We start from the raw sequence: 144,179 nt of genomic DNA on the forward strand, positions 1-144,179 counted from the left end.
ATGGTAAAACTGTGAATTGCCATATTGGGCATTATAAGCCTCATTCTGCGTTTTGCATTTTCCCTTGTTGAGTATGTGCGCAAGTCGCTGATGAACAGTATGGTGTTCATTTAGAATATTTTCCCGTCTACCTAGTATTTCATTCTTCTTGATCGATCTTAAATATTCCACAAACATATAAACCATCCATAGCGGACTTATATCGTCCAACCTACCGAAATTATACAGAACATTCATCATATTTATGATATTATCGCTTAGAAAAACAACTTTGGACTCTTTGCGTTTTATTAGTTTAACCAAATCGTCTTTACCGTTTTCTGAAAAAAGCTGCCCTAGTAAATCCATATAAGAAAGTATGTCTAACATGTAACAACAGAATAGTTGATGGTATAATTCGTCTATCGCGCGCCGAACTTTTCCCGGGTATTCGTAAGCCTCCTCTTTTGAGACAATTGGTTTTTCTTCGATAAAGTATCCCGTATCTAATTTCATCAACTTACCATAATGCACGAACGAAGTATTATGAGCATAAAGTTGACGCTTACATACAAACGAGAAACACACTTTTTGAATCATAAACATCACAATCGTTAAGATCAGCCATACTGGACGCAAATTCATTTCTACTATAAAAGCGGCTTGTTAGCTTTATGGTGCAATCTTATTAAACGTTTAGTATTTTCACTTGAACAGAAGACGACGCACTTCGCAATACGTTTTACATTCAATTTTCACTAACGTGTAGTTGGTATATAATATTTTGTTGGTATTAAAAAATCCAATAATATTGTTTTCTAGATATTATGCGTATTATTTGATACGTGCTATTTTGCAGTTGGCTAAACATAAGTTGCTCTTCTTTTATAATAAACAATACAACAAACAGAAAACATATGTAGTTTATACATACTTTTTACCTTGATTATTTACTATATTACATTTTTTTTAAAAAACATGTACCTACACCTGTAGGTTGACTGCTTTTTAATATTTGATATAATATTTCTATTTCAACCTATTTCGTTATATTTTGTTTTTTATTATAATAGTTATATTGTATGATATTTTATATTTATAAATTACGTATTTTATATAATTCCTATATTGTTTTAGCTTCGAGGCACATTATTTTTCTTTATGTATTAGCCCCCGATTACTTTATATCCCAATTTATATATTAAAATATGTTTTACAGAAAAATACATTTCGAATAGTTTAATCTTACATAAAACTTACACAGCTATTAGTATAAATATATGTCATTATATAATTTTTCCAATAACACATTTTGAATTGCTTTTAAATTTTTATTTAGTCAAAAAATTAAGGGTTTATAAATTAAACGTATATCATCAACTAATATCTTTATAACTGGTTTACATAGTTTTGCAGTTTATATATTTAGATATTAAAAATTCAAATAAAATCCATTGGTTTTAGTTAGTTTAGTTACTATGATGAGTCTAGTTACGTGGATGATCAATCAAAACTGTTACAAATAATTTAAACATAATTACGTATAAATTAATTGTTAACTATTTTTACTATTATTTATTATAACTCTTATGTGGTGGAATTCTTTATTTCTTGTTTTTCCATTATTTCGCTCTTTTATGAAAATAAATACAAATAGAACATCTGTTGTGACCCAAATACAATAACAAGTTTTTCAAAATTAATCGTAAAAACAAAATTTTGATCAGCCTATGTATCACAAAAAAAATATATAATAACGAACAAAAAAAACAACTGATTATTTTATTTTAAAATGTTTTTACGTTATAAACTAAGCGTTAAGCAAATAAAAAAAAAAAATTATCTGTGTTTTTATGATTCATAGGTATGTAGAATAATATAAAAAAAACCAGTATCAAAAATCTGTAAGCGTGTCGCACGACGTTTGTGTAAATACGAATTTTATCTAAATAACAACGGTATTTTTATAAAATATAAAGAGATACGTCGTAAATATATTTCAGGGTATATATTCTAATATTTATGTAGAATAAAAAAAAATTACTTCAAAAACACAAGACGGTCGTGGTTTGTTACAGAAAATATTAGGACCTTTCCTTGCTAGACATTTTAATATGTTTTTTTTATAAGAATCGTATATTTGTGAAAAATACATTTGCCATGTGTTTTTTGATCGTTCAAACGCAGAGATGAAAAATAATATCAATGTTTAAACTACTGTAGGGCGTTAAAAGAATCACACTGTATAAAAACACTAAGAAAAAAAAATTAAAATATTAATTAAACCCAGTGAAATATTGACTGGCCCATGATAAAAGACTCTGTGTATTATGACCCAAATAATTTTAATTCGTTTTTACGTGTATTCAATTAAAATTTTTAATCTTAGTGAACATTTCTGTATTGTACAAAAGCCAATATTAAATTTTGTTTTATTTTTTGTGTCATTTAACGTTTGAATTTGTTCGCGAGATACCTAGTACCATATTTTTACAAATATTATAGCGAATAAAAAATATGTTGTATAAAAAAAACAATAAAAATACACAAAAACAATTTTTTTTTCATCTACGTGTGTTTTTTATTATAGTTAACAAATTTGTTATTACTGTGTTCTTATTGAAGTCCTTGAATTATGCTAAGTCTTTGGTTGAACCAAAATAAGGTGTTTCCAAATATCAAAAAACAACCAATATTTTTTTTTAAAAATATATCCATTACATACGATGTACACTTATAATATAAATAATTTGGTGTAGATATAAGAGGTTTTGCTCTAAAGTACTCCCGACTATTTACATGATATGTGATATCATTTCTTAGGCACAGCAATGGAGACTTTTATGACTATTGACGAATTAAATATTTGATCGTAACTGGACTAAAAAACAAATCACGGTAACACGACACCGTGTTAAAAATTTAAATAAATGTTTAATAATTATATTTTTATTCAAGCACACGCCAAGAATATTTGCCAATAATGTCCGCATCGATCTCTTGGTTTCAAAGAAAAAAAGTCCAAAATAAGCACAGTATAAACCAGGATAGTATAAAAAATTAAAGTGAGGTGCAGTGTTTACAAATTAGCATCAAAGCGTTTATTTGAAAGTGATAAGTAGTAAAAGTGGACTAGTACAGTAGGGTCGTGGTATAATGGAATCAAAGCATAGAGGGGAGTGGGGACGGAGAGGTCACGACCTACAGGAATTATTATTAATAAAATCCAAAAAATTACTTTCAAATAAACGCTTTGATGCTAATTGGTAACAACGCACCTCACTTTAATTATTTTTTACCCTGCCGGTTTATACTGTGCTTAATTTGGAAAATATTAACAACTGACTCGCATCGAAGCGTTTATTCGAAAGTGGTTTTATCACTTTCAGTTGTAATAATTCCTGTAAACCTGTGACTTCCCCGTCCCAACTATGCCCCGACCCCACTGGCTGGATTTTTTTCAAATCTGATCATGCATTAATATTTTTTTCAATTATTTAATTAGTTTACAATTTATGACTTTAATTTACAGTTTTACAAATGATAGACTTGATTATTAAAATGTCTTTTCAATAGGTTTGTACATATTACTCACCACATTTGTTGAATATTATCCTATTATTTATTACCTTCATATTCTAATTCACCACGACTGGGGAGATTTCCAATTCCGCCCGTTTTCTGTTTTACTTCGTCAAATACACTTAATAACTCTTCGTATCCCAGGCCATTCGGCTTGTAATGTTCACTGACTATTTTTGTTATTTTTTCCTATTGCTATGAGAAATAAAATATACTCATTTAATTGTATATTACAAATGCAAGTTAAACTGATCATTCTTTAACGGTATAAAAATGGCTAACTACCAGACACATTATATGGCTTGCAAATTTTTTCATTATTATGACATAAAAATTATAGTAATTAAAGTTTTGTTTATCTTCGGTGCGGAGCTCAGAAGGTATTGTTTTTACAATGATGTGGTTTTATTTTTGTGTCTGGGCCCACGATATCTCGTAAACCACTGAACCGATTTCTTCATGTAGCAACTCTGTAGATCAGAAATCATACCTGGAAGGTACTATATCAGGCCAAACATTTATAAAAGTCACCCCTTTCCCATCAAAATCGAGAAAAACCGCCCAAAAAATTTACAAATTTTTCAACTTAAAATTACGATGCTCTATAACTTTTTTCAAAATAGTCGAAAAATGTTTCAAATTTATAAGAATTGTTCTTCAAACACAGTACTATCGTTGAAACATTAACAAACCAAAACAATATCATAAACCCATTTCCCTAGAAGTGATAGCTTTTTTTCTTTATTTAAATTTTTCAAGCAAAGTTTTAGAGATTTAAATCTGAAAATTATACTGAAGGTAGATCTAAAAGGGAACTATAATATTCTCAAAAATCGTAGTCAAATTTTTTGTTATTAGGGAAAAACACCAAAAATAGAGTAAATTTACACATTGGCCGTAGTCAGTTTCTAGGTTGCTATGAGTGAGTGAATCAACAGTCAACAGGTATTGAAAATATTTGTATTATATTGTTAGTTACGATGTATGGGTATCTATGACAGTACATTTTTATAGACGGACCATCAACCCTTATCGAATAACTGGTTTGAACATACTATCCACAGATTCGCATCGAAGCGTTTATTTAAAAGTGATTTTATTGTTAACGTGAAAATATTACTTAAAAAACTCTTCGGTGCGAAAATGAAGAAGGGAAAACATTAAATACATTTTCTAAATAATATATTACATTTTATACATAGTTCACCAAGGATCTCAGCATTTTCTATTAATCATTAATGATAAGCGCTCGTTTTACTTACAAAATCGCTGTTATTGGGGAGACCACCCTGACATTGCAAAACGTACCATGAAACGCAAAAAAACAGCATCATGTTTTTTGAATACATTTTAAGTGTTCAAACGATAAAATTGGATACGGAATGTTAAATTATTAGTTTTAGCAGTAAAAAGCCGTTATGAAAACGTGACCAATGATGATTTTATAATGTAATGAGAATATTGTATTATTGCTTGATGACTGTGATTCAAATAGGATTTTTCCTAATAACAGCAGTACTTATAGAAAATATACTTGAAGAATGAACACATTACCAAGTTTGTTACCATTGAATCATGCAATTTGCTTTAAGCGATAGATGCTTAAGAACGTTTTTATTTGCGTTGTAAAGCATTCATAATACTTCTGTTATTCTTTTATGTTATTACCACATTTTAAAACCGTTTACTCATGTGCAAAATATATGCATATATTTTTAACGTTTTTCGATAGTGCCCTATCTAAAGTACATATCTAGAATGATCTAGAATGAGACAATAACACAAACGATTTTCTTAAAAACAATTACAATAAGATAATATTTTTATGCTAATAGCTGTGTAAGTTTTGTACAAGACTGAACTATTTGAGTTGTATTTTTTTGTAGAACATATTTTAATGTATGAATTGGAATATAAAGACATGTAAGAAAAAAAGTTATCGGGGGTTAATACACAAAGAAAAAAAATAATATGCATCGAAGCTAAAACAATATAGGGGTTATATAAAATACATACTTTATAAATAAGAAACATCATTCAATATAACTATTATAATAAAAAACGAAGTATAGTAAAATAGGTTGAAATAAAAATAATATATCAAATATTAAAAAGCAGTCAACCTACAGGTGTAGGTACAAGTTTTTTAAATAAAATGTAACATAATAAATTATCAAGGTTGATAGTATGTATAAGCTACACATGTTTTCTGTTTTTGTATTGTTTATAACAAAAGAAGAGCAACGTATGTTAAGCCAACTGTAAAATAACACGCATACAATCTAGAAAACAATATTATTGGATAAAAATTGGATTGAGTATTTTTCAATACCAACAAAATATTATATACCAACTACACGTTAGTGAAAATTGAATGTAAAACGTATTGTGAAGTATAAGTGCGTCATCTCCTGTTCAAGTAAAAATACCAAACGTTTAATAAGATTGCACCATATAGCTAACAAGCCGCTTTTATAGTAAAAATGTATTTGCGTCCAGTATGGCTGGTCTTAACGATTGCGATGTTTATGATTCAAAAAGTGTGTTTCTCGTTTATATGTGAGCATCAAATGTGTGCTCATGAAAATTCGCTCAAGCATTATTATAATTTGATGGAATTAGATACGGGATACTCTGTCGCAGAAAAACCAAAATTGTCACAAGTGGAGGCTTACGAATACCCGGGAAAAGTTCGGCGCGCGATAGACAAATTATACCATCAACTATTCTGTTGTTACATGTTAGACATAATTTCTTATATGGATTTACTAGGGCAGCTTTTTTCAGAAAACGGTAAAAACGAGTTGGCTAAATTAATAACACTCGAAGAGCACAAAGTTGTTTTTCTCAGCGATAATATCATTAGAATGATGAACGTTCTGTACCATTTCGGTAGGTTGGACGATATAGGTTCGATATGGATGGTTTATATGTTTGTGAAATATTTAAAATCGATCAAGAAGAATGAAATACTAGGTAAACGGGAAAATATTCTAAATGAATACCATACTGTTCATCAGCGAATTGCGCACATACTCAAGAAGCAAAAATGCAAGACGCAGAATGAGTCTTATAATGCCCAATATGGCAATTCACAGTTTAACAATCTTTTTGTATCATTCTTTTTGAATCGACAACATAATATTGTTGACCTTATAACACTCCGAAAAAAATCTTTTGATAATAGGTACCAACAGGTTAATAAACTCATAAAAATTGACGAAACTTGTCATTTTTACTTTAGTGCCAGTCACTTGAAATTGGGTTCCATTTTAAATTTTGAGGAAATGATGAGACGTTTGCTTGAAGACTTTGCAGAGGTACCTGAATGGGAAATCATGTACTCTCGTATAGGAGTTATTAGTAATAAAAAACATTATGACTCGCTTCAGGATTTGATCGAAACCATGGCAAAATCACAAAGTCTGCTTATGAATTTAGTAAAATTCATATTGTTGAAGAACGTGTGGAATTACCTTACATTGTTCAATTTGTCTGTGCCTCTATCTGAATACAAAGAAAAACCACTCCAACTATCGCTGCCGTGGAACAATCAAGAGCATAAGGCGATAGCAATACATATTGAAGCAATTATTGGTTTATTTAATTTAAAAGACGATTTAGTATTGATATTCCTCAAGTATCTGTTTACAATGCCAGTAAACTTCTTTACTAATGTCCAGTTTAATAAAACAGTAAAAGAACGCCTTTTCGGATATATGGATGACATTTATTCACAAGTATTCGGTTGTGAAACAAAACTTTCAAGGTCCTCCGAACTCATCACCACGCAATACATAATAGATCTTCATACGTTTATGAATAAAACAGGTAGAATTTATCGTATGATAAACTTAATGCCTTCCAATGATAACCTAAAAAGGTACGGTATTTATAAAAGTAATTTGAGTATTTATATGTTTTATTACATAACGGCTCACTTTTATTTTCCATGGCGTTGTAGTATAGATTTTGATGTCATACAGTCGTTTAACAGATTCTCAGACAAATTTTTGGGAGGTACAAGCTATTGAATTCTGATATAAACTGTCGTACTTGTTTTTGTTTATGTAAGCAATGTTTGATATTGTATTGTTTTAATTTTTAAATTTATTTTAAAACTTTATTATCTATTATTTCACCACATCTTGAAGTTAATCGAAATAATTAAAATTAATCTTTTAATTTGACTTTCAAATGTCGATATTTTCTTGCACTATTAGGTTCATACGAAAAAATATTATACATTATTACAGCATTTAAATCAGTTATTTTTCTAGTTAAAGACGTATTATTAAATAATATTTATTTCATAGTATTATTATTACTATACACAAATATTTACGCTCTTTTAGTGATTTTCTAGATATATTTCAGAGACAAGTTAGTAACCTCTGATGAAAACTGTCATTTAGCATCGTTTAATCTTGCAAAGTGTTAAAATGTTAAATTTTAAATTTATTTCAAAATGTATTGATTGTATAAATTCAATGTATTTTATAGTTCAATGTAACAACTAAAAATATGTTAATAAGTGTCTTTGAAATATAAAAACTATTATGCATTTTTAGTTTCAAACTATTTACCAATATCCTTTCTTTATCTGCCTATCTGCCACATTTATTATGTATTCTACTGGAGCATATCTACTATCGAAAAAGTAGTCTGACGAATAGCAAGTTATTCAGACCAAATTAACAAATATATATATAGTTAGGTTACAATTGCCAAATGTAGCCATGTGTTACAAATGTAATAACATGGCAGTTGGTACAATCTTGCACTGAATTAAAAAAAAAAAAAAAAACAACAATAATAAATCAACACATCATGGCGAACAAAACAACTTGTTTTCCATAAAAAAAGTTAAACTATAAAAATTGAATTGGTAAAATATAAAATATAATAAAATATAATAAAATATGTAATGCTAACAATTATTTGTCGTTTGTCTACATTATCAAACAATACAAAACGTATCGTCCGTAAACATATAAAAAATACATGTATCGTAAAATGTTTTCAAATATCTTTGTCTTTTATAAAATTTTCTTTACATTATATTATGTCTGTACACATTACAAATAATACCATACACAATTTTTCGGCTCGTTGTTTATCAAAAAATAAGTGTTTTATTTGATTATTTCGTTTTGTAGTTTGTGTGAGTACCTATTCAAATATTTCAACTATGTTCTTTCATGACCATAGAACACTGATGTTCCAATAAAGATAGCGAATAACTATTATGTATATTAAAATACAGTATTATTTTTTATTTATTAATAAAGTAAAAAAGTAGTTTATTAAGGTTTTTATCAAAAAACTGTATTTCTTATAATATTTGTAACAATATGGTACTATATTGCACGCAAATTCAAACGTCCAAAAACACAAATAATACATCGAGGTAAAACGAAAAAAAACCCTTGTTTTTCATAAAAAAAAAAATAGTAAAACTATAAAAATTGTATTTGTAAAACCCATCCTTGTCTTTTACGTAAAAATCTAAAAAATGTACAACGCTAACAGCTGTTTGCCTTTTGTTTATATTTCAAAACACTTATAACACAAGTTTTATTTAAAACTAAAAATGTTTTAGAATACATTTAAAATCTAAATTAAAACTATTAGTGTGCTTATATATGTAATATCTATAGACAAAATCGCTTTCAGATAAACACTTCGAAGCGTATCTGTAGATACATATAAAATCACTGTCAATAATTTGCTTAAACTAGTATGTTTATTATAAGGTGGATCCAATTAGGGCAAAGTAATTTTCCCGCTTTGTTTTGTTTTTTCATACTCTTTTCAAATGTTACTTTTTGAGTTATACTGCGTTGATCTAAGTGTGCGAAATACTATTGTAACCTAACCTGCGCGATTGTAGACATCATATTAACGCATTAAAAAAAAGTAATACATATCACTTTTTGTTAATGCGTTTTGGCGGTAGATAATATGATAACAATTTGTTTTAACAACCCGATAGTAGGAACGGTATGTTGTTTACACAAATAACCAACAACCAACACTACCACAGTAATGGTTACAAAGATATGATAACGTGTTATCAACCATGTTTGAAAAATCAAAGTTACCCCATTTTACGGTACTCATTAACAGATGACATTTTTTCGAATCAAAGAGTATCCCATTATTTCGGATACCCGTTGGTTTCGAATATTACCCGTTAAAAATCAAAAGCTCTACTTTTCTAGGTACACGTATATTCAATTCAGACAGTATGGTAAGGTTTTATAAAATATGTTGGCAAATTATAATTTCTGTTGTTTTTCAAACCAAAATATTTATAGCGTTAAGCATTCTCCATTTGTATAGTACAGCAAATCAGATAACTTGGTATCGCTTTTATAAAATGTGTAATAGCAACATAATATTTGTTGCTTTTTGTTTTTTTCAAACCGATAAATTCGTATTTAGGTCACAATGATATTTTTTTAGTTTTACATGAAAACATGTTATTTGAAAAATACACGTCCAATATATTTTTCTTCTTATGTGCTACAACTTTATATCTATGAGAGGCATCTCTGTCTCCCAGAATTTCCAACCTAATTTCACCCTAAACGAGTTTCATCCATACGCCGAACATGAATTTGTTTATTAAATTTCAATTCCTCACGAGCCTTTTTGACACTTTTAGTGTCGTATACAATTGTTAACACAATTAATCAAATATTCTATTACTAAAGTTTAGCCTGGCACTTAGAGTTCAAATTAAACCATCATTATTTCTTATATTTATTTTCATATATTTAATCATTATAATCAATGCATAGTTTATAAAATGGCGTAATAAATATAGAGTTTTTTTAATTATTAATTCCTTATGTGACATCTGTAGATTGGCATCGAAGCGAATTTATTATAGTTCCATTATTCCAAAAGTACCTTCTGGAAAAAGGGAGATCAACAAATAGTTTCCTACGCTTTTAGAGAAAGAATATTCCAAAACTTTACAAATAGTTTGACCATTTTCCAAAAATTTACAACACGGCGTAGTTTCAAGTAGAAAAATATATAATTTTTTTAAGAGTTTTTCTTGATTTTCAAGGGACTTCCCTTGAATTTTTGCAATTAAGTACCATTTAGCTAACATATCTGAGCTGATAGACATATACATAACACAAATACATGCAGCCCCACATTATATAAACATTTACTTCGCACACTAATATAGTAATAGGTAATAATTATTTATTTTTTGTTCAACAAAAATCAAAATCGGGACCTCTTAGTTGTTAATGGTAGTTTTGAAATGTTTGTTTAGTTTTTTCTATAATTTAAAGAAGTATTTGTAAGAAAAACAATATAGAACTTTTCTAAAAACAATTTACAATACGTATTCCAAATGAGCCAACTAATACCATTTCCTCATGAGAAAAATGTGAGCCATTTTTGTATGTAGGAAAACAAGTTATTATGTAATTTTAGTACTTAAAAGAATTATAAATATGTTAGCAGCGAAAATCATTTTATTTTTATGAAATTAAAAACTATTTGTATACATTGTAATTTGTCATACCTATAAATCGGGTCAAGTATTAAAAACGTATTTATGTACTAAATGTTTTCATAAATATTACCTGATTACGCGTTACATAGTACGGTTAAATTTAAAAACAACTGTTTTCGATCGAATATACACATGTGTAGAGGCCCCACAATTATTTTGATGTGGATTTTATTGGGTTACTGTAGGTATGGTAATATTGGCTACGCATTTTATCATAGCCATACCAAACTATATAATTGGAATATATGCGAGTACCTATAAAAGTGCACAACATTCAAAAGTCAAATTTTAAAAAATACGGTACAACGAAATATTATTTTTACTGATTCTCTAATGGTATAGTAATAATAATAGAACTTTAAGTACTCTTATCAATAATTGTTTTACTGTTAAAAATATATATGTTAATTATAGCTAATTATCATCACATGGGTGATGTTGAAACCCACCACATTTTTCCCAACAAAATTTGTATTAGTAACGGGCTAGTTTCATATTCGATATATTTCCACAGTAGGTAACGTGGTGTGGCTACTTAAAAAAAAAAAACAAGAAAACCTATTTTTGAAGAATTGTGATTAAGCAAATTTTTCAAACTGACGCTTAATAAATAGTTTCTCTTTAGATATTAATCCAAACTCATTCTTGTGGTATTTATGCAGTTTGCCGCTGAGAAACCAAAGTCTATTAACTTAAAATTAAAAAAAGTTTTTAATATTTAACCTTGAGTTTATACAGGGTAATTATTTTATCATGAACCAGTTAATATCTCACTGGATTTAATTAATAATTGATTTTTTTTTATATAATGTTTTTATAAAACGTAATCTCAATTTTTCACAATTTGTTTGTGTTTTTACCCCCTCCCCCAACTTAGTTTTTTTGATAGCAAACTTTGAAACTTAAATAGTAACTTATATATTTTATTAACTTTTTAAATTGAGAATTGTGTACAAACCATTTTGACTGGTCGATAACCAGTTTCGCACAACTATTTTTAAAGTTATAAGAGTTTAAAAGTAATGATGGGAGAGGAAGTGCGGTTGGGAAATGCGCGCAGATAAAAAAAAATACACTCTACCATTCCTCCTACCCAAAACTTTAATAACTTTAAATATAGTTATCCAAAACTGGTTATCGATCAGTCAACATTGTTAGTACATTATGCTCAACTTAAAAAGTTAATCAAATATATACGTTACCATTTAAGTTTCAAAAGTTACTATCAAAAAAACTAAGTTGGGAGGGGGGTAAAATAAAAAAAAATTGTGAATAATTGAGATCACCTTTTTTTGAAACATTTAAAAAAATAAATAAATCATTTATTATTTATACTCAGTAAGATATTGACTGGTTCCTGATAAAAGAATTACCTTATATAGGGTCATTCTTTTATCATGGGTCACTCAACATCCCACTGGGTTTTTTTAATAATCGAATTTTTTTTTTTCATAGTGTTTTTACAATATAACGTGATCTCAATTTTTTACAAATTATTATGTTCTTACCCCTTCGAAAACTAGTTTTTTTGATAGCAACTTTTGAAACTTAATAAGAAAGGAAAAATGTGTTTTACTTTTTAAATTAGGAATATTATAATAAACATTAGGTAGATAACCAGTTTTGGATAATTATTTTTAAAGTTTAAAGAGTTTAAAAGTTAGGACAGGAGAGGATGTGTGGTCGGAAAGTGATAACGAAAGTAGATTAAAAAATTAATCTAAAAATAACGTTTTATGCGTCTTAAAAAGTATAAAATAACCCTCCGGGGGTCTTGATAACCAAATAGCACAGGTGAACTAGAAAAACGTGGGGCGCATATTTCTACTTAGATATTAAAACCTAAGCTTTCATGCTAATGCATTAAGTTGCCTCTCATAATGCTGTCCCTCTAACCGAACGGATAAGAAAGTGATAGTATGATTTTTTATCGGAAATGAAATTTAATGGATTTCCGTGTCACTTGCCTTAAATTTCATTGCAATTTGAAAAGACTTAATTGCTATTCTCTCCAAAGTTTGTTTTATGTAGGTTGCTTCAATTTTTTTGTTAACTGTCTACTTGCTTAACATTTAAAGTAATGTGGTGCACAATTTTGTCATGACATGTCATTAAGTCTTATTTTATTTAGAAGAGAAAAGATGATTATGCATGAATTATGAATTAAGGTAGTTAGTAATAAGAAGAGAATGTTATTATATATTCAGACGTGTGAAGTAGTAAAGATGAGCCCCACGTTTTTCTAGTTCACCTGTCCTATTTGGTTATCAAGACCCCCGGAGGGTTATTTTATACTTTTTAAGACGCATAAAAACGTTATTTTTAGATTTATTTTTTACTCTTCTTTATTTAATCTACTTTTAATATATTATTATACTCCATTTAATCTATATATTTTTAACCTTGTAAAATGCGATAATTGTACCATGATTATCATTCTTTGATATTCACATTTTTTATTTTTTATGTTATATTTTGTATTTTGTATTCACATATTATTATTTCATTATGTTTTAATCAGATATTTTATTACAATTATTGTATCGCTATAATTATTTATGTATTATTTTACTGTTGTATATGACATACGTGTTTAATTCATTTTATAGCAATTGTTTATAGTATTCTCTGATCTGCCTACGAAGTTTAGTCTTCAATAGCCTCGTTCTTTAGGGGGAGGTGTTACGGACAGTGTCCTTCACTACACACACGCCTATACATATACACATTCACCACATACATTATGATGATAAATAGTATATAATTGCACACTTATTATAATTGGCATAATTATACAAAGACGGAAGCGTGATTCATAGTCGGCACAAAAAACACACAAGTATAATTATCTAATCGCACACGATGATTAGATAAATTGCATATAGACATTTTACATGTAAAAACCACTGTGGTTTCCGTTCTGCTTAGATAAAGCTATTAGCAAAAATCATGTTATTGCCATTATCGCGAATCCCGCGCAATTCAAATAATTATACGATGTGCGCGTCCGCTCATAACTTATCTAAGCCCACACGATTTACACAACAACACATTATCACATCCATATAAATATGAGTAATAAGCAGAGCCAGAGCAGACGAATTACTATGCATAACCAGTACACACTCTCGTGACAGTAAGTCTTCTTTATGTTTGAATTTTACAAGTGTCAATAAAATATTATAACTAAAATTATTGAAGAAGATTACTTCTTCACAGTCGAATTTTGAAAAAACCGTACGAGTTTTTAAGTTAAAACTTTTACTGGCTATAATTTCGAGAAAAAAAGTTGGATCGAGTTGAAATTTATAAGGAATACTTATTTGGTATGGCCGCTCACGTCAGTTGTATCAAATTTAAATTAAATCCATTTCCTAACTACAAACATGGTGTACCAGATGTGAGAAACGAACAAACGCTAAAAACTGTCGGTTGGTAACGTCGATCTGTGTTATGTTAGGTTAGGAGTTAGCACCCAATAGTCGGTATCACAATATTGTGTTTAATGCATGATATCACAGAAGCCTAAAGCGTTGAAAGTGATTTTATCTTAGAGGACTTGTACAGTAAATTATAGGTCCACAGGAATTATTATAAATAAAAGTGATAAAATTGAATAAAATAATTTTGAAATAAACGCTTCGATGCTCATTTGTAAATAGAACCTCAATTTAATATTTTTTAACTTTGCTGGTTTATACTGTGCTTGGTTTGGACTGTACTGGCTTGAAAATACTAACTACCGATTTGCATCGAAGCGTTTTTTCGAAAGTGATTTTATCTCTTTCAGATTTAAAAATGCCTGTAAACCTGTGACCTCCCCGTCCTCACTATGCCCCGACCCCACTGTACTGGTTTTTTTTCTTTAAACGGTAAAGAAATCAGGTCGGTTATTTGTTTTGTGCTGCTGTCTGAAAGCAAGATGTACAAAACTTTGTATTGTGATTTGTAAATTTACATGACCGCTGAGCATAAATTAAGGTCTGAAAATGGTACTAAAATTGGGTCTAATAAGCTAGGCTTACTATTTAGATATAGGACAAAAACAAAGATAAAATGAACCCTTTTAAACTTCTAAAAACTTTAAGAAACTGTTTATAATAAATCGTAAACATACAGTACGGTTAAGCAATATTATAATAATAAAACTAACTAACACAGCAATAACTGACTTTAAAGTACTGACAATAATACATAAGAAGAACTGGTATACTATTATACAAATTAGTGAATTGACGTAAACGGATAAACAAGAACACGTAGTGATGACAAAGTAGTTAATCAAAGGAAACTGCGTATCGGGAAATAGATAACCTAAATACAAATATCAAATATATACAAATGACGTCAGAAAATAAAGAATGACATCATGCAAAAATACACTAATTTAATAAACATATAATATAAAACAACAAAATGAACAACAAATAAATATGTAATTAATAAATAATACTGGTCGATAACAAGTCTTAGAAAAATATAGCGTGTATAGGAAGGGAAATTGTTTTCTGTTATGATTGTAGCATTGCAAACTAATGAAAATACAAGCTGTTACTTATAAACAATTTTATTTTGTTGTTTGTGGTTTAAAATGTATAAATTCAATGTAGAACCCTGTTGTTATAATACTCGTAACGAATGCCGGTTTTGTACAGTTACTTAAGTATAAGACTCATCTCTATACAATAAATGTTTTAAAATTACAGCTAAGTTATCAGTATTTTTTTTTAAAACCATTTATCAAGTAAATTGTAATTTGAATCTGCATACTTTAATAAAAGTTGTAATCCAATATTATATTATTCTTTTTTTTATCAAAACCAAGCTGTTTTTCACAGCGACTGTTGTAATGTAAACAAATGGTTCCCATATGTATCACAAATTTTGAGTATTATTAGAACCTTCGTATTTTACAAAACAATTTGTGTGGTTTTATTATTTTTTTTTTTTATCGAAAACCAGTTGTTTTTCTTAGCATATTTTGTTTTGCAGTGGCTTTTGTACTTTAATGATTGACCTATTTTATTTATTTTATAATATTTTACAATATTTTCCCACAATTTGTATGGTTTTAAATTGCATGGTTATTTTTCAACATAAAAACATTTTTCTAGCAAAGTTAACAAGTCGTTTTTTACTCGATTTTTATCGACTGTTGCGATGTAAATAAATTACAATACCTCACAATACAAGATCGTATACTTGTAACTTTTTATGATTTAAGATTATAATTTACATAGTTTTGACTCTAAAAGAGCAAAAAAAAATTATAACGATTACTCTACGTTTGGCTACAATTCCTATTAAACACATGATAACACTTAAGGACAAAAAACCTTAATCTACTACAATCTATTAAACTCCAATTGAGTTTACGTATTCAAAATTATATTATATATGTTATTATGTACCATAGTAATGGTGTTTCATTCCTAAATTTGTATAGCTTTATGCAAAACTTAATTAATTGTCTACATGATAGTCAAACACTTGATATAAACAGCCACAGCGAATGTAATTGGAACTGTGATAATTTAGAATTTGTTGTTTTGTATTTTTGACTACATCATAAAATATAATATTAAATAATTTATCTAATGCAGCGTGTTAAGGGTAGAGGCAACACCTTTATAAATCGTATATTAAAAGTAAGTACTTTACCGAATGTTTGTGTATTTTACTGTGAAAAAGTAACACAAAAAAAAATAAAAACGATTACTCTAAAATGTGGATCTCATACATTAGGTTCTTAAACTGAGCCAAAAAAACATAATGTAATGTAAAAAAGGGTTAATGGTATTTTCTGGTTTCAGACTGTTTACATCGGTATTTAGAACTGTTGTAATTTTTTTTCATAGCATTATTGCACGCTGTATACAAAATTTTAAAAAAATAGTAACACGGCAATCTCAATAAATTTATTTATTTCGGCCATTGACTAGTCTTTAATAATCATTCATAGCCCTTTATAATACTGATTGAATCGTATATTTTTTCGTCGAACGATATCAAACTAAAATAAATTACATTTTAGACATTAACTAGTCTTTGTTAATCATTCCTAGTCCTTAGAATAATGATTTAATTGTATGTTTTGAATCTAACGGTAACAGAGTAAACTATACATTTTACACCACTAGTACTTGAAAAACTTATTCATAATATGTTATTCATTTGATGGGACACTTAAATAAATAAGTTGCTTAAAAAAAGGTATAGTTTAGCTATATTAAACTAGGTTATAGAACCATAAACAATAATTTTTGTGGTTTTTTTACACGTTTTTTATTTGCAACATTAATACACAAAATATACTTTTTTGGCCAAATATTTTCGCAAACAATGAACACATACCGCATACACAACAATAATACATTAACAATGAACAATGTACACTCCCTCCACTTAACAAATGAGACAAACAATTTTGTGTAGCACGTATCTCTGTATATATTGTAAGAAAATGTACTGTTTCTCTAGTATTATATTGGACATCTCTGGAGTTTGACTTTAGCTTAAAATCCAAAAGTTCATATTTAATTTTGCATTTCAAAATTCATACATTATAAGATACTATTAGAGTATAATTTCTAAAAAAATATGAATTTTAAAAAGATTATTATGATTGTAATATCCATATTTTTCATTATAATGTCAACGTATACAGGTACATAAAAAAATAATAACCATACAAATGTAAAATAAAAAGTTATACAAATCTATTTTTCATGTTTTAGGTGTTGATGGAGGTAAGTTTAAAATTAAATTGCTCTATTTTTATTTTTTAATCTGATATCAATTTTTTTTTTTTTTTCGATTAAGTGTAATAGTAGTTTCAAATGACTTAACCTACCTTCAAAATAATATTTAAGTAGGCAATTTCTAACACATATTACCTAAATAGGAAGCTGAAAATGACAAATTTAGGAATGTTTGTTAGGTACTGTTAATAAATAAATAAATACAACACTTTTTTTTGTGTTTCCGCTGATAAAAATGACTGTAGTCATAAATAAAATTATATGTTTTTAGCAATGTTATTTTTAAAATATTACTTGTGGCTAAAATAAAAATAAAAGCTTTTGGATCAAACTTAAAATATGAAATTTATACATGATGCATCAGGATAGAAAAATATATTTCATTTTATTTTCGATATTTCAGATCCTCCGACAGTTCCTCCAAAACCTCCTAGTAAGTCTTTGATACTTTGCTATAATTTATAGATGTTTAATAAGTGAAATTAAATATGGATTTTTATTTTTCGCTTTTCAAATGACTGTAAGCTGAAAGTTTATATGAGGTTTTGTGCTTTACTAATATACTAGAAGTTTTAAAATGATTCCCAATAAAGCTTAAAACGTGTATAAAATGCTACAAATGCCTTACATTGTTGAAAATAAAAATAAGTTTTCCATGTTGATGAGCAGAATATATAAATCTGCTTATCTAGATATAATGTTATTTTAAAAATATTACTGGTGGCTAAAATAAAATTATTCATTTTTGGATCTAAATTAAAATATGTAAATTATCATTCAATATTTCAGCTGAACCAAGTACTCCTAGTAAGTCTTTGATACTTTGCTATAATTTATATATGTTCAATAATAATATTAAATATAGATTTTAATTTTTGTTTTTCAAATGACTGTAAGCTGAAAGTTAATATGAGCTTTTGTGCTTACTAATATACTAGAAGTTTTAAAATGATTTCCAATAAAACTTAAAATGTGTATAAAATGCTGCAAATGCCTTACATTGTTGAAAATAAAAATAAGTTTTCCATGTTAGTGAGCATAATATATAAATCTGTTTATCTAGAAATAATGTTATTTTAAAAATATTACTTGTGGCTAAAATAAAATTAATCGCTTTTGGAACAAAATTAAAATATGTCATTTATCATTCAATATTTTAGGTCACCAGATATTTCATAGTAAGTCTTTGATACTTAAAATAACAATAAATTAGACAAAATAAGTATTTCGGTTCTTATTCAAAGTTACAGGACAGTCAGGCGACAGATTTACTGACGCCCGCTAACGACAACTGTTTTTACCAAATAAGCTGCAATATCCAAGATCCCTGTCACATTCTGAAAAAAAAATTGCTTACTAATTTGTATAAATTTAAAAATGTATTTCTTTGTTAATCATTATTGTCTTTGAACCATTATAATATTCAAATAACAATGTATTCCAAATATCATATTTTGTTAACTATCATTTATATTTTATGTCCATTACATAACTATCTACCAGTAAAAATAGTATTCACCGGATAAAAAAATGTATTATTTAATTATCTAATCAAATCCAGCTATTTGTTTTTGCTTCTGATTCCTTCTCTTACTATCAATACTTTGTTATAAAATGTCTATGGAAATGCGGTAAGCCGTGTCAATTGTTTAAATTTATATGTTATGACAAATATAAACATATAATTGATTTTGATTAGATACTATATCTTTACTCCATAGAAAATGTTGTTTTTGGCATTCAAAGCCTAGACATCTAATGTGTGTGTGAGTGGTTTTCCCAAATGTCTCAAACATGTTTTATTACAATTTACTTAATTTAAAACAAATACCATAATATAGTGTTGGAGTTGGCTGTGAAATTCCTTCTTATATTTATTTTATTTTAAATTGATATACAATACTACATCAAAATTCTAATTTGGTAGTTATCGTGGATACAGATACACAACAAATAAATAAAAAAAGTAGATCATTGTAAAATGAACACCTATCTTTTACGTTCTGCATCAAAGCTAAAAACCTAATAATAATATGTTTTTATGATTCATAACATAATATTTACAAAAAATACCAAATGATAAACATTTTTAAGTTTGTTTATAAACTAAACACATTTTTCTCGAGTTGATCTTTTATGTTGAAAAACATATTACTCTTATAAAACCGTAATAAACATAGTTTCGAAGCATAACATAAATAATACAACCATACCGAATACGTTTTAAAAAACCACTTGTTTTCGGTAAATAATATTCGTACACCATGTTAGGTATGTTTTTTTATTTGAAGATTTTAAGTGTACGCACTTCATAGCAACATATAATAAGAACTTTATTATATTATAAAAAGATTTTAGGAAATGATAAGAAAAAATTATTAAAATCCATACCATGTGTAATAATTCCATTTTCTTTAAAATGTTAAGCTAAGGGAATTGATTTTCAATTTTCATTTAAAAAATGCAGTTTCTTTTAATTAAATAAATACAATTTAACAAGTGGTTATTATTAAAAACAATGTTTTTACGTAAAAAATTAAAAATCCGTTTCTGACATATTCTAGTAGCCAAAGAACTCATATCTCTTCGCGGAATTAAAATCGGACCACCCTAAGTAGTCGAAATTTTTTTGGACTTTTTGGTATAAATTGTCAAAAAACAAACCTCATTCAATTCCCATAACTGGATACCTAATGACTTAAACATTTGATGAGGTTATTCTTTAGACTTGGCAATGCGGGTCTAAACCTATAGACTACATCTGTTGTGTCACAAAAAAATAAGTACAAAAAATATAAAAATCTGTAATAAAACATTTTTCATTAAACTAAATTTTTCTCTCACTAAAATGGTAATAATTCATGAATGCACAATTAACTATTACAACTACAGTTACGTTGTTTTTCTACTTATATCTATATAAAAATTATTTTGTTTGTGTTGTTGATAAAAGCTCTGATATTAGATGCTATATATTAATCTGTGTGTAAGTTTAAATGTTACAGCAATAATCGTATATGTATCAATAAACCCGATTTAGATTATTAGCTGATAATCATTTAATCACTTGAGACCTTTTTTAATTATTTGGAAATTTTTATTTAATGTAATTTTAAAAAAATGATGTAATTTCATATTTAAATATTATTAGTCCCTTGACTTTAAGAACTAAACGTAATTACAAATTGGTTTTTGTTTCAAAATTATTATTTTAGTGTGTTCAATGATTTGTATTTAAATCGACAGTTTTATAATAACAAAACTGAATATTTTTTAATTATTTTCATAAATTATTTTAAAGTACTATTATATTTTATAGTTTTGTCTATCTGCTAAATTATCTCAACAATTTTGTTTTATATCGTTGTTAAGTATTTCAATACACGACGATTTCACAAATCGGGCTTTAAGTTTTGAAATTCTTGTATTAATGTTTACATTTTATAGTATAACCGTATCGAATACGTACTTTTTTTTTATAATACATAAGGTGTTTAAAAAGTTGATTATGAACTTGTTATTATAATAAGGCCACAGCAGATGTTCTTTAAATATTTATTTTCAGACTTTAGGCATGACGTACTACTAACATATACTTAAAACACGTGTAAAGCAATGTCTGTAATCAACATTTTTTGTTATAAAAAATTACCAATAATTGTCAACATTGTTTTTACAATTTTCAGCAATCCTCAGCATATTATTAAAAATACTTTTTCATCAATAATTTTTAGGAAAACACATAACAATTTAATGTGTATATAAATATTCAATAATCAATGAAGCTCTAAAACGGGTGTTATCTGTAAGTAAATCGGAATGTTTTGTCACTTGGCAGACATTTTTTTTTATAAACTCCTGACAGACCAAAGAAAACAAAGCCAATACAGTAACGTTGGGGTATAGTGGGGATGGAGCATTATGAAGACGATGACATCTTCAAGTTTCACTATATCTCCAAGTATTAAAATCACTTTCGAATAATCTCTTTGATGCGAATCTTTATAAAGTTCAAACCAGTACAGTCTAAACCAATATAGTAGAAACGTGCTATTGTGATGTCCAGAGTCTACAAATTTGCATCAAACCGTTTATTTGAAAATGATTTTATCACTTTCTGCTATAATAGTTTTTGAATAAAGTATTACAAATTTTGACTGGTCGATAACCTGTTTCGGATACCTATTTTTGAAGTTATAAGAGTTTAAAAGTTAGGATGGGAGGAGAATAGTATTATTTTAAATTAAGCCCAGTGAGATATTGACTGGTTCATGATAAAAGAATCACCCTATATTTTGTCTTTTTTAATCTACAACAAATCTACACAACTTTGGCATATTAGGTACACAAGCTAATAATTTATTTTTTCCTACACATAGAAGTAGTGTAATGCAAATCGATTGTTTTGCTAAACATTTTAAGAAGTTAAAATGATTTTATTGCATGTAAAATATAGCTTATAAGTGTGTAGTGCCACCACATATTATTATGGAATGTCTGGGAACTTCGTGACGGATAGGCCATATAAAACACACACGTGCGCGAAGGTTCGAACACATTCCATAATATGTGGCGGCACTACAAGTCATAATGTGCACTATTCTTGACAAATACCAATTTTCCAATAATAAGTTTATTACGGTCACCAAAGAAACTGCTTTACGTTTACAGGCGGAATGAATAACTTTTCATAGCAACCAAACGGCCCAACGCCATTTTGAGATATACAGAGTGATCATTTTAACGCAGGACAATCAATATCGCTTAAGCTAGTTGCAGTTTTCCTTTAAAAAAAAAAAAGTATTGTTGTTGTTATTATACAATATTATGAAATTACTAAATATTTAACTTTCTTAGGGTTAATTTAAAATTAAATACAGAATTGAAAGAGCTAGGGATGCTTTTCGTAAAATTTCGAAAGTATTCAAGTGTCACGATTTGTTTATTGGTACAAAAATCCGACTGTTAAAGTGTAATGTGTTCTCTGTATTACTGTATGGAGTCGAAACCTGGACACTAACAGAGTTAACGTGTAAGAAAATTGAAGCTTTTGAGATGTGGTTATATAGGCGAATACTAAAAATCAAAGTGTACTGAAAAGGATGGGAAAATAGAAGGGACTTTTAACAACAATAACAGACCGGAAGGTAGCATACATGGGATATATCATGAGGAATAATCAACGATACAAAATACTCCATCTTACATTACAAGAAAAAATCGAAGAAAAAATAAGTGAGGGAAGAAGACGAATATCTTGGCTGAAGAATCTCCGCGACTGGCGTAATAAAACATCAATTGATCTATTTCGAGTATCACTTGACAGGGACAACATTGTCAATATGATATCCAACGCCCAAAACGGACAGGAACTTGAAGAAGAAGACGGATTAACCGAAGCTCTATAACTTTTGACACTTAAACTGTAACGTACATACAGCGTGATCAGGGTGAACAGAACTCTTTATCCAGAAGCCCACGTTTGGGGTTTTCAGTTGATTATGTATAAAGCTATATTTTGTATTCTGAATTTTTGTTGTACGTTAATACATTATAACGAACGACAAAGTGTGCAAACAGCCGCAAGTGTATAATATTTTTTTATGCGTTTCATTTACCTAATTAAATTTGTATCGATATCAAATAAAAAATAGTAATATTAAGACACATAAAAATATTTAACAGTAGTTTATCTACTCAGTTTTTTCGTGTTATTTTTTTTTGTTTTTAGTGTCTTATTTTTCTTAGTTTCGTATCGTTGTAAATAACAAAATATGAGTAAAATCCCACTTAGCAACACATCTTTAAATCAATACACAATCATACAAACAATTTTACAAATGTTAAATAAATTATTCAATGTACGAGTGGTGCATTCTTTAATAATTAAGTTAATACAAAAATAATTTGATTATAGGTAATAATATATTAAATGTAGAATATTAGGATTTATATTTTACTTATTTGTTAAATTTTTATTAGTGTACGATAACTTTTGTAAATCGAAAGCATTACAGATGAAAAATATTTTGTCCTTCTATCAAACATAATCATTATTAAGATAACACAATAATAATATGAATATTGATGATGTATAAGTATGGTCCGAAGACACATATTTTTGCGTCTCGGTATGGCTAGATAATTTGTTTTTAATATTGTTATTTTTATAACTTCGTAAAGGCAAAATAATTTAACTAGGTCGATTTAAAAGTTGCTGTTTTGTTTTTTTGTGTATATATCTTAGTAGGACATTGGTGTGTACCTAACAAGTCACTATTTAAACAAGCATACAAAATAACACATTCAAATATTATGTAGATATGCATAATTCTTATTTCAATAAATAACACGACTTAAAACGGGTTTTCAGAACGTATTATTTAGAAAAGTAATAATAATGATAAAACCGTATAATATTTTCAAAAGGTTTTAAATGAATATAAAAATAAAATAATAAACACTGACGTCCGGGGCTGGGTTGGACAAATCTTTGTGGTTCACCCTGTATAAGCATATATTTTATTTTAAAATGTAACAACTCATAGCTACGTATTTTTCGTTTTATTTCATAAATTTAAAAAAAAAGAAAATTAAGTGAATAATTTTCTGGTACAAACATTAAGAGGGCGTCGCACAGCCCATTTTTAAGGAATAAGTATAGGCAATTTTTTACAAAATCTTAATTTAAAGGTTAAACTGTGATGTGTAATTTTTAGTTCAATAACTAGGACTCTATTTTATTAGTTAATTTATTTGTTGGGCTATCACAGCATCCTTGAAAGCTAATTAAAAATATTTTTTCATCTCTACAGGTTTAAACAGACTGAAAATAACTCGCTTAATTTTGGTTTTAGAGTAAGAGCACCTATTATAAAATTAAAAGAAAACAATATTTTGGAGGGCAAAACGGTGCGTTTATTTCATTATTCCAAGTATAACGCTCAATACATAGTTAGAAATAATGACTATTTTAACATTTTTAAATGACTGAAACTTTTCAAAAAATAAAATTTACTCAAAATTTACTTAAATAAATTGAGTTCTTTTACTCTAAAACTAAAATCAAGCGAGTTATTTTCAGTTGGCGTAAATATGTTTTTACCACTGAATGTCACCGGTGCGACGCCCTCTTAATATATAATTGTTAAATTGAATTTGTACATCACCGATTATTATAGTTACCAGTTATTACCAGCTTTGAATAACTATTTTTTAAGTTATTGAGGTTTCCAGTTTAGGGCAGGAGAAAAGGTGAAGTGTGGTACAAATTATATCTGCGCGCATTTCCCAACTGCACGACCCCTCCCATCTTAAATTTAAACTCTTATAACTTTAAAAATAGTTGTCCAAAACTGTTTATCAACCAGTCAAAATGTTTAATACATTTTTCTAACTTAAATAAGTTAATGAAATAAATGCGTTACCATTTAAGTTTCAAAAGTTGTTATCCAAATAACTAAGATGGTAGGGGTCAAAACCCCCCCAAAAAGGAGAAAATTTATTGTTTAAAAGCAAATTGAAAAAAAAAGTGTAAGTTACTTTTTCAACCATAAAAGATCACTCTGTATAACCTACCTTTTCATTTTTGTATAATTATATTTCTAGTAAAACCTACTTTTCTATAATTTGACGATAAACTTAGAATGCATTTAAAATCTATTTTTAACGTCTCGGCTTTTTTAGCTACACCTCAGGGCTCTATTCCAATCACGAGAAAACTTTCCAATGGATTATCATTTTCGGTTAGTTTTTTTTTCTCCTTCATATAATATTATACAGAAAAAGCCGTTTAATACACATCATATGTGGTAGTCGCCTGCCAAGTATTTTTATAAGGAATAGATGTGTTATGTACATAATTTTAAATAATAACTTAATCAAACGTTTTGTATAATAAATTATGTTAAAATATACCTCCAATAAGTAACCCCAATCCGGGCCTCCAAAATGGTAGTTGCGGCACTATACATTAACATTTTCTTATAAGGCGGTTGTGTAAACAAGTAATACACTATTTGGATCAAACCGCAAAACAACTAGTGTTTTTATGATTCATCGTAGGCCGAGCCACGATTATTTATTTTAAAACTGTAAATTGTAAATCTTTGTGAAAATCTGAACTAAAATAGGCGATTCAATTTTTCATACATATTTTGTAGGCTAATGTTTGTTTTTGTTGTTTTTTTATTCTGGTAACACCAGTAAAATACCAAACTACTGTTCAATGATATTATGATTAAATAATGCTTCATTCGTTTTGAAATATATTTAAAAAACAAATTTTTAACTACAGGTAAAATAAAATCAAACATTTCTAAATTGGGTAAGAATGCCGGTGTAACCATATGAAAAAAACCTAATACGATTAATTAAACGTTCAAAATAATAATACAATTATGGAATGGATTTGAAAAATAAAAACATTTTTCTATAAAACATTTAGTTTGCAAAAAGCTAAAAAAACATGTTGTTATATGACGTTTGTGTAAATAGGTTTTTGGTACAATTTTTGTGCTTGCCAAATGGCAAAACAACTTCTGTTCTTTTGTTATAGTTTTAAATTTTCAACCTATTTTGAACAAACAAAATACATACGCGTTTATTAAATTTTACACTGAAATCGCTAAAACAGCAGCCATTAAAACGAATAAGAATCATTTAAGTTTTAAGCTCGTGTATACCACTATTCAATTGACTTACGCATTATAAAAATATCATAATGAATATTACATTTTTTATTATTTTTTCATACATGTTTCTATATTTTTGTTCTGCAGTATTTGTAAATCTTTCTGATGCGGTAATTTTAAATTTGTTACTACCCAAATATATCTCATGAAAAAAAAAATCAAGTTTATTTAATAACCCTAAATTGAGACAAAATTATTTGTATAATAGTAGTATTCACATTGTGTATTAAAAAAATAATATTATCTGGTTTTACGTTGTTATCAATAACTTGAACAAAATATTTGTTAGCAAATTTTATCTAAATACATAATAAATAAAAAAAAATAATAATAATTAAATACTCTATAAGCCTAGTGAATAATATACAGGGAAGTAGTAAAAATTTAAGTCACATTATTTCTGTAATAATGGTAATGACATTGTGTATTCAAAAAAAAATGTAATGATTTTAGCAAATGGACGAAATTTTTGATGGCACCCGTGAATATTTGGTTAGAAAAATGCAAGATCTTTCAGAAAGCAACGTTGAAAATGTTTACAAGTCTGACATAGTGGCTTACCTAACAGGACATTTACATGATGACAAACTAGGTTACATAGACCCTGTAAGAATAGATGATTTAACAGAACGTTTGCCGTCGGGTACGATAAATGATATTAATTGATTCATTAAAAAATATTGTAAAATATATTAGTGAAATGTGAATAACTAATAAGCACTTGGATATTTTACATAAATTATTGTTGGTAGGTATTGTGCTTTTTGTACAACATTTCTGAAGAGTACTTATAATATTATGGAGAAATAGTTTGTTAAATTTTAACATGAATATTTTTAAAATTATTTTTAGATATTCCTATGTCAAAAAAGGAATTTAAAAAAATTATGAATAATCACAGATTTTCTAATAAGGTAAATATTATTTTTTCATATCTTTATATATAACTCATTAAAAAAAAAAGTTTAAGTTTTAACCTTATTTGAGACAAAAGTATTTCTATACTTGTAGTAATCACATTGTTTATTAAAAAATAATATCTAACTTAACCTTATTAGCAATAACTTGAACAAAATATTTGTTAACAAATTTAATTGAAATACATAAAACAATAAAAAAAATTGTAATTAATAATAAATACTCTATAAACCTAGTGAATAATATGAAGGGAAGTGGTAATAATTTGTAACACATTACTCCTCTAATAATGTAATACTCAAATTATGTATTAAAAAAAAAATGTAATGATTTTAGCAATTTTTCAAAATTTATAAAGCGGTACAAAAAGATGCTGCCGAGGAATATGTACGATTTTTCTTAATTGAAAAAAGCATTAGATTCAATCATGAACTACCTGAACAGGAAAACGATTTTACAATTTACAAATTGCCGGGTTAGTTGAATAATAACAATTGGGTAAAATATATATTATCGCCTAAGAACCACCATGGCCTATCAAAAAAAAAATTGAAATTGTATTTTATAAGCCAATGTTTTTGTGTTATCAAGACGCGTGAGACAGTGTTATTAGTCTAAATGTTTGACACCAAGAGGTTGCTGTGAACAATCAAATGTCGTTAGGGCCTTCATAGAACCGTATGTTATCGTAATATTTGTTTAGTCCCTCCTTAAAAGTTGGAAAAACTGAGATAGGCCATGTGATGGCTCTTAGGCGACGATACGTAAATAACTAATCATCACATTCATGTTTAACATATATTGTTATCGGTATGTAGTGTGTTTTTTTACAACATTTCTGAGGAGTACTAATTATAGTATTTTGCAGAAATCGTCTGTAAAGATAATGAGAAAGACCAAGTTATAAAAATATAAAACGCTTTTATCTTGTTTTCTTTGGGCTAATTAAAATTAATATTGAAATATTAACTTTACGACATTCCCATGAACTTTTTCGAAACACGATTTTATAATGCTTAAAAACTAAAAAAGCGAAAAAACATAATTATTGTTTTTGGATGGCTTTTAAATAATACCCGTTAAGCCCGTTATAAAAACGCAATAATAATAAATACTACCTGTAAATTCGTTACAGCATGGTTACACTTTTATAATGATTTCTAGGTATGCCTATGCTAAAAGAGGACTTAAAAAAATCACTAAAAATAATTACACCTGCAGAATCGGTAATAATACATTTTTTTTATCTAATAATATAATTATTTGTATTCAATTGTGTGGTGTAGGTACGTAGATAACATAACTTACAGTATATAACAAAATAAAATCAAATATTAAACTAAAAGTTAGAGTTTGTAATATTCGCAACCTCCTTTAACCTAATAGCTTGTGGTGGAGAGTTTGATAGAGATCGCATACATATAAAAAAATTATACAATAATTACAATATCACCTAAATTGATATGTTTCAAATACAATTTGAAATGTTTTATATCTTAAAAATCAAGTATATTAGTTTTAAGAATCCTACATAAAACTATTGCTACAGGAATAGAACTTTTTGCTTTAAAATGTTCTTTAAACTTAGGAATATTTATAATAATATTATCTTTGTATCTAGTACAGTACTCATGCGATATGTTTAATATTGTATTATGCCAGCATTTATATTGTATTTTATACAAAACGATTAAAATATTTTGGTAATATAGAGCCTTAATGTTATTTACTTATACTCATGATATACATAACTATTGCTAGTATACTTTAGTTTATTTAATAAATATTTAATAAGAGTATTTACAGTTATTTTTACCTAGATATTGTTACGGTACATTGCGGTGCCATCGTTACAGTATTTAAGTTTATTTACACATTATAGGGAAATACAATTTGTAGACGGTATATTATTACTGTTTGGTGAATTAACGAGCATTTTATAAATCAGATTAATTTTTCTTGAGTTTATGTTAAAATAAATATAATATTTCGATTCGTCTAGATTGAATTGTAGTAGATTGTTATTAAACCAGGATTTTATTTCATTTATAATGATATTTGAATCTAAGAATAGTGAATCAATTGTTTTATCCTTGATCAAAAAAGCAGCATAAAAAAATGTGTTTTGCATTTAAATCAAAATTCAACAGTCTGTTATAAAAAGAAAGGTCCTAAAACCGGACCTTGTGGCACACCACATTGTATCTCTAATGGCATACTTAAAGAACTAATAATTAGAACTATTTTTTTTATAATGTTATTGTACAATATGATCTCAATGTTTCATTTTTTTTTAAACATAGTTTTTTTGATAGCAACTTTTGTAACTTAAACGGTAACGCATACACTTTAGTAATTTTTTAAATTGAGATTAATGTACCAAAAGTTTTGACTGGTTGATAACTAGTTTTGAAAAACTATTTATGTTATGAGAGTTTAAAAGTTAGGATAGGAGGGAAAGTGCAGTTGGGAAGTGCTCGTAGATATAAATAATACGATACTAAAACTTTCCTCCTGCCCTAAACATAAAACTTCAATAACTTCAAAAATAGTCAACCAAAACTGGTTATCGACCAGTCAAAATGTTTAGTTCATTATTCTCAAATGCTTACAGTTTGTTAACATCTGTCATTTTAATATTTTTAACCATGCGCATAAAATCGTTTTTCACTCAAGTGATTTTAATTCTGAAAAATTGTAATAATAGTGTTTACATTGGCTATTAAAAAAAAAATGATTTTAGCAATTGGACAATATTTGTGATGTGGTCCTAGACGAAGATGTTGGCAAGGAATCAGTAAAATATTTTTTAATTGAGAAAATCGAGAGAGTAGAACATGAACTACCTGAACAGAAAATCCAGTTTATAACTGCAAAAATTCCGAGTACGTTATATAATTAAAATTATTAGATATTGTAAAATGTACCTATATGTTAAATGTGACTATTATTACTTTGTCTATTTACAAACAAATATTATCGATAGGTAGAGCGTAGTTTCTAACATTTCTGAGGAGTGCTTATAATATTGTGCAGAAATAGCCAGTAATGATAGTTAGGAAAAACAAGTTATAAACATATATGCAACGCTTTTATCTTAATTTTCCACAAATTATGTTACAAAACGTTCGCCGTAAAATGTTTTCTAAACACGATTTTAGACTACTTAAGAAATAAACAAGAGGTCAATTAAAATTATGGTTTTAGATGGCTTCTAATAATATCCGTTATGGTCAAATTTTGTACACAAAAACACAATAATAATAAATGCAACCGGTTACTTCGTTATAGCATAATTTAGTTTGGTAAATTTTAATATAAACTCTTTTATAATGATTTCTAGATACTACTACGCCAGAAAAAAAATTTAAAAAATCACTAAAAATGTTAACATTGACTGACGAGGTAATTATGTAATTTTTTAATATCCCAATATATGGCAAAAAATTATATAATAATTCAATACTCTATAAACCTAGTAAATCATTTTCTAGTAATAATTCGATACTAGTGAATATACTAGTGATAATAATTCGAGATACATTATTTTAAAAATAGTAGTATTCATAATGTGTATTAACAATAAAAATGTAATGATTTTAGCAATTTAAAGTACTTTATGATCTAGTAGAAGACGATGAAAATGGATTTGTTACCAGGCGTACAGTAGAACGCTACTTAAGGAAGAAAAACAGTGGATTGAAGCATAAGCTATCTACATCGGATATCATATATATTTTTAGAAAATTAAATCGTATGTTGAATAATAATAATTTAGTAAAACACATTTTGCATAAATTATAATATTATGCAGAAATCGTCAGTAAACAGATGATAAAAAAGTTTTTCAGCCGAGTCTGCGACCTCGAAAGAGCATTTTCATGTCTCGTTGAAGTACCGAATAAATATAGATTAGTTGTGGAATTATAATAAAAAAAAAAAAAATACATGGAGTTTTCAGTTACAGCATAAGCCAAGGAGATTAAAAAATTATGTACAATTATGTTTCTGGCTAAAATTGTAGTGTTTATTATCTGGCCAAAAGTAACTTAACATAGTTTAATATATAGAGAATTAAACCGTTTTGAATTTATTATTTAGTTCTAATTTGAACGTTGAACGTACAACATATCTCTTATCTCTCATCTTCTATATCTTACCCCTATCCCCCACCCACTATCTCCCGTTCCTATCACTCACCCCTATCCCCTATCCCTATCTTATATCTCATATCAGATAACAGCATAACACTTTTTTCGTTATGCTTTTGTAACGAACGCTTTTTTCGGTTATGTGTCAGAGCTAAGACATGAAAATGTCAATAGATAATTAGGAAGAATATGTTATACAAATATAATCCGCTTTTATCTTGTTTTCTTTAGACGAATTGTAATTAATATTTAAATATTCATTTGACGACTTTCCCATAAATTTTTTTTTAGACAAGATTATAGATTATTTAAAATTTAAACAAGTGTACAAACAAAACTAATGGTATTATTTGGCTTTTAATAATACCTGTTATGACTAAATATCGTAGTTCGTACATAAAAACAATAAAAGCAATAATGATAAATGTAACCTGTTAATTCGTTACATAATAATTATATAGTTTGGTAAATTTTAACATGAATATTTTTTAAATGAATTCTAGAATCTTGTTATTCAAAAGACAGATATATAAACTTAATGGATAGACCACATTTAACTTATTCGGTAAATATGAATTTTTTCTATTTAAATATATAACTCATTAAAATATTAATAAATTTTGTTTAATAAACCTAATTTGATACAAAAGTATTTCTATAATAGTAGCAGAAACATTGTGTATTAAAAAAAAAAAAAAATGTAATGATTTTAGTATTTAGAAGAAACGTTTTTTATGACACCAAAAAGCGATGTACATGAAATGTTGTCGGGTACGTGTATTGTAAAATTATCTTTAGCATTATAGTTTCTAAGAGCCGTCAATTCAGTTAACACATTTTTAAATTTATTAAGAGCACTATCACAATTTTTATCCCAAGTCCACACAATATGTTTTCTCAGTAGACCTCTTAATGATTCAACTAATTCAGATATATTAGGTATAAAAATTCTTAGATAGTTAACCATTCCTGAAAGACGATTGGAGTTGCTTAACATGTTGTGGTATTTTTAATTAAACAATATATTTAACTCTTTCTTAATCAGGTTCTATTCCTTTCACACTAAATATCATACCTAAAAATCTCACTTCCATTTTTTGATATTGCAATTTTTTAAGATTAAAATTAATATTTAACTTCCTCGCCTGTTCTACTACCGGTTTTAATGTCTCATCATGTTCCTGTTGTGTTTCCCCACTCTCAAGTATGTCATCAAAATATACACAAACATTACTAATACAACCAAAATATTTTTATGTTAATTGTTGGAACACTTCCGGGGCATTAGCTAGGCCAAAAGGTAATCTTTTGAACTGATATGAGGCAAACGGTGTGCTAAAAGCACAATATTTTTTAGACTCACTCTCTAGCTCACTCTGATAAAATCCGTCTTTGAGATCACATAGTGTAAAATACTTCTTGTTTTCTCATAAAAAACTTATAATGCTCCATTACTTCGTTTCGTTTTGGTGTACAGTATTCTTTTAATTTATTGAAAATGATTTCAACCGTTTCACCCTTTGGCTTCACGTTAAATGTTCTGTATATTTTAACGCCCTCGCTGCCAATTAAGTTCAACAAGCGTGCCACTTGCACTTTTTGAGGCTTTTGCGTTGTCTCTGTGGCTTCGAAGAATACCAGGACTTCTTCCTTGAATAATTTGTAATTTTCAGCCACATTGCCAGTTAATTTCAAACATTCTGGTTTATTAATTTCCATAATTAACACTTTATTTCACACGTGCACTTTTTTTTTTATCTTATTCCATCGTGTAAACATTAATTAGTTTGCGACTGCGCCATGTTTTAATATATTGTTAGTACATAGAACAATATGTATTATGTCTAAACGACTTCACTATTATTTAATTTAAGATTTTAATTAAAGAAATTACACACAAGTCATGTCATAATTTTATATTAAACAAAAACACAAGACAGTGCCTTTTTTGTGATAATGATAATAGTACTGATAAAATTGACAACACTGTTAATTCGTTACAGCATAACTTAGTTTTTAATTTAAACACTATTATAATGATTTCTAGGTATTCCTATGACAATAAGAGAATTTAAAAAAGCACTAAAACTTCAAGAGTTTACTGATGCGGTAATTATGATTTTTTTTTAATATCTAAATAGACCTATTGAACAATATACTGGTAATAATTTGAGACACTTATTTCTGTTATAATAGTGATCACATTGTGTATTAAAAAAAATGTAATGATTTTAGCAATTGGACCGCATTTATTATGGTACCACGGGTGATGACGGAGTTAATAAGGCTGAATTAAAAGCTCTCCGTAGTGAATACTGTAATGTATTATCTGGATGTGATAAAGTGGACAGATATCTCATAAAGTGCTACTTGACCGACAACTTACTCAAATATGGATTAACCGAAAACACTTTGTAAAGTTTCTATGAAAAGCTGCCGCCAAGTACGAAAAATAATAACAATTCAGTAAAAGATATTGTAACATATATATGTGAAATGTAAAAAACTAATAACCACATTGATGTTTTGTGTAAATTATTATCGATAGGTAGTTTGTTTTTTTTTTTTGCAACTTATAACGCGATGATAATAATTGTAATCAATCAACTCGTTAGAAAGTAATGTAGTTTGGTAAATTTTAATATGAATACTTTTATAATTATTTCTAGTTAAACATGTTATGTCAAAAGCGGATTTTAAAAAAAAAGCGAAAGATATACAGTGGGACGTAGATATGTCATTGTGTCGATTTGCCAATGTCAATTTGCCGCTTCTAGGCAAGTAATTTCTTGTATTTTTAAAACATATTGTTTCATTAACTTGCTAACACATACGTGCATTTGTACGAGTATTTTTCAAATCTTGCAAAATTAATTTAACCCACTTGCCGATGCCGTAAAGGCCTGAAACTTGGAACAAACAGCCATCTCTGATGACAACACAATATCCTGTAATAATATTGGGGCCATTTCACTAAAATTTCATGTCTTTTCAAATCTTCCAAAATTAATTTTGGATTTTGTAATCTACCCTAAATTATTAAGTACTTTTAATAGGACTAAAGATTAAAAAAATAAGATTAAAAAAAAACTTTTTTAAAAACATGCCTTTTTTAAAAAAGTAGTAAAACAAGTGTACTAAAAGGTAAAAAAATAATTTTACTACAAAAACCATTTACCAATCAATTGTAGCACATTTTGTTTAAAATGTCATTTCCTTTGAAAACAACCGAAAATGAACTAAAATTTTAAATAATATTAAACATCTTTAATTTTTGGTTAAAAAGAAAAGCGATTACGTTTTCACCCCTTCTGGTGGGAAGGTCTTTTGGTGTTTTATTAGCTTGCAATTTTTAATCGATAGCACGTCATTATCTAAAGAATATACCAAACAAATTCAGAACCAACGTTAAAAAATCATAGCATGTTGAACAAAAAAAATAAATTATTGTAAATACATTGTTTCTTTTCGACTCAAGCATTTTGTGGTACAGCTGGCGTGTCTTGAATAAAAACTAATTTGGACGCATTAAATACAAATCAAATTTCAAAGAGCATTGGTTAAATTGAGTTTTGAAATTCTGAGAGGCAGAAGCCTCTTATAGGTCTAAAGTTGTAGTACATAAGCAGAGAAATATTTAGCCCGTGTATTGTTCAAATAATAACATGTTCTCATATAAAACTAAAAAATATGAAGGTTACCTACATATGAACTTATTTGTTTTAATCGACGTTTATTGTAGTTATAAAAAACAACGTAATTTTTAGATTCGTATTTTATTCAATTCCTAGCTATTATCAAACAAAACGTCTTTTCAGCCAAAACTCAAAATTAATGTACTTTTAAATAATAGTTTACCTGGTTGTTGTTTATTTATGGCACTGGTGTCCATTGCTAAAGTATTATTTCATGAATAATAAAAACTATGCGATTATGAACGGTTTTTTATACAATTTTAGAAAAACTAAATCTTTAAACAAACAAATCACTATATAACTGCTTACTTATATAGTTTAATAGTTTCATATTTTGTTAAGAGGGCGTCGCACCGGTGATTTTCAGTGGAAATAACATGTTTAAGCAGACTGAATATAACTCGCTTAATTTTGGTTTTAGAGTAAAAGCGTCCATTATAAAATTAAAAGAAAATAATATTCCGGAGGGCAAGACAGTGCGTTTTATAAAAAAAAATAATTTTTTGAAAAGTAACAGTCATTTAAAAATGTTAAAATAGGTCGTTATTTCTAATCTATGTATTATGCGTTATACTTGGAATAATGAAAAAACGCACCGTCTTGCTCTCCGGAATATTGTTCTCTTTTAATTTTATAATGGGTGCTTTTACTCTAAAATCAAAATTAAGCAAGTTATTTTCAGTCTGCTTAAACATGTAGAGATGAAAAAACATTTTTAAATCACTTTCAAGGATGCTGTGATAGTCAAAATAATAAATTAACTACCAAAATAGAGTCCTAGTTATTGAACTAATAATTACACGTCACAGTTTAATCTTTAAATTAAGATTTTGTAAAAGATTGCCTATACTTTACTCCTTAAAAATGGGCGGTGCGACGCCCTCTTAATATTCTTTATCAATATGTACAATAATAATTTTAAATATTAAATAATAAACATTTATTAAAAATATATTTTAGGCTTAAATACTTGAACTTAAACGTAAGAAATAAAATCACTTTATTATTCCACCCATTCCGGTGGGAAAAGGCTTATGGTATTTTATTAGTTAGTAAATGTTTATCGATAGTAAATTATCCAAATATTAAACCATACAAATTTATCTTTATAAGTCCGTAGAAATATTTGTTTCCCGACAGGATTCTAGCTGCTACATACAGTTTCATTTTTTACGGTCAATACTGAACCTAGGCTTTTAAATTGTTTGACTCGATTGAATTCGTGGTTACCCTCTCTTAAGGAAGGATAAATTCCCCAACACCGTGTATTCTGTTTGGCCTTCATTTATGTGCAAACCAACTTCCTTCGCTGCTCCTCCAATCGGTCCAATAGTGTTCATAGGCCATCGTGTGATTTATCCACGAGGACCAAATCGTCTGCATATGCCAACAATGCCACGGATGACTCTTGTATTGACACACTATCTTGAGGTCCGATATGAGTTTCCCTCATAACTTTTTCTAATACTAGGTTAAATAGAACAGGTGACATAGAGTCCCCCCGTCTTAGGTCTGATTTCACTAATTTTGGGTTTCAGCTTCTACCACTTTTAATTTAACGAATGTTTCCATAATGCTTGTCTCGACTAGCTTTACTAATTTTTATGGGAAGTTTTACTTTCTAAGAATATTTATCAAGCTTTTGCGATGGATACTATCGTATACCTTTTCGAAGTCGATAATAAGCACATGAACTTCCTCCCATGTCTTTTGGAATAGTTGTCTGAGAATACATATTTGGTCCACCGTAGATCTTCCTGGTCTAAAGCCTCCTTGATAATCGTCAATAATTTGCTCTAAATTTGTTTTTATCCTTGACACAATACAGTTCGCGAAAACTGTATACATATAGAAGGGCAATCCCGCCATAGTTATTGCACTCCTATCTGTCCCCCTTCTTATGAACTGGACACATTAATGCTATTTTCCAATCTCTCGGTAACTTTTAGGTTGTCCATATTCGGTTAATCAGTTTCCAGAGCCTACACGTCATTTATTCTCTCCCTATTTTTAAGAGTTCCGCATGGATTTGATCCTCGCCAGGTGATTTATGATTTTTTAAAGTATATATTTGGAATCTTATCTCCTCCAGCGATAATTCTAAGCTTTCTTGTTCTTCTCTAGTTTCTAAGTTAATGCTAAAAACTTCGTCTGGTTCTTTGCAGTTAAGCAGATTGTCAAAATAATCTCACCACTTTTTGGCTAATTCTTAATTTTTGGTTATCCATCGTTATCCTTTAGGAACCTTCCCCTCTTCTTGTACCCATCCGTAAGATCATTTATACGTACATATAGCATTATCTATTATATTTCGGACATAATTCCGCTTTTCACTTCTTAAGATATTATTTGTTTCCCTTGGACGAGTTTTGTACCTTGCACATAAATCTTCGTTACTTTTATCGTTTAACCCCTTCTGTCTTGCCAACTTTCTTCTCTGCAACGCTTCCATGTAAATTCTGTTGGACCAAGGCTTACATTTTTTATTTTTTGGTTCTTAAGTCTTGTTAGCTGCGTTGCTTATAACTTCTCTCAATTTTTCCCAATTCTCATCAACATTTCCATCGACCATTATTTGTTTACTTTATAGAGCGTCCTTGATACTATTTTCAAATTCTTTGCCTATATCTTGTTTTTCCAACTTGTCTATGTCAAGCCTCCTTAAAGTTTACTGGGTTGTGTTTACTAAGTTATTTGAGTTTCACCCTTATCTATATATATAGTAGTAAGTGATCAGAACCTATGTCTGCTCCGTGCAATGTTCTTACATGTTTTTATTTAATCTAGAGTTTACTAGTACAGGATATATTTAACTGTGTAAATTATTGACTTGTGTATAGCAAACCGGTCCCTAATTTGTAAGGATGTTCACATTTCTCATTAAAAATGGTAGTTTGGAATACTTAAGTTGTCCCACCTTATTTATTGTAAGGCCACACACGTCATCTTATATTTTTCTACTGCTATTAGCAAATACAAAGTTTCTCCTGGTTTGTACAAAGACTTTTTGTTCCATGTACGACAAAATAATTCCGATTTTCAGTTTCCTTTATTTCCCCCGTAAAATCTATCCTGAGGCTAATTGTTTGAATCCTGAACATGACTTGTTTTGTATGATTGGGTTATTTGCCCAACGCATAACCCACAACCTGGACGACCAGACTACCCCAACCGACTAAGATCAGGGTAGGACTACTGCAATGCATCTAAGTGCATTGGGCAACTGTGGGTTCTACTTTCCCTACGCCAATTACTGGGGTTCGCGGGCTTGTCACACACGTTACCAATTAAGGTACCCCATTCGCGAAAGTTATTTTAGCACAGTCAATAGTATCCTGAACACTGTTTTCGATATTTTTCGTATGTATTATGATTTCAGTAGCATCAGTACTTTTAGCACACTCAATAGTATCTTGAATATTATTTTTGACGATTTCAGTATGTATTATGGGTTAGGTCCTTGAGCTTTATTTCAAGATCAATTTTTTCCAATGATATTTTTTTGTCGTTGTCCAAAAGTATAGATATCTACACTTTTAAAATTTTATAGAATTTCCTTAGGTTGGTTAGGTTAGAATAGGTAATCAATTTCGCTTTGTAGATTATCAAGCGATCTCACCCAAATTTAATGACTTCAATTTACGGTTGATGAACGGCTAAAATATTACGCCCCGTATATTAAAATAACAGAGTGGAGATTTTAACGTCAACTTCAGTACAGAAGGAGAGAGTCTTATTAACTTTCTGAAATATACTTTTAAGCTTTAAATAAACTCAGATAGATGAGTGAGTACTACACAATCAAGCACAGTATAGATGCAGTATTCCAGCGGAGCTTAGACAACATACAGTCTCGTGTTTATGTATCTTATTATAGTTATCATAAACCAATAATATCAACAATACAAAAAATAATAACTGTTTCTCTATAAAGTTCTCGCACATGATAAGTTTAACTCTTTTTTAAAATTGTATTTTATGTAGAACCCGAAATAAGATGTTTACATAAAACCATTGTGAGTATTTTCGCGGCTCACTCGGTTTTTTTTTGCTCTCTGTGAAGTTTTTGGGGTGTAGTATTTTTTGTTCCAACTCGGAACGTCCTACGTGCATTACAAAACTCTCTGGAGCTAATGAAAGATTCGTCCTATTTACAGTTTTCTAGGGTGAACTAAGAAAAAAAGTCCTATCTGACCGTTCCAAGCAAAAAGAAGATAGAATATTTATAATGAGCACGGCAGTATAAGTATTAATGTTATTTTTTTTTTATTTTCAAATTTGCATTTTAATAGTTAGGAAAAAAATTACCAACATTTTCTATTTAAGCAAGGTTTAGCTAATTAAAGCGTTGAAAGTATCAATATTTTGTGGTAATAAATAATTAAGTCGTAAAAGGATTTTAATCAGAATCCTTGTATAAGGTTAAAACAAATAATATAAAAACTAATAATTTCTTTTATTATTATGTTTAGTTTCTGGTAAAGAAAATAAATTGAAGGATGAAAACCACAATAAGAGTAAGTGATGTATTTTAACTCAAGATATATAATTTTTTAATTTATGGTTTTATATTTCAAATCTATAAATCTCTATTGTCCCCGAACCACAAAACTTTTGAAAAAAATCTCCACTTTAGTCAACAAAAGATATTTTAGTCGGATTTATAATACAAAAACTAAAAATTTAATTTTTTTAATATGTTTAGAAAGCGAGAATGAAAAGGATGTTATGTCAAAATAGTAATTCAAGAGAAGGTTTCAGAGATTTTTTGTTAAGAAAATCAAATTAATGTAATATTTCTAGAGTCTATATTTTTATTAAAAGTTGTTCTATTGTTGCGATTATAAATTCAAGTTGAGTTTTCTCTTGTGATAATTTTATTTTCAAATGGAATTTTTCATTATTACTGGAATTACACAATTTTCCTAAAATAAATTATAATAATAAATGTAATACTTAAATCACAATAATTGTTAACATTACAAAATCATAATAAACTGTTAAAAAGTCAAGCTGTATTATTATGAGTTTTTCTATTCCTGTAGAGTTATTTACACTGTTATACTATAGTATGAAAGTAAAACACAATTAGATTAATATAGTTAATAATATTCGTTGACGTTTGTTATGAAACCCAAAATACACAAACGACATTAGATGTGCCGGTGTAGCACTCGCGTATGGTGGACAATCCCCACCATATATATTTTTATAAACTGCTGTTACGTAACATGTAATATATTGTATAAATTAATCAAATGGATTTTTCACAAATTTATTCCTGTTCCACAATTATAATATACTATAGGTATTTAATATTTGATTGTTGATAAACTGAAAAAAGTGAGAAATGGACGAATTGCAGTTTAAACATTACCTAATAAGGTAAACATAATAATGTTACCATGTTACCTGACAATATTACATGTTGTAAATATGGTATTTTAAATATTACTTCTCATTTAGATAAAGATAAGGAATGTGCATTTACAACTTCATATCATCCTGATATAATTGTACCATGAGAGAGTAGCTAGAGTTTTGCTTAAATTATGAAAAAGTACATATTTGTGAAGCACATTTTAAGTCCAAATCTGAAGTTTAACCTTACGTAGTTTGCGCATGCGCACTATCAATTTTTGAAATTCAAATGGGAACCCCTATATTTTTCGAAATATTCTGTTAGCATTTAATATTTTGAAGACAAAACTGTTAAAAACAGTTATTCTTACTCAACTGTTCAAATTAGTGAACTATTAATAAGCGTTTATTGCTATATTAGAGACAAATAATTTGGTTTTGTTTTGAAAAAAGGATAATATATTACCTGAACTATTATTTTAAAGAAAAAAATATACTATAAAATTGAATCAATTGCCTAAATTTTCATTTCAAAATTTGTTAGAAAAAGAACTAATTTTTTCTTTTTTGGAGACTCTATAAATTATAACGAAGCATCATATAGCTAGTGTATATCATAACGCGTATACGGAAGATATTATACGGTTCCAAACCTTACGAAACTGGTTATCGACCAGTCAACATTTTTAGTACATTATTCTCAATTTAAAAAGTTATTAAATAAATATGTTACCATTTAAGTTTGAAATGTTCTTATCAAAAAAACTAAGTTGAGAGGGGGTAAAAACAAAAATAACTGTGAAAAATTTCATTGTATAACAACAATATGAAAAAAAAATATTTTAATTTCTTATTAAACCCTATGAGATATTGAGTGGTTCATGATAAAAATATCACCCTGTATATACGAATTTATCAGTTTCAAAAAAAAGCAACAGATATTATATTACTAGGACACATTTTATGAAAGCGATATCAAACTATCTACTTTAATATAATATACGAGTATAAAATATAAAATATACTAAACATATATTTTATACCATGTTTATTGTATAATAATATTGTTCCAGGAACGAGTTTTTAATACCGTCCCAAATGGCATAACTTAACATCAACATGTTCTTATCATCAACTTATTTTTACAAGGTCAAACTCAGTTAAGCTATCAGAATTGTTTATAGTGATAAAAAATAATATACATTTTATGATGTTATACTTATTTTAAAATAACTGGAATTGAAATTCATTATTAAGTTGTAGTACATAAGCAGAAAAATGTTTTGCACGTGTATTGTTCAAATAATAACCTGTTTTAATATTAAACTAAACAAATATGCAGGTTAACTAAACACGAATTTATTGGTTTGAAACGATACCAACTTATCTTATTTAATACACTATACGAATACTATTTTTTGTAGTTAAAATAAATAATGTAATTTTTAGCTTTGTAACCTTTTAGATTCCCGGCTAGAAACAAATAAAATGTGTTATTAACCAAAATACAAAACTACAATTATTTTGAAATAATATTTTGGTAATAAACAACAGCCGTTGTCGTTTATTTATGACCCAAGTGTTCATATCTGAAATAATATTTCGAGAATTAATAACTATGCCATTATCAAATGTTGTTTGTAAATTAAAAACTTTAATAATCCTATCAGATGTATACTTCTTGAATTTCAAATAAATCGATTTTTCACTTTATAAATAATGTGTTAAATTAAAGATTTAATATTATATGAAATAGGTAATTTTGAAGATATTATAATTGTTTTAAATAGACTTTGTCAGGAATTCACACCCTCCTAGGTACAAAGGACTCTTATAAATCTAAATGTGTAAAAAATAAGTAGAAAGATAACGTGCATATGTATTGTTCAAATAATAAAAAACATGTTTTGTACTGAACACAAAAAAATAATACTAACATTTGTCGTATACAATTATATCGGTTTGAAAACAAAACAAGAATTATAATTTTGCCTGCGCATTTTATAAAAGTCATACCATATTATCTGAATTGAATATACGAATGCCTAAAAAAAGAACTCTTAATATATTAAGGGTTATACCCGTAATGGTAAAGAACCGGGTACCTGAAACGCTACATACAGAATGATTTTTTTATCATGAGTCACTCAATATCAAATTGGTTCAATGTATCCATAACATATTAAACTGAAAATATTCGTTAATACAGTTTTTTTTAATATCCGGAAAAATGTGTTTTTTGCAGATTTCGTATATTTTAACAAAAACACCTAAAATCTTAAATTTTTTTTATCAAATTATTACAACAATTGTATGTAGATCAATGCAGAATGATGCTATTAAGTTTTGATACTCAAGTACAATTTTTGGGTTTTAATTTAATAATTGTTTGAAAGTGATTCTATTCGAGATGACTCGTACAGTAGATTATAGGTATTATGGAATCAAAGCAACGAGGCGACGGAGAGGTCACAGGTCTACAGGAATTATTATAATTAAAAGTGAAAAATTGAATGAAATCACTTTCAAATTAACGCTTTGAAGCTTATTTGTAAATACAGCACCTCAATTTAATTCTTTCTTACTCTGCTGGATTATACTATGCTTGGTTTTGACTGTACTGGCTTGAAAATACTAATTACTGATTTGCATCGAAGCGTTTATTCGAAAGTGATTTTATCACTTTAAGATTTAAAAATTCCTGTAAACTTGTGACCTACCGTCCCTTCTATGCCCCGTTCCCCACCATGCTCCATCCCCGCTATGCCTCGACCCCACTGTACTGGTTTGTTCATATTGTTTTTATACAATGTGATCTCAATTTTTCAATTTTTTTTTTTGTTTTTACCCCCTCCCAACTTAGATTTTTTGATAGCAACTTTTGAAACTTAAATAGTAACGTATATATTTTAATACCTTTTTAAGTTGAGAATAATGTACTTAAAATTTTGGCTGGTCGATAACAGTGTTGGGAATTATCTAGATAATTTTATCTAGATAAATTATCTAGATAAAAAAAAAGTAAATCATCTTATTATCTTATTTAGATAAGCAAATCGGTTATCTGAGGTAATTAATCTAGATAGAAATTGTAACTATTTTTTAAGTTATTTATTCGTGGGTTTTACAAAAACAGGTTTCGGGATCCGACGAAACGCATAATGTAGTCCTAGCCTAAAAATTTTAATATACCTAGGTCCTAATGAATAGTGATTAGTGATATAAGAATATATTATTAATACATTGGGGTTGGCTTGTTAGACAAGTCCAATATTCCATTTTAATCCAATGTATTTTAGTCGATTATACAAAACGTCTTTTACCTATTTTTAATAGGTAGAAGTAGATAAGAGTTATATATGTATTATCGTATAATTTATTATTTATATTCGTAGTTCTCGACTACAGTGCACAGTTTTTATTTAATGTTGATAATTTTTTTCCCAGTACTCTCGAAATAATTACTAGTGCTATATAAAACGTGTTTAAAAGAATTTTTACGATAATAATTTCAAGATTAACATTGACCAAAATCCCAACAAAAAAAATGGTCGAAAGTGCAGGTGTTTATTTGAGCAGAATGGTTATAAATTATATTTTACAAATATATATACATGTCAGGCGAGTCCTGTATCAGTAACTACATATAGGGTAAAGAGTAAAGACTATAAATGTAAAATAGTAAATAGTAATACAAGTCCAATAAACAATGAGCCGTTTCCAAAAAGTTATTTGTATTTTCAATCAAAATAAAATAACAAAACCTTGTAATAAACATTTTAAACATAATGTGGGCTCTCCGTAGTCCGTAGACCGTATGGGGCCAAAACGATAGTTAAGCCTCAAAAAAGAACAATATGTTTATAAATAGTTTCAACCGATAATGAAATGTCCCGTCATCGATTATCGAGTTTGATAAACTCGTAATTACTTTTTATACCTATTTATACTATTACTGTTGCCTACATAAAAGATGACATAAACAGAGTACATGAAAATAATAAATGACAAATGAACAGAGTAGCCATAAATCACGAAATCTAATATAAGGAAAATTTGCTCTTTGACGTAACTGTCCATTTCTTAGTACCTACGTCTTATTGGTTATTAAATTATTCTGTAATCTGTGAAAATACTTTGTTTCACTCATACATTTTCGTATAACATTTTAATAAGGTTAAAATTTAATTTATCTATTTTTCATCTAGATAAAATTGTATTTATCTTTATCTTTTAGCTAAATAAATGTTAAATGAATAATTTAATATCTTATCTAGATGATATATTACTCAATTATCCGTTATCTTATCTAGATAACTTTATAGTTATCTATTCCCAACACTGGTCGATAACCAGTTTCGGTTAACTATTTTTGAAGTTGTTGAAGTTTCTTGATTAGAGCAGGAGGAAAGGTGGAGTGTAGTATTTTTTATCTGCGCGCAATTCCCCTCCCATCCTAACTTTAAAACTAGTATAACTTTAAAAACAGTTATCCGAAACTGGATGTCGACCAGTAAAAACTTTTAGTACATTATTCTCAATTTAAAAAGTTTCAAATGTTGCTATCAAAAAACTAAGTTGGGAGGGGGGTAAAAACAAAAAAATTCTGTGAAAAATTGATATCACATTGTATAACAACAATATGAAAAAAAAATGTAATTTCTTATTTAACCCTATGAGATATTAAGTGGTGCATGACAAAAAATAACTCTGTATATAGTGAAATATAGTATTACCATATTTTTTATAAACCCTTGTTAAGGAAAAGAATTCTGTCGACGTCTCTGAGAAAAATGACAAAAACAATTTATACATAATATATATCCATCGTCCCGTTTTGTAATAATAAAAGTAAAGAGTGGGATCCGGATAGGACTCCCTTATAGTGTCTTTGTGGTCACGCAAGCTTGAATATTGCGAACCGACCACTGAGAGACGCAAGACGGGAAAATAGGGGTTTATCATCAGAACCCAGAAGTATACCTACCTACTCGTCGGTCGCGTAATATTATATTGTATATGTATATAGAGTGTAATAAGAATAAAAAAAAATACATATGAAAGATATGATTTTTTCGGGTTGCCCGGTATCTAGAGATATAATATAGGAACAAGAACCGAGCGTTTCCTATACGCGTTTTATATAGCCTGCAGTATTTTTTAAAAATATTTTTATTAATAGCTCATTAGATTGTATGCACACAATAATACTTGTACCCGACTATAAAATATTACACGCAAACAATGTAAAATAGAACAAAACTTATATATGCTGAGTTGATAAATCAGAGAGACAGAAAGTGACGTACACAAGTGTTACCCTAGCTCACCCACAAACACTGCACGAAAGCGTCCAGTTCTTGTTTTTAATACCGATTGTAACAAGACCATCGCACAACCAATCAAAATTAAAATTACACATTTTTTTTGTAAAATTTAACACTGTTTAATTTGTTAGATTTTAAAGATTTTTCATTATATCAATAAACCCGATTTAGATTATTAGCTGATAATCATTTAATCACTTGAGACCTTTTTTAATTATTTGGAAATTTTTATTTAATGTAATTTTAAAAAAATGATGTAATTTCAAATTTGAATATTATTAGTCCCTTGACTTTAAGAACTAAACGTAATTACAAATAATTTGTTATGTTTCAAAATTATTATTTTAGTGTGTTCAATGATTTGTATTTTCATCGACAGTTTTATGCTAACAAAACTGAATATTTTTTAATTATTTTCATAAATTATTTCAAGGTACAATTATATTTTATAGATTTGTCTATCTGCTAAATTATTTCAACATTTTCGTATATACATCGTTGTTTAGTACTACATTACACGACGACTTCACAAATCGGGCTTCAAGAGTTGAAATTGTTGTATTAATGTTTACATTTTATAGTATAACCGTTTCGAATACGTACAAGAATTTTTTTTTTTATAATACATAAGGTGTTTAAAAAATTGATCATGAACTTGTTATTATAATAAGGCCACAGCAGATGTTCTTTAAATATTTATTTTCAGACTTTAGGCATGACGTACTACTAACATATACTTAAAACACGTGTAAAAAAATGTCTGTAATCAACATTTTTTTTTATAAAAAGTTACCAGTAATTGTCAACAATGTTTTCACGATTTTCAGCAATCCACAGGATATTATTAAAAATACTTTTTATTAATAGTTAATAAGATTGTATGCACGCAATAATACTCGCACCCGACTATAACATACTACACGCAAACAATGTAAAATAGAACAAAACACATATATGCTGAGTTGACAAATCAGAGAGACAGAAAGTGACGTACACAAGTGTTACCCTAGCTCACCAACAAACACTGCACGAAAGCGTCCAGTTCATATTTTTAATACCGATTGTAAGAGCTATCTAGATACACCCCCTTGGGAAGCTATAAAACGCAGCCCTAGGAACTTTTCGACTACGCTGAGCGTGCTCAATGCTGTTGGATAACTTGCGATAGCTGAGTTATTATATTGTCCATAAGGAAAGCTTTGCGCAGTCCTCCCGGAGCGGAGTGATGGTCGGTCCTTAAGACCAGTAGCTATGTGTGGAACCAAAGCGTGAATAACTTTGTTTATAGGCAAAGTTGTTGTGTAGTCCTCTAATATACAATTAAAATTCTGTTATCAGGGGGATATGCAGCAGGCTAGGTATTATCAACAGGTAGGTATACATGGGACACACGTATAAATAAAATGTCTTACCGCATCGCGACCGGAAAGTATCCAAAACTTACGTCGCATCATTGATAAAACTAATTTTGGACCGGCATGTAAATATCCCTGATGATAATGCTTGATTAGTAGTTCAGATAAGTGTGACGTTTTAGGTAGTAGAACGGGATGTTTTGCGTCTGCGTCAAGCGATGCGTAGCGAAGGCGGCCACCAACTCGTATAAGTCCGTCCGAATCAATGAATGGTGATAATTGGGCCAAAGATGCAGGTGTAACAACAAATCGACTTATTAATTGCCTCTTGAGATCATTAAAATATCTTTGTTGAGTCAACCGTACAGCTTGGTTTAAAATATAATGAAGTTCGGAAAATGACAGAGGGCCGGTCGGTATAGGCTTAAAGCGGAAACGATATACATAGGCGAGCGTCCTTTGCATACGGGTTAGCGAAGAAAAACGGTGTATAATTTGATCGGCGGCGGTTTCATTGTCAGCGTTAATAAGTATTACGGCCCTTTGTTGATAATCTGGTAATTGTTCCGGCTTTAATAGGTCACACTTATGTCGCGGCCATTGTTCAGCAGGTAATCGTAAAAACGTCGGACCCTCTCGGTGAATGTCACACAAGACCATTTCATGGGGTAATAAACCACGTGATGCCGGGTCCGCCGGGTTATCGGTTGTATTGATATAAGACCATTTACAATCCGGTAATAATTGTTGTATTTTTGCGATTCTGTTCGTTACAAATACTTTAAATGATTTTTGGCTGACCGTTAACCACGACAATACTACCGTAGAGTCGGTCCACGCATAAATATTTGAAATATCAATGTCTAGACAGGTTTTTACGCGATTTAATGTAGTAGCGAGTAATAGAGCAGCACAGAGTTCGAGGCGCGGCACTGTAGTTTGACATTTAGTGGTTTTGATTGGTGCTACTTTGGTCTTACAGGTGACGAAATTCACCGTGGCATGACCGGAACTGTCTACCACCCGCAAATATACAACGGCCGCGTAGCCACGTAGCGAGGCATCGGAAAAGCCTACTAATTCAATTTTCGAATACACGCGCATGTCGATATGTCGAGGCAACATTATTTTATCGATTGACGGCAACTCTTTTACAAATTGACCCCATAACTTATCTAAGTCCTCTGGTAAATTATTGTCCCATTCAAGACTCGCTTGCCATAACCTTTGCATAAAGGCATTTGCCCATAAGAGTATAGGTCCAAGCGTGCCTATAGGGTCGAAAAGTCTGGCGATTGTAGAGAGTACCTTGCGTTTTGTGAAAGGACGATCAGATTTAATATTAGTATGATAGGCAAACATATCCGAAGTAGGGTCCCAATGCATACCTAACACTTTTACGGCCGAATCATTTTTTGGGTCTAAAAACAACAGCGTTGAGTGATCAGCACAGTCTACTTGTCGAAGTGCTTGAGGCGAATTACTCGTCCACTTTTTGAGAGAGCAGCCACACGTCTTTAAAAGTCCTATCAAGTCGCTTTGAATTATTAACAATTCCTCAACGGTGTCAGCGCCGGCTACAATATCGTCGACGTAAGTGGATTTGGTCAATACACCCTTTGCAGCAGGAAAATCGGACCCATTTTGAGCATCCAACTCGTTTAAGCATTTAATGGCGAGGTATGGAGCGGACGTAACTCCGTACGTAACTGTACATAGCTCATATTCGACAATCTCGGACTCAACTGAGTCCCGCCATAAAATATACTGATACCGGCAGTCTGAGTCACGCACTAGTACCTGGCGATACATTTTTGTGATATCGGCGGTCAACATATAGCGCTTAAGCCTACACTTTTGGAGAATGTCAAAAATATCGTTTTGGAGTTTAGGACCCGCTAATAATACGTCGTTCAGTGAAAACCCGGTTGATGTGGCGGCACTCGCATCAAACACCACACGTAATTTATCAATATTTTCTCCATCGCGTTTCACTACGGCATGATGCGGTATGTAATAATAACCAGACTGAGTAGCCGGTCTCATATGACCAAGGGCGGCGTACTCGGCCATAAAAGCACGATATTCGGCGTACAACGCAGGGTCTTTAATCAAACGCATTTCTAAATTATAAAATCGCTTTAGAGCTACCGCGCGTGAATTACCGAGGCCATGATACGGCGGCACTGTGTCAAATGGCTGGTTGACACTATTGGGAAGACAAACGGAATCGCGAAATGGAAGTGCTACACAAAACCGACCATCATTTGCTCGCGTAGTTGTTTTTGAAAACCACTCTTCACATCGTTGTTCTTCCGTTATCGACTCAATTGGTGTTGCGGCTTCCTCTATAGCCCAAAAGGAGCGCATAAGGTCATCTAATTTTACTGATGCCACTGATAAAGAATGAACAGGTGAGGTACTTTGTTCTTGCAATGAACCGCATACTATCCAGCCAAAATGTGTGTTTATCGCGGACGGCAAACCGTTGTGGTGTATGATGCCGCCACGAGGCCGCATTACGTGTGGGAATAAGTCACCGCCTATTAACATGTCTATCGGCGCGGGTGTATCGAATTTGGGATCAGCTAACAATAGATGTTTATAGCACTCGCGGACGGCGGACGGCAACGGTGATGTAGGCATGGTCGTTGTTATTTGCTGTAGTATTATGACATCATTGCAACAAAAGGACGGTTCCAATTGTTGTCGCGGTAAAAGATAACAACTCGTTTCTCCATTTACTTCAGTGACAGGGTTTTTTCCAAGGCCCCTAATACTACGTAAGCATTTGCGTCTGGTGAGACCAAGCCGAGATGCACAACGAGTGGTTATTGCCGACACCTGCGAGCCACTATCTAACAAAATACGAATTGCCTGATAATTACCCCGACTATCACGTGCACGAATAACTGCGGTACCTAATACGACGGTATGATTTGCTTGCGATAAACCACAAAATTCTTGAACTTTAGGTTCTGAGGTATCTGGAGTTTCAGTACTTGATGGGTTAGAATGAAGTAGAGTATGATGGCGTTTTTGACATTTTGAGCATGATAATTTAGATTTGCAATCAGCGGCGCGATGCATGCTACTCAAACACGAAAAACAAAGACTTTCTTTGACAGCGGCCTCGCGTCGTTTTTCTATTGCGTATGATCGAAAAACACTACACCGATATACCGGATGGGAGTCTGAGCAAAATGGGCATTTTTTAAAATCTTTCGGTGATCCGGTGGTCCCGGTTAATACAGCTCTCGGTGGTGTATATGTTTTGTTAAAATTATTTTTACTAACGCGTTCTTTTTTATCGCTATTGTAGCCCTTAATGTTCTCTAAAATACGACAGCGCTGGCGAACAAAGATAATTAAATCGTCTATGTTTGGGATATTAGATTGCGTCACCGTGGCTTCGAATAAACGGCGTGTTTCTGGGTCTAATACTTTAGCGGCCATATAAAATAATATGAAACCCGATAAATCCTCCACACCGAGATTTTTTATGGCTGTTACATTATCATTAAACACATCAATAAAACCATTCAATGCGGATAATGACTCTGTAGCAATAGGTTTGAACGAAAATATTCTATCTAAATGTACCGATGCTAAGAGCCGTTGATTTTCATAACGCGTTATGAGAGCGCCCCACGCGTCGTCATAATTGGCAGCCGAGAGTGGGAAGGACTTTATTGTGTTTTACGCTGGACCCGATAAACATGATAATAATAGATGAAATCTGTCGATTTTATTAACATTTCTTGCGGAAACAAAAGACTCAAACCGTTCATAGAATGATCGCCATTTTTCGGGACTACCATCAAATTTAGGCAAATCAAAATTCGGTAAATATGTACTGTATTGCGGTTGAGGCGTTATAGGTGTCGATATGTTACTCGCGGAAGTGACTGGCGTTAAAACTGAATTGATTTTAAAAATAAGCGTCTCCATTACGTCAGTAACTGGAGAATCAATACATTCGAATTCTTCGATTAAATCTCGGTCAACCGAAGCTTCAATTACAGCATCTTGGTGTAATCGAAATTGCATAGCAAGGGAATCTAATTGTCGAGAACGAATTTCTAATTCAGGCGTTAGTGATGGGTCACTTTTCGCCTTTTCCGCGATCGCATATATTTCCTGTATCGATTTTAACGCACGATCGCGTGATAACCGAGCGATAACAAGCGCCTTGTTGTTACCCGTGGTTTTTGCACCTTTTTTCGACATGATTACGTTTTAAGAATATCCGGCCCGAAGGACCAAAATGTTTAATCGACCGCCCGGATATCTATAGACGGGTTGGGTCGGATTATTAGCGTGGTTCAATTTTCAAAGGATTCTTAAGATAAAAGGGGATAAAATGGACTGTATGGTATGGAGATGAAAGACGGTACTGAACAATAAATAGATATGTAGAAATTAAATGCAATAAAAGTGTATGTATTAACAAATGATAATATTAATGTAAAACTATGAAATAATGGGGACAGGGGGGAGAATACTTATAATCTAATGCCACCCGGCGCAACAATATAGAACAACAAATATATTATAATAGACGGTACTTATCGACCATTGATTATTTGCACGTGTATTGACGTTGATTCGATGATGACCACATACATGAATCTTCCGACACACACACCACCGGTCGGCTGGGCGAGCTAATTATGCACCAGGGTGCATGCGAATCGCATGGGCGATTTTATTATAATGCGTACGGAGGTACGAGCGAATCGCTAGGGCGATTTCAACAAAACACGACTATGTGTATTCCGGGCGAATCGCTTGGGCGATTAACTATAATGCGTACAAGGGCACGCGCGAATCGTTAGGACGATTAACAACACAAAATGATTTTTTTGCTAATTAGCGACCATGAGGCGAAGGCTAATATGGCGGCGATGGACATCGGCGCTCGCGTCGGGAACCAAAACGTTTGATGCGCACACCGGACAGAAGAACGAGCGAGAGTGTATCGAAAGGCGTTATATTAACGCTATCCCGTAAACCGGTGGTGGCGGCACAGACAGGGTGGCCAATTCACCACATACGTGTGTGTGTGTAAGCGGATCCAACACTGGGTTTAATATTTAAAATATGGCTTATTTTAAAGGATTTAAAGGGTCTAAACTCTACAAATCAGCCATTTTTGGGGTTAATTAAAAAAAAAAAAATTGCATAGTTAATTTATTGTACAATCTCTGTATACTACAGAAGAGATTGTTTATTAAAGTGATGTTTTTTTTGAGACCTGAAATTCAGTACTACAGTTAAGTATACAACAAATTGGCGACGAAGATTTAAAATTTTTTTTTTTTTGTTTGTTGCTAGTATATAACATATTTTATATACATATTGTTAGTAAAAAATATGTAAAAAAAAAAAAAAACCGAACTCGTTTAACATGACACAATCATCACGCAACGACGGAGCATCATCGGCGTCAGTAAGGACCATCTACTTGCAAGTCATCGGCACTCTGGGAATTTTCGATCAAGAGACGAATGTAAAGATATATTTCGCTCGGCTAAAGAACTTTTTCGCCGCCAACGGCATCACGGAGGAGAGTAAGAAGAGGGCAATTTTGCTATCCTCGATTTCGGAGGAAGTGCATAAAATTCTGTTCAGTCTGTGTTTGCCCGAGGACCCCGACGGTAAGACTTTTGAGTCGTTATCGGTCATACTGCAAAATCACTATGAGGCAAAAAAATCGTATTTTGCCGCCCGCCACCAGTTTTACCTAGCTCGTAAAAACCACGATGAAAGTGTGGTCCAGTGGGGCGCTCGCGTACGCGAACTTGCGTCTAAATGCGGTTTTGGGCCAGAGCTGGAGGTAGTAGTGCGGGACGTATTCGTTGTTGGAATGGGATCCGGCAAGATCCAGGATCGATTACTGGAGGAGGATGCGTCAGTAGCATCAACCACGCTGGTTAAGCTGATGGAGGTGGCGACCACGAAGGAGGCCAACATCAACGCGAGTAAAAAGTGGTCAAGGGAAACGACCAGTGCGCTCCACTTCACCAAACAGAAAGGGAGTCAAGTATACACGACACCGAAGCGAAATGGAGTTAAGCGGTCAAGTGGACTTCACCAGAATGCGGCCACGAGTAACCAAGCCAACGGGAAAGGGAAGTGCCAAGTATGCGGCCGTTCCAACCACGACACCGGATCATGCAGGTTTAAAAATTATTCTTGTAATGGGTGCGGGGTAGTAGGTCATTTGGCTCCTATGTGCAAAGCTAGGGGTACACAAAATAAAGGTACTAAGTATAAGGCGCAAAATAAGTTTTTAACGGTAAAGGAGCGGTCAGGCGATCACGATTCTTGCGTATATTTAATCGACTCTTTTTTTGCACTTAATGATATTTCCCACGATAAGCTTAAAGTAGCCCCGTATCGAATTAATTTAGCTGTCGAAGGTAAACCTATAACCTTTGAAATTGATACCGGTTCTGTGCACAGTATTATTTCCGAATCGATGTTTAAATCATTAATAGGTCCGAAGGTTATTGTCACTAACGACGTCGAGTTGTCAGATTACGTCGGCAATAGAATCACACCGATAGGTAAAGTCGCGCTCACCGTCACGTATAACAATAAAACAGCCGACATATGGGTGTATATTGTTCAAAACGGGGGACCACCGTTACTCGGTAGAAATGATTTATCAACGCTCGGTATTAATAACGTGTTAAACTTAAAGTGTAATTTTACCGGCGCAGAGGATAGCGTTGAAACGGTTTTAAAAAAGTATCCAAACGTGTTCAGTGAGGAGCTGGTGACTTTTAATGGATACAAAATATCACTAAAAGTAAAACCGGGGATCACGCCAAAGTTTTTTAAACATCGTCCAGTTCCTTTAGCATTAAGGGGAAAAGTTGAGACCGAGATAGATCGACTGTTGTCTATCAACGCTCTGATACCCGTCGACCACAGTGAATGGGCAACTCCCGTAGTTCCAATATTGAAAGGGGACGGTAGTGTCAGGCTGTGCGGAGACTTTAAAATTACCATAAATCCCGTGTTAGTCAGTACGGAATATCCCCTGCCCAAGATAGAACACCTTTACGCCAGAATAGCGGGCGCGAGATATTTTTCTAAAATAGACTTGAAGGACGCTTATCAGCAGTTGGTACTCGACGATAATTCACGCGCGTTAACGACCATAAATACGATTAAAGGTTTATTTAGGTACACACGCGTTCCGTTCGGTTTAAAATCATCGGCGGGTGAATTTCAGAAAGCAATTGAAAGTATCACAAAAAAAATAGAGGGAGTGGAAGTGTTCATTGATGATATCATTGTATCGGGTAAAACGGTGCCTGAACATAATGCACGTTTGGACCAACTTTTAAAAGCACTCGGTTCAGCAGGGCTAAAAGTAAGAGAGCGTAAGTGTAGTTTTTTGCAGACAGCGGTGGAATATCTAGGTCATAAAATAGACAGACAAGGTTTGCATACCTTAGATAAACACACAACCGCGATTAAGGAGGCAGCGGCGCCTCAGAACCGGTCCGAATTAAAAAGCTTCCTCGGGTTGGTAACATATTATACTAAATTCGTTAAAAACGCGGCACGGATTCTAAAACCATTGTACGACCTTTTAAAAGCGGGGGCAAAATGGTCTTGGTCCAAAGAAGCGGGCGACGCGTTTGATAATATCAAATCAATATTGTCGTCTAAACCCGTACTTGACCACTACGATCCGTCGGTACCAATTAAATTAATGGTGGACGCAAGTTCGATTGCGGTCGGCGCGGTAATCTCACAGGTATACGGCAACGCTGAAAAACCAGTAGCTTATGCTTCGCGTGTGTTGTCAGAAGCGGAACGTAAATACCCGCAAATCGAAAAAGAGGGATTAGCGATTATATACGGCGTTCAAAAGTTTTACGACTACTTGTACGCACGCAGATTTACCCTAGTTACCGATCACAAACCGCTCTACCACATTTTTGGGGAAAAGAAAGGTATACCGGTTTACGCGGCAAATAGACTCCAAAGGTGGGCTTATGTACTAACAGCATTCGATTATGACATTTTGTACGTTAAATCTGAGAAAAACGCGGCGGATTACTTATCGCGCATTAGAATAGGCACGGCAGATAAAGAATTAACGACGCCGCGGTGTCTTAATTTTATTAATGACGATTGCCCGTTTAACGTTAATTGGGTCAAAATAAAAACACAAACACGAGTGGATAAAACCTTATCTCAGGTAATTAAGGCTATCAACATTGGTGAGTGGCCCATACACGCGGATAAAAACGAGCTGCTTAAACCGTATTACACGCGTCGTCACGAAATCTCGACCGAACAGGACTGTTTGATGTGGGGGTACAGGGTAATTATACCAAGTAAATTTCGGGTGACCCTATTAGCAGAATTGCACTCTACGCATGCGGGGATGAGTTGTATGAAGGCGATCGCGCGTTCTTATTTTTGGTGGCCTAAGATCGACAGCGACATCGAGAATATGGCACGCAATTGCGAAAGTTGTATGCAGGTTAGACCCGCACCGCCGAAGGCAGTGCTAACGCCATGGAAGTGGCCGGAACACGTGTGGACGCGCCTACATGTAGACTTTTTAGGACCCTACAAAAATAAATTTTTTTTAGTCATAGTAGACGCGACTTCGAAATGGCTAGAAGTGTTCGAGGTAAGCGCATGTACGGCGACAATTGTCATTTTAAAAATGCAAGAACTTTTTGCACGTTTTGGAGTCCCTAAGGTTATTACTTCCGATGGAGCTAAGTGTTTCACAGGAACGGAATTCAGTACGTTTTGCGCCAACGGCGGCATTAAGCATTTGGTAGGGGCCCCGTTCCATCCACAAACGAACGGATCAGCCGAATCAGGGGTCAAATTAGTTAAACTTTTTTTTAAGAAAAATAAAACCACCAGTACTACACTATTGCAAAAATGTCTATTATTTTATCGCAATACACCGCACTCGGCCACACGCCAGACACCGGTGAAATTATTACTAGGTCGTAATATTCGAACACAATTCGATACCTTAATCCCGAGTACAAAGGACGTGGTTAGTGATCACCAGAATTCCCAAGTGAAACGTCACGGCAAACGGCAGCTCGAAATTAGGCAGGGAGACACAGTGGCCGTGCGTGATTACCGAAGGGGAGATAACAAGTGGTCAATGGGGACAGTATTAAACACCATGGGTAAACACGCGTTCGAGGTAGATACCGAGGCGGGCACGTGGAAGCGACACATAGACCAAACCATTAAAATACCAAATAGGGACCTGGGGGTACCCGAAGACGAAGGTCATGATAGTTCGTTCGAACCAAGGGAGGTACAAGATCAGGAGGTGGTCGAGGATGACGTAGACGGGGGAATTATGACTAGCTCGACTGGAAATTCTCGCCCGGTTAGAGTCAGGAGATCGCCTGATCGCTATAAGTCGTTAGATTTTAGAAAATAAGACGATTATCGTTATTTTTTTGTTTAAATTAGTTATAAGCACGAGCCTTGTTATTCTTAGGTATAAATTATGTGTAAATTACTATACAAAGAGATAGCATTGTTTTTAGTTGTATCTTTGTTCATTTTATTCGCACACCTTCTCAATCATGATTAAAATGTCTTATAAATAATTGTAAATAATTTGTAATTAAATGTAAGGGGAGAGGTGTTGTATATTGTTATACTGTATATTGTTATATTGTTATATTTATAATATGGTTATTCAGATAACACTAATTAATGTGTACGCAGTGGGGACTGTTCACGGCGTACGCTAATATTGAAAATAATTACTTGTCATTGCTGTTATAGCGTTTCATAATAAACGTCTTTTATTAATCCTAAAGTTGAGTTGTATTCTTCTACAGTTAAGTATACAACAATAATAATATGACATTTCCATAATATTATCTGTATGTAATATTGTATATATGTTTAATGTGTTAATTACCCGTAAATCTTGTATAGAGAGCTAAGTCATCTTTTTTGAATCTATCTAAAAAAATATATATATATATATGATAGCTAGTAAATCAGAGAATAACTAATATGTATAATATTTATATATATATGGATTGTGGTATAAAAATTTAAATTATACGTACCATCTGCAAACGTACAGACAACACAGACAGATAAAACAATAAAGTAGTAACTGTTAGTTGTCATTATAAATCGAATGAGAGTATACTGCGGTAAACGAGAATGTTAAACGTTAAGAACAACTGTAGGTATGTGAGGGAATCTAACGAATGAAGATCGAGTTACCTGTGTCGAGCAGTTAGCAAAAATATGAAAACTACACCTGATTATACAGAGTAAACAACAATAACTTAAAATATACCAACACAATATAGGTAATGTGTGCCATAAATTCGGGAGGGCCCTCGGTATTTAATTTGCAGAGACGATGCCAGAAAGACGAAGAAACATATTGCAAAGCGTTCAAATTGAGTAAATATTGTTCACTGTTGGTTCAGCTAAAAAAAATTCCATAATTTTTTTTATCCCCGCACTAGATCTACCTTCAGCCTAATTTTCAGACCTTGTGTTCTAAAACGTTGATGGAAAAAGATAAATATGGACAAAAGTTTCCCCCCGTTCTAGGGGATAGGGTTTAGAAATAGGGGAGAAGGAAGAAATTTGCGTTGGCTTTAAATCAAGGTTATCATCCCAAGTAACTAAACATGCGTTAAAATCACTTTGCACCATAAGACAGTAGTTATTTGTATAAATTTTTCTATAAAACTCAGAAATGTTTATAATTTTTACTGAAATTCTGAGGAAGATATCAGATTTTTTAAAAAGTCGGCAATTTCTCAAAAAATATAATATGCTATATTCTCCTGATAAAATTCAGAGATTTCTTTGAATTTTGATTTCTGTGATCGAATTGATTTTTTTTTTTTGTTGGCGAGTACATTTGTTATTAGGTATTAATAAAAATTACAATTGAAATTGAGTGGTAAAGGGTATTGTGAATAATAATAATTTTTACAACAAAATTTAAAACTTCATTTAAAAATGTACTACGAATTATTCATCGAATAACTATTGAAAAATGGGTACTAGTTTTCAAAATTATTGTAGTTTAACACATTTCAGAGTACAGCCAAATAAAAAAATGTGTTGTTTTCGTAAGAAAAGACACAGGTGTTAAAGCCTCTTAATGATGTCAAGGTGAATTTTGTTTGGTTACATTAAACAAGTTATGCGCAGTTATTCTCTTCGCAACTTGAGAACTCGAAGTAAATTTAAAATGGACATTAAAAGTACAAAACAAGAAAACAAGTATCATCTTTCCCTAAAAGAAAATATACTGCAACATGATAATGTCTTGTGGCATTCCCCCTTCTCGAAGCTAAACTATCAGAAGACGTTCGTCCAAATTGTTTGTTTAATCATTCAGATAGGATTTTGTCGTTCCCAAAACTGTATTTTTAATTATTACTATAGCCATTTTTGTAGAGCTTCTAATTTTCACAAATTATTGGCTAATAGACGGTTACAAAAATGCATGCGGTTTTAACTAATGATCAAGTTACCTATGTCGACATAGGTAACAAAAATATAGAAACTACACCTGATCATACAGAACAAACAACAATAACTTAATATATACCAACACAAATGTAATGCGTCCCAAAGATTTGGGGAGGCCCCTCAATTTTTAATATGCAGAGAGCAGGCCAGAAAGACGAAAAACATGTTGAAAGCGTTCGAATTGAGTAAATATTGTTCACTGTTGATTCAGCTTAAAAATGCCCAACTTTTTTTTAGCCTCTCACTAGATCTACCCGCAGTCTAATTTTCAGGCCTTGAGTCATAAAACTTTGATGGAAAAAGATTAATATAGACAACATTTTCCACCCCTTCTAGGTTAGGTTAGGTTAGGAATAGGGTTTGGGAAATGGTTTTGGTTTATTAGTACTTTATGCGTCTACTTACTTTATTTTGAAAATTTAACATACAATACAAATTTGAAACAAATGGTGTTTTTTTTTTTTTTTTTTTTAATAGCGCGCTGAATATTTTTAATAAGTTCAAAATATGTACATTTTTGAGCTTTTTTTTATTTTAGGTTAGGTTTATTTTAAGTTTTTGAAATGTTTGTTTCAATACTTACATGATAAACTTGTTCATGTAGGACATTAAATGTATTCGTAGATTGATAATATTATCTACCAATAATCATGTTTCGTTTTAATTCAAACTATAAGCTTTTATATTTAATATTGGCCTTAATATCAAATTAGAAAACTTATATTTTTAACGCCGGTTTTTTTTACAAAGATTTACTCGTTGTACCGTTTTTAAAGCTCATTGAAATGTAAACATTTTTTTTTTCATTTAGGTAATAACTAGCTTATAAATTACAAAGATGCATACAGTTTTTGTTAGGTATTCATAAAACCTACAAAAAAATACAGAGACCGGCCGGTAAAATGCTTGTCAGGAATTGGAATATATTATAATAATTTATATTTGGCGTAAGGATGAACCTTTTTTGGGATAGATTGAGATTGATAAAATATCGTGCACGTGAATTGTTAAAATAATAACATATTTTGATATTTAACTAGAAAAATATGTAGGTTACTCATATACAAATACATAAGTTTAAAGAAAACCGGATGTGTAACTAATGTGTTCTGATGGCTCATGCTTAACTACTAGACAAAAAATAATTATTATTAACCAAAATACAAAATTACAGTTCTCTGGAAATAATAATATGGTTGTTCTTAATTTCAAAACAAGTGTCCATATAAATAATTTTATTTTGAGTATTGAAAATGGTGTAATCATCATAGGGTATTTGTAAAATTTTAGAAAAACTAAAGCAACTCACAGAAAAAATTACTAATAGTGTTAAATAAACACATACATATAAAACACTTAAAAAGCTACATGACTAACAGAAACATATTGGAACTCATCCCGGATTTGGAGGATAACGTAAATAATACTCGTTTCAAGGTCTAAATGATCTTCAGTTTATCTTCCCAGCTAAATGCTCATACTTGCTACAACATATTGTAAGACAAGAATGACACGTAGTCCGTATCCCATTATGTCTATTGATTGGAGGCTAGGTCAGGATTTTCGTTGGAAAATAATTAACTGTATTCAATTATTGAATAGTTAAAATTTGCCTGGCCCATTCAATATTAGCTGTTGTCCACAGTTTCTATGCGAATTGCGCGATCCAGGAATAGTTATAACAGCTATATAGTTTAATGGGCGTTGTGGTTCTATTATAATAAAGCATAAGCTCAACATTTCTGTTTTAAAACTTGCAATATCTAATATTTTTAATCACTTTTACAATATGATTTTAAACTACAGTTAAAACTGTTTAATATAACTGTTTTTTTTTAAGAGATTCTTTTTTAGAACAGATTCAAAAATAGATTTTCTTTATTTTGATATATGTTTGCAATAGTGTATATAAAGGTAGAGTACTACCTGTTTATGAGAGCGTTGTTTAAAACACATTGTTATAATATTCTAGTACAAAATACAAAGACACCCATACAAGAGTTAAACTTTATTCTCTTTAAAACATTTTATTTTAACATTACGAGAGCTATTATATTTTACAAATCAATTTTTATAGGTTTTGATTTCGTTATTAACGTTTAAGTATGCTATGAAGCAGACAAGCAAATGCACTAAAAATAACCCAGGTTTATTTTTAATTGTATTATGTTTCATTTTTTGTGTTTTTAAATGCTTAAAAGAATTGTTCTGTATGATATTACTCTATTGTTACATACATAATAATGATGACCAATTTTTGTTAAAATCAAAAATAAAGGTTGTATTAAAATATTTGTCATTTGTGTACATTTCAGCTGTCATTGTAAAAAGTGCTGTATTTTATGCAAAAACCCGAAACCTTGGTTTTTGTACAATACGGAAAATGCGAATAAAATTTAAATACTAATTTTCAATTTATATCTATTAACTGTACATTAGTGCCTTAGCGTATAGAAGAATAAAGAAAAAAAAAATTAAACATTTTCTCCGCCTCGAGTCAAAAAAACCAATATTCAGAACGATATAAATTTTCCATCATAAATAAATAATTGTAGTTCAACATAAATAAAAAAAATTAGTATGATTTGTCTGCATAATGTGCATTTTTTTATTGTAGCATTGTTTTGGTGGACAAACAATGTAAAAAAAAGCCTGTTTTATTTTTAGTACTTTTTTTATAATCATTAAAATTAACATAAAAAGTAATGTAATATTGTAAGAGGAACTGTAATATCTTAGCAAAAGAATAGAATTCGAACAGAATGATGAAAACTTAAAATCCAAACACTAAAATTGATTAATACATTTCGTCTATAATTTTTGGTTTTAAAAATATTTGTTGCTATTCGAAAAAAACTAAGTCGATACTTGTATTACGTATACAAGTAAGGGCTTCGGTTTTTTTCAAATGGGAACACATGTTTCTAATTCCATAAACGTGTAGACTACACATTTTTCAAGAATGTCAGAAGATGAACTTTAAATTTTCAATTTATTTTCCTGTATTGTAGCACTCTGTTTTTACAATAATTATAGATTAATTTTTAAATTGTTTTATCAAACACATATTATCATTGATTATAAATATTATCTATAATATAGTATATATAATATCTACAGTATTTATAATCAATGATAACATGTATTAAATAAAAGAAACCTTTTCAAGAATACCTAACCGAAAATATTGTACTTATGGGAGTTTCGTGCAGTCGGATTTTTTTTTACGTTTTAGACTGAAAAACTAAACAAACTATCGACTATACTTAGGATGGTCCGATTTCAATTTTGTAGTAAACAGATTTTTAATTTTTTTTCTTTTCTCGTGTAAAATAAATTGGGTTTTAATGTTTTAGAATTTTTTTATTGTAGCATAGTTTTGATGGACAAACAATATAAAAAAAAAAATCCTGAAACCCTACATTATAATAATTTATATTTGGCGTAAGGATGAACCTTTTTTGGGATAGATTGAGATTGATAAAATATCGTGCCCGTATATTGTTAAAATAATAACATATTTTGATATTAACTAACTAGAAAATTATGTAGGTTACTTATGTACAAATACGCAGGTTTAAAAAAACCAGACGTGTAACGTTCTGATAGCTTTAGCTTAACTACTAGACTAAAAAGAAAAACAAAATGTCCAAAATACAAACCAATAAACAAAAACACATCAACTAAAATACAAAGTTACAGTTCTGTGGAAATAATAACATTTTTGCATGCTAACAATTAACATATTTAAGAAAACTAAAATACTATGCACAAGCTGTTTAAGTCTGAGATAGAGTTTTAGTTAAAACTAGAAACAATAATCGGGCAGTTCGTTATGTTTGATAAAGTGTAAATAACAATTCGGGCAAAATCTGATATCTATAAATCAACTGTCGCCCAGTGTCATAACTATGTCCTGGGAAATCTTATATTGCACATAGTAAAAAAATAGACACTAAATAATAACATTGATACTCTAATATAATGAAAACAACTATGGTTGTAAGTGAGTAAGTCATAAATTGATAAGTTTTGTACAATTATTATTTATTATTGTTATCAAACAAATTGCAGCCCACAAAATACTTTACGACTGAGTGATGGTATTGTCGAGTTAGGACGTTTTAGGAAATTGATCTAGGACTTATGTTTTATTTGGCAATAGCCGCAATATTTTGTCTTAATTATGAGTTAATTAAAAGATATAAAAAGAGTTATATTATTTGCCATATATAAGTAAATATTGTTTGTGCTTTTATGCCAAAGAGTGGATCTTAAACATGTTTATTAGAACTAAAATTATATAATAAAGGTATTGTTTTTTATGTGTGCTTATTGTCTATTTGGAAAATATAAAATAAAGTCAAGTAATAGTTTAAACTATTCAAATCAATGTAAATCTGTAAGTTCTCCAGGTAGATTTTGGGACTAGGGTAAAATGCGAAACAAGTTGATTTGGTCGATTAGACTGAATATTACTAATAATTGCTCTAGACCTAAATAAAAACAAATGTAAGTTCAAAAAATTTGTCTAAGATATATGTTGTACTTGACAATAGCTCTAAATAAGTTTTTAAGGTCAATTACGCACGAAAAACACATTATCATATATTTATATTAAAATATTTTTATTGTGTTATTATGACATTATATTGTTTTTTAAATGAAACTATTATAATTTTATGTGTATTTAAAATAAAAAACTGTATAATGTTTATTTTTTTTTTATTCAGGAAATATCAATTATCTTCAACGTTTATAGTTCCAAAGCGCCAATCTTGTACGTCAAACGTATAAATGAATGAGAACTTATCACCGTGTGGTAACGCTTCGTTTTCGTCAATTTTTTTCATAACATCATTGTATGCAGGAGAACTAAAAATAAAATAGTTATAGCTTTATTTTTTAATATTCTATGCAATAGCCCAAGTATTTTTTAAAAAATGAAAGAAGTCAATTGCTCTTGATTGTAGTTAATTATATTGTAATACGTTAATAAGAAGACACTATCAAAAAAAAAAAAATATCCAAGCTAAAGCATCACAAAATAAAAATTTAATTTCCTATAAGAGATACTGGATATTTGGATTGGCTAACATTTTTATGTACTTTTTATTATTTAGTTAATGTTGTGCCTATATTCTGTGTGATTTGGGTGAGGGGGAAGTGGGGCACATCCACCACAGATAATGACCAGTTCAAATTGTGCCCTTCCCCTTTTAAAAAATTTTGGCCTCGGCCTGGCCCACCTAATGCAAAAGTTTTGGCGCCGTTACTGAACTCAACTGGTTTTGACATTGTAAAAAATAAGTTGAAAATGTTTTTCCTAGTAAAACGTCGATAGAAATATGAATACTCACTCTTTTTTTATAATAAGCATTGAACCTGTAAAGCAGAAAAGTTGTTTATAAAATATTTTACATTATAATAAAATATCTGTGTCGAAATGTTTTGTCATAAGTGTAGCAAATAATGGACACTTCCCCACTCCCCGTTTATACTAATAAGGTTAAGAAAATTGTAACTTAGTTTATTAAATAAAAATGTGTACAATAAGAAAGTATTAAACTAAGTGGCCGTGTTTCTTAGTGCTTTTATCACTTTAGGTGATAATAATTTCTTTAAACCTGTGACTTCCCCGTTTCCACTATGACTGGACACCACTTGTCTGGCTTTTTTAGAATTTAAAATACTTAAATAAAATATAGTTGATAAAACAGTAAAAAAAAATTTGAACAATTATTTAAAATTATATGAAACAAAATATTGCCCTCGAAAAACTAAGCCAAAATATCAGCACATTCGGCCTGTTAAACGTATAAAAACTATTTTTTAAATAATATAACAAACACTAGTTATGACGAAATTGTGCTTAAAAATTATAAGGACAAAAACGCTGGACCGATTTGTTCATTTAGCAAGTCTATGTTTGTTACTGTCATAGATTAAAAAATCTAAATTAAAAAATTTCATTATGTCTAGATTAGTATAATCTGGATCAAGGGAGAGCCCGCAGGTAAAAATTCTGGGGGGTACACATTTATTTTAATTTTCAGAAAACCAAGGAGGGAAGTTCCCCGCCCCCTGTCCATGTGGGTACCCTTGGTACCTGGATGTTCACCTGCAATGAAAGTAATTATAAAATTTTACCTAAAACTTGATTTAAAAAATTCATATTTACTTGATCTATCACTATGCAACGGACTTTTACCATCTGCAAGGAAAATATTATAAAATAACATTTTGTCTTAGAACCCATTTTATTATACTTTTACCTTCAGCTACAAACTTCAAACCGCCGAGCACTTGAATAAAACAAAATATTACTTTAAAATGAATGCCTTAGTCAAGTTTGGAATACATTAGTGTAAAGTAATTGATAATCTATCAATTTTTAAATACATTTTTATTTTTATCAAAATCTCCTTCAGCTCCTATTCAGCACATTTCAATATAATGGAGCAGCATTTAATTTATCTTATTAATATATTGAAATATGAACAATACAATTAATTATTTTTCTTTTTTTAATGCAATTATAGAACTTAAAAAATATATTGTACATAATTTAAAAGTCGTATTTGGGTTTTAAGTAAATTTTCTTAAAATTTAAGCAATTATGAACACTCAACTTAGTAAGGAACATTTTATCTCATTAATTTTGTTTTGGTTCTGAACTCAAACTATTTTATAACCTCAACTTTAAATTAGACTTGGGAATCAAGACATTTAAGAATAAAGTTTAAAGTTAGAAAAGCATATTTAAAAAAAAAAATGATTATTAATTTGTTTTGCTTAGTTACACGCCACTACCAAGTAGCTGGCTAATCATAGGCGGACTTAAGGATAGACAATAAAGGCTTAGCCCTTTTAGTTTGGGTTAAAGTTGGGCAGAGTCTCCAGTCGGCCCAAAAATTATAATAAATTACATGTACTATATTATACATATATACCCCAACAAAAATCCAGTCTTATGTTCACTTGTGATTATTATTATAATAAAAATAACATCCACATAATATTGTGAGTATGTATACTTAAGGTAAACATAATTATAATTACCATCCGCCATTGGTAAGAGAAGTAAGTCATGTTTTTTGAATCTATCTAAAAAAACAAAATTAACAATAAATGTATTGTGAAAATATGATAGCTGGTTAGATAAATCATAGGATATATATATATATATATATATCTGTATTTATATCTAGGTTTGTAGTATAAAAACTTAAATTATACATACCATCTGCAAACGAACAAACAACACAGACGGATAAAACAATAAAGAAGCACCTGATAGTTGCCATTATAAAGCGAATGAGAGTATACTGCGGTAAAGAGAATATTAAACGTTAAGAACAACTGTAGGATTGTGAGGGAATCTAACGAATGAAGATCGAGTTACCTATATCGAGCCGTTAGCAAAAATATAAAAACTACACCTGATCATACAGAGTAAACAACAATAATTTAAAATTTACCAACACAAAATATGTAATGTGTGCCATAGATTTGGGAGGGCCCTCAGTTATTAATTTGCAGAGAGTATGCCAGAAAGACGAAAAACATGTTGTAAAGCGTTCAAATTGAATAAAAATTGTTCACTGTTGATTCAGCTAAAAAAAATCCCATATATTTTTTTAACCCCGCGCTAGATCTACCTTCAGCCTAATTTTCAGACCTTGTGTTCTAAAATTTTGCTCGAAAATGATAAATTTAGACAAAATAGTTACCACCCCTTCTGGGGTTTGGGAAATTGTTTCGGTTATTTTATTGTTTTGGTTATTTTTGTACTTTAATTGTCTACTTACTTTATCTTAAAAATATAATACCATACAAATTTGAAACTAATTGGACTGTTCTTTTAACTAATTAAACCACCATTTAACCTCATACAAAGTTTATATTTTTATAATTATATTTAAATTTCTATAATATTATTACAATATAATTTTATTCCACCCGAATAGATTTAGCTACATAAAGAGCTTATTAGTGTTAAACAAAATCGTATGTATTCGACTATTCCACAAGGACCGTTGCAATGTAACAAATGACAAATGTATATGTTGGTATCGTAAAGTTTCAATATTATTATTATTCTTCGGCAAAAACAAGTTGTTTTCATAATTCGTTTTGTCTTTTGTGTACTTAAGTGTTCAAAGCATTTTTCTGAAATCCCTATAGCTATGTAAACAAATGAAAAATCTTTAAAATTTAACACAATACAAAAAAAAAATATATAGTTTTGTTTTTGGTCGAAATCAAGATTTCATTAAAATTATTTCAGTATAGCTATAATATCATCACATAACATACTAATATAATATTTATGCTTCTTAACCCAGTGGTGGGTGAGAGAGTCGTTAAAGCAGTAGATCCACTGTAGGGAAGTAGCAGAAGACAGAGAGAGATGGAGGGAAATTTGTTGTACGGGATTGTCTTAAATGTCGGAACCCCCCCCCCCCCAAAAAACCCCATTGGGGGGTTTGAGATGGAGGGGGCGATGAGGCAATCGCCCCCCTTGGCTCAAGTTTATATACATATGTTATTGTAAATTATGAGAATGTTTAGTTTATAAGTGCGTGTAATTAATTGTAATTATTAATTCATCTTTAAGATAAATTATCATTAATAATATGATAATAATTAATAACAATTTTATTATACCTACAAGAAACAAAAATCCCTCCCCCCCCCTGAACAACCCCTTATATATTTAATTATTAATATTTTATGCACTCAACTTGCGTTTTATATTTGATTTCAATCTTATGTTTACACAAAATCCAATGATTTATTTTCTTACATTATCATGTACAGTGTTTTACCGCCATTTATGTATAACCATGTATAGTTTTATTTTTTACTTATCGAAAACATGTTGTTTTTCACAACAACTGTTGCCAACTAAATTAATAACAAAGAACTGTAGGTATCATGCATTTTTAAGTTTTAACATTATACATTACAAATTTACTAATACAGAATTATTATTGTTTTTTTTCTCGAAAATAAGTGTTTTTAAAAGCATTACGTTTTGTATTTAATGTACTTAATTGTTAGAACTATTTATTTGCTCGTACACTAGAACCCTGATTTTACAATAATTGTAGAAGAATAACATGGTTCATGGCCGTCTCTGCTTTATATGGAGGACCCACAGCAGGATTTATAATCAAACCAGAAAATATTAAGAAAACAGTTAATTTTAGGTGCATTTTATCTATTACTTTAGCTACAACAAATTAATGTACAACTCAAAACCCATACGAGTAGATTATTTTCTCTACAAATCCCAGTTTTATAAAGAATGAAAAGCCCAAGTATATATAAATAATAAATAAATTTTCCCAAATAAGATTGCTTAAAATATTTATGTTGTGGTTATTGTGTGTATTTTATTATAAAATATACGTTTTCGTATTTCAATACATTTTTTTAAAAGCGCATAAATATATTTCTAAATAAATCTAAATATATTTTAGAATGGAGTGTCTATCAAAAACTGTCACAGTAAACCTCTAAAGTTCAGTATTTATTTTTATCCCAAAAAAAAAATTACATATATTATATTTAAAATAATGTAACAATACAACACAACATAATATTCTACTATATTACTATATATAGGCAACACAATGTACAGTTCAGCGGATCAGCACAATATAATTCTTGCCATCTTGGAGGTATAATTTACAAAACATAATTTGAAAAATGGGATTTCCTAATAATTGTATTAAAACCCTTTTTTTTCCAAACGTACCTACACAATACACTGTTTTTTGGGGAGACAAGTGACGTTTAGTAAAACGGCGAGACGCATTTATCTAACTAAATTGGTATGCGTTTTTTTGTCGAATAATTGAATTTCGCTTATCTGCTGAAAATGTACATTGTGTTGCCTATATTTAGGAACATATAATAATATATTATTGTATTATATTGTGATATATTTAAGTGAGAAAATATATGGTTTGATATGATGTATGTTTTCCAACACGGAAACGAATTCTATCTACAAGGGCTGTGTTACTTATTTGTCTAGTTTTTATTCAAAAATGGATTAAAATAAGGAAATGTATGGTTTGATGTGATGTTTGTTTTCTAACGCGGAAACGTATTTAAAACAAATAAGTTGTGTTATTTATTTGTCTTGGGCTTTTAAAATAATTTAGTGAAATGAGAAAACATATAGTTTGATGGGTTATTTGTTGTCTAACATGGAAACATATTGAAAACACATATACTGTAATACTTATATTTGTTGTGCTTTTAAAACTTATGGAAATAAGAAAGGAAAGATGTGTTTGATGTGATGTTTGTTTTCGAACACGGAAACGAATTCTAAACCCGAGAATTGTTTTTTTTATTTGTCTTGAGCTTTTAAGTCAATTTATGGAAATAAGAAAAAATATGGTTTGATGTGATATTTGTTGACTAACACGGAAACGTATTCAAAATTGATAGTACAAGATTTCGCTAGCCATATATAGAATGTTTTGTAAAATTGACAAATGTTAATTTCTAACAAAATTAAACGTGTTTAAAACATACAATTGTTTAAGTGCATTTATTTATTTGAGTATAACGTGCAACAAGGGTAATGAGTACAGTACAAGTTAAATAACGACAATTTGACACAGAATATAATCGGCTGATAATAGGTGTTGATCCGGGCTCGCTTAGAAATCTCCAAAAAAATGTCCTAAATCATATTTTACAAACAATAAAGGTAATATATTCCCAGCCCTAGCAACTCCCAATGTTATATCTATTCCTTATGAGCTGACGAAGGACTCTCCTATACCAAAGTCCCTAAGTTTGTGTACTTAGTTGGGATGTTAACTGAATCGCTTTTTGTAAAAAGGCCACATGTTTCAACAGGTGAACTTTTGGGAAATTAAAAAAAAACTGCATAACTTTCAAAATGTGGTAGCTTTGTAAATCATTTCTTTTTTATGTGCATTATGACGTGCATGGCACTCGACATTTATACCAAATTTCGATATTGTAAAAATATTCGATTCCAGTTTATACTAGTTGAATGTTGCAAAAAAATTTAACAAAAAATGTAACATATGCCCTTTTAACAAAAAGCGTCAAACGGTAGTTATGAAACTGAGTTTGAATTTGTGAGAAATAATCGATCCGACCAAGCAAAGTAAAAATAAACGAACAGGCTGATGCAAATTAAAAATTCAAACGCTGACATTTTTTAAAATTGTTTTTCTCCTTATTTATGAAACTGAAAACATATTTTCCCATTTGAATAAACAGAGTCCATACTCCTATTACGTATAAGGGACGAAGGTAAACATTTTGTATTGATAAATACAGTAAAGTATGTACCTACAAGTACAGGGAAAAATTGATTTTCAATATATTGATATTCTCTCAGAAAATGAGTGTCTTACATTAAATGGATCACCCTGTATATAAACCGTTATCAAATGTTACTAAACCAACTAGCGTAAGACACTCATTTTTTCTGAAAATATGAATATTTTGAGAATTTTTTTGCCTAAACAGTTATCGTTTAAACAGAACTTTTATTATATGTGTTACTCTAACAGTGACCACCCTATCCAATCCCAATTTGTTCCGTTACCACTATGCACCAACCCCATTGTACTGGGTTTTTCCATATATTCATTTGAAACCTTTTAGGAAATATTATGACGTTTTGCCATTGTTATTATTTTTTTTAATAAGATTAAATTTGTTTTCTAACATATTACAAAAAAATTGTGTTATTCATTATTTGTCTTATGCGTTTAAAACATATTGAAATGAGGAAATATACGATTTTATATGATGTTTGATTTCTATCACGGAAACGTATTTAAAACAAATAAGCTATTTTATTTATTTGTCTTGTGCTTTTAAAACAATTTATTTAAGTAAAAACAAATATGGTATGATGTGATGTTCGTTTTCTAACACGGAAACATATTCAAAACACATTACTGTATTATTTATGTGTGTTCTGTTTTTAATACAATTTATTGAAATAAAGAAGTATATGATTTGATGTGATGTTTGATTTCTAACACGGAAACGTATTTAAAACAAATAGGTTGTGTTATTTATTTGTCTTGGGCTTTTAAAATAATTTAGTGAAATGAGAAAACATATAGTTTGATGGGTTATTTGTTGTCTAACACGGAAACATATTGAAAACACATTTACTGTAATACTTATGTTTGTTGTGCTTTTAAAACAATTTCTTTAAGTAAGAATAATATGGTTTAAGATGATGTTTGATTTCTAACACGGAAACGTATTTAAAACAAATAAGTTGTGTTATTTATTTGTCTTGGGCTTTTAAAATAATTTAGTGAAATGAGAAAACATATAGTTTGATGGGTTATTTGTTGTCTAACACGGAAACATATTGAAAACACATATACTGTAATACTTATATTTGTTGTGCTTTTAAAACTTATGGAAATAAGAAAGGAAAGATGTGTTTGATGTGATGTTTGTTTTCGAACACGGAAACGAATTCTAAACCCGAGAATTGTTTTTTTTATTTGTCTTGAGCTTTTAAGTCAATTTATGGAAATAAGAAAAAATATGGTTTGATGTGATATTTGTTGACTAACACGGAAACGTATTCAAAATAATCAAGTTGTAATATTTGTTTGTCTTGCGCTTTTAAAAAATCCATTGAAATACGAAAACGTATAATTTATATTAAAATGTACACAATAACCACAACATAAACGTTTTAAGCAATCTTATTTGGAAAAATGTATTTGTTATTTATACTTGGGCTTTTCCATTCTCTATAAAACTAGGATTTGTAGAGAGAAAAAACTATTCGTGTGATTTCTGAGTTCTACATTAATTTGTTGTAGCTAAAGTAGTAGATTAAATGTACTTAAAATTCATTATTTTCTTAATCGTTTCTGTTTTTATTGTAAACCCTGTTGTGGGTCCTGATGTGGCCACGAACCAAGTAATTTTTTTTCTATATTTTCTCAGACACTGAATACTTAATTAGGTATCTCTAATAAATTTGTCAAAATTTTACTTTTGAATGACTTTTAGACGTATGTTATTCAACGAATAGGTTTTTGTTAATGTATTGGTAGTATAGCTAATAATCAGGTGCTCTAGTATACAAATACTTCAAATTAAAAAACATTTCCCATAAATAAAGTTATTTATGTACAAAAGTTGTTCCTTTTGTTTATGGTTTGTGAATAGTGTAATATCTTAAAAAAAAATTGTTTATTCAGTTAGTGATTTTCTCTACTTAACATTAAATCCTAATTATTTTGTTTATTAATAATTTTTTAAATTAATATTTCTTATAACTGTACGTGTATGTAATTCATTCAAATCAATTCTGTACATTATATTTGTCCGGAATTTCATCCAACTCTTTTTCTTAATCCTCAATCATGAATGAGTCATACAAATCTATTTTTTTTTAAAGTAAATAGCTAATTTAATTGTGGACAATATCAAATTTAGTTCATGGGTAAAAAGTTAATCTTGATGAAATCAATTTTGGAAAAACTTTATTTTTGTTCGTGAATTTTATTTAAATATACATTTATTGGAATTGTGCAGATCTCTGGCTTGTATCACGTTGATGATTGTCCGGTTTGTGTTGATCCCTGAATGAATTTAAATTGTACTGCCAGTTTTTTATGTAACGATGTTTAATGATATCAATGTTTAACTAAATTTCAGGCTCTAAATGACGCTTTTCAAAAGATTTTAAGAGGTCTCAGAAGAAGTAGTGATAGTTACATTACATTGGAACAGTTTTTGCTGAATGTGGCTGATAACAGAGGTATAAGCAGAACTGATGCAATGAAAGTGGTTGATGCTTACTACAAGGGCTCTGGAACGCCATTTTTACGTAAGCACAAATTATACTTCTCTTATCGTTCAATAATATTTTTTTCTTAGCTTCTATGCAAAGTAATTAAGTTTTTAGAAATAATTGCAATTTTAGACATAACTGTTGAGTTACAATGTGGAATATCCCGTTTTTACTCACCGTTTAAGCCACAATCATGTTCAACTGAAAACAAAAATATCTATTATAAAATGACCACAAGATTTATTTTGAAAGGAACTTCATATCTTCCTTAAACTATTTTAACTGACATTTTGTTGTCAGTTGCGCAGTGTATAACTGCTGTTTGTACACTAAAAATGTATACAAGTTGATCGTTTTTTTTTTTGTTTCAGAAAATATTAAATATAATGACTTTTATTATCTAGTTATAAACCTCTGCAGCCATCTCAAGTATGTTTCAGTACAAGATTTCGCTAGCCGTATATAGAATGTTTTGTAAAATTGACAAATGTTAATTTCTAACAAAATTAAACGTGTTTAAAACATACAATTGTTTAAGTGCATTTATTTATTTGAGTATAACGTCCAACAAGGGTAATGAGTACAGTACAAGTTAAATAACGACAATTTGACACAGAATATAATCGGCTGATAATAGGTGTTGATCCGGGCTCGCTTAGAAATCTCCAAAAAAATGTCCTAAATCATATTTTACAAACAATAAAGGTAATATATTCCCAGCCCTAGCAACTCCCAATGTTATATCTATTCCTTATGAGCTGACGAAGGACTCTCCTATACCAAAGTCCCTAAGTTTGTGTACTTAGTTGGGATGTTAACTGAATCGCTTTTTGTAAAAAGGCCACATGTTTCAACAGGTGAACTTTTGGGAAATTAAAAAAAAACTGCATAACTTTCAAAATGTGGTAGCTTTGTAAATCATTTCTTTTTTATGTGCATTATGACGTGCATGGCACTCGACATTTATACCAAATTTCGATATTGTAAAAATATTCGATTCCAGTTTATACTAGTTGAATGTTGCAAAAAAATTTAACAAAAAATGTAACATATGCCCTTTTAACAAAAAGCGTCAAACGGTAGTTATGAAACTGAGTTTGAATTTGTGAGAAATAATCGATCCGACCAAGCAAAGTAAAAATAAACGAACAGGCTGATGCAAATTAAAAATTCAAACGCTGACATTTTTTAAAATTGTTTTTCTCCTTATTTATGAAACTGAAAACATATTTTCCCATTTGAATAAACAGAGTCCATACTCCTATTACGTATAAGGGACGAAGGTAAACATTTTGTATTGATAAATACAGTAAAGTATGTACCTACAAGTACAGGGAAAAATTGATTTTCAATATATTGATATTCTCTCAGAAAATGAGTGTCTTACATTAAATGGATCACCCTGTATATAAACCGTTATCAAATGTTACTAAACCAACTAGCGTAAGACACTCATTTTTTCTGAAAATATGAATATTTTGAGAATTTTTTTGCCTAAACAGTTATCGTTTAAACAGAACTTTTATTATATGTGTTACTCTAACAGTGACCACCCTATCCAATCCCAATTTGTTCCGTTACCACTATGCACCAACCCCATTGTACTGGGTTTTTCCATATATTCATTTGAAACCTTTTAGGAAATATTATGACGTTTTGCCATTGTTATTATTTTTTTTAATAAGATTAAATTTGTTTTCTAACATATTACAAAAAAATTGTGTTATTCATTATTTGTCTTATGCGTTTAAAACATATTGAAATGAGGAAATATACGATTTTATATGATGTTTGATTTCTATCACGGAAACGTATTTAAAACAAATAAGCTATTTTATTTATTTGTCTTGTGCTTTTAAAACAATTTATTTAAGTAAAAACAAATATGGTATGATGTGATGTTCGTTTTCTAACACGGAAACAAATTCAAAACACATTACTGTATTATTTATGTGTGTTCTGTTTTTAATACAATTTATTGAAATAAAGAAGTATATGATTTGATGTGATGTTTGATTTCTAACACGGAAACGTATTTAAAACAAATAGGTTGTGTTATTTATTTGTCTTGGGCTTTTAAAATAATTTAGTGAAATGAGAAAACATATAGTTTGATGGGTTATTTGTTGTCTAACACGGAAACATATTGAAAACACATTTACTGTAATACTTATATTTGTTGTGCTTTTAAAACAATTTCTTTAAGTAAGAATAATATGGTTTAAGATGATGTTTGATTTCTAACACGGAAACGTATTTAAAACAAATAGGTTGTGTTATTTATTTTTCTTGGGCTTTTAAAACAATTTCTTTAAGTAAGAATAATATGGTTTAAGATGATGTTTGTTTTCTAACACGGAAACGTATTTAAAACAAATAAGTTGTGTTATTTATTTGTCTTGGGCTTTTAAAATAATTTAGTGAAATAAGAAAACATATAGTTTGATGGGTTATTTGTTGTCTAACACGGAAACATACTCAAAACACATACCTAAGCTGTAATATTTATTTTTGTTGTGCTTTTAAAACTTATTGAAACAAGAAAGGAAAGATGTGTTTGATGTGATGTTTGTTTTCGAACACGGAAACGAATTCTAAACACGAGGATTGTTTTTTTTATTTGTCTTGAGCTTTTAAGTCAATTTATGGAAATAAGAAAAAATATGGTTTGATGTGAAATTTGTTGACTAACACGGAAACGTATTCAAAATACTCAAGTTGTAATATTTATTTGTCTTGCGCTTTTAAAAAATGTATTAGAATACGAAAACATATAATTTATATTAAAACGTACACAATAACCACAACATAAACATTTTAAGCAATCCAAATAAGGAAAAACTTATTTGTTATTTATACTTGGGCTTTTCATTCTCTATAAAACTAGGATTTGTAGAGGGAAAAAACTATTCGTGTGATTTCTGAGTTCTACATTAATTTGTTGTAGCTAAAGTAGTAGATAAAATGTACTTAAAATTCATTATTTTCTTAATCGTTTCTGTTTTTATTGTAAACCCTGTTGTGGGTCCTCCAAATGAAGACACCCAGTTACTCATGAATCAAGTAATTTTTTTATATTTTCTCTGAGAATGCATACTTAATTGTGTAATTCTATTACATTGGCCAACATTTTTTTTTTTGTTAAAGTAATTTTCTCTACTCAACATTAAATCCTAATTTTTATCATTGACAATTATAATTTAACATTTCATTTTATTGTAAGGGTGTGTATTTCATTTAAATCAATTGGTCGGATTCTGTAAAATGTATTTGTTTCATTTTGGAGATATATATTTTTTTTATTTGTCCGGAATTTCACCCGACTCTTGTTTGTAAACCTCAATCATGAATGTGTTTTGGCCGTATACATTTTTTTTTTTTTAGTAAATAACTAATTTAATTGTGGATAATATTGAAATAAGTTCATGGGTAAAAAGTTAAGTTAATCTTGGTTCAAAGAATAATGAAAAAACTTTATTTTTATTCATGAATTTGATTTAAATGCACATTTATTGGAATCGTGCAAATCTCTGGCTTGTATCACACGTTGATGATTGTTCGGTTTATGTTGATCTCTAGTTTAAACGAATTTAAATTGCATTATCAGTTTTGTATGATGACAGTGTAATTAAATTTCAGACGCTAGATCGCGTTTACCTAAGGATTTTACAACACATCAATGCTCAGCATACTAATGCAGTTCAATATTTGATTACACTGAGCCAGTTTTTAGATTATGTGGGTTATCTCACAAACACCAGAGATACTGCGCTGCTTGTGGCACAGCAATGTTTTGGTGTCAATGTGCCATATTCAAGTAAACATTAATTTTACTTAATTTATCATTTAATAATAAATGTCAAGAAACCTTTTATATGGAGTTAACGTAAAACAGAAATGGTAGTGTTGTTGCAAAAATTGCTCGCATTTAACATTTTTTAGTCAGTATTGTGCGGTGTATAACTGCTGTTTGTATTCTAACAGTTTATATATAAATTGATCTTAATTAAGTTTTATTGTTTTTGTTTCAGAAATTATAAATCAAAACGATTTTAATGAACTTATAATAGAAATCTGCCGAAGACTCCCAACATCAGTACAAGCATACACATGTCTTATAGAGCAAGCAATAGTTTAAAAAAAAAATTGAAATGAAATTTATTAAAATTTTTGTTAAATTTATAAACGTTAATTTTCAACTAAATTAAATGTGTTTTAAACATACAGTTATTTAAATGTATTTATTTATTTAAATATAATGTTCAACGAGGGTAATGTTCCTATTGAGAGTGTACCGTTTAATTTAAATTTAAGCCAGGTTTTTCAAATTGGAGTTATGAAACTGTGTGCATTAAAAAGGAAATTCTCCACACTATAAGGTACCTAATTAATGAACAAACAGACGTTCGAATGGGTCGTGACACTGTGGAAACTATGTAAGAACTAGGAATAGACAAGTACAGGAAAAGAAACTATAGATTAGAAAAAAAAATAGGTACTTTATTGATACAGAAGTTTAAAATCTTTACCCCTGTGCCTTCGAACTTAAAGAAAATACCCTTAAATAAAGTACCACTGAAGTACAGTAAAACCTAAGATACATCATAAACCGTTCCATCCAGAAGAGGTAGTATCTTTTGTTAAATTTCTCTTGTTGGGCATAGTTAAAAGACTTAAGGTGACTTAAAGTAAAGGCTTGAATTTAATAGCTATTAATAAAATGATTCGTTAAAATAATATTTTTATCTTAATCTTTTTTTTATAATTATTCAAAATTGTGCTGGATAAAATTGTTTTTAAATAATCCCCCCGTTTGATATGACCGTTAAATTTGATGTTTTAAAAGCTGTAAATGTTGTAGTTGAGGTGTGATTTCAGAGCACACTAGTACAGGTACACAAACACTTGCGTGCATGTCATAATGTCGATTGTTATTTTCTGTTTTATTTTTCAAAACAATTTTCTATATAATATTTTCTGTCGTTACGATTTTGGGTGGCTCGGTGGCAAACATCCGAAAGAAAAACAGCTCATCGCAAAACCAAATGGCAAGGGCCTACGTTAGATTGATAGGTACAAAATACAATATTGCCATTCACTCTGCGCCGATGAAAAAAGCCAGAATAACAAGTCATTGTACGGGTAAAAAATACTTTTTATTCATAACACACTTGCGTGTTACGTGCGCAAGGGACATGAAAAAAAAATTGTTGTGCTAAAAGTTTTCTATGGAATCAACCACACAGTCATGTCATGTTAAACAAATAGTCTACTCTTTGGTAGAATTTTTTGCGTTCGTGCAGTGAACTGTAGTGTGAATTTCTTTGACGTATATTAATATAAAAAAAAAAAATTGTTTGATCCAAAACTCTTTACTATACAACTGCCTGTTATTGAGCATAAGAATCATTGTGTAGTAGATTTCAGATAAAGTCGGTAGCCTTATTCAAAGCGAAAACATAATAGTACAATGATGAATATGAAATATTTTATTTTATTATGTCTGACAATTTATTCTCCATCGGTTTACAGCGATATCATAGATGACGTAAATATAGTTTTTTTCCAACAATTACTAATAGTAATAATATTCGTATGGCTTATTTGACCGGGAGGGCTATAGCTACAATTATTATTACTTATACATATTTTGCAAATCATTTGTATTACATTGCGTACAGTAAACTAAACATTTAACGTGTACCTACGGTATTCCACTATTGTTAAATCTCTTAAATATAATTGTACCTTAAAAGTAACTAATTATTTTTAAAGTTTGTCAAAAAATAAAAAATAGTATGTACCGGGCGATTGGTTAACTATGGACCAGTCAATAACTTTTTTTCGTGAATTTATTTAACTATACATTTATTGGAATTATTCAGTTTTCTGTCAAGTTTATCACGTCAATGATTGTTCGATTTATGTTGATCTCTAGTTTAAACGAATTTAAATTGTATCATCAGTTTTTCATGTGTAACGACGTGTAATGATATTATGTGTAATTAAATTTCAGGCCATAGATCGCACTTTTGGAAGGATTTTGAAAGATATCAATAAACGCCAAACTAATGTAGTTCAACGAAATGGCATTACTTTGGCACAGTTTGTGAATTATGTGAGCAATATTACAAATAGCAGAGCTGAAGTGCTGAGTGTGGTACATAAACAATTTGGTGACAACGTGTCATTTTCAAGTAAACATTAATTTTACTTCATTTATCATTAAACATTATAATTTTTAAGAAACTATTTATTATTGATGGGAATCGGAAAATCCGGATTTTCACAAAAAAACGCTATTTAAGCTACTTAAAAATCATATAAGTGTTAAATAATTTTACAATATAAAGCTCTATATCTAAGTAACATTTTTTTGATAAATATGTGAAAATAAAACAAAACACCAAAGAGATAAACTGCTTTTGAATTTCGGATTTGTTGAAATCCGAAAATCCGGAATCCGAAATCCGAAAGCATTTTATAGACAAAGTTAAGAGTTTTTTTTTAAAATTTTATCAACAAATTTTACTTAGATACACATCTTTATATTGTAATAGTATTTAACAATTATATGATATTCAAATGACTTAAAAAGCGTTTTTTTCAAAAATCCGGATTTTCGGATTCTCATCACTACTATTTATATTACGGAGTTAACGTAAAATAGAAATGGTATTGTTGTTGTGAAAAATTCCTCGCATTTAAAATTTTTTAGTCAGTTGTGCGGTGTTTAACTGCTGTTTGTATTATAAAAATTTAAATAAATTGATCTTTCGTTTTTCAGTTAAAGAAAGTTTTTTTTGTTTCGGATGTGATAAATCAAAACTAGTTTAAATTATTAATGAAAGATATCTGCGATAAATTCGGGACATCAGTAACAAGCTACATAAGCTTTATAGACAATGCAATAATCGATGGAACAATAAATGATTATTTAAATCTTTGGTAAATTGACAAATGTTAATTTTCAACCTAATTAAATGTTTTTAAAACGTACAATTATTTTAATGTATTTATTTATTTAATGTTTGTTTAAAATTGCTTTTAAATGAAGTCTTCGGTGTTAACATTAGTGATGAAAATATGTAAACTAATTAAGAATAGCTTGTGGGAAGCAATTAATAAAGTTTTAAAATCAAATTAAATGATGTTGTTTTTGTTTTTCGATGCATATTTTTTTTACATGAAATTGTGTACACAATAGGTGTCTGTTTAAACAAGTACACTAAACGTCACAATATCAAAGTAAATTGTTTTTCTTATTTAAATAGATAATAGCACAAGACAAATAAATGGCACAACTTAGAATATGTTTTGAGTACGTTTCCGTGATAAGAAATAAATGTACAATTACTGAACACAATAATAACGACGGTAGAACTATAAAATATTTCAAAAAAGGTTTTAAAGGAATTAAAAAAAAAACCAGTACGGTGGGTTTGGAGCATAAGCCCAAAAACTATACTTATAAAAGCGTAAGTATAATAAAATGGTTCATGGCCGCGCTCGAGGGTTTCAAATAGTAAGTGCCATGCGACCAATTTCAGCAATACAAGTCTTCGTACAAAAACACACAACTTTATTCAAAACCGTTTTAATAGGATTAGGCGACTAATTAAGTATAAAATATCAAACGCGGTCGACTACAAAAATAATTTTTTGTTGTAAATAATTTCAACGCATGCAAACTTCACACGGCTTTTATGATTTATTTACCAAGCGTTACCGTAAAAATGAATTTTTTTCTTTTTTTCGCTTTAAATGTTATACGTTTAACAATGAATATTTAATTTATCGTACAGCCATTAATTGTGTTGTACAAGGGCCACGCAAATCGTTTGCAAATATATTACGTTTGTGTTGGTGGGTATATTTTCAAAACGTACCCATTATTTTTTAATCATTATTGTTTTTTTTTTCTGTATAATCAGGTGAAATTAAAAATTTTTTTTTTTACAAGGCCGACGCAGGTATTTCACTGGATAATTTCGTTCGTTACAGTCAATCACAATCCTACCAGTTGTTCTCGACGTTTAACCTTCGCCGCAGTAGTACAGATACCTATTCAACCTACCTACCTACCTAATATACCTACCTACTCTTATTCGCATCGTTATGGCAAATATCTGTTTTAGCTTAATTATTGTTGTATCTGTCTGTGTTGCCTGTACGTTTGCAACTGGTATGTATCTTGTATTTATCGTTTAACCAGAACCCATAGATTAAAATATATTATTATATACCTATTGTGTGTATACTTACTCAATCTATGACTTATTAATTATTTATTTTTTTGTTTTTTTTAGGTACGCCTTCATTCTACAAAAATGACATAATTGTATATCAACGTGGATACAGTAATTATAATCAAGTTTATCTTAATAATATTCATAATATTATGTCAATGTCATATTAGTATAATATAGATAGAATAATTTATTACCCGAGCCCAAATTGAGGAACTAACGCCTGCCATGTCCATCCCTAAGTATTTCTATGGTAACATTAGAGTAATAACCCATTTAAATGACACTGAAAAACAATACTAAAACCTCGTTTTTCGTTCCCGCGGTTTAAATTTTGAATAATTTTTAAATCGGAATTTTTCATAATACATACAAAATATACATAGTGTACTTAATATATAGAGTATATATACTTATGCTACGATTTCTATCAGTTTTATAGACCCGATTTTTACATCAGGCTATCTATAAAATTGTATTACAATGTAATAGTTTTTTTTTTATTGTCATTTTAATAGATTAATAATTTAAAAATGTCAATACCTACCTCGTGTAAAAAAAAAAAAATGGTTCAGCTAATAGAAACATTTATTTTTAAGCAGAATTATATGAAAAGACGTTATGTTTCTTTAATCCGAAAACCTAAAATTAATTAAGGTCCGTTTTATAACTTTCTGTTAATAATTATATTGTCTTTATTTTACCTCTTACAAAATAATTGTGCACATGCGGCATAATGCTGTTAAAGTGTTATTAAAATATTGAAGTTATTTTTTTTTATTCCAGAAAAGGGCGGTATCATGTTTGTAAAAGAAGGTAAAAGTATAAATAATATACCTAGGTTGGTAGATAACATTTTAATTAGGTATATTTTCTTTGCAGATGGTGTAAATCCGATGGGTAAGGGTAATTTAGGTAATGTATGAAATGTTTTAATATAGGTTAAAATATTATTCAATAAGATCAACACTAGGTAGAGCAGTTTATTGAAAAACAATTTATTCAAAAATAATGTAATTTTTTTTTTCGGTTCAGTTAATAAGTCTAATGCTGTATAATGAAATTTAACCTTAAACCAATATATGGAGGGGGGATGCCCACCCTTTGCTACACCTTTGACAAAATATTAAAACACACTATTGTTTACTATTGTCTAGTAAAACCATTGAGTATATATTGTATGGTAATATAAACTCAATGGTAAAACACATGATATGTATGCTGTATAATAAAATAACTTTTCTGCTTTATAGATTTGCTGTTCACTATAAAACCAAAGTGAGTATTACTATTCATATCAACGCTTTCGGTAGAAAAAATATTTTTAACTTGTTCTTTATTAATTTTATTTTTTACAAGTTCAAAATCAGTTAACCCATCATACCACCAATAATTTTAATCAACCAATTATCTCATACAGGAAAATTGAGTTCTTTTTTGTTCTACTCTAGCTCAGATAATTTTTTTATGATATTACACATATTTCAATACAATTTAATACAATTGAGGGCCACTTGCATTTTTTAGGAAATAGCTAGTATGCTGTTGCATTGGATGTTTAAAATATAAAGATATATAACTTTTTTTTAATTACTTTATGGTTTCAGTAAAGCTGCCTACAATAGTATTCTCCAAAAGCTTAAAGAAAATGGAATAACTAGTCCTAAGTACGACGAATTTTTTACTTTTTCAGTACCTGAATTACAAATTATTAACCTTACTAAGATGTAATTATTAACTTATAACAATTTATAGATGTCGACATTGTTGTGGTTATATTATTTTGTTACCATTATTCAAACTTGATAATTCTAAGATATAAAAAAAAAGATAAACTTATTCTAAAAAGTATGAGTAAAACTAACATAATGTAATCATAATAATTGTCGAAATAATAGTACATTTTATTTTATATAAATTCAAAATAAAATGTATTATTATTTCTACAATATTATGATTATAATTATATGATTTCTAATAAAATATAATTATGTTTTTTTTCGCTGTAATTTTGCTTTAGAACTTCTTTATTACCTTTGCAACCTATACCATAAATGCTCGACCAATTTGGTCTTCTAATTTTATTTATAAAGGGTATTTTAACATCATATTTCATCATATACATTTTGTGTTATTTAAACAAAAAAAATGTTGGTTGAGATTTAAAATGTGTTAAGTAGGTATTTTTCTGGGGCAGCTAAAATCATTTTATTGGGTGCTGACAGTTTAAAAAAATTCAATATTACTACTTATTTGAGCCCATTTAAGATCCAAAATAGATCTCATACTATTTTATAGTACCTAAGGAACATAAAAATTAAAATAATAATTGTTTGCATGAATTACAAGGTTATAAAACAAAGTACAAAACAAATATATATTTTGGGCGGATTCTTGCACAAATATCTATAAATACAATTGATTATAATATATCAACTTGATTTTTTTCTCATTATTTAGTGTAGAAAAAGTACTCTTAGTATGATATATTATTTATTTTTGATTCGTTGTATGTTGGTGAGTTGAAACAGTTGATAAAAACTCTTACCAATTGCACACACCTAAAATAAATATATTATTTTGTCAACTGCATGTAGGTATGTCGAAGAAACAACTCAAGCACATAAGTAACATTATTTTTAAACTTAAATGACCACGATGAAGCTATAAAATGTGACGGTTTAAAAAATAGCGATTGTAAAACAAACCCTTAGTATGGTTATCATTATCGAACTTGCACACTTGATGCAACAAGACGCAGCAATAATACCTGTACACAATTAATATTGTTTTTAAAAATAATCATAGACGCATACAACGAAGATAAGTTTTGAAATATGCATACTATAATTGCACAAATTCAAATATCTATCACATACACGTATAACAGAGAGTAGTTTAAACAAAAAATATTTACACCTATCTTTTGAATTTTCATAGCAGCAGCTTGAGAACGACGCTAGTTCTACATAGAGCTATAAAAAGATTTGTTAAGTATTTTAAAAGCCAGGAGTCCAATATCAAATTCTACAAATAAAAACTATGTTATGTATATTTTAATGACTGTAATTAAAACTCGGTATATTGGCATGAGTGGGAACTCTAAATTTTTCGAAAATTTTATGGCTAATATCAAAAATAAAATCAACAATGATTGATCTCCGTTTTTTTCGGTGAAATATTATTTAAAAATCACATGATTATCATTTACAATATGCATTTTAAATACTTCATTTGAAAATACTGTTAAATGACGCAATATCCTACATGTTCGGTCAATCAGTATCGTGCCAAATCCTTTCTCATTCCTTACCCTCGAGCATCCCCAAAAGCAAGCACCAGAGCACACACCAACCCCTGTCTGCTCAAGGTTTATAAATTAAAACTTACACCGATTTTACATACTTAACATAATGTAAAAACTGAATAAATTATTATACTTAAATAATAACTGATAAGTTATTTTATCATCGGCTAAGCTAACTAATCCTTCGAACTATTCAAATAGTAATAATAATTAATTTACAAATATTTTTTTTTCAACTATTCGAATCTTTAAAAATTAGGTATTCGAATCCGACTATTCGAATATTCGAATCCTTCGAAGATTCGAATCCAAATTACAACACTAATACATACACTGGAGTGATCTATTTTACATATTAATTTGGCATTAGTTTGGTAAGAAATTTGCGAAAATTAGTTTGTGTCGTACTTAAAAAACCATACGGGTTGATTTATACTGCACAAAAATTAATGCCGGGTATGACATTTAAACACGTTATGTACCGTCGGACAAACGCCAGTCTACCCAAGGCCGTCCCCGATGGTTAGATTCACTATTGTGAAGCTAACTGCCAAGTACAAACAAATAAAAAAGCTAAGCATTGGTAGTATTATGTTGAAAAAAAAACTGCTGTATATATCAATAACAATTGGAACTTAAGAAGGATATTATAAAAAATAGTGTAAAAACGCAAGGTTTGAAAGTGTAATCTGCATAGTTTTAAAGAAATAATATGCAATGTATTTCGTTTTGTCGGATAAAAAAATATTAGTACCTGGCACGGGAGGCAACAACTAGTAGCTTATGAATTAAGACCTAAAAGTTAAGCAAGGGGACAATTCGTTGTTTTTCGGAGGCAACTAGTATGCGCACATTTCAAGGGACCTACCTATACACAATAATTATGTATTTCGTTTATTATACGGTGTACACATAGGCGCAATTTCAATAAAAATGTTGAGGGTGTTTAAGCTCTGCATTTTCCAGGTTTTAAAATTTGAACTATTGGGGTTAATGGTTTTGTTGAGCAAGAATGTTGTACAAACATTTATCATGTTAAATTTGTTTTACAATAATGTTGGTTTTTTATTACATTTTTATATAAAGACGTTTTAAGACGTAAACACGAAAAATATTAGACGGTGCCCGTTTTAAACTTAGGTGTGCTAACGCCCCCTAATTGCGCCTATGCATACTCTTTATGTATGTAGTACAAATATACTAATAGTAGTATAAAAAGACAGAAGACTAAAAATTATAACAACCTAAAATACATAAAATAGTCATTATTTTATTTTACGTTCCGCTAAACTATAGGAGGTTACAGTTTTAAAGTTAAATCAAATTTTAAATAAAAAATAAGTCGAAAAATTAAGAAAAAAAATAAGGAAGTAGTAGTTAAGAATCGAACCCCGCACCCTTCATCAAATCGAAGGCAGCACTACGGACTGCAACCATAACGACGATATTTTTTTTTCATAATTCCGCACCTTTTAAACAGCGGTCGTATGTGCGTTCAGGTACGCATTATTAACACAGACGTGCGTGTCTCTGGACACAAGTCACACAACATACGGCTATACAAGTAGAAGAATGGAAAAAATATTGTTCCAAGCATTTTACTCGTGCACCTATGTAAAATAAAAATAAAACTGTGCCCTGTATTCGTTGGATATATTGTATTTATACTACTCGAAACAAAAACAACGACCGCCCGTCGGCGTGGAACGATGCGGCGGTCGGATGTACGACGTAACAACTGATAAAATTGAACAGTCACCCTGTATATTCCGGATTCTTACTTTTCGCACAAATACGGTCTACCTAATTTAATTCTCGATTCCGGAAAAATACTTTCCGTGATTTTACGGTTTGTTTTTTTTCCGTATTTTCACGGTCAGTGACTATGCGGTCCGAATATTTATGGATTCCATGACATTTCTGTAAGTAATATGATTTTTTCCTGATTCTTACAAACGAATTATTCGCATGTTCAACAAGACTGACGTCAGCTGAAATTACCGTTTGATGTTTGACAATAACAAGCGGCTTTGTAAAAAATTCGTACACGTGATTCTTTTAAAATATATTCCGTTTAGTGTGGAAAAATATTAAACGGTATTGTAATAAATCTAGTGTTCAATATCTGTTGACGTGGTTTCCTTTATGGTGATTTTTTTTTAAAGTGTTCAACATTTGATATTATATTAACACGTATTATAACAGTATGCAGTTGTATGGTTTAGCGTTTATTATTTTATGGTTAAGTCCAGGTAAATAATACATTTTATTAATATACAAATTATTTATTTATTTATAATTTAATTGCAGCAACCTATAAGCGATACCTAAGTCATGTACATAATATTATGGAACATAAGGCTAACTTAAGCTAACTTATTTAAGTTCTTGTAAGAATTTTTCCTTTTCTGCAAAAACAAATTATTGTACTCCGATTATTCTGTTGTGGGCGATATAAGTATCATAATTATATTATTTAAAATATTAAATAAGCAAATAGATGATAAATATAAAATCGGGTGGGTGTATGCTATATGAATAAATAAATCATACAAACTCGTCATAAAAATCAGCTGTTTTATTAATTTTATTTGGCATGTTCTGATTTGAAGGTTATATGGCACGGCCTGATATTACCGATGATTCGTCTCCCGAGGCTTCGTCTTCCGAGGCCAGTCAAATAGACAACACCGACATTTTGATCAGCGACATAGGCAACCTCTATCAAAGCGGCAGGTATGTGGTATTGAATTTGTACCATTTAACTTTATTATTTTATAAATTTGTCAAGATTGTCTTATATACAGTTTATTAATACTCTAGCCCAAATTAAATTATATTCTGTTAAAATTATAATCTGTTATACCTGTGATAAGATGTTAAAAGTAAGCTGGAAGTGTGTCTCGTTTTGCTAATTCTAATTTTATTTAAAGTAGGTACTAGGTAGTACACAAAATGGCAAAATATCATATGCCACGATGCTTTCATTATGAACTATTTTAATTTTTTTTAATTTTAATGTGCTTTTATTTCACAATATTGCATCACGACAATTACTAATCAATATAATAAAAAAAAATAATAAAAAAAAAAAAAAATGTAAGCAACTAATAACATGCGAAAAAAGTAATACAATTAGATAGAAAACCCAGCTTTAGAAAGGAAGGGTATAAGTAGAACGATAACGGAGGGACTACGGGAATTTAATAGGAGTGAGGGATCCAGGGAGGTATAGCCGAACAAACTAAGATGGGAAAGTAATTTTTTCCTGTTGGGGTGCAGAGTAGGACAGCCAAGCAGAATGTGGTTAAAATTACAAGGAGCTTTATTAAGATGGAGAGTACAAAAGAGAAATGAGTTTAAGGAGAGATGGAAGGCATGAGCGGGAAGGAGGTTATGACCAAGACGGAGTCTGGTAAAAGTTACAATAAGGGATCTAGGTAAGGGAGAGTTCCAGAACCAAGGACGGCGGGAAATGGTAGGAGAAATCGCTCTATGCCAAGCAGCAAAAATATGAGGGAGAGAGTGCCATTTAGATAACCAGGAATTAAGTAGTAACTTAAATAATATTTGGGAGAGATCAGAGGAAGGAATTCGGAAGGAAGAGTGGTATGTGTAGAAACTGGTTGAGCAAGCTAACTTATCTGCCACTTCATTGACGAAGATACTCAATTGTCCGGGCACCCACAGAAATTGGACATTTTTTTATTAAGGAAGAGGCTATATATTAGAGATTTAATGAGGAGATTAAGGGGGAGAAGTGAGGAATTAAAAGGGTCGGAGGAAAAGGCCTGGAGGCATGACTGGGATTCGGAAAAAATAAGAAAATTGTCGAAGCTAAAGGAAAAAAGGTGTTGAAGGGAATTAATAATTGCATAGCACTCAGCTGTAAATGAGGAAGCATAAAAAAACTAATTTTTCAGAATAAGAAAAATTAAGTGTAGGTATAAAAAAAGAAAAACCAGCTGAATTAGGAGAAACAGAACCGTATACATGCATAAGGAATTAGGGAAATGGGATGAACAAAAGTCATTAAAGAGGAAGTTAACTAAACAATTAGGCAGACGAGCATGTAGCCTAGGAAGTTAGGGGAGATACAATTGGGAGCATAAGGAGGGCAGACTAAAGACTATTTGCAATTTTGATCACTAAAAAGGTTGTCCTAGCACACGTATTTAAAAGTTAAACTTTAACTCTTAAAAATGAGACACTAAAAGGTAACATTAATAAATAAATACGCAAGTCGAAAATAAACTTTAGAAATAAAGTATAATGGCACAAAACAACAGTCGATACAATAAGTTCTCCACCTAGTTAATGCTAAGCGAAAAGACGTCTTTGGCTTGTTTTACATTCGCCTTTTATAGTAAAAAATAGTTAATATTGTTTTGCTTATTTTACATTAAGTTAATGTGGGTCATTTGAATGATTTGCCGAATTGGCATTATTGTTATACCGCACATAATATTTCATTATTTGAACATATAATTTGTTTTGCTTAATCTATTTACTTAAATTCTACTCTATGCTACATCTCTAATCCCTTATCTTTCATCAGACAACAGCGTGACAAGTTTTTGGTAACAATTTTTTCGGTTATGTGCTATAGCTAATTACCACCCCAACCCCATTCCCTCTCAAAGCCACAGCTTTCCCCCAGCTTCCCCACCAACCCCATTTCCGTGACACTTTTTGGTAACGCCAGTTTTCGTAAAAAGTTTTACGGTTATGTGCCAGAGCTAAGGTATAAAAATGTCAATAATGAAGCTATTGTTTAAAAATATTTTGGCCGACAAATATATTAGCCAACTATATTAATTAGAAATTATACAAAATGTATTAATACTTTTTATATTCGTATGTGTATTTTTAATTAATTTCAAGACTTATTTAGTTATTCAGACGTTGTTTTGGAGGTACAAGGAGAACGATTGCGCGCCCATCGTAGTATACTAGCCTCACGAAGCGATTTTTTTAGGTATTCTATTCTTGTAATTAAGTATATTTCTTTAGGCCTTTCTTCTGAGGCGGATGAAAACTATTTGTTTTTTTTAGTTCACAATAGTTTACACTTCGTTGTGACCTAAAATAAGATCCCTATTATTTTTTTTTTCTTCAATTACTTCCACTTATTTTTAACGCTGTTACCACTTTAAATATTTTGAAACCAAATGAAATATGCCGATGGACGAATTTAAAATTTTAATAAAACTTGTTTTATATATTTGGACACTCAAAACAAATGGTTTCATCATCCCAAAAATGGTATAATTAATATCAAGTAGAATACAATTATCTTGCTTACCTCTGAGAAAGGTATCGTTTATATCTTTTTTACTCCATAATTTAATGTTTGTAATAATATAATGTATTATTTTTAGGATCTTATTTTATGGAGGTGGAAGAGAAGTTTCTAATTCGTATGTGCCCATAAAAGATGTATCATTAACTTTATTTCAAAGAATTTTTGAATATATTTATACTGGCCGAATAGATTTAAGTGATTTTGAGGTAACGAATAATCGACGTAGCTAAGCGGTTATTAAACGACATAAATATAATTTGTATAAGTGATTTATTTGGGATCGTTTAGCCGGTAGTATGTGTTCGAACTGTTAAATTAAATAATGTATTCAATTGAAAAAAGGTTAATAAAGAAAGATTAAACACATTTTTTATTATTTATTTTACAGAATGAAGAAATTTTTGAATTACATAGACTTTCGGATTATTTTGGGATTTCACATTTAAAACTTTCACTGGAAAAGTATTTTCAAAGAAGCACTAACGAAAACAATGCATGTACGTTCTTTGCTTTAGCAAGAATTTATAAAAACGAGGAGCTCGAAGTCGAATTCCTCAAATTTATCGATGACAACGCCGAGGAAGTATTGGAATCCAATGATTTTAAGACTTTGTCATCTGTAATGATAATTAAAAAAATAATAATAATAATAATATTGCTAGCGTAAGGTGAAAAGTTGAGAAACAATTGTTTTTTATTTTTAGAAAGTTCTTCAAGAAATCCTCAATCGGGACACGTTTTACGCTAACGAATTGGTTATATTCCATGAGGTTTGTCGCTGGGTCAATGAGAACCAAAACGAACTGGATCGTGATACAAAAATTAAAGTTTTATCGGCCGTCAGATATCCGATAATGAGTGTTGGAGAACAGTCTCAAGCTAGGGAATCACAACTGGTTAGGTCGGATATAATTTCAGCTGCCATGCAATTAAGAAGAAACACGTGGCCACAAGATAAGCCCCAATTTCGGGGACGGCTAAGTATGCTTGTTGTACACATCAATTTGTATGTCACCAAATATGTTGGTTTTAATTATTGGATTTTTTAGTACTCGATGATCATATTCTTTATGAGGCTCATAGTTCTCCACTTCCCGATTTGAATTTAATTCATCGATCTCGGGGTTTCGCGTTTGGAAATATCGACTTCGGTACCAATATGATAAGGTTGATTAATCCATCATTTGTAAACTTTATAGAAATAGTGTTATGGGATCCAGAAAGAGTTGACAGTAAAAAGTATGTTTTAAACTTATAATTTCATTTTATACTGAAATAGTCAATATTTAAAAAAAAATTATTTGAATGGTTATTCAAAACATTCGTGACTTTTATTTATTTAAAACCATTTTTATTTGTTGAGAATTTGTTTTTATCATAAGTAAAGCAAACAAATTTATCAATGACCGAAAAATTGTTTTCTATTCTTAATGTTTATTAAGCATTAACTGTTCATATTTTGTATTCATTATTCGACAACTTTTCCACAACTCTGTTCCTAATATTTAATTTACAATCACTACTCTAAAATGTATTCAAATTGTTTGATATTGTAGGCGTTTCTCTTATTACATTGAAGTTTCAAATGACGGGCAAAATTGGGTGCGTGTTATAGATCATTCAAATGATAATTGTCAAGGAAATCAAGAATTGTGGATTCATCCACAAGTTGTTCGGTATATACACATTGTTGGAACCAACAGGAGTGCTAATGCGCTTTTTAAAGTTTGGAGTCTCCGTTACAACACAGAAAAAAATTAGTTATAGTAATTCGAGGAATGGCGGTTTACGTATGATTGTGGTTTGTATGTATACTTACATGCATTTTTTTTGTACATTTCTGATTGTCATTTTTTCAACACACCTTACAAATGATAGCAGGGAATGGCTCTTTTGTAACTTTAAAAAATATTCTAAATTTATCAATACAAACTAATTCAAGATTAAATTAAAATAGAACTTTTAAGAATTTTAGTTGTATTTTAATATATACCTTCCAGACCTATTCATTAATGTAAAAAAACTTATTGTTTCCCTAGAAATTAGTTGGTGTATACTCAATATAAATAAATATATATATATTTATATAATGATGTGTTGTGGTATAAGTATTAAGTTATTGTATTATAAAATTTTTGTTTTTTAAATATGTGGTATTTATAAAAATGATTTAACTATATTTTAAAATATCGGACCTGTTTTGTGTATAAATAAATTATATTATGTTATATAATTAATACTGGAGGCGAGTTTTCTTTATATCAATTTTATCATTCAATTATTGTTGAACACATTTTGTTTATTATCCTTCAGGATTTATCAATAAAAAATGCAGTATGCAAATGTTTCTCTACCTAAGTAAATGGTACATTATTTTATATTTTCATAGATTTGCTTTATTATAATTAGTTAATAATTATAAGTATTGTTAACTTCATTCTTTACCAAATACTCCTCTGTTGTAGAAATTTCATTATTTTTGAACTGCACATCTAACGGTTTAGGTTCAATAACTTTAAACGATTTTTCAAAGGAGTGTTCTTATGCTTCATCATTTTCAAGTTTAATTTTGAACAAATTTTATATCTTCTAAACTCTATAACTGACATTTAACATTAGTTGTATTTCTGTGTGGTATATTAGAAATACAAAACGGTAGGTACTCACACAAAATATAAATATTATATTATCTATAACTATAAATAATATATTATCTATAATATATTATCTATGATATTATCTATAAATATTATATTATTTATAACCGTGTAGAAAAGTGATAGGGTATACCGTAGCGTGGAGGTAAGCTGTCGCTCGTTTTAAATGGTCATTGATTAAATACAAATCAAATACATTTGTATTTAATCAACGAAATGGCTAACAGATCAATTATTTCCCAACACTTGTATCAAAGCTTGTTGTAAACTTACCTTCATCGACGTAATGGAACACCTTTCGCCGATTGTGTTAGAACACATAGACCCCACACTTGTAAAATTTATATTTAATACAATAATATAAAAAAAAAATAGGTGTTCAATAAAACCAGTACAATGGGATCGGTACTATGTTTAAAAACTGACCAAATCTGTGAAAAACTAGCAAGATGATCTAATTACACAACTTTTAAAATTATTTTTTCTCGACTCTGAGTCATGGCGAAAGTTTGATAATAAGTGACTTTCGTAGAAGACATTGTCTATTGTATCTATTGGACTTATATTATTTATTGTTTTTATGACTAACTTTTTATTTTCTCTACGGTGTCTAAAAGGCAGATTTTCGATTTTGTTAATAGGAAATTATATACCGTTTTTTTTTTATATGTGTATATATATATTTGTTTACTAAATTATTTTTTATACTACACCACCAATCGTAGCCCTGACTGCTTTAGGTTATACATAGTTACTGTTAGGTAAGGTAAACTTGCTCGAGTAGCAAAACCGATACGTTTCATATGATAACATTTTAATTATTAATTGTAAAAATATATAGTATATATTTTATATTATTATTTCAGTTCTGCGATAGCGGTTATCTGGTGCGCACGTGTATTCGCGCTCCCGATGTCTTATCTTATTTTTCTCTCTTTTAATTAATTAATTCACTTAATAATACCTGTAAACGGCGTTTGGAAATGTGGTAGTCGCGTTTCTTAATCGTTTACTAGCATAATTTAACTCAAAGTTCCCCAATTACGTTTAATATAGTTCATTCGTTTCGGCGTTATACGTTAAACACATTTGAGGTTCATCACGGCCGTCGCGGCGGCGGCCTTGATCATTTTTATAGCTACGCTATCGCGTGCACTCGTTATCGTAATATATATATATCAATTCTCTCGCCACAATGTCTAACAACAACAACAGACCGATTACGCCGATCAAAATTATTAATAATAAAAGCGTACACAATTCATCGTCCCAATCGAATGTAAACAACAGCACAGCAAATGATGGCTGGTCCGTACAGGGCAGTAAAAGAAATCACTCCAGCTCCTCTTCTTCTGAACCGCCAATCTCACCTAAAGTACATTCTCAACCAATCAAAAAAAAATTATTTTCATCATCAAATAGATTTGAAGTTTTAAAAATAACTGATGATCATGACGATACTCAAAACACTAACACATTCTCAAACAAAACGGAAAAAAACAACACAGAATCTACTACCAAACCCCCTCCTCCAATTTTTATAAAAGGCGTGCAAGACTTTCCTGCACTATGCACAAATCTAATTGAGATACTTGGTGTTGAAAACTTTATTTGTAAGTCATCCACGGATCGATTAAAAATCCAAACTAGCACTCCTGATACATATAGGACATTAATTCACTTCCTCAAGGAGCAAAAAGCTGAATATCACACGTATCAACTCCAACAAGATAAACCCACTCGTGTAGTGATTCGCAATCTACACCCAACAACTCAAATCAGCTTAATTAAATCAGAACTGGAACTCCGTGAATTTGAAGTACGTAATGTTACTAATGTTCTTCATAAAGTCCACAAACATCCATTACCACTATTTTTCGTTGATCTGGAACCTACCCCTCAATCAAATGACATATATAAATTAACCTCCATGCTCCATACTAAAATAAAAGTCGAGGAACCGTATAAACCTAAGATAATAAGTCAATGTTTAAACTGCCAGGAATATGGCCATACTAAAACTTATTGTAACTACCCATCACGCTGTGTTCGCTGTGGTGATTTCCACCAATCATCCGACTGCTCAAACTCTCGTGATGCTCCACCCAAATGTGCACTTTGTCAAGGAAACCACCCAGCCAACTACAAAGGCTGTTTAGTCTACAAAGAAATTCAACGTCGAAAGAAACCCTCTTCTAATAATGTATTTCTGTCAGATAACTCTAGACTTAGGTCAAACGTTGTACAAACTAGCCACCCAGAAAATGACGCCCCCCTAAACGCTTCTCGTTCATATGCTCAGGCTACCTCCGGCCAACGCTCAATTCATCCTTCTCCCTCCTCACCTGACATTAATAAAGTAATGACTAATTTTCTTGAGGATTTTAAAGCTCTTATAAATCCTCTAATATCTCTTCTTACTAAAGTAATATCCTCTCTATTAGATAAAAGAAATGACTAATACCTCTACAAACAAATCCCTTCTTGTCCTACTATTTAATGCAAATGGCTTAAAAAATCACACTAATGAACTCCAAACTACTCTATATAATAAACGTATTGACATTGCTTTAATAACAGAAACTCATTTTACTCAATATTCACACATACACATACCTGGTTATAAGCTAAATAAAGTTAACCATCCAGACAACACAGCTCATGGAGGTGTGGCCATCTTAATAAAATCCACAATAATATATCAAACTCTTCCAAATTTCTGTCAAGACTTTATTCAATCTTGTGCTATAAAAATCAGCTTAAATAATATTCCAATTACAGTTGCAGTAATTTACTCACCTCCTAAGCATAATGTATCTTATGCAAACTTTTTAAATTATTTCAATACAATTAACAATAACTTTATAATTGGCGGTGATTATAACGCGAAGCACCAAAGTTGGGGGTGTAGAGTTAATAACCCACGTGGAAACGTTCTCTACAATTTTATAAATTCTAAAAATTTCAAAGTACTTGCTCCTCCAGGACCTACCTATTGGCCATCATCCCCCATAAAAATCCAGATATACTGGATATATTTGTAACTAAAACCCCTTCAAATTTGCACTATTCTGTTGATAATATTCTGGATTTAAATTCCGACCATTCATCGGTTGTTCTCACAATTAAGGACTATCCGCAAATCATTACTGAACCACTAAGGCTATTTCACGGCTCTACTGATCGTTTCAAATTTCATGACCTTGTAGATCAGAATCTCCAAATAAATATTAAATTAAAAACCAATGATGACATAGACGCTGCTGTAAATAGCCTAACTAATGTTATTCAATCAGCAGCTTGGGCTGCTAACACAGCTAAAAATGTACATAACACTAAAACCGATTCACTACCGACTAATATTCGTATCCTCATAGCAGAAAAAAGAAGAGCTAGAGCTCTTTACCAACGTACTCGTTTACCCTCACACAAAAAAATATATAACAAGTTAGCCAACTCTCTTAAAAAAATGTTATCTAAAAACAAAAATCTCTCTTTTGAAAATTACCTGACTAACTTATCATTAAAAAATGGTAGCCTTTGGAAAGCGACAAAGCAAGCACTGCAATATAAAGTAACTACCCCACCTATCAAAAAAACTGATGGAAGTCTAGCCTCGTCAGACCTTGAAAAAGCTGAACTATTTAAAAATCACCTCTTTAACGTTTTCCAACCCCACCAAGATATTTCACCTGACAATATACCTATGGTTCTTAGGTATCTCGACGTACCATTACCACTTACTCTACCAGTCAAGCATTTTACGCCTAGTGATATTAAATTTACAATACAAAAGTACTCTCTAAAGAAGTCTCCAGGTTATGACCTAATTACTGCTGAAGTAGCTAGATGTCTACCTAAACGAGCTTTTATCCTACTTACCCATATATTTAATGCCATACTGAGGCTTTCCTACTTCCCACTCCTCTGGAAGTTCTCTAAAATCATCCTATTCCCAAAACCAAATAAGCCCCTTGACTCGTTACCTTCTTATAGACCAATTAGTCTATTACCATTTTTTGCGAAAGTTTTAGAAAGACTCATACTCAAGCGCATACATCCCTTTATTAATGAAAATAAAATTCTACCGGATTACCAATTTGGTTTTCGTGCCAAGCATTCAACTATCCATCAAGTACATAGACTAGTCGACTCAGTTTCTTATGCACTTGAAAAAAAATTATATTGTACCTGCGCTTTTCTTGATATTTCACAGGCTTTTGACCGAGTATGGCACGAGGGACTGCTATACAAATTAAAGAAATTTTTGCCCCCTACTTACTATATTCTTCTTAAGTCATATCTAACTGATCGATATTTTCAAGTCCATCATAAATCAGCGTATTCTAATATTGCACAAATTAGAGCTGGTGTTCCACAAGGAGGCATCCTTTCCCCAATTCTGTATAACATATACGCTTCAGACCAACCAACCACGCCTAACACATTAGTGGCAGACTATGCAGACGATAAAGTAATTATATCAACCAACGCAGACCCCATTATTGCATCGCATAATTTACAAAATCACCTTTCATTAATGGAAGTGTGGTATAAGAATTGGAGATTTAAGGTCAATCAAGCAAAATCAATTCACACAACTTTTACCCTTAAGCTTGGACAGTGCCCAAGTGTTACGCTCTATGGTACTCAAATTCCATCTTCTCCGCAAGTAAAATATCTTGGTTTAACCCTAGACCGCCGACTTACCTGGGCCCATCATACTCGTGCAAAAAGACTTCAACTAAACCTTAGAATCCGTATGCTTAAAACTTTGCTAATTAATAACAAACATACTAAATTAAGTATGAAACTTCTAATGTACAAATCCCTTATTAAACCTATTTGGACCTATGGTCTCCAACTATGGGGTAATGCTAAAAAATCAAATTTAAATCGTATTCAGGCATTTCAAAATATTACTTTAAGAAAATTAACTAATTCCCCTCCATACGTATCAAATTATACCCTCCATTCTGATCTAAAAATTAAAACTGTTAAAGAAGAAGCAATAACATATTACAAAAGATTCCACTCTCGACTAGCCTCCCACTCCAATCCCCTAATAAAAGGTCTTTCAACTAATTTTATTCCTGGTAATCCTCCTAGACGCCTAAAGCGCAACTGGTGTAGAGATCTATTAACTTAACTTTAGTTAAAAAAAATAAAAAATAATCACTTAAAAGTGTCATTAATGGGTGGCTCCTTTTATCAAGTATTTCATGTTATATTTTTATCTTAGCTAATACTCTTATTGTACCCATTGGGAACAGATTGTGTATATATTAATAAAGGAAAAAAAAAAAAAAAAAAAAAATATTATTATTTACATTGATTTACAAGACGGTGCCATGGTTAGCACTCTGGACTTTGAATCTAGCGATCTGAGTTCAAATCTCGATGGGACCTTGCAGCTTTTTGCATTTTTTCACACGTTTTTAAAAAAATTTTCCCCACACAATATACATGTGTTTGAATAAATGTACACATTTTTTATAATCCGTTAACAATGATGATAGATTTTAAAGTAAGAACCAAATTACTTTAGCTTCAATACAAAACTAAAAGTATACATGATATTTTTATTTTTTACAATAATGCGGTTGCTTATGACTGTGTAAAAAACAATAGATCCACGCTATAAAAACATTAATTAATTCAAAACTTGTTTTTATACGTTTCTATTTTTGCTTTACGTTTTATAATTCCAGCTGCAGTACCTAGACATTTTTTACTAATGTAAGAAAAATTGAAGTAAACTCACTGAAAGAACTTGTTTCGAAGGTATGTTTTGGTACTTGTATCTTATGACCTTTGTTGAAGGCTTACAATTGAATAAATATTCAAAGTTGGCCCTTTTGACATACAAGTATAAAAGTTTTTATCTTGGGCTATAATTGTTGTTTAATTTATTAGACTGATCTAAATCGATTATATTAGACCTATACGGGAAACCTTTGTAATTAGAACTCTTTGAAATAATTATTATAGTACCTATAGTCAATAGTGTATTCTCACGGGTGTGAGCTTTAATTCATGAGCTTTAAGGGAAGACTGGCAACCAAATGTTTTGAAAAAGGAGTTTTTCTCGATTTCGAATGGGAAGGATTGACTTTTTTAAATTTTTCGCCCAATAAAGTACCTTTCAGGTACACTTTCGAATTTATAGAGTTGCTAAAAATATCGTGACACCAAACAAAAAAACACAGCATTGTAAATACAATACCTTTTTTAAAGCTAAAAAATCTCTGTTTCATTAGTTGTGTGTAATCGTAATGTTTTAAAAAAATGTGTTATAAATTTGAAAATTATTAAAAACCCTGTAATGATTCTGATTATGTAGCCGTATTGAATTATTTAATATTACACATTATTGCAGTGCATATTGTTGTGTGGTATGTGACCCACTAAGTTATTTGTTTTACGACGATTTGTTATTTTGTTTCTTCAACGGTGCACAAATATAATGATGATTTTGACTCATTGACCTGTTCGCAATATGTATATTCGAAGCGTGACACGCACAATACACTTGAAAACCATAGGCGACTTGTATTCTTCTTTATTTTTTTATCATGTCCCTTGCGCATTTAACACACATGTGTGTAAATATAAAGTATTTTTTACCCATAAAATGACTTGTTATTCTGGCTTTTTTCATCGGTGCAGAGCATACAGCGATACTGTATTTTATATCAATCTAACTAACGTAAGGCATTTGTTTTGCGATGAGCTGTTTTTTGCTTTTGTATGTTTACCACCGAGCCAAAATCGTAACGACAGAAAATGTACTCAAACGACGATGCGCCATATACAAATAGAAATTTAGAAATTGTTTTGAAAAACAGACAATAACAATCGGCATTATGATATTTAAGCAAGTGTTTGTGTACCTACTGGTGTGCTCTAAAATCAAGCCTCAACTACAAAATTTACGGTTTTTAAAACTTCATAATTATGACACAGCAAACCTGGGGATTATTTAAAAACAAATTATTCAACACAATTTTCAGTAATAATTTTTCAAAAAAGATTAAGATAATAATATTATTTTAACGAATATCCAAATAGTAATTTCATATAAATTTCTATTCGAACACATTTTAAATAGATAAAAAAAAAATTGTAAAAAGCTGCTTAAATCCATTTATAAATATTAACTTTAAATAATTTGTATTAATACTGTTATTCGATTGTTGTAAAAATTATAGCCGGATCTTTTTGATTTATTGACTTATTTTAAGTAAAATAATCGCATTTTAATATTGAAAAAAATGCAAATTTAATTTATTTAATTACAAGAAACTGAAATTTTTTTTTAATGAAATCGGGCTTCCTGCATAACATGTTTATTAACTAGCCAAAGAACTCGAATCTCTTTACAGATTTGAAATTGGACCATCTATGTAGTCGAAATTTTGTCTGGATTTTTGGTCTAAAATAAACCCAAATGGCTTTTACTCATAAAAAAAATTATTTAAACTAAAAACAATACCTCGCAACTTATACAAATTAACCGGTAAAAGTATTGGAATGGTCGAAATTAATTTTAACCTCATTTTTCTTAAACATTGCCGATACAAAACTTCTTAAAATCAGACCACGTGCAATTCCCATGTAGCGTAGTGTATTACACATGATACAGAAAAGAAAATATCTGCTGATTGAGCAATACCTAATTTTTTTAATAGAAAAGGCTAATAAAGAAGAAGTTATAGAGCATCATAATTTAAAGTTGAAAAAGATGTACATTTTTTTGGGCGTTTTTATCGATTTCAAATGGGAAGGGTTGACTTTTTTTAATTTTTGGCCCAATAAACAATACCGCAATGATGTTAGTAGCAACACTCAAAAATGTTGAGTATTAAAGACGAATTACTCAAATCCATTAATTGATGTCGTTCATATAAATTGTCAGGTACCTAATTTATGACACTATAAATGTTTTTTTACATTTTATTATCTATGTACTTTGATAATCTATTATGTGGTCAGTATCATGTTTAAACTGAGATACTTTGTTTTTATCTATAAATGAGAAATTCAAGTTTTTGTACATTGTGCGGTTTTGTTTCCAATGTTTACATAAACAAAAATGTAGTAGTTGACAACTGATTTCAAAGACTCTACCGACATATATTCATTTTGGCTTTTCCGTTGGATTGAAATTCAAACATTATAACACTAAAAAATAGTCCCGAAGAAACGTTTAGAAAAATGTTGTTCTAAAAGTTTTCTACGGAATCAATAACACAGTCATGCCATGTTAAACAAACAGTCACTCTGGTTAAATGTTTTGTGTTTGTGCAGTGAATTGTAGTGTGAATTTCTTTGACTTATATGTATAAATATTAAAAAAAATGTTTGATCCAAAACTATTTACTATAAAACTGCCTGTTATTGAGCATAAGAATCATTATGTAGTAGATTTCAGATAAAGTTGGTAGCCTTATTGAAAGCCATAACATATTAATATAATGACGAATATAAACTATTTTATTTTTTTGTGTCTGACATTTTATACACCATCAGTCAACTCTAACCCAGATAAGGAGGTAAATATAGTTTTTTTCAACAATTACTTATACATATTATGTAAATCATTTGTATTAAATTCGGTACAGTAAACTAAACGTTTAACATGTATGGTATTCCACTATTGTTAAATCTCTTAAGTATATTTATACCTTATAAGTAACTAATTATTTTTAAAGTTTGTCAAAAAATAAAAATAAAAGTATGTATACAAAAGTAGCTTATGCTATAATTTTGACTAATCGATAACGGAGTTTTAAATAAGTACTTAAAGAGTTATAAGTGGCAGAGGAATAATAAAATTCAATGTTCAAATAAATATATATTTTAAATATAATTAAAAATCATGAATAATAATACTTAATATTATGACTAGACCAAATCTCGTGAAAATTTAACTTTGTATTACTGCTCCTATACCATTATTGAAAAAATATTATTTTTAAAATCTCCATATAAGGTTATAGTATTGTTAAAAATGTAAAATATGTAACAGGCACCAGCCAACAGCTAGTGGCTATAAACGTTAGTAATATTTAACTAATAAGTAATATATGTAAAAGGGGGGTTAAAAATAAATTATTTTATGTTCTTCTCTTGGGAATATATTATTTGGATAAAAAGATAATTTTTGATAATTTTTTTAGATTTTTAAACCCATTCCTAGATGTGGTTCGTGTCGATTTTATAATTTAAGTTTAATTTTTTTTTCGTTTAATAAAAAATTATAAATTTTGGAGTACGAACGATTGAAACATGAATCATCGACCATTCCTACTAAATTCAACAAGACATTGATTATGTGTTATTTGGGCCACTATGTTTTTGCAAAAAAAAAACCAGTATTATACCAGGTGATTGGTTAACTATGGACCAGTCAATAACATAAGATATTAGACTTTTTTTAAATTATTTTTTTTCATAATTTTATAGTTATTAGTTGGGACAGATTTAATATATTTTTTTAAATTATAACTCTTATATGTTAAAATCTTATAAACTTAAGTCTTAGCTTCGATGCAAAGCGAGAATTGGTTTTACTCTGATGTGTGTTCTTTTTTTATCTGTATATTTATTGAATAGAACTATGCCCCGACCCCACTGTACTGGTTTTTTAAATAGTAATCAAAGACCAAAGTGATTTTATCCGAGAGGACTAGTACAGTAGACTATAGACAATGGGTAATGTAATCAAAGCATAGAGGCGACGGAGAGGTCACAGGTCACAGGAATTATCATAAATAAAAGTGAACAGCTAATAATAGGCTATTTAAAGTACTCCAAATTAAAACATATGTCCCATAAATAAAAATATATTTGTTTCATTTTGTAGTTACAATTTTTTTTTAGTTGGCGAATAAAAAAACGAAATTTATCTGGAATTTTATCCGACCCATGTTCGTAAACCTCAATCATAAATGAGTTTTAGTCGTACAAATTTTGTTTTAAAGTAAATAGCTAATTAAATTGTAGTTTATATAAAAATTAGTTCACGGGTAAAAATTTAAGTTCATCTTGGTTAAGTGAATAATGGAAAAACTTGATTTTTTCGTGAATTTATTTAACTATACATTTATTGGAATTATGCAGTTCTCTGGCTTGTGTCACGTTAATGATTGTTCGGTTTAGGTTGCATCTCTAGCCTAAATGAATTTCAATTGTACTATTCGTTTTTTATGTAACGACGTGTAATAATATCAGTGTAATTAAATTTCAGACCGCAGAACTCCTTTTTCAAACGATTATAAAAGATATCAATCATCACCATAAGTATGCAACTCAATTGAATGGCATGACGCTTAGACAATTTATGAATTATATTCCTGAAGGTTCCAAAAACACTGCGCAGATTGCGGCATCGCAGCGTTTTGGTCGCTTCCATTTCGACGACGACACAGTGCCATTTACACGTAAACATTAATTTTACTTCATTTATCATTAAATAATAATTTTTAAGAAACTGTTTATATGAAGTTAACATAAAATAGAAATGGTATTGTTGTCATAAAAATTCCTGGCATTTAACATTTCTTTTAGTCAGTTGTGCGGTGTATAACTGCTGTTTGTATTCTAAATAATTTGTATAAATTGATCTTTCGCTTTTAAGTTAAAGAAAGTTTTTTTTTTGTTTCAGAAATCATAGATCAAGACGATTTTTATGGTCTAATAAAAAAAATCTGTAACATATTAAACAAAAAAATACATCAATACGCTGGACAAATAGAGGATGCAATTGCTATAAAAAACGCTAAAAAAAAAGAAGCTTCAAAACAAACTTTAGGAGAAGCTTCAAAACAAGCTTCAGTAGAATGAAATAAAATTCATTTAAATCCTTGTTAAATAATTTAATTCAATTATTGACAAATGTTAATTTTCAACTTAATTAAATGTGTGTAAAACATACAATTATTTTAATGTATTTATTTATTTGAGTAAAACGTCCATCAGTGGTAATGAGTACAGTACAAGTTAAAAAACGACACTTTAGGAAATTTATATACCTAATCGGCTTATTAGGTATATTATTTTTATTGATTCAAAAGTTTTAAATGTTTACCTTAGAACCTAAAAAAATACCCATAAATATAATACCACTGAAGTACAGTGATAGTCTAAGATAACATCATAAAACGTTTCATCCAGAAGATATAAGCATATTTTCTTAAATTTAACTTGTTAGACTTAGGTAAAAGACTTAAGGTGTACTAATTAAAAAGTTTCATATACTATTTGTAGAAAAAAATGGTAAAATGTCTGTTGTAACATGTTAAACATTATTTTTTACATTTAATTCAAAATCAAAAGTAATGATTCATCAAACAGATTTTTCAGGGTATATTTTTTTGAAAAATAATAATATTAAACGACAAACGTATAAAACTATAATTTTAGGTCATCGAAATTTAATAGTTATTAATTATGATAGAATAATTGTTTTTGATATTTCTATAAGAAGCAATTTTTTAAATAAATAAATAAATAAGACTACATTTGTTATCTAACACGGAAACGTATAGCTGTGTTATTCATTTGTCTTGGACTTTAAAAACACGAATATTGAAATAAGATAAATTATAGATTGAAGTGATGATTTCGTATACCTGTTCAAACTGTTGCCTGTTATTCATACATCAATTAAACATTAAGTACCTTTCAGGTATGATTTCTGATATATACAGTTGCTATTACAACTGTATGTTATAAAATTGCGTTCAAACAAACTCCACGGTGTTAATATTAGTGATGAAAATATATATACTAATTAAGAATAGCCTGTGGGAAGCAATTCATATAGTGCAGGATTGGAATAAAAAATTAGAAAACCATAACCCAAAATGATATAAAATCTATTTATTTGAGGAAAATCCGTGTAAATATGAAGTAACTTTAAAGACAACAGACTCCTGAAAATGTTCGGTAAACTTGGGTATAAATCTGAAGCTTATCAAACCACGAAAAATGCGTTGATTTTTTTATGAAATTTTCGCATCGTGTCCATGTAAGGGTAGGTAATTTGTAATTTTCACAAAATTTTACACAATTGACAATTTTTTATAAAATATCTCGATTTTTCATGTTTATTTATTTTGGCTAAAAGATGTGTTAAATCTTTTACACCAGTCTTGCTCCAAAATATCTCACCTCCAAAACAAACACAAGGGAAACAAAATAACGTTAATAATGACTTTGTGGTAGTTTCACGAGCACAAAGCCATTTGAACTTTTGATAAAGCCCAGTATTAAAACGACGAGTGTATTCATTTTGTCCTTTTTTTTTGGTTGAATTGGGTAAACTTGGTAAAGGTCTACCTAATTTAACGGTCATACCAAACGGGGGGATTATTTAAAAACAAATTATCCAGCACAATTTTGAATAATTAAAAAAAAAAGATTAAGATAAAAATATTATTTTAACGAATCATTATATTAATAGCTATTAAATTTAAGCCTTTACTTTAAGTCACCTTAAGTCTTTTAACTATGCCCAACAAGAGAAATTTAACAAAAGATACTACCTCTTCTGGATGGAACGGTTTATGATGTATCTTAGGTTTTACTGTACTTCAGTGGTACTTTATTTAAGGGTATTTTCTTTAAGTTCGAAAGCACAGTGGTAAAGATTTTAAACTTCTGTATCAATAAAGTACCTATTTTTTTTCTAATCTATAGTTTCTTTTCCTGTACTTGTCTATTCCTAGTTCTTACATAGTTTCCACAGTGTCACGACCCATTCGAACGTCTGTTTGTTCATTAATTAGCTACCTTATGGTGTGGAGAATTTCCTTTTTAATGCACACAGTTTCATAACTCCAATTTGAAAAATCTGGCTCAAATTTAAATTAAACGGTACACTCTCAATAGGAACATTACCCTCGTTTAACATTATATTTAAATAAATAAATACATTTAAATAACTGTATGTTTAAAACACATTTAATTTAGTTGAAAATTAACGTTTATAAATTTAACAAAAATTTTAATAAATTTCATTTCAATTTTTTTTTTAAACTATTGCTTGCTCTATAAGACATGTGTATGCTTGTACTGATGTTGGGAGTCTTCGGCAGATTTCTATTATAAGTTCATTAAAATCGTTTTGATTTATAATTGCTGAAACAAAAAAATAAAACTTAATTAAGATCAATTTATATATAAACTGTTAGAATACAAACAGCAGTTATACACCGCACAATACTGACTAAAAAATGTTAAATGCGATCAATTTGTGCAACAACACTACCATTTCTGTTTTAACGTTAACTCCATATAAAAGGTTTCTTGAAATTTATTATTAAATGATAAATTAAGTAAAATTAATGTTTACTTGAATATGGCACATTGACACCAAAACGTTGCTGTGCCACAAGCAGCGCAGTATCTCTGGTGTTTGTGAGATAACCCACATAATCTAAAAACTGGGTCAGTGTAATCAAATATTGAACTGCATTAGTATGCTGAGCATTGATGTGTTGTAAAATCCTTAGGTAAACGCGATCTAGCGTCTGAAATTTAATTACACTGTCATCATACAAAACTGATAATGCAATTTAAATTCGTTTAAACTAGAGATCAACATAAACCGAACAATCATCAACGTGTGATACAAGCCAGAGATTTGCACGATTCCAATAAATGTGCATTTAAATCAAATTCATGAATAAAAATAAAGTTTTTTCATTATTCTTTGAATGAAGATTAACTTAACTTTTTACCCATGAACTTATTTCAATATTATCCACAACTAAATTAGTTATTTACTAAAAAAAAAAAAATGTATACGGCCAAAACACATTCATGATTGAGGTTTACAAACAAGAGTCGGGTGAAATTCCGGACAAATAAAAAAAATATATATCTCCAAAATGAAACAAATTCATTTTACAGAATCCGACCAATTGATTTAAATGAAATACACACCCTTACAATAAAATGAAATGTTAAATTATAATTGTCAATGATAAAAATTAGGATTTAATGTTGAGTAGAGAAAATTACTTTAACAAAAAAAAAAAATGTTGGCCAATGTAATAGAATTACACAATTAAGTATGCATTCTCAGAGAAAATATAAAAAAATTACTTGATTCATGAGTAACTGGGTGTCTTCATTTGGAGGACCCACAACAGGGTTTACAATAAAAACAGAAACGATTAAGAAAATAATGAATTTTAAGTACATTTTATCTACTACTTTAGCTACAACAAATTAATGTAGAACTCAGAAATCACACGAATAGTTTTTTCCCTCTACAAATCCTAGTTTTATAGAGAATGAAAAGCCCAAGTATAAATAACAAATAAGTTTTTCCTTATTTGGATTGCTTAAAATGTTTATGTTGTGGTTATTGTGTACGTTTTAATATAAATTATATGTTTTCGTATTCTAATACATTTTTAAAAAGCGCAAGACAAATAAATATTACAACTTGAGTATTTTGAATACGTTTCCGTGTTAGTCAACAAATTTCACATCAAACCATATTTTTTCTTATTTCCATAAATTGACTTAAAAGCTCAAGACAAATAAAAAAAACAATCCTCGTGCTTAGATTTCGTTTCCGTGTTCGAAAACAAACATCACATCAAACACATCTTTCCTTTCTTGTTTCAATAAGTTTTAAAAGCACAACAAAAATAAATATTACAGCTTAGGTATGTGTTTTGAGTATGTTTCCGTGTTAGACAACAAATAACCCATCAAACTATATGTTTTCTTATTTCACTAAATTATTTTAAAAGCCCAAGACAAATAAATAACACAACTTATTTGTTTTAAATACGTTTCCGTGTTAGAAAACAAACATCACCTTAAACCATATTATTCTTACTTAAAGAAATTGTTTTAAAAGCCCAAGAAAAATAAATAACACAACCTATTTGTTTTAAATACGTTTCCGTGTTAGAAATCAAACATCATCTTAAACCATATTATTCTTACTTAAAGAAATTGTTTTAAAAGCACAACAAATATAAGTATTACAGTAAATGTGTTTTCAATATGTTTCCGTGTTAGACAACAAATAACCCATCAAACTATATGTTTTCTCATTTCACTAAATTATTTTAAAAGCCCAAGACAAATATATAACACAACCTATTTGTTTTAAATACGTTTCCGTGTTAGAAATCAAACATCACATCAAATCATATACTTCTTTATTTCAATAAATTGTATTAAAAACAGAACACACATAAATAATACAGTAATGTGTTTTGAATATGTTTCCGTGTTAGAAAACGAACATCACATCATACCATATTTGTTTTTACTTAAATAAATTGTTTTAAAAGCACAAGACAAATAAATAAAATAGCTTATTTGTTTTAAATACGTTTCCGTGATAGAAATCAAACATCATATAAAATCGTATATTTCCTCATTTCAATATGTTTTAAACGCATAAGACAAATAATGAATAACACAATTTTTTTGTAATATGTTAGAAAACAAATTTAATCTTATTAAAAAAAATAATAACAATGGCAATACGTCATAATATTTCCTAAAAGGTTTCAAATGAATATATGGAAAAAAACAGTACAGTGGGGTTGGTGCATAGTGGTAACGGAACAAATTGGGATTGGATAGGGTGGCCACTGTTAGAGTAACACATGTAATAAAAGTTCTGTTTAAACGATAACTGTTTAGGCAAAAAAATTCTCAAAATATTCATATTTTCAGAAAAAAATGAGTGTCTTACGCTAGTTGGTTTAGTAACATTTGATAACGGTTTATATACAGGGTGATCCATTTAATGTAAGACACTCATTTTCTGAGAGAATATCAATATAATGAAAATCAATTTTTCCCTGTACTTGTAGGTACATACTTTACTGTATTTATCAATACAAAATGTTTACCTTCGTCCCTTATACGTAATAGGAGTATGGACTCTGTTTATTCAAATGGGAAAATATGTTTTCAGTTTCATAAATAAGGAGAAAAACAATTTTAAAAAATGTCAGCGTTTGAATTTTTAATTTGCATCAGCCTGTTCGTTTATTTTTACTTTGCTTGGTCGGATCGATTATTTCTCACAAATTCAAACTCAGTTTCATAACTACCGTTTGACGCTTTTTGTTAAAAGGGCATATGTTACATTTTTTGTTAAATTTTTTTGCAACATTCAACTAGTATAAACTGGAATCGAATATTTTTACAATATCGAAATTTGGTATAAATGTCGAGTGCCATGCACGTCATAATGCACATAAAAAAGAAATGATTTACAAAGCTACCACATTTTGAAAGTTATGCAGTTTTTTTTTAATTTCCCAAAAGTTCACCTGTTGAAACATGTGGCCTTTTTACAAAGAGCGATTCAGTTAACATCCCAACTAAGTACACAAACTTAGGGACTTTGGTATAGGAGAGTCCTTCGTCAGGTACAATAATTATGTATTTCGTTTATTATACGGTATACACATAGGCGCAATTTCAATAAAAATGTTGAGGGTGTTTAAGCTCTGCATTTTCCAGGTTTTAAAATTTGAACTATTGGGTTAATGGTTTTGTTGAGCAAGAATGTTGTACAAACATTTATCATGTTAAATTTGTTTTACAATAATGTTGGTTTTTTATTACATTTTTATATAAAGACGTTTTAAGACGTAAAACACGAAAAATATTAGACGGTGCCCGTTTTAAACTTAGGTGTGCTAACGCCCCCTAATTGCGCCTATGCATACTCTTTATGTATGTAGTACAAATATACTAATAGTAGTATAAAAAGACAGAAGACTAAAAATTATAACAACCTAAAATACATAAAATAGTCATTATTTTATTTTACGTTCCGCTAAACTATAGGAGGTTACAGTTTTAAAGTTAAATCAAATTTTAAATAAAAAATAAGTCGAAAAATTAAGAAAAAAAATAAGGAAGTAGTAGTTAAGAATCGAACCCCGCACCCTTCATCAAATCGAAGGCAGCACTACGGACTGCAACCATAACGACGGTATTTTTTTTCATAATTCCGCACCTTTTAAACAGCGGTCGTATGTGCGTTCAGGTACGCATTATTAACACAGACGTGCGTGTCTCTTGACACAAGTCACACAACATACGGCTATACAAGTAGAAGAATGGAAAAAATATTGTTCCAAGCATTTTACTCGTGCACCTATGTAAAATAAAAATAAAACTGTGCCCTGTATTCGTTGGATATATTGTATTTATACTACTCGAAACAAAAACAACGACCGCCCGTCGGCGTGGAACGATGCGGCGGTCGGATGTACGACGTAACAACTGATAAAATTGAACAGTCACCCTGTATATTCCGGATTCTTACTTTTCGCACAAATACGGTCTACCTAATTTAAATTCTCGATTCCGGAAAAATACTTTCCGTGTGTTTACGGTTTGGTTTTTTTCCGTATTTTCACGGTCAGTGACTATACAATCCGAATATTTATGGATTCCATGACATTTCTCTAAGTAATATGATTTTTTCCTGATTCTTACAAACGAATTATTCGCATGTTCAACAACACTGACGTCAGCTGAAATTACCGTTTGATGTTTGACAATAACAAGCGGCTTTGTAAAAAATTCGTACACGTGATTCTTTTAAAATATATTCCGTTTAGTGTGGAAAAATATTAAACGGTATTGTAATAAATCTAGTGTTCAATATCTGTTGACGTGGTTTCCTTTATGGTGATTTTTTTTTAAAGTGTTCAACATTTGATATTATATTAACACGTATTATAACAGTATGCAGTTGTATGGTTTAGCGTTTATTATTTTATGGTTAAGTCCAGGTAAATAATACATTTTATTAATATACAAATTATTTATTTATTTATAATTTAATTGCAGCAACCTATAAGCGATACCTAAGTCATGTACATAATATTATGGAACATAAGGCTAACTTAAGCTAACTTATTTAAGTTCTTGTAAGAATTTTTCCTCTTTCTGCAAAAACAAATTATTGTACTCCGATTATTCTGTTGTGGGCGATATAAGTATCATAATTATATTATTTAAAATATTAAATAAGCAAATAGATGATAAATATAAAATCGGGTGGGTGTATGCTATATGAATAAATAAATCATACAAACTCGTCATAAAAATCAGCTGTTTTATTAATTTTATTTGGCATGTTCTGATTTGAAGGTTATATGGCACGGCCTGATATTACCGATGATTCGTCTCCCGAGGCTTCGTCTTCCGAGGCCAGTCAAATAGACAACACCGACATTTTGATCAGCGACATAGGCAACCTCTATCAAAGCGGCAAGTATGTGGTATTGAATTTATACCATTTAACTTTATTATTTTATAAATTTGTCAAGATTGTCTTATATACAGTTTATTAATACTCTAGCCCAAATTAAATTATATTCTGTTAAAATTATAATCTGTTATACCTGTGATAAGATGTTAAAAGTAAGCTGGAAGTGTGTCTCGTTTTGCTAATTCTAATTTTATTTAAAGTAGGTAATGGGTAGTACACAAAATGGCAAAATATCATATGCCACGATGCTTTCATTATGAACTATTTTAATTTTTTTTAATTTTAATGTGCTTTTATTTCACAATATTGCATCACGACAATTACTAATCAATATAATAAAAAAAAATAATAACAAAAAAAAAAATGTAAGCAACTAATAACATGCGAAAAAAGTAATACAATTAGATAGAAAACCCAGCTTTAGAAAGGAAGGGTATAAGTAGAACGATAACGGAGGGACTACGGGAATTTAATAGGAGTGAGGGATCCAGGGAGGTATAGCCGAACAAACTAAGATGGGAAAGTAATTTTTTCCTGTTGGGGTGCAGAGTAGGACAGCCAAGCAGAATGTGGTTAAAATTACAAGGAGCTTTATTAAGATGGAGAGTACAAAAGAGAAATGAGTTTAAGGAGAGATGGAAGGCATGAGCGGGAAGGAGGTTATGACCAAGACGGGTCTGGTAAAAGTTACAATAAGGGATCTAGGTAAGGGAGAGTTCCAGAACCAAGGACGGCGGAAATGGTAGGAGAAATCGCTCTATGCCAAGCAGCAAAAATATGAGGGAGAGAGTGCCATTTAGATAACCAGGATTAAGTAGTAACTTAAATAATATTTGGGAGAGATCAGAGGAAGGAATTCGGAAGGAAGAGTGGTATGTGTAGAAACTGGTTGAGCAAGCTAACTTATCTGCCACTTCATTGACGAAGATACTCAATTGTCCGGGCACCCACAGAAATTGGACATTTTTTTATTAAGGAAGAGGCTATATATTAGAGATTTAATGAGGAGATTAAGGGGGAGAAGTGAGGAATTAAAGGGTCGGAGGAAAAGGCCTGGAGGCATGACTGGGATTCGGAAAAATAAGAAAATTGTCGAAGCTAAAGGAAAAAAGGTGTTGAAGGGAATTAATAATTGCATAGCACTCAGCTGTAAATGAGGAAACATAAAAAAACTAATTTTTCAGAATAAGAAAAATTAAGTGTAGGTATAAAAAAAGAAAAACCAGCTGAATTAGGAGAAACAGAACCGTATACATGCATAAGGAATTAGGGAAATGGGATGAACAAAAGTCATTAAAGAGGAAGTTAACTAAACAATTAGGCAGACGAGCATGTAGCCTAGGAAGTTAGGGGAGATACAATTGGGAGCATAAGGAGGGCAGACTAAAGACTATTTGCAATTTTGATCACTAAAAAGGTTGTCCTAGCACACGTATTTAAAAGTTAAACTTTAACTCTTAAAAATGAGACACTAAAAGGTAACATTAATAAATAAATACGCAAGTCGAAAATAAACTTTAAAAATAAAGTATAATGGCACAAAACAACAGTCGATACAATAAGTTCTCCACCTAGTTAATGCTAAGCGACAAGACGTCTTTGGCTTGTTTTACATTCGCCTTTTATAGTAAAAAATAGTTAATATTTTTGCTTATTTTACATTAAGTTAATGTGGGTCATTTGAATGATTTGCCGAATTGGCATTATTGTTATACCGCACATAATATTTCATTATTTGAACATATAATTTGTTTTGCTTAATCTATTTACTTAAATTCTACTCTATGCTACATCTCTAATCCCTTATCTTTCATCAGACAACAGCGTGACAAGTTTTTGGTAACAATTTTTTCGGTTATGTGCTATAGCTAATTACCACCCCAACCCCATTCCCTCTCAAAGCCAGCTTTCCCCCAGCTTCCCCACCAACCCCATTTCCGTGACACTTTTTGGTAACGCCAGTTTTCGTAAAAAGTTTTACGGTTATGTGCCAGAGCTAAGGTATAAAAATGTCAATAATGAAGCTATTGTTTAAAAATATTTTGGCCGACAAATATATTAGCCAACTATATTAATTAGAAATTATACAAAATGTATTAATACTTTTTATATTCGTATGTGTATTTTTAATTAATTTCAAGACTTATTTAGTTATTCAGACGTTGTTTTGGAGGTACAAGGAGAACGATTGCGCGCCCATCGTAGTATACTAGCCTCACGAAGCGATTTTTTTAGGTATTGTATTCTTGTAATTAAGTATATTTCTTTAGGCCTTTCTTCTGAGGCGGATGAAAACTATTTGTTTTTTTTAGTTCACAATAGTTTACACTTCGTTGTGACCTAAAATAAGATCCCTATTATTTTTTTTTCTTCAATTACTTCCACTTATTTTTAACGCTGTTACCACTTTAAATATTTTGAAACCAAATGAAATATGCCGATGGACGAATTTAAAATTTTAATAAAACTTGTTTTATATATTTGGACACTCAAAACAAATGGTTTCATCATCCCAAAAATGGTATAATTAATATCAAGTAGAATACAATTATCTTGCTTACCTCTGAGAAAGGTATCGTTTATATCTTTTTAATCCATAATTTAATGTTTGTAATAATATAATGTATTATTTTTAGGATCTTATTTTATGGAGGTGGAAGAGAAGTTTCTAATTCGTATGTGCCCATAAAAGATGTATCATTAACTTTATTTCAAAGAATTTTTGAATATATTTATACTGGCCGAATAGATTTAAGTGATTTTGAGGTAACGAATAATCGACGTAGCTAAGCGGTTATTAAACGACATAAATATAATTTGTATAAGTGATTTATTTGGGATCGTTTAGCCGTTAGTATGTGTTCGAACTGTTAAATTAATAATGTATTCAATTGAAAAAAGGTTAATAAAGAAAGATTAAACACATTTTTTATTATTTATTTTACAGAATGAAGAAATTTTTGAATTACATAGACTTTCGGATTATTTTGGGATTTCACATTTAAAACTTTCACTGGAAAAGTATTTTCAAAGAAGCACTAACGAAAACAATGCATGTACGTTCTTTGCTTTAGCAAGAATTTATAAAAACGAGGAGCTCGAAGTCGAATTCCTCAAATTTATCGATGACAACGCCGAGGAAGTATTGGAATCCAATGATTTTAGGACTTTGTCATCTGTAATGATAATTAAAAAAAAAATAATAATAATAATGTTGCTAGCGTAAGGTGAAAAGTTGAGAAACAATTGTTTTTTATTTTTAGGAAGTTCTTCAAGAAATCCTCAATCGGACTCTTTTTATGCTAACGAATTGGTTATATTCCAAGAGGTTTGTCGCTGGGTCAATGAGAACCAAAACGAACTGGATCGTGATACAAAAATTAAAGTTTTATCGGCCGTCAGATATCCGATAATGAGTGTTGGAGAACAGTCTCAAGCTAGGGAATCACAACTGGTTAGGTCGGATATAATTTCAGCTGCCATGCAATTAAGAAGAAACACGTGGCCACAAGATAAGCCTCAATTACGGGGACGGCTAAGTATGCTTGTTGTACACATCAATTTGTATGTCACCAAATATGTTGGTTTTAATTATTGGATTTTTTAGTACTCGATGATCATATTCTTTATGAGGCTCATAGTTCTCCACTTCCCGATTTGAATTTAATTCATCGATCTCGGGTTTCGCGTTTGGAAATATCGACTTCGGTACCAATATGATAAGGTTGATTAATCCATCATTTGTTAACTTTATAGAAATAGTGTTATGGGATCCAGAAAGAGTTGACAGTAAAAAGTATGTTTTAAACTTATAATTATATTTTATACTGAAATAGTCAATATTTAAAAAAAATTATTTGAATGGTTATTCAAAACATTCGTGACTTTTATTTATTTAAAACCATTTTTATATGTTGAGAATTTGTTTTAATCATAAGTAAAGCAAACAAATTTATCAATGACCGAAAATTTTTTTTCTATTCTTAATGTTTATTAAGCATTAACTGTTCATATTTTGTATTCGTTATTCGAAAACTTTTCCACAACTCTGTTCCTAATATTTAATTTACAATCACTACTCTAAAATGTATTCAAATTGTTTGATATTGTAGGCGTTTCTCTTATTACATTGAAGTTTCAAATGACGGGCAAAATTGGGTGCGTGTTATAGATCATTCAAATGATAATTGTCAGGAAATCAAGAATTGTGGATTCATCCACAAGTTGTTCGGTATATACACATTGTTGGAACCAACAGGAGTGCTAATGCGCTTTTTAAAGTTTGGAGTCTCCGTTACAACACAGAAAAAAATTAGTTATAGTAATTCGAGGAATGGCGGTTTACGTATGATTGTGGTTTGTATGTATATTTACATGCATTTTTTGTACATTTTTGATTGTCATTTTCAACACACACTTCAAATGATAGCAGGGAATGGCTCTTTTGTAACTTTAAAAAATATTCTAAATTAATCAATACAAACTAATTCAAGATTAAATTAAAATAGAACTTTTAAGAATTTTAGTTGTATTTTAATATGTAAAAAAACGTATTGTTTCCAAGAAATTAGTTGGTGTATACTCAATATAAATATATATATATAAATGATGTGTTGTTGGTATAAGTATTAAGTTATTTTATTATAAAATTTTTTGTTTTTTAATATGTGGTATTTATAAAATGATTTAACTATATTTTAAAATATCGGACCTGTTTTGTGTATAAATAAATTATATTATGTTATATAATTAATACTGAGGCGAGTTTTCTTTATATCAATTTTATCATTCAATTATTTTGAACACATTTTGTTTATTATCCTTCAGGATTTATCAATAAAAAATGCAGTATGCAAATGTTTCTCTACCTAAGTAAATGGTACATTATTTTATATTTTCATAGATTTGCTTATTATAATTAGTTAATAATTATAAGTATTGTTAACTTCATTCTTTACCAAATACTCCTCTGTTGTAGAAATTTCATTATTTTTGAACTGCACATCTAACGGTTTAGGTTCAATAACTTTAAACGATTTTTCAAAGAGTGTTCTTATGCTTCATCATTTTCAAGTTTAATTTTGAACAAATTTTATATCTTCTAAACTCTATAACTGACATTTAATATTAGTTGTATTTCTGTGTGGTATATTAGAAATACAAAACGGTAGGTACTCACACAAAATATAAATATTATATTATCTATAACTATAAATAATATATTATCTATAATATATTATCTATGATATTATCTATAAATATTATATTATTTATAACCGTGTAGAAAAGTGATAGGGTATACCGTAGCGTGGAGGTAAGCTGTCGCTCGTTTTAAATGGTCATTGATTAAATACAAATCAAATACATTTGTATTTAATCAACGAAATGGCTAACAGATCAATCATTTCCCAACTCTTGTATCAAAGCTTGTTGTAAACTTACCTTCATCGACGTAATGGAACACCTTTCGCCGATTGTGTTAGAACACATAGACCCCACACTTGTAAAATTTATATTAATACAATAATATCAAAAAAAAATAGGTGTTCAATAAAACCAGTACAATGGGATCGGTACTATGTTTAAAAACTGATTAAATCTGTGAAAAACTAGCAAGATGATCTAATTACACAACTTTTAAAATTATTTTTTTCTCGACTCTGAGTCATGACGAAAGTTTGATAGTAAATTACTTTCGCAGAAGACATTGTCTATCGTATCTATTGGACTTATATTATTTATTGTTTTTGTGACCAACTTTTTATTTCCTCTACGGTGTCTAAAAGGCAGATTTTCGATTTTGTTAATAGAAATTATATACTGTTTTTTTTTATATGTGTATATATATATTTGTTTACTAAATTATTGTTTATACTACACCACCAATCGTAGCCCTGACTGCTTTAGGTTATACATAGTTACTGTTAGGTAAGGTAAACTTGCTCGAGTAGCAAAACCGATACGTTTCATATGATAACATTTTAATTATTAATTGTAAAAGTATATATTATATATTTATATTATTATTTACATTAATTTACAAGACGGTTCCATGGTGTAATGGTTAGCATTCTGGACTTCTAGCGATCCGAGTTCAAATCTCGGCGGGACCTTGCAGCTTTTTACATTTTTTCACACGTTTTTAAACAAATTTTCCCCACACAATACACATGTATTTGAATAAATATACACATTTTTTATAATCCGTTAACAATGATCATGGATTTTAAAGTAAGAACCAAATTACTTTAGCTCCGTACAAAACTAAGAACTGTGTCCAAAATACAATGATATACATGATATTTTTATTTTTTACAATAATGCGGTTGACTATGACTGTGTAAAAAACAATAGTTCCACGCTATAAAAACATGAATTAATTCAAAACTTGTTTTTATACGTTTCTATTTTTGCTTTACGTTTTATAATTCCAGCTGTAGTACCTAGACATTTTTACTAATGTAATAAAAATTGAAGTAAACTCACTGAAAGAACTTGTGTTGAAGGTATCTTTTGGTACTTGTATCTTATGACCTTTGTTGAAGGCTTACAATTGAATTAATATTCAAAATGGCCCTTTTGACATACAAGTATAAAAGTTTTTTATCTTGGGCTATAATTGTTGTTTAATTTATTAGACTGATCTAAATCGATTATATTAGACCTATACGGGAAACCTTTGTAATTAGAACTCTTTTGAAATAATTATTATAGTACCTATAGTCAATAGTGTATTCTCACGGGTGTGAGCTTAAATTCATGAGCTTTAAGGGAAGACTGGCAACCAAATGTTTTGAACAAGGAGTTTTTCTCGATTTCGAATGGGAAAGGTTGACTTTTTTAATTTTTCGCCCAATAAAGTACCTTTCAGGTACACTTTCGAATTTATAGAGTTGCTAAAAATATCGTGACACCCAAACAAAAAACACAGCATTGTAAATACAATATCTTTTTTAAAGCTAAAAAATCTCTGTTTCATTAGTTGTGTGTAATCGTAATGTTTTTAAAAAAATGTGTTATAAATTTGAAAATTATTAAAAACCCTGTAATGATTCTGATTATGTAGCCGTATTGAAATATTTAATATTACACATTATTGCAGTGCATATTGTTGTGTGGTATGTGCCCCACTAAGTTATTTGTTTTACGACGATTTGTTATTTTGTTTCTTCAACGGTGCAAAAACATAATGATGATTTTGACTCATTGACCTGGTCGCAATATGTATATTCGAAGCGTGACACGCACAATACACTTGAAAACCATAGGCGACTTGTATTCTTCTTTATTTTTTTATCATGTCCCTTGCGCATTTAACACACATGTGTGTAAATATAAAGTATTTTTTACCCATAAAATGACTTGTTATTCTGGCTTTTTTCATCGGTGCAGAGCATACAGCGATACTGTATTTTATATCAATCTAACTAACGTAAGGCATTTGTTTTGCGATGAGCTGTTTTTTGCTTTTGTATGTTTACCACCGAGCCAAAATCGTAACGACAGAAAATGTACTCAAACGACGATGCGCCATATTCAAATAGAAATTTAGAAATTGTTTTGAAAAACAGACAATAACAATCGGCATTATGATATTTAAGCAAGTGTTTGTGTACCTACTGGTGTGCTCTAAAATCAAGCCTCAACTACAAAATTTTACGGTTTTTAAAACTTCATAATTATGACACAGCAAACCTGGGGATATTTAAAAACAAATTATTCAACACAATTTTCAGTAATAATTTTAAAAAAAGATTAAGATAATAATATTATTTTAACGAATATCCAAATAGTAATTTCATATAAATTTCTATTCGAACACATTTTAAATAGATAAAAAAAAAATTGTAAAAAGCTGCTTAAATCCATTTATAAATATTAACTTTAAATAATTTGTATTAATACTGTTATTCGATTGTTGTAAAAATTATAGCCGGATCTTTTTGATTTATTGACTTATTTTAAGTAAAGTAATCGCATTTTAATATTGAAAAAAATGCAAATTTAATTTATTTAATTACAAGAAACTGAAATTTTTTTTAATGAAATCGGGCTTCCTGCATAACATGTTTATTAACTAGCCAAAGAACTCGAATCTCTTTACAGATTTGAAATTGGACCATCTATGTAGTCGAAATTTTGTCTGGATTTTTGGTCTAAAATAAACCCAAATGGCTTTTACTCATAAAAAAAAATTATTTAAACTAAAAACAATACCTCGCAACTTATACAAATTAACCGGCAAAAGTATTGGAATGGTCGAAATTAATTTTAACCTCATTTTTCTTAAACATTGCCGATACAAAACTTCTTAAAATCAGACCACGTGCAATTCCCATGTAGCGTAGTGTATTACACATGATACAGAAAAGAAAATATCTGCTGATTGAGCAATACCTAATTTTTTTAATAGAAAAGGCTAATAAAGAAGAAGTTATAGAGCATCATAATTTAAAGTTGAAAAAGATGTACATTTTTTTGGGCGTTTTTATCGATTTCAAATGGGAAGGGTTGACTTTTTTTAATTTTTGGCCCAATAAACAATACCGCAATGATGTTAGTAGCAACACTCAAAAATGTTGAGTATTAAAGACGAATTACTCAAATCCATTAATTGATGTCGTTCATATAAATTGTCAGGTACCTAATTTATGACACTATAAATGTTTTTTTACATTTTATTATCTATGTACTTTGATAATCTATTATGTGGTCAGTATCATGTTTAAACTGAGATACTTTGTTTTTATCTATAAATGAGAAATTCAAGTTTTGTACATTGTGCGGTTTTGTTTCCAATGTTTACATAAACAAAAATGTAGTAGTTGACAACTGATTTCAAAGACTCTACCGACATATATTCATTTTGGCTTTTCCGTTGGATTGAAATTCAAACATTATAACACTAAAAAATAGTCCCGAAGAAACGTTTAGAAAAATGTTGTTCTAAAAGTTTTCTACGGAATCAATAACACAGTCATGCCATGTTAAACAAACAGTCACTCTGGTTAAATGTTTTGTGTTTGTGCAGTGAATTGTAGTGTGAATTTCTTTGACTTTTATGTATGAATATTAAAAAAAATTTTGATCCAAAACTATTTACTATAAAACTGCCTGTTATTGAGCATAAGAATCATTATGTAGTAGATTTCAGATAAAGTTGGTAGCCTTATTGAAAGCCATAACATATTAATATAATGACGAATATAAACTATTTTATTTTTTTGTGTCTGACATTTTATACACCATCAGTCAACTCTAACCCAGATAAGGAGGTAAATATAGTTTTTTTCAACAATTACTTATACATATTATGTAAATCATTTGTATTAAATTCGGTACAGTAAACTAAACGTTTAACATGTATGGTATTCCACTATTGTTAAATCTCTTAAGTATATTTATACCTTATAAGTAACTAATTATTTTTAAAGTTTGTCAAAAAATAAAAATAAAAGTATGTATACAAAAGTAGCTTATGCTATAATTTTGACTAATCGATAACGGAGTTTTAAATAAGTACTTAAAGAGTTATAAGTGGCAGAGAAATAATAAAATTCAATGTTCAAATAAATATATATTTTAAATATAATTAAAAATCATGAATAATAATACTTAATACTATGACTAGACCAAATCTCGTGAAAATTTAACTTTGTATTACTGCTCCTATACCATTATTGAAAAAATATTATTTTTAAAATCTCCATATAAGGTTATAGTATTGTTAAAAATGTAAAATATGTAACAGGCACCAGCCAACAGCTAGTGGCTATAAACGTTTAGTAATATTTAACTAATAAGTAATATATGTAAAAGGGGGGTTAAAAATAAATTATTTTATGTTCTTCTCTTGGGATATATTATTTGGATAAAAAGATAATTTTTGATAATTTTTTTTAGATTTTTAAACCCATTCCTAGATGTGGTTCGTGTCGATTTTAATTTAAGTTTAATTTTTTTTTCGTTTAATAAAAAATTATAAATTTTGGAGTACGAACGATTGAAACATGAATCATCGACCATTCCTACTAAATTCAACAAGACATTGATTATGTGTTATTTGGGCCACTATGTTTTTGCAAAAAAACCAGTATTATACCAGTGATTGGTTAACTATGGACCAGTCAATAACATAAGATATTAGACTTTTTTTAATTTTTTTTTTCATAATTTTATAGTTATTAGTTGGGACAGATTTAATATATTTTTTTAAATTATAACTCTTATATGTTAAAATCTTATAAACTTAAGTCTTAGCTTCGATGCAAAGCGAGAATTGGTTTTACTCTGATGTGTGTTCTTTTTTTATCTGTATATTTATTGAATAGAACTATGCCCCGACCCCACTGTACTGGTTTTAAATAGTAATCAAAGACCAAAGTGATTTTATCCGAGAGGACTAGTACAGTAGACTATAGACAATGGGTAATGTAATCAAAGCATAGAGGCGACGGAGAGGTCACAGGTCACAGGAATTATCATAAATAAAAGTGAACAGCTAATAATAGGCTATTTAAAGTACTCCAAATTAAAACATATGTCCCATAAATAAAAATATATTTGTTTCATTTTGTAGTTACAATTTTTTTTTAGTTGGCGAATAAAAAAACGAAATTTATCTGGAATTTTATCCGACCCATGTTCGTAAACCTCAATCATAAATGAGTTTTAGTCGTACAAATTTTGTTTTAAAGTAAATAGCTAATTAAATTGTAGTTTATATAAAAATTAGTTCACGGGTAAAATTTAAGTTCATCTTGGTTAAGTGAATAATGGAAAAACTTGATTTTTTCGTGAATTTATTTAACTATACATTTATTGGAATTATGCAGTTCTCTGGCTTGTGTCACGTTAATGATTGTTCGGTTTAGGTTGCATCTCTAGCCTAAATGAATTAACTATTCGTTTTTTTATGTAACGACGTGTAATAATATCAGTGTAATTAAATTTCAGACCGCAGAACTCCTTTTTCAAACGATTATAAAAGATATCAATCATCATCACATAAGTATGCAACTCAATTGAATGGCATGACGCTTAGACAATTTATGAATTATATTCCTGAAGGTTCCAAAAACACTGCGCAGATTGCGGCATCGCAGCGTTTTGGTCGCTTCCATTTCGACGACGACACAGTGCCATTTACACGTAAACATTAATTTTACTTCATTTATTATTAAATAATAATTTTTAAGAAACTGTTTATATGAAGTTAACATAAATAGAAATGGTATTGTTGTCATAAAAATTCCTGGCATTTAACATTTCTTTTTAGTCAGTTGTGCGGTGTATAACTGCTGTTTGTATTCTAAATAATTTGTATAAATTGATCTTTCGCTTTTAAGTTAAAGAAAGTTTTTTTTTTGTTTCAGAAATCATAGATCAAGACGATTTTTATGGTCTAATAAAAAAATCTGTAACATATTAAACAAAAAAACCAGTACAGTGGGGACGGAGCATAGTGGGGACGGGGAGGTCACAGGTTTATAGGAATTTTTAAATCTGAAAGTGATAAAATCACTTTCGAAAAAAACGCTTCGATGCAAATCGGTAGTTAGTATTTTCAAGGCAGTACAATCAAACCAAGCACAGTGTAAGCTAGGAAAGTTAGAAGTAATAAATTGAATCGGCCATTTCAAAAACGACTTAGGTCACCGATTTTTCAAAACTGTCTTTTTATCAAATGTAATAATTATATACTTAGCTACGTATTCTGTGAAAACTCAATTTGTCAGACTCATATTTAATACAAATGTTGAGTACAAGAAATTTGAATCACTGCAAAATATATTTATGAAGTTTCTTGTAGCTAGTGTAATATTTCAAATTTGTGACTTGTGTCGTTTTTTAAATGACTGATAAAATTACAAAATAGAAGCATCAAAGCGTTTATTTGAAAGCGATTTTATCGAGACGACTAGTATAGTAGAGTATTGGCATAATGTAATCAAGCAATGAGGAAACGGAGAGGTCACAGGTCTACAAGAATTATTATAAATAAAAGTGATAAAATTGAATAAAATCGCTTTCAAATAAACGCTTTGATGCTTCTATTTTGTAATTTTATCAGTCATTTAAAAAACGACACAAGTCACAAATTTGAAATATTACACTAGCTACAAGAAACTTCATAAATATATTTTGCAGTGATTCAAATTTCTTGTACTCAACATTTGTATAAATATGAGTCTGACAAATTGAGTTTTCACACAGAATACGTAGCTAAGTATATAATTATTACATTTGATAAAAAGACAGTTTTGAAAAATCGGTGACCTAAGTCGTTTTTGAAATGGCCGATTCAATTTATTACTTTCTTTCTAACTTTCCTAGCTTACACTGTGCTTGGTTTAGATTGTACTGCCTTGAAAATACTAACTACCGATTTGCATCGAAGCGTTTTTTCGAAAGTGATTTTATCACTTTCAGATTAAAAATTCCTATAAACCTGTGACCTCCCCGTCCCCACTATGCTCCGTCCCCACTGTACTGGTTTTTTTTTTTTTTTAATTAATTTACAACAAATTTATGAATATTCAGGTTTTTTTCGTGAGAAGTTTGAAATAGGTTTAATAGAAATAAAAGTAGAAAAGAAGATAATATTTATTGTGTGACCAAGGTGGAAGAAGGAAAATGAAATAGTGATTTTTCTGGGCAAGTCAAGATAATCATTATTGGTTATAAATTATTATTTATACTTTTTAGTTACAAAGGGAGAGGTGAGAGCAAATTTTTTTTGGCTATCTGAGGAACGCCGACCTGGAAAGATATTAAATTTCAATAATTTCAAGAAAAGATGTACTGAAAATGTATAGGTAAGCAATTTTTACTAATAACAATTGTTTTATGCACTTGAATGTGCACTTGTGAGATTAGGTCAGAGGAAACCCGATTTTTAAAGAAGAATACCAGGAAAATGAAAGGAAGAGTTCACTTTTTTTTACAATATGTAAAAAAAATAATAATACTCGGAACGACAGCGGATTGACACTCCGGATCAATTTTAAATCAATAACTGATAATCGAATTATCGAATACTGACTGGCAACTACCTACAAATGTCATCACCCCCGACCTCTCTCTCACACTCCATGACCGGCTCGGGCCGATAAGGGGTTTTTCGTTCCCACCTGTACCGTGTACATAAGACGGTGGACAGTTGATAACGCGATCGGGCGTTTATATGGTCACGATCGAATATTATTTTGTCTCGAAAATTGATAATTACAACAACTATACACTATAGTATAAACAACTCATGTTATCATTTCTCACGTAATGGCTGCCAATTAAAATTAAATTAGTTACTTAAATTAAATTCAGTCATTCCGCAAAAAGTTCAAAGTCCAAATCGATTTTATATCCAACTGTGACTTAATAAAATCATCACACACCCAGTTAGTTATATTCTGTTGACAAATTGTTTTTTATTAAAATAATGAAAATTGATAAAATAACACATCAACTACGTCATAAAAGTTTTATACAGCGCCATACAAGTTACAAACCAGAATAAAAACTAGCCGTTTTTGTAGAGATTTTAAAAATACGATTTGAAAACGACATACAATATTTTCGATCATAACTGATTTCATAATTCATTAACGGAGCAGATAAGAGCGGCGCATCAATATGCCGTTCGTACACACGATGATGCCAATAGAACAAAAAATTATACTTTTTTTTTTTCGTTTCTCACATCTGGTACGCTGCCAGATTTGTACTTAAAAAAAAAAAAAAAAAAAATTGAACTTTGTGTCAACTTAAAGTCAAAAGTGTTACTTGAGCACAAAACTCAATAGTAAATCATTCTGCATAGATTCTACATAAAATTGTTTTAATGATTGATGATAACAATTTTTTTAAGATTTTAAGTGTTTTTTGTTAAAATATACGCAATCTGCGAAAAACACAGTTTTCCGGCTATTAAAAAAAAACCGTAGTGCCGAATTATTTTTCCGTTTAATATGTTATGGAATACATATGAGTTCCAACTACTGGCAAATTTTCAACCCAGAGGTCTTTAAAATTACGGCCAAAAACTCCGAAAAACAAAAAAAAACCTGTACCCCCCCTAGGGGGGTGGGCATTGGGTTACATTCAAATTTGATATAACTGACGTGCGCGGGCATACTAAATAAATATTTCTTATAAATTTCAACTCGATCCGACTCTTTTTCTCGAAGCTATAGCCAGTAAAAGTTCTAACTTAAAAACTCGTACGGTTTTTTTTTTGTTTTTTCAACTTTCGCCTGTGAAGAGTTAAACTTTTTCAACTTTTACCCCCCCAAAGTACCAACTAGATGAAAATTGCGATTTATAGAGTTGCTATTCGAAGGAATTGGTCCAGTATTAAAGAAGTTACAGTGTATACAGATAAAAAAAAAACATACATCAGAGTAAAACCAATACCTTCTCGCTTTGCATCGAAGCTAAAACATTTTTCTGGATTTTTGTGAAAAAGGCATTAAAAGGGGTCAAATTATATGTTTTTGGGGTCGGTGATTACGAATTTGTTATCAGTTCTCAATTTTAATCAGCCAGAAAGAACTTAAGTAAAAAAAAAAAAAAATTGAACTTTGTGTCAACTTAAAGTCAAAAGTGTTACTTGAGCACAAAACTCAATAGTATCATTCTGCATAGATCTACATAAAATTGTTTTAATGATTTGATAACAATTTTTTTAAGATTTTAAGTGTTTTTTGTTAAAATATACGCAATCTGCGAAAACACAGTTTTCCGGCTATTAAAAAAAAACTGTAGTGCCGAATTATTTTTCCGTTTAATATGTTATGGATACATATGAGTTCCAACTACTGGCAAATTTTCAACCCAAAGGTCTTAAAATTACGGCTAAAAACCCCGAAAAACAAAAAAACCTGTACCCCCCCTAGGGGGGTGGGCATTGGGTTAAATTCAAATTTGATATAACTGACGTGCGCGGGCATACTAAATAAATATTTCTTATAAATTTCAACTCGATCCGACTCTTTTTCTCGAAGCTATAGCCAGTAAAAGTTCTAACTTAAAAACTCGTACGGTTTTTTTTTTGTTTTTTCAACTTTCGCCTGTGAAGAGTTAAACTTTTTCAACTTTTACCCCCCCAAAGTACCAACTAGATGAAAATTGCGATTTATAGAGTTGCTATTCGAAGGAATTGGTCCAGTATTAAAGAAGTTACAGTGTATACAGATAAAAAAAAAACATACATCAGAGTAAAACCAATACCTTCTCGCTTTGCATCGAAGCTAAAACATTTTTCTGGATTTTTGTGAAAAAGGCATTAAAAGGGGTCAAATTATATGTTTTTGGGGTCGGTGATTACGAATTTGTTATCAGTTCTCAATTTTAATCAGCCAGAAAGAACTTAAGTAAAAAAAAAAAAAAATTGAACTTTGTGTCAACTTAAAGTCAAAAGTGTTACTTGAGCACAAAACTCAATAGTATCATTCTGCATAGATCTACATAAAATTGTTTTAATGATTTGATAACAATTTTTTTAAGATTTTAAGTGTTTTTTGTTAAAATATACGCAATCTGCGAAAACACAGTTTTCCGGCTATTAAAAAAAAACTGTAGTGCCGAATTATTTTTCCGTTTAATATGTTATGGATACATATGAGTTCCAACTACTGGCAAATTTTCAACCCAAAGGTCTTAAAATTACGGCTAAAAACCCCGAAAAACAAAAAAACCTGTACCCCCCCTAGGGGGGTGGGCATTGGGTTAAATTCAAATTTGATATAACTGACGTGCGCGGGCATACTAAATAAATATTTCTTATAAATTTCAACTCGATCCGACTCTTTTTCTCGAAGCTATAGCCAGTAAAAGTTCTAACTTAAAAACTCGTACGGTTTTTTTTTTTGTTTTTTCAACTTTCGCCTGTGAAGAGTTAAACTTTTTCAACTTTTACCCCCCCAAAGTACCAACTAGATGAAAATTGCGATTTATAGAGTTGCTATTCGAAGGAATTGGTCCAGTATTAAAGAAGTTACAGTGTATACAGATAAAAAAAAAACATACATCAGAGTAAAACCAATACCTTCTCGCTTTGCATCGAAGCTAAAACATTTTTCTGGATTTTTGTGAAAAAGGCATTAAAAGGGGTCAAATTATATGTTTTTGGGGTCGGTGATTACGAATTTGTTATCAGTTCTCAATTTTAATCAGCCAGAAAGAACTTAAGTAAAAAAAAAAAAAAATTGAACTTTGTGTCAACTTAAAGTCAAAAGTGTTACTTGAGCACAAAACTCAATAGTATCATTCTGCATAGATCTACATAAAATTGTTTTAATGATTTGATAACAATTTTTTTAAGATTTTAAGTGTTTTTTGTTAAAATATACGCAATCTGCGAAAACACAGTTTTCCGGCTATTAAAAAAAAACTGTAGTGCCGAATTATTTTTCCGTTTAATATGTTATGGATACATATGAGTTCCAACTACTGGCAAATTTTCAACCCAAAGGTCTTAAAATTACGGCTAAAAACCCCGAAAAACAAAAAAACCTGTACCCCCCCTAGGGGGGTGGGCATTGGGTTAAATTCAAATTTGATATAACTGACGTGCGCGGGCATACTAAATAAATATTTCTTATAAATTTCAACTCGATCCGACTCTTTTTCTCGAAGCTATAGCCAGTAAAAGTTCTAACTTAAAAACTCGTACGGTTTTTTTTTTGTTTTTTCAACTTTCGCCTGTGAAGAGTTAAACTTTTTCAACTTTTACCCCCCCAAAGTACCAACTAGATGAAAATTGCGATTTATAGAGTTGCTATTCGAAGGAATTGGTCCAGTATTAAAGAAGTTACAGTGTATACAGATAAAAAAAAAACATACATCAGAGTAAAACCAATACCTTCTCGCTTTGCATCGAAGCTAAAACATTTTTCTGGATTTTTGTGAAAAAGGCATTAAAAGGGGTCAAATTATATGTTTTTGGGGTCGGTGATTACGAATTTGTTATCAGTTCTCAATTTTAATCAGCCAGAAAGAACTTAAGTAAAAAAAAAAAAAAATTGAACTTTGTGTCAACTTAAAGTCAAAAGTGTTACTTGAGCACAAAACTCAATAGTATCATTCTGCATAGATCTACATAAAATTGTTTTAATGATTTGATAACAATTTTTTTAAGATTTTAAGTGTTTTTTGTTAAAATATACGCAATCTGCGAAAACACAGTTTTCCGGCTATTAAAAAAAAACTGTAGTGCCGAATTATTTTTCCGTTTAATATGTTATGGATACATATGAGTTCCAACTACTGGCAAATTTTCAACCCAAAGGTCTTAAAATTACGGCTAAAAACCCCGAAAAACAAAAAAACCTGTACCCCCCCTAGGGGGGTGGGCATTGGGTTAAATTCAAATTTGATATAACTGACGTGCGCGGGCATACTAAATAAATATTTCTTATAAATTTCAACTCGATCCGACTCTTTTTCTCGAAGCTATAGCCAGTAAAAGTTCTAACTTAAAAACTCGTACGGTTTTTTTTTTGTTTTTTTCAACTTTCGCCTGTGAAGAGTTAAACTTTTTCAACTTTTACCCCCCCAAAGTACCAACTAGATGAAAATTGCGATTTATAGAGTTGCTATTCGAAGGAATTGGTCCAGTATTAAAGAAGTTACAGTGTATACAGATAAAAAAAAAACATACATCAGAGTAAAACCAATACCTTCTCGCTTTGCATCGAAGCTAAAACATTTTTCTGGATTTTTGTGAAAAAGGCATTAAAAGGGGTCAAATTATATGTTTTTGGGGTCGGTGATTACGAATTTGTTATCAGTTCTCAATTTTAATCAGCCAGAAAGAACTTAAGTAAAAAAAAAAAAAAATTGAACTTTGTGTCAACTTAAAGTCAAAAGTGTTACTTGAGCACAAAACTCAATAGTATCATTCTGCATAGATCTACATAAAATTGTTTTAATGATTTGATAACAATTTTTTTAAGATTTTAAGTGTTTTTTGTTAAAATATACGCAATCTGCGAAAACACAGTTTTCCGGCTATTAAAAAAAAACTGTAGTGCCGAATTATTTTTCCGTTTAATATGTTATGGATACATATGAGTTCCAACTACTGGCAAATTTTCAACCCAAAGGTCTTAAAATTACGGCTAAAAACCCCGAAAAACAAAAAAACCTGTACCCCCCCTAGGGGGGTGGGCATTGGGTTAAATTCAAATTTGATATAACTGACGTGCGCGGGCATACTAAATAAATATTTCTTATAAATTTCAACTCGATCCGACTCTTTTTCTCGAAGCTATAGCCAGTAAAAGTTCTAACTTAAAAACTCGTACGGTTTTTTTTTTTGTTTTTTCAACTTTCGCCTGTGAAGAGTTAAACTTTTTCAACTTTTACCCCCCCAAAGTACCAACTAGATGAAAATTGCGATTTATAGAGTTGCTATTCGAAGGAATTGGTCCAGTATTAAAGAAGTTACAGTGTATACAGATAAAAAAAAAACATACATCAGAGTAAAACCAATACCTTCTCGCTTTGCATCGAAGCTAAAACATTTTTCTGGATTTTTGTGAAAAAGGCATTAAAAGGGGTCAAATTATATGTTTTTGGGGTCGGTGATTACGAATTTGTTATCAGTTCTCAATTTTAATCAGCCAGAAAGAACTTAAGTAAAAAAAAAAAAAAATTGAACTTTGTGTCAACTTAAAGTCAAAAGTGTTACTTGAGCACAAAACTCAATAGTATCATTCTGCATAGATCTACATAAAATTGTTTTAATGATTTGATAACAATTTTTTTAAGATTTTAAGTGTTTTTTGTTAAAATATACGCAATCTGCGAAAACACAGTTTTCCGGCTATTAAAAAAAAACTGTAGTGCCGAATTATTTTTCCGTTTAATATGTTATGGATACATATGAGTTCCAACTACTGGCAAATTTTCAACCCAAAGGTCTTAAAATTACGGCTAAAAACCCCGAAAAACAAAAAAACCTGTACCCCCCCTAGGGGGGTGGGCATTGGGTTAAATTCAAATTTGATATAACTGACGTGCGCGGGCATACTAAATAAATATTTCTTATAAATTTCAACTCGATCCGACTCTTTTTCTCGAAGCTATAGCCAGTAAAAGTTCTAACTTAAAAACTCGTACGGTTTTTTTTTTTTTTTTTCAACTTTCGCCTGTGAAGAGTTAAACTTTTTCAACTTTTACCCCCCAAAGTACCAACTAGATGAAAATTGCGATTTATAGAGTTGCTATTCGAAGGAATTGGTCCAGTATTAAAGAAGTTACAGTGTATACAGATAAAAAAAAAACATACATCAGAGTAAAACCAATACCTTCTCGCTTTGCATCGAAGCTAAAACATTTTTCTGGATTTTTGTGAAAAAGGCATTAAAAGGGGTCAAATTATATGTTTTTGGGGTCGGTGATTACGAATTTGTTATCAGTTCTCAATTTTAATCAGCCAGAAAGAACTTAAGTAAAAAAAAAAAAAAATTGAACTTTGTGTCAACTTAAAGTCAAAAGTGTTACTTGAGCACAAAACTCAATAGTATCATTCTGCATAGATCTACATAAAATTGTTTTAATGATTTGATAACAATTTTTTTAAGATTTTAAGTGTTTTTTGTTAAAATATACGCAATCTGCGAAAACACAGTTTTCCGGCTATTAAAAAAAAACTGTAGTGCCGAATTATTTTTCCGTTTAATATGTTATGGATACATATGAGTTCCAACTACTGGCAAATTTTCAACCCAAAGGTCTTAAAATTACGGCTAAAAACCCCGAAAAACAAAAAAACCTGTACCCCCCTAGGGGGGTGGGCATTGGGTTAAATTCAAATTTGATATAACTGACGTGCGCGGGCATACTAAATAAATATTTCTTATAAATTTCAACTCGATCCGACTCTTTTTCTCGAAGCTATAGCCAGTAAAAGTTCTAACTTAAAAACTCGTACGGTTTTTTTTTTGTTTTTTCAACTTTCGCCTGTGAAGAGTTAAACTTTTTCAACTTTTACCCCCCCAAAGTACCAACTAGATGAAAATTGCGATTTATAGAGTTGCTATTCGAAGGAATTGGTCCAGTATTAAAGAAGTTACAGTGTATACAGATAAAAAAAAAACATACATCAGAGTAAAACCAATACCTTCTCGCTTTGCATCGAAGCTAAAACATTTTTCTGGATTTTTGTGAAAAAGGCATTAAAAGGGGTCAAATTATATGTTTTTGGGGTCGGTGATTACGAATTTGTTATCAGTTCTCAATTTTAATCAGCCAGAAAGAACTTAAGTAAAAAAAAAAAAAAATTGAACTTTGTGTCAACTTAAAGTCAAAAGTGTTACTTGAGCACAAAACTCAATAGTATCATTCTGCATAGATCTACATAAAATTGTTTTAATGATTTGATAACAATTTTTTTAAGATTTTAAGTGTTTTTTGTTAAAATATACGCAATCTGCGAAAACACAGTTTTCCGGCTATTAAAAAAAAACTGTAGTGCCGAATTATTTTTCCGTTTAATATGTTATGGATACATATGAGTTCCAACTACTGGCAAATTTTCAACCCAAAGGTCTTAAAATTACGGCTAAAAACCCCGAAAAACAAAAAAACCTGTACCCCCCCTAGGGGGGTGGGCATTGGGTTAAATTCAAATTTGATATAACTGACGTGCGCGGGCATACTAAATAAATATTTCTTATAAATTTCAACTCGATCCGACTCTTTTTCTCGAAGCTATAGCCAGTAAAAGTTCTAACTTAAAAACTCGTACGGTTTTTTTTTTGTTTTTTCAACTTTCGCCTGTGAAGAGTTAAACTTTTTCAACTTTTACCCCCCCAAAGTACCAACTAGATGAAAATTGCGATTTATAGAGTTGCTATTCGAAGGAATTGGTCCAGTATTAAAGAAGTTACAGTGTATACAGATAAAAAAAAAACATACATCAGAGTAAAACCAATACCTTCTCGCTTTGCATCGAAGCTAAAACATTTTTCTGGATTTTTGTGAAAAAGGCATTAAAAGGGGTCAAATTATATGTTTTTGGGGTCGGTGATTACGAATTTGTTATCAGTTCTCAATTTTAATCAGCCAGAAAGAACTTAAGTAAAAAAAAAAAAAAATTGAACTTTGTGTCAACTTAAAGTCAAAAGTGTTACTTGAGCACAAAACTCAATAGTATCATTCTGCATAGATCTACATAAAATTGTTTTAATGATTTGATAACAATTTTTTTAAGATTTTAAGTGTTTTTTGTTAAAATATACGCAATCTGCGAAAACACAGTTTTCCGGCTATTAAAAAAAAACTGTAGTGCCGAATTATTTTTCCGTTTAATATGTTATGGATACATATGAGTTCCAACTACTGGCAAATTTTCAACCCAAAGGTCTTAAAATTACGGCTAAAAACCCCGAAAAACAAAAAAACCTGTACCCCCCCTAGGGGGGTGGGCATTGGGTTAAATTCAAATTTGATATAACTGACGTGCGCGGGCATACTAAATAAATATTTCTTATAAATTTCAACTCGATCCGACTCTTTTTCTCGAAGCTATAGCCAGTAAAAGTTCTAACTTAAAAACTCGTACGGTTTTTTTTTTGTTTTTTCAACTTTCGCCTGTGAAGAGTTAAACTTTTTCAACTTTTACCCCCCCAAAGTACCAACTAGATGAAAATTGCGATTTATAGAGTTGCTATTCGAAGGAATTGGTCCAGTATTAAAGAAGTTACAGTGTATACAGATAAAAAAAAAACATACATCAGAGTAAAACCAATACCTTCTCGCTTTGCATCGAAGCTAAAACATTTTTCTGGATTTTTGTGAAAAAGGCATTAAAAGGGGTCAAATTATATGTTTTTGGGGTCGGTGATTACGAATTTGTTATCAGTTCTCAATTTTAATCAGCCAGAAAGAACTTAAGTAAAAAAAAAAAAAAATTGAACTTTGTGTCAACTTAAAGTCAAAAGTGTTACTTGAGCACAAAACTCAATAGTATCATTCTGCATAGATCTACATAAAATTGTTTTAATGATTTGATAACAATTTTTTTAAGATTTTAAGTGTTTTTTGTTAAAATATACGCAATCTGCGAAAACACAGTTTTCCGGCTATTAAAAAAAAACTGTAGTGCCGAATTATTTTTCCGTTTAATATGTTATGGATACATATGAGTTCCAACTACTGGCAAATTTTCAACCCAAAGGTCTTAAAATTACGGCTAAAAACCCCGAAAAACAAAAAAACCTGTACCCCCCCTAGGGGGGTGGGCATTGGGTTAAATTCAAATTTGATATAACTGACGTGCGCGGGCATACTAAATAAATATTTCTTATAAATTTCAACTCGATCCGACTCTTTTTCTCGAAGCTATAGCCAGTAAAAGTTCTAACTTAAAAACTCGTACGGTTTTTTTTTTGTTTTTTCAACTTTCGCCTGTGAAGAGTTAAACTTTTTCAACTTTTACCCCCCAAAGTACCAACTAGATGAAAATTGCGATTTATAGAGTTGCTATTCGAAGGAATTGGTCCAGTATTAAAGAAGTTACAGTGTATACAGATAAAAAAAAAACATACATCAGAGTAAAACCAATACCTTCTCGCTTTGCATCGAAGCTAAAACATTTTTCTGGATTTTTGTGAAAAAGGCATTAAAAGGGGTCAAATTATATGTTTTTGGGGTCGGTGATTACGAATTTGTTATCAGTTCTCAATTTTAATCAGCCAGAAAGAACTTAAGTAAAAAAAAAAAAAAAATTGAACTTTGTGTCAACTTAAAGTCAAAAGTGTTACTTGAGCACAAAACTCAATAGTATCATTCTGCATAGATCTACATAAAATTGTTTTAATGATTTGATAACAATTTTTTTAAGATTTTAAGTGTTTTTTGTTAAAATATACGCAATCTGCGAAAACACAGTTTTCCGGCTATTAAAAAAAAACTGTAGTGCCGAATTATTTTTCCGTTTAATATGTTATGGATACATATGAGTTCCAACTACTGGCAAATTTTCAACCCAAAGGTCTTAAAATTACGGCTAAAAACCCCGAAAAACAAAAAAACCTGTACCCCCCCTAGGGGGGTGGGCATTGGGTTAAATTCAAATTTGATATAACTGACGTGCGCGGGCATACTAAATAAATATTTCTTATAAATTTCAACTCGATCCGACTCTTTTTCTCGAAGCTATAGCCAGTAAAAGTTCTAACTTAAAAACTCGTACGGTTTTTTTTTTGTTTTTTCAACTTTCGCCTGTGAAGAGTTAAACTTTTTCAACTTTTACCCCCCAAAGTACCAACTAGATGAAAATTGCGATTTATAGAGTTGCTATTCGAAGGAATTGGTCCAGTATTAAAGAAGTTACAGTGTATACAGATAAAAAAAAAACATACATCAGAGTAAAACCAATACCTTCTCGCTTTGCATCGAAGCTAAAACATTTTTCTGGATTTTTGTGAAAAAGGCATTAAAAGGGGTCAAATTATATGTTTTTGGGGTCGGTGATTACGAATTTGTTATCAGTTCTCAATTTTAATCAGCCAGAAAGAACTTAAGTAAAAAAAAAAAAAAATTGAACTTTGTGTCAACTTAAAGTCAAAAGTGTTACTTGAGCACAAAACTCAATAGTATCATTCTGCATAGATCTACATAAAATTGTTTTAATGATTTGATAACAATTTTTTTAAGATTTTAAGTGTTTTTTGTTAAAATATACGCAATCTGCGAAAACACAGTTTTCCGGCTATTAAAAAAAAACTGTAGTGCCGAATTATTTTTCCGTTTAATATGTTATGGATACATATGAGTTCCAACTACTGGCAAATTTTCAACCCAAAGGTCTTAAAATTACGGCTAAAAACCCCGAAAAACAAAAAAACCTGTACCCCCCCTAGGGGGGTGGGCATTGGGTTAAATTCAAATTTGATATAACTGACGTGCGCGGGCATACTAAATAAATATTTCTTATAAATTTCAACTCGATCCGACTCTTTTTCTCGAAGCTATAGCCAGTAAAAGTTCTAACTTAAAAACTCGTACGGTTTTTTTTTTGTTTTTTCAACTTTCGCCTGTGAAGAGTTAAACTTTTTCAACTTTTACCCCCCCAAAGTACCAACTAGATGAAAATTGCGATTTATAGAGTTGCTATTCGAAGGAATTGGTCCAGTATTAAAGAAGTTACAGTGTATACAGATAAAAAAAAAACATACATCAGAGTAAAACCAATACCTTCTCGCTTTGCATCGAAGCTAAAAATACATCAATACGCTGGACAAATAGAGGATGCAATTGCTATAAAAAACGCTAAAAAAAAAGAAGCTTCAAAACAAACTTTAGGAGAAGCTTCAAAACAAGCTTCAGTAGAATGAAATAAAATTCATTTAAATCCTTGTTAAATAATTTAATTCAATTATTGACAAATGTTAATTTTCAACTTAATTAAATGTGTGTAAAACATACAATTATTTTAATGTATTTATTTATTTGAGTAAAACGTCCATCAGTGGTAATGAGTACAGTACAAGTTAAAAAACGACACTTTAGGAAATTTATATACCTAATCGGCTTATTAGGTATATTATTTTTATTGATTCAAAAGTTTTAAATGTTTACCTTAGAACCTAAAAAAATACCCATAAATATAATACCACTGAAGTACAGTGATAGTCTAAGATAACATCATAAAACGTTTCATCCAGAAGATATAAGCATATTTTCTTAAATTTAACTTGTTAGACTTAGGTAAAAGACTTAAGGTGTACTAATTAAAAAGTTTCATATACTATTTGTAGAAAAAAATGGTAAAATGTCTGTTGTAACATGTTAAACATTATTTTTTACATTTAATTCAAAATCAAAAGTAATGATTCATCAAACAGATTTTTCAGGGTATATTTTTTTGAAAAATAATAATATTAAACGACAAACGTATAAAACTATAATTTTAGGTCATCGAAATTTAATAGTTATTAATTATGATAGAATAATTGTTTTTGATATTTCTATAAGAAGCAATTTTTTAAATAAATAAATAAATAAGACTACATTTGTTATCTAACACGGAAACGTATAGCTGTGTTATTCATTTGTCTTGGACTTTAAAAACACGAATATTGAAATAAGATAAATTATAGATTGAAGTGATGATTTCGTATACCTGTTCAAACTGTTGCCTGTTATTCATACATCAATTAAACATTAAGTACCTTTCAGGTATGATTTCTGATATATACAGTTGCTATTACAACTGTATGTTATAAAATTGCGTTCAAACAAACTCCACGGTGTTAATATTAGTGATGAAAATATATATACTAATTAAGAATAGCCTGTGGGAAGCAATTCATATAGTGCAGGATTGGAATAAAAAATTAGAAAACCATAACCCAAAATGATATAAAATCTATTTATTTGAGGAAAATCCGTGTAAATATGAAGTAACTTTAAAGACAACAGACTCCTGAAAATGTTCGGTAAACTTGGGTATAAATCTGAGCTTATCAAACCACGAAAAATGCGTTGATTTTTTTATGAAATTTTCGCATCGTGTCCATGTAAGGGTAGGTAATTTGTAATTTTCACAAAATTTTACACAATTGACAATTTTTTATAAAATATCTCGATTTTTCATGTTTATTTATTTTGGCTAAAAGATGTGTTAAATCTTTTACACCAGTCTTGCTCCAAAATATCTCACCTCCAAAACAAACACAAGGGAAACAAAATAACGTTAATAATGACTTTGTGGTAGTTTCACGAGCACAAAGCCATTTGAACTTTTGATAAAGCCCAGTATTAAAACGACGAGTGTATTCATTTTGTCCTTTTTTTTTGGTTGAATTGGGTAAACTTGGTAAAGGTCTACCTAATTTTTTTATTTTCCATTTTTTTTTTTTCTAATGAAATACATTAAAATCGCACATAGCTACGAGCTGCCACTGATATAGCGTTAAAATCAAATTAAATGATGTTATGGTTTTTGAATGCATGTTTTTTTACATGAAATTGTGTATAAAATGGGTGACTGTTTGAACAAGTACACTAAAACAATATCAAAGTACGTTTTTTCTTATTTTAATTTACAGTTTTAGACAAATAAATGGCACGACTTACAATATGTTTTGAGAACGTTCCCGTGCAAGAAAATAAGTACACATTTACTGTATAAAGTAATAACGATGATAGAACTATAAAATATTTCCAAAGGGTTTTAAAAGAATTAAAAAAATAACCAGTACAGTGGGTTTGAAGCATAGCCCAAAAACTATACTTATAAAAGCGTAAGTATAATAAAATAGTTCATGGCCGCGTTAGATAGATTCAAATAAGTGCCATGCGACTGATTTCAGCAATATAAGTCCTCATACAAAAACATTAATTTACAAAATCTATCAATTTCTTTTTCAAAATGATTGTTACTTAATTATTTTGTATAATTTTCCCCCAAAAAAAAAAAAAAAACAAAGTAGTGACTATCATATGTTTGAAAGATATTTGATACACACTAAATTTAGTCTTAACTTTAGGACTTAGTTACAATTTTTCCCTCCCCCTCCCCTATAAAAATCGTTATTAGAGGAGTTTCTACTTCTTTGACCGTAAACGTATTGTTTACTGTTTTCTTGGTTTTTTTTTCAACAAAATATAGTGATAGAATATACTGAATATATTTAGAATGCAACGTGCGTTTTGGTCTACACCTATATTACACTTATGATAAAATTAGTATTATGTTAATAGTTTTAAAAAATACGTTTCTTCTGTTTGAGCTGCTTCTACAGAATAATATTTTCGTTCAATCAAAACTAATGGTAATTGATAAGAAAGCATCTCGGTGTATACAAACCGTGACCGGCCACGAGTTTCCCTGGACTTAACTAAACTCAATTTCTTCTTTCCCGTGTACAAATTGATTCCTTAACCGAAGACCTTTTTTCTTACCACGTCACAGTTATTTTCCTAATGCTGTGCCACACGAGGGTCCATTAGGTTGCCTATCGTTTATCGTGCACAAAGCTATAAAATTTATTTAATGATTCAATGACAACTAAATAATAATAATCGTCATAGTTGTGATGGTAAATTAGTTTACAATGTACAATACAATCTTTATGTCTATGTGAAATTTTAAAACCATTTTAATACTAAAGAATAATTGAACAATTGAATGAGTTTAATTACGTTTTAATAAAAAAAATAACTTAAGTAGGTACATACAATATAACATAAAAAAAGACGATGGCATATTAGTATCAATTAATTTTGTTTACAATATTTTTAAAATGCAAGAAAAAGCAGCGATTACACTTATAGTCAAATCATCTTAAATTGACAAAAACACGCATAACCTCCATTTCGAATACCGTTTTTGTTTTTGGTCATCCTATGATAATTTTTTAGTAAAAAAAAATTGAAATCAATTTTTTGAAATATTTTTATTAGCACAATTATCAAATATTCCATTAAAATGTCTACTTCAGATGTACTAGTCAGGAGAGCCGCGGTTTGGTATGATATTTTATTATATTTAATATATGTTAGGTATAATTTGAAAGAGGAACTGTAAAGGTTGGTATTGATTTTACAATACCTAGACAATTTTTTTAAGCTTGGATGCGGTTCTGTGAGGGATATTTCTTAATAAATAATTAATACTTTAAATTAAAAATAAATTTTAAAATATAACCTCGTTTATTATAAATAATTTCTGTTTAAAACAAACAGTAACTATAAAAATAACTTTTACCAAATAATATAGAAATTAAATAATAAAATTTACAACTATTATTTTTTGTAAGTAAATTATTAAACAAAACAGGTATTTTTTGTAAGTAAATTATTAAACAAAACATAAAATTAGCATAATGAATCAAATACACAATCATACAGTCGAAACAATAAATTAAAAATAACAAAATAATTAATATAAAACTTAATTTCCAAAACCATGATTAGTTGGATATAAATAAATACATATTATAATTTAAACATAAGCATTAAACAACATCCCTAAATGTTATGCTTATAATAATATCTAAAGTCATTTAACTTTTGCAACTAGAATTTTGTTAAATTTTATTTTTTACATTTGCAATTATTTATACATTAAGGGCACTTTAAAATGTCTGCATTAGGTCATGATTAATTTTACTATTTTATTTTTATATTCATTTACACCCTTTTGAAAACAATATATGGTTTTATTATTGTTCAATAATAATATTTTATATTTTACACAGAAAATATTTATTTTACTGATGTTAAATGTTACTTTTATTGATTTTAGACGAAATATAATTATCAACTATTTAAATCAATTTGTATTTGGTTGTGTAGGCAACCTATCTTATCTTATCACTAACTAATAAAAATATGCTGAAATCGTACATTATTTAATTAGAACATTTACATGTTTTTAAACGTTGATAATAAACGTCCGAATGTCATAATACTTGGAACTTGTGCATAATTAAAAAAAAAAAGTTTCAGAGCTGTTTTTATATCACTAGCTCTTAAACGAGTTTTTTTTTTTAAATATATATGTAAAAACAATATAAAAAATGTATCTTATATGCATAGAAGCTTTAACCCGTCGTAGGTATGGTGTTAAAATAATGGTAACATAATTGATTTTCTGTTCTCGTGATCACCTATTTAATGAACTTAGAGTAGTGTAATTGGGATAAAAAAGTTCTACTATCTAGTTATGTCCGATAAAAATTATATGCCAAATGACCTAGATGTCGAAGACAAATCATTTTATGGAAATATTCATTTAAACCCTTTTGAAAACAATACGTGGTTTTATTATTGTTATTACTTTTCCAAAAAAACTTCATATTTAGTTTCTTTCTAGAAAACACAGTTTAAGTGTTATTTATTTGAAAACGGAGAAAACATATTATTTTGATGTGATGTTTTGTATGCTTGTTCAAACAGTTACATGATAGTCATACACCATTTGCACTAAATAAGAAATTTTTTCCCAACGTGTGCAGAACCCACCAGAGGCCCAAATTTAGGTTTCCAATTGAAGTATTGTGTGTAAAAACACAAATATGTATCATTGTTTTTGGCGTTTTATTTTTCTCGGTTTCGTATCGAAGTGAGTAACATATGAGTAATAGCCCACGCAAAAACACTTTTCTAAATCAATACACAACCACAATTACAATTTTACAAACTTGGAATTTAGCACACGATAGCGTGTTGAAAAATAATATCTAAAATCAAAGTACATTTCAAAATGAAATACGTAGGATTAATTTTCGTACTCCGAATTGTTCTTACATAATCTTATTTAAACCAACCCAATACCTATCATAGCCGCAAATACGGGGGGGCTAGGGTGGGCTAAGCCCCCCAAAAAAATTAGGTTATGCATACAATTTTAAAATACAAAAATATATTTACTTATATATATATATTTCAAAAAATGTCCAGCCCCCCCCCCCCGAGTTAGAAATTGATAATTCGCCTATGATACCAGTGTGGTTGTGGCTAGACAGAATATGATTTTCCACAACTCTCGCTCTCTCACTACATATACAATATAATATACCTGGACTCACTAGAAACCTAGAATATTTGAGATTAATATTTAACGAGCTCCTAACCTGGTCACCACATTTAAAAAAAAAACGCAAAGCACTCAACTATCGACTAGATATGCTTCGACCTCGTCTAAATTCAAAAATACCAATAAAAAACAAGCTCCTTCTTTACACTACCCTTTTGAACCCAATATAAACTTATGGTATTATTATCTGGTCATCAGCAAAACCTTAAAATACCAAAACAATTCGGGCCTTTCAGTCCATATGCCTTTGTTTAACTCCATAATGACCACAAAGACTACTTAATAGAAACTGGCCTAGAACTGGCTCAAGAATTAATGTTTTTTTTCATCTTATTTAGTGTCTCAAATTTGAGACTCCTTATTTATGTTATTCACTGACTGTTTTGCATTCTTTTTTTTCTAAATACCTAACTAATTTACTTATTGTAAATATTTTATCAAAAATGTATTAATTTAAACAAAATCTGTTTAGTTTTAGTTTTTTAGTTAATTAAATATTTAGTTAGGTTTTTAATGGCCCGATGGAAATGGAGATGTTTCTATCGCTTGCTTACAAGCATAAAAAATTTAATTTTAAATTTGGCCGATAAAAATAATATTTTTTAGTTATTTCAGAAACTAGCACAGTATATTAAGTGGTTGATTAAAGAAGTATTATTTTAGTATTCTTAAAATGCCTAAAGGGTTTGAAGAAGATCAAAATACACTTTATAAAATATAACAGGCGTAGCTAGTATTTAATTCAGAAAAGCGGTTTACAGTAGATTTGTGGAGAAGTTCATTAAATATAAAATAATTAACATTATGAAAAAACATTTAGATGTGAACGAATACTTAGAGAGAGTTAAACCACTCTAAATACGTTGTCGATAAATATATTATTTTATAAATTGCATTTTTAAATAATAGGTACATAGTTACATAAATATAAAATGTAACTCAGACATAGCCAATATAATATTATTTTTTAAATTAAGAAAAAACTTAACAATATTAACATAAAAGTATTCAAAAAGTTTAAAATTTTATAATTTTTTTTAAAAATATTAGCTTTTTTGGGGTTTTTCCAAAATTGTCTGCGAGAATAATTTGGTGGAAATCATTTAGTAATATTATCGTAATTAATAATTGTTTTAGTTATAGATTACTCTATACTTAATATGGCTAAACTATTTGATCTTTCTGATGACATAGTTGATTCTATTTAGGGTTTATAAGTGTCAAAAGTCGGTAGACCTTAGAATAATCCCAAAAAAGTTAAATATTTAGTAATTTCATAATGTTGTAAAATAACATAAACAATATTTTTTTTTTTAAAGAATAACTACAAAATTGCAATTTTCTTAAAAAATATTGAGTGTTCTACGTTGATGATTTGATCACCCTATACATCTTAAAATGGCGTTACGCCGTTTAGTTGCTACGAAAAATTATTGATTCCACCTGTAAGCGAAAAGCGGTTTTTTTATGGCCCAAAAAAACATGTTATTGGGAAACTTATGTGTACATTATGACTTAGGTTTGCTCGTGTCTAAAGAACCAACACGGGACGCTAAATATAAAGTATTAGGTGAACGCCATAAACAGTTGAAAAAAATACTATGATACAGAGAAAACATGATTTCCAGGAATTATATAAGATCACTGAAAGTGAGATAATATCTTTCAAATAAACGCATTAATGGTAGGAATACTAAATATCGATAAATACATTGTAAAGGCAAACATGTGCACTGAAACCATTTAATAATAACAATGAAAAAGCTTGTCGAAAAGATAGAAAATATGAATTTAAATAAATAAAAATAAATTACTTTAAGTTGTTTACAATTGAAAACAAATAGTCAATTATAGATTACATTTTTCTTTCCACTTGCAATATCACTTCTAAACCGATAAACAGATTTTGTTGTTTAAGGTCTTATTAGAAACACCTTGACATGTACACGTGCAATAGAGAAATTCAGAACTTTATCTGGTAATAATTACCTGAAGTAATTTAGGTACCTGACATTTACCTTAAGTGATTCTAGGAGGGAGGGGGGAGGGCGCTAGGGTTTTATACACCTCATAGACAATATTGAAAATATTTTAGTATTAGGGTGGGTACGATTAGGGTTGATCTTCTATCTGTACAAATGCATTGTCATAGTTATCATTATATTATTTTAATAGACAATATAATGAAAATGTTTTCATTACATGTTGACTGTTGATTCAATCACACATAGCAACCTGAAAATTGACTACGGTCAAAGTGTCATTTTTCCCTATTTTCATGAGTTTTCTTCTAAATAAAAAAAAGTTTGACTTGAGATTTTTGAGAACATTTTATGAGGTCTTGAACCAAGCAAAATTTTAGTTATGGTTACATTAACGTTTTAGAAGTGATTTAAGTTTTAATAAATACTTATATATTGTGCTTGGAATATAAATACGGTATTAAAACCTGAAGATTTGTTTCTGGCATCAACTGATTTAGTATTCTATCAATTACGATTCAGAATTAAAAACTAAAGAACAAGAAATGTTTCATTAATTTTTTAACAACCTAGCAGTAATTTTTACTCAGTCTGTAGACAGTGGTATTACTATTTCTATGCACCCGTTAAAATTAAAAACAGCTTAGGTATACAAAAATAATCTGTTTTTATTGAGAATTTTACCCATAACTAATGTAACAGAGATTTGTTTATTAATAAGTTGATAAATACTCATATAAATAATAATATATTTTTTTAATAAATGTATAATAAAAGAAACAAATGCAAAATTAATTGCGGCCAATTAATGTATTTGTGGTTAAAAACATCGTTCATAAACTATAATTCTAACAAATTTGTAATTCAAATTAATCGTCATCAATTATATGTTTTGCATGTAATAAGAGGACTTAAAAAATATATTATCTTAATCGTAATTTTGTACTTAAAAGCTATAAATTTGGCTTAGTTAATTTAACAAGGACTCGCTCTGATGCAGACATAGGACGATTTTTTGGTATTTCGTTGTTTCTCTTTACTAATATACCTACTAAATGTTATTCATAAATAATATAATATTTAGTTTAATTAAAAAATATAATAGAGAAGTAAAAACGATGAGAAGTACAATAAAATCCTAGTCCCCTCCCCAATACTCGCGTGAGGTAACGCTACCCGTTATGATATAACAAAGTAGACTGCTATAACATATTGTATAAGTTAACATTAATGTTATGGAAACGTTTTAAATTCAATTTAAACCATCAAATTCAGAGATAAGTTTTCTTGGTTTAAATTTTTTTTATTTTTTACCAAAATATTATTGAAACTAACATGTTAAAATAATTTATCATTGACAAATATGAAAACTATAGATTAGATAACTTAATTAACACAAATAAATTTATTTTATATTATAATCACCTTTAATTAAAAAGTAATTTCATGTACTCAAATACAAAAGACCTAATATAATAGAAATATAAAACAAAATATATTAGTTGTCTAATTAGTTTATGCTCATTACCTATGATTTATGTTCTATGAAGTATCATAGAATAAATACAATTTTTTAAAAATATATTTTTTGTTAAAACAATCGAAATCCATAAGTAATCCATATTATGTATGTTTCAATTCTATTTTATTTTATTTATTCATTAATTTCTTTAAATTTGTATTTAAGACTTAAGTACCTACCTAGGTAAATTAAATATGATAATTTAAATATCATTGTAATATCTTTGATCCAATATATTTTTGTTTTATTTATATTGGCCATTTTTTATACTTATATAAATTATATTATATATTATACATCAATAAAATAATAATACTCTTTGTTTAAATATATTGTATTCAATTAATTTAAATGGTAGGTAACCAATAGATATACCAATTCTTAGTGGTATTGGGAGGTGTTGCCCCCCCTTACACAAGGTATTTTTTTTAGTTTAAATAATTTTTTTTATGAGTAAAAGCCATTTGGGTTTTTTTTAGACCAAAAATCCAGACAAAATTTCGACTACATAGGATGGTTCAATTTCAAATCTGTAAAGAGATTCGAGTTCTTTGGCTAGTTTATTATGTTATGC

General features: G+C 29.7%; 6 protein-coding genes and 2 long non-coding RNA genes across 8 annotated transcripts; 6 read left to right on the forward strand and 2 right to left on the reverse strand.

The window, feature by feature from the left end:
* Positions 1–47,374: 47,374 nt before the first annotated feature.
* Positions 47,375–50,455, reverse strand: LOC126837900 (uncharacterized). The gene has a single exon (XM_050572293.1). It carries the CDS (start codon positions 50,453–50,455, stop codon positions 47,375–47,377), a length of 3,081 nt encoding a protein of 1,026 aa, XP_050428250.1.
* A 2,320-nt stretch (positions 50,456–52,775) lies between these two features.
* Positions 52,776–57,098, forward strand: LOC126838602 (uncharacterized protein K02A2.6-like). The gene is made up of 2 exons (XM_050573571.1): positions 52,776–55,203; positions 57,085–57,098. The coding sequence occupies exons 1-2, from the start codon at positions 52,776–52,778 to the stop codon at positions 57,096–57,098; spliced, it is 2,442 nt and encodes an 813-aa protein (XP_050429528.1).
* Positions 57,099–63,567: 6,469 nt separating this feature from the next.
* Positions 63,568–66,263, reverse strand: LOC126835184 (uncharacterized). The gene is made up of 6 exons (XM_050567589.1): positions 66,144–66,263; positions 65,963–66,007; positions 65,176–65,205; positions 65,082–65,114; positions 64,261–64,285; positions 63,568–63,775 (listed from the first exon to the last, which is right to left on the reverse strand). Exons 1-6 carry the CDS (start codon positions 66,205–66,207, stop codon positions 63,640–63,642), a joined length of 333 nt encoding a protein of 110 aa, XP_050423546.1. The 5' UTR covers positions 66,208–66,263; the 3' UTR covers positions 63,568–63,639.
* A 5,478-nt stretch (positions 66,264–71,741) lies between these two features.
* Positions 71,742–73,209, forward strand: LOC126839246 (uncharacterized). The gene is made up of 3 exons (XM_050574809.1): positions 71,742–71,864; positions 72,608–72,779; positions 73,115–73,209. The coding sequence occupies exons 1-3, from the start codon at positions 71,781–71,783 to the stop codon at positions 73,207–73,209; spliced, it is 351 nt and encodes a 116-aa protein (XP_050430766.1). The 5' UTR covers positions 71,742–71,780.
* A 2,438-nt stretch (positions 73,210–75,647) lies between these two features.
* On the forward strand, positions 75,648–76,874 carry LOC126835550 (uncharacterized). Its single transcript, XR_007685225.1, has 3 exons — positions 75,648–75,806; positions 76,383–76,560; positions 76,775–76,874. It is a non-coding gene; the product is annotated as an uncharacterized LOC126835550 (long non-coding RNA).
* Positions 76,875–80,774: 3,900 nt separating this feature from the next.
* On the forward strand, positions 80,775–82,791 carry LOC126835235 (uncharacterized). The gene is made up of 6 exons (XM_050567724.1): positions 80,775–80,928; positions 81,053–81,103; positions 81,779–81,808; positions 81,875–81,907; positions 82,246–82,270; positions 82,600–82,791. Exons 1-6 carry the CDS (start codon positions 80,862–80,864, stop codon positions 82,721–82,723), a joined length of 330 nt encoding a protein of 109 aa, XP_050423681.1. The 5' UTR covers positions 80,775–80,861; the 3' UTR covers positions 82,724–82,791.
* Positions 82,792–86,467: 3,676 nt separating this feature from the next.
* Positions 86,468–114,264, forward strand: LOC126840021 (BTB/POZ domain-containing protein 9-like). Its single transcript, XM_050575887.1, has 8 exons — positions 86,468–86,551; positions 86,912–87,035; positions 112,696–112,779; positions 113,181–113,310; positions 113,492–113,722; positions 113,808–113,872; positions 113,947–114,083; positions 114,152–114,264. Exons 1-8 carry the CDS (start codon positions 86,506–86,508, stop codon positions 114,262–114,264), a joined length of 930 nt encoding a protein of 309 aa, XP_050431844.1. The 5' UTR covers positions 86,468–86,505.
* On the forward strand, positions 100,694–103,071 carry LOC126835855 (uncharacterized). Its single transcript, XR_007685254.1, has 3 exons — positions 100,694–100,816; positions 102,514–102,706; positions 102,931–103,071. It is a non-coding gene; the product is annotated as an uncharacterized LOC126835855 (long non-coding RNA).
* Positions 114,265–144,179: the final 29,915 nt, after the last annotated feature.

This window comes from Adelges cooleyi, unplaced genomic scaffold, assembly GCF_023614345.1.
Source record: "Adelges cooleyi isolate 19-005CV unplaced genomic scaffold, UGA_ACOO_1.1 ACOO_flye_CR_arks_rails_tigmint_CR_PRNA_0, whole genome shotgun sequence".
NCBI lineage: Eukaryota > Metazoa > Arthropoda > Insecta > Hemiptera > Adelgidae > Adelges > Adelges cooleyi.

Bases quoted from the DNA above. Each gene is read 5' to 3' on its own strand.
- LOC126837900 (XM_050572293.1), bottom strand. From the start codon at position 50,455: ATGCATCGCGCCGCTGATTGCAAATCTAAATTATCATGCTCAAAATGT.
- LOC126838602 (XM_050573571.1), top strand. From the start codon at position 52,776: ATGACACAATCATCACGCAACGACGGAGCATCATCGGCGTCAGTAAGG.
- LOC126835184 (XM_050567589.1), bottom strand. From the start codon at position 66,207: ATGGCAACTATCAGGTGCTTCTTTATTGTTTTATCCGTCTGTGTTGTT. The intron at 65,115-65,175 runs GTAAAAGTATAA...TTTTCCTTGCAG, and splicing joins TTTGAAGTTTGTAGCTGAAG to ATGGTAAAAGTCCGTTGCAT. The intron at 64,286-65,081 runs GTAAATATGAAT...TCTGCTTTACAG, and splicing joins GTTGCATAGTGATAGATCAA to GTTCAATGCTTATTATAAAA.
- LOC126839246 (XM_050574809.1), top strand. From the start codon at position 71,781: ATGTACTTAAAATTCATTATTTTCTTAATCGTTTCTGTTTTTATTGTA. The intron at 71,865-72,607 runs GTAATTTTTTTT...ACTAAATTTCAG, and splicing joins CTGATGTGGCCACGAACCAA to GCTCTAAATGACGCTTTTCA. The intron at 72,780-73,114 runs GTAAGCACAAAT...TTTTTGTTTCAG, and splicing joins CTCTGGAACGCCATTTTTAC to AAAATATTAAATATAATGAC.
- LOC126835235 (XM_050567724.1), top strand. From the start codon at position 80,862: ATGGCAAATATCTGTTTTAGCTTAATTATTGTTGTATCTGTCTGTGTT. The intron at 81,809-81,874 runs GTAAAAGTATAA...TTTTCTTTGCAG, and splicing joins TATCATGTTTGTAAAAGAAG to ATGGTGTAAATCCGATGGGT. The intron at 81,908-82,245 runs GTAATGTATGAA...TCTGCTTTATAG, and splicing joins GATGGGTAAGGGTAATTTAG to ATTTGCTGTTCACTATAAAA.
- LOC126840021 (XM_050575887.1), top strand. From the start codon at position 86,506: ATGCAGTTGTATGGTTTAGCGTTTATTATTTTATGGTTAAGTCCAG. The intron at 112,780-113,180 runs GTATTGTATTCT...TATTATTTTTAG, and splicing joins TCACGAAGCGATTTTTTTAG to GATCTTATTTTATGGAGGTG. The intron at 114,084-114,151 runs GTATGCTTGTTG...TGGATTTTTTAG, and splicing joins TCAATTACGGGGACGGCTAA to TACTCGATGATCATATTCTT.